The following is a 144,179-nucleotide window of genomic DNA, read 5'->3' on the forward strand; positions in this document are numbered from 1 at the left end:
TTTCATAGGCTGGTTTGCTGCAATAATGCCAAATAATTAGCAACTCTATGAATAGAAGGTAGTTCTGCAAAATCACTCAGTAGGATGTTTGTTCTAATTTGCTATGAGCTCAGAGCGCATCGCAAATAAAACTAATAGGCTATAAAGAGCGATATGAACATATTTAGAACTTACCGGAATGAAAATGTCTGGAGCACCAACAGATATTTGGAGATGGAAGAGAACTGGAGCTCGTCTCACAGCTGCTATCCAGGCTAGACGCCTTCGTTTGCTAACATCGATACACGAGCTGCCTCATGTTGCTTCCAGGTTGGGAAAGAATGAAAAGATAAACAATTTTCAAGCTTATTCTCTTGCCGGTCGTGTGATCGAACATTGCAGCCGACCACACAGCAAATACGAACCATGGCTGTTGTGTGTGCCTTCGCTCCCTTTTCACTTGCGCTAGACCCCCAAAATGGCGGATCGGGCCAAAATCCTTTCCACGCCCACCCCCGTGACATCACGCTCCAAAGCCCTATCAAGGCCCGTTTCAAACATGAAAGGCAAGAGAATCGGGCCATGACGTCAGAAATTCTGACAGCCTGTTCTTTGTGGGCGTTACCTATTTTCAATCAGCCAATAGGGAGCGTTGCTGTGGGCGGGGTTAGTTTCAAAGATGAAAGGCAAGAGAATCAGGCCGTGACATCACAGTCAACTCAAATCCTTAATAGCAGTTGAAACCGCACACTGGACAAGCACGTTTCTTACTTACAGTCACGAGCGACTCGCTGGATGAACTTTTGTTCTGCTTCTCTCAGTCTTATCTCAATATCTGTTTTTAGCTTTGTTAGCTTTGTTTCAAATGTCAGAAATGAGCATCCAAAAAGCAAAAGCAGAATTTGTGTGCACTGTGCCAAAAAGTGCACTGGACAACCTTATTCAGGACCAGTATGAGATCCAAGCTGGAGAAGTCACTGATGAATCGGTGTCATGCAAAGTGAAAATGAGCAGCACCACCAATGAAAAAGGGGATCAGACTTGTTGTGTTTTCATCTCAGGCCAGGAAAATACCATCACCTTTGACCTTGAGATGAACCGTCTGAAACAGCAGCTTCAGCAGAGGGACAGCAAAATCCTGATCCTCAAACAGGAGAAGGAAAGTCTGTCTGCTGAGCTCGCACAGCTTCAGAAACATGAGGCCTCTCTGGAAGAAACTCTGTGGAATGAGAAAACACACAGAGAGAATCTGGAGCAGGAGAAGAAAGTCCTGGAGGAAGAAAATAAGAAAGTCCTGGAAGAGCAGAAAGTGGTGACGGACACAAAAGAAATGCAGAAAAAAACGGACGAGCAGACAAAAGAATTAGCGGAGGCAAAGACAGAGACAGTAGAAACGGTAACCCCAGAGAGATACATCCTCCAGACGTACCTGAGCGCAGATGAGCTCAACCAAATACAGGAGACAAAGGCTGAAATATCACCACGGGAGAAAGCACTGAAAATGGAGGATAAGTTGTGTGTGAACAGACTGATCCAGTTGGTGGTTTCACAGGCCATAGAAAAAGTCTCCTCTAAATACAAGCTCTTCACAGAGCGCCTCACTCCTGACTGCATCAGCGATCGCCTCATTCAGAAAATCTGGCCTGAAATTGAAACAATGAAACATTTGGATCTGTCCCCAAAACGGCTGAAAAATCTTGACAGGGCCATTCTCAAGGATCTTTGCATAGCACACAACTGCAAGGAAAAGTATTTGATTTTTAATCTGAGGGAACAGCTCGATAACTTTACTGTCCCAACCTTCACCAAACACCTCCTTGCATTACCAAGAAGAGTACTCAGTGTCTCTAAAAACAGGCAAGAGTACAAGGAAGTGGTGAAAACTGTCATTGAAGATGTGGTAATGCACACTATGAACCAAAGAAATAAGTCAGCAGATCCAGATATAGTTGAGTTTACTATACAGAGGCTTAACGGTAAGATGTGGAACAAAATTGTGTCCAAAAACTACAAAATGTCCTTGGAGAACATTGAACAACTCAGCCTGACAATATACACTGAACTCCAAGAAACGTGGCCTCCTTCAATACTGAGGTCAAGCAACTCATTGGTTGACAAACTAATCATGGCAACCTTCAAAAAACATGCCAAACTGAGGAGACCAAACATCATCTTTAGGGTTTTCTCATGTGCACGCTAAAATTGAACTGACACGTGCATGTAATTATGTGACAAAACTCTTAAATTGGCTTAAAATATTCATTTCGATTGGGCATCTAAATGAACTTTTCAAACCACAGTGGTTAAAAAGAAACACTCTTCTCCCAACTTCCTTCCCTCATCACCAACTGGCCGAGGCAGATGGCCACCCCATCCCAGAGCCTGGGTCTGCCGGAGGTTTCTCTCTTTTAAAAGTGAGTTTTTCCTTCCCACTGTCGCCAAAGTGCTTGCTCTAGGGGGTTGGAGTTTTTCTGCATTATTGTAGGGTCTTGACCTTACAATATAAAGCACCATGAGGGAAGTGTTGTTGGGGTTTGGTGCTGTTTCTTACATCAAAATGTCCAATTACAACAGGACATTTGGAGTTCAGAAACAGCGCCAAACCAAGAAAAACAAAATAAAATAAAAAATTTAAAATAAAAAAACTTTGAATTTGTGCTTTGTTTTATTTGCTGTAAATTTGCTAAGAATGTCATAAGATTAGAATTGTGTGTCTCAATATCATGTATCATAGCATCACCCTGTAGTTCAATTTGAAGTGGATGTCATAGTAATGTCTTTCTGTATGTGTGTATAAACCGGTGCTGAAAAAACACCGGAGACACTCAAAGTATAACCGGTGTTTGAGGTTAGCTGGTTACATTTGTTTAGATATTCTACTTTCCGTGTTCCAGATCCCCAGAATTGATATTTTCATTGAATGGTCTTTTCTGCCTGTCTGTGTGCCATGCAGTTTTCAAGATTAAAGACCTTGACAAAGAAAAAAAAAAGCTCCCCACTCCTGGAAATGCATCTAGCCTTCATAACAATATTATTTAAACACAAGAATTAACCATAAGGCCTTTGATGAGGTGTTTCAGACAAGAGAATTGAGTAAGTGTAACCAGAGAGAAGAAAAGGTCAGGGGTCACAAAATTCACATATTTAAATCGTTTCAGCTGCAGGTGAAAGAAATGAGCCATCTCCTCAGGTTTATACAAGTTCATTTTTATTCATTACAGCATCTTGGAGGTGTGTTTCTAAATGAAAGTTCAAACCAAGATGAAAATATTCATATATCAGGACATAAACACTGATACAAACTCAAAATACAAAGAGGTAAAATATTTTACAGGAAACGTTCGTCAGTAAATAACTGTCATGTGTATTACAAGGCCTCCAGAATCTCTGCACTCATCTGCAGAACGGAGGCTCAGCAGCTCAATTCCCCCCAAAGTCTTTCATACAAAAATGAATCTCCAAACATCTGGGTTAAACTGTCCTCATCCACATCAGTTACACGAAACGTGGTGCCAAATGATCCATAAATAAAGTCCCCATCATGCCAGGACTCAGCTGATGACGTTCAGCTGAATATCATTTAGCTGACAATTCATTTCTGGATCTTTCCAGTCAAAACCGTTTTCAGAAACGTTTTGCAGTTTCTGTTAATGCTTTCAAATTCCTTGTGCTGAACCCTGAAATCAGACGATATCTTCTGGAGATCAGCTGGTAGCTACGTGCTCTGTGTGGGACTCTGTGGGACTCTGTGGAATCGAGGTCTCTGCAACAGCAACAACAGCACCATGACCATGAATTCAGACTACAAACATCAGCGGAGTTACATTTAGTGTTTATGCTCACCCATAAAAGAAACTGCAGAACCCAAGTGCAAAAACATACTCGAGGTCATTTAGAGAGTTTTATTACATAATCAAGCTTTCTGAGCGCACTGAGATCTGATCATGTTTATTGTTCCTGGCCCACTGCATTCACTGAAATGTTATTCAATCTAGTGCAGAGGCTCATGAGGAGGAAAGGGCTTTCCTGATGCATCCTCCATCAGAGGGGTATACTACGAAGCAAGTTTAACATATCCAAGCTTTGTTTATGTTAGCTGCTTTGACAAAAGCTAAAACCTCAGTCAAAGATTTCATGCATCACAACGGTGGTTGTCGACATTCCGGTGACTCAGGCTTTCTGCTTTAGGACAACTTCGATGCATCACTTCATTCTTGAGAGGAAAATGGATCAACAGAGAGCCGCCTGCTTCTGTCAGACACATTTGTGATGTCATAATTGAATAGATTTACTACTGAGTGCTCCCATTTATTGTTGTAACAGATCAGCTGCACATTGGAGCTCTGAAACTTTAATGATGGACAGAAAGGCTTAACTTTAGTAATGCCAGTAAAGTACAGCTCAACAGGCTGCATGTCTAAATGGCACTTAAGGCATACTGAAAGTAAAAGTGGCGTGACTGGCTGACTTTAAATGGAAATGGAACATAACTTGATCCAGACAGGTTTATGTAATCGGCATAAGTTACCATGGTGATCTAGCTAGTAAAAGAGCCAATAATGTGACCCTAAAAGCTCTGACTTTAGGCTCAACATGCCTCACTAACCCACTGATCTCTCTTTAAAGTACACTCCACAGCTAAATATGTAGGTATAAAAACTAGTGACATAATAAACCCACTGGCAATGATCCTGATGGTCATCTGCACTGAGCTCATTTATACACGGTGTGTAGCTCAACGCTAAACAGTCTCAATATCAACCTGAACCAGTTCAGTTACTGAAACCTCAGGTTTTATCACCCTGTGTTACTCTGTTTTTTCCTTTTACCTCTGTGCAGTGTGGTCGTCTTTATCCGGCTTTCCTCCAGTGTCACAAAGCAGCCGCTCATCTCTTCTGTCACAGCTTCACCTGCCCCAATATCGCAAGTCATCATCATGATGGGACCTTTCCCCCCCTTCAAGTGGACCTGGATGCTGTCCTGCACCAACACACATGCATGAATGTACCCTGAGTTTCAGCGTATGTTTAGAAAAATTTATCATCAGGTTTTGAAAAACAACAAAAACAATGATTACTTTACACACTATTTTAATCATGCTACATTTATTGGAGTTGAACTCAGATAAAAGAGACCAGATCATGCTGAAAATGAACTTTATCCTAGTCTGTGATATTTTAGTATTTTTATGTTGTTTTACCTCTGTCGGTGCAGGAACCTCCAGTTTGGTTTCCTCTGGAGCTTTGACGACGATCACCGTCTGCTCCTGGAAAGCTTTGAGCCGGCTGATGTCCTCATGGGTCACGTAGGCCAATGTGCAGGAGGACAGTTAAAGAAAACTATCTTCTATTCACTTAACAGTGATTAAAGGGTGGTTTTAGACCTCACGGTTTCTTTTCATGCCAATGACGAAAGTGACATTTTAATCTTTATAGAGTGTCAGGAGTGATGCTCTCAGATGTGCAGCTAGAGTAAATGATTGACAGATTTTCTGTTCTCTCATCTAACCTGCAGTAACTAATGTAATGGCCACAAGGGGGCAGTGGAAGCACAAATATGGAATTATAATAAGAATACAATTATAATTGAATAAAATAATACAATTATAATTGTATTCTTAAAATCTCGAAGGCAAACTCTGCAAACCAGGGGCTGTTCCTGTATCAGCAGGTGTGACACCAAGTAGCATTTAATTAAACTGCAGGTTTTTTCATGCATGAAGAGAGGACGTTTTGGTGCTCAGAGGTTTTACAGAAAGCCAGAGGAGTCTCAGCTCTCTTGGAGTTTTGTTTACTCAAGCATAACATACTTTTCTTTTTAAATAAAGAACATTTACATTAATTTCCATTCAAATTGGCAAAAACAAACTTCTTACTTTTACTGTAAATGGCCTAGTCATGCAAATTGACTTGTTTTTAGGCTCATTCTGAGAAAGGAAAACTTTGACGTGGTTAAATCATGGTTTACATTCAGGAGCATTGTTTTCATTACTTCTGTTCAAACTGTCCTGAGTCCCTGATAGAAATGCAGAAGGATATAGAGCGTTCTGCCACTCGTCAGTCATGTCAAACAGCTGCTGGGCGCAGCTTTTGATGAGGCTGTCAAGTGTGTCCTCGACCAGCTTCAGGTTCTCCAGCTCTCTCTGGAACTTCTGCCTGCTCTTTAGCAGAAAGCTGGAGATTGGACAGCTTCCTCTGGACAGACAACAAGTTCACTGTTACACTGTGTTACACAGACAGCGCACAGGACGTTAAGTTTAATTAAAAAAACAAAAACTAAACATAACATCTTTAAGCAACCTCTTTCTACTGATAGAAACCCAAGAGATGTCCGTGGAGACCCACAAAGAGACCAAAAAATTTATTTTGTCAGCGTTTAACATTAAACACACAAAGTATTCAGAACTCAACAGTAAGAAATTAACTTTTGCTCACTCACATCCACTTAACCTTATTGGCCGTCTGCTTCTCAATGACGTTGAAGCCCTCCAGGACGTTGGTGATGTCATAAACTCGTCGCCTGCGGGTCTGCAGGCTTTTCGTCACCTCCCGGAGGTCGATCGTGCCATCGGGCGACATCAGCAGAAGCTCCAGGAAGCGCACTGTCAAAACTCCCAGAGACACATCTGAAACCAACATGACACTCAGAGGCGGAACAAGGGGATAAAAACATTTTAAGTCTACATCTTTCTATGTTATCCACTAAAAGATGTTGCAAACACAGCACAGGTTAGGACTACACACCACGTGGCTGTTAAAGTCCCAATCCGTGAGTCTCCAGTTGGCTGGCTGAACATTTACTCGATCTTGTCCACTACTTCTCTGTATTTCAAATCTAACCTAACCCTAATAAAAAATCTGAATAAATAATAAATATCAAAGAAGGATGCACCTTGTCGGGTGGATATCCTGGTCTGTATCATCTCTTTTAAATGACTGAGGATTTCCCTGAAAAGAAAGATAAAAAATGAACTAAATTCACTTATCATTTATCGTTAAAATGTTTGAAAAGATAAGAAAAGGCAGTGGAATTACAACTTGTCCGCCATTTGTAAAATGTAGCAAGAAAGCAAAAAAAAAAAAAAAAAAAGCATTTTGGGTTGTTTTGTTTTGTTTTTTTACCTTTTTGTTCCTAAATTCGTCTTGGCATCTGGTTCCTCAAGTTCAAAAAGTGAAAACAAAGCAGATCAAAGTCAGAATGATTTCATGTCCACCAAAAAGTGATAAAACACCAACTTATTCACACCAAAACATAAGAATCAACCCAAAAAGAAACGATCAGTTACAAGCTGATTGTTTAAATACATGTTTTCAAACACTGTGGTTAATAAATTAAACAATATTGTAACTGCTTATACACTCAGTTATGTCTTCAACGTAAAATATATATTCAGTAAGTCACTAGTTTGGAACTGACAAGTAAACAAAATCAAAACAAAAAAGTTTTTAACTTAAAAAAAATGCATCAACGTGACATCCCTTTATCCCCCCACTCAACTAAGGTCATAATCTGGTCAAAAATGACTCCAAAGTTCCTCACAGTGGTACTGGAGGCCAAATACATTCTAGTACTCTCACTCCCAAATCACAGGTCATCGAGGCCTTTATGTATTTAACAAAACTGGCAAACTTGGCACTTACAGACCGACGCTGTATGACTCTATACAGGGAACAGCAACCAGCTGTGAACTGGACCTTACTTTACATCACACAAAGAAATGTAGAGATAGACATTTTCTTACCTGCTTATGTGGAGTAGGTCTTTGTGCAAAAGGTATAACAGGAACATTAACGTCCTCCTCCTCTTCCTCCTCCTCCTCACCCCCTCCTCCTCCAGCAGCCCACTGATCCTCCTCCTCGGATGACTCGGCCCCCCATTGACTGAGCAGACCCAGGGCTCCGTCCAGGCAGGGGGGCATTATGGGAATGGCGTCGCTGCTGACGCCCTCATCCGAGATGTCCTCTGGCAAGAAGTGGTCTTCACAGATTAGATGCTGCTCTACAGAGTCCTGCTTCTCCGTCTCCCTCAGCGCTGCAAGCCACACCTGAACACAGTTACACAGTTAGTCTTTATTGATCTCTAGTTTGACTGGCTGGGTTTTTACTCCATCACAGATATTGTGATACAGGGCCAAATTGGTAACCTGGTAGTTATTTGTGATTAAAACTGCATTTATCTGGTAGAAATAAAAAGAAAACAATATTTACTCGTCTACTGGCCAAACTAGCTTTAAATAGCGTAAACAGCACAGCTGATTCCATGTTTTGGAAATGGGTTCCTGTTCACTCCAGCTGTGTAGTAAATGAGCTAACACATGTCATCAGGGTTATTTAAACAGCAGCTGTTTAACTGGCATCATGTTAGCGTCATGTTAGCCGGTAGAATCAGATATAACAGATGCTAACGATCGCTATTCAAACATGTAGCTTGTAAATATGTTGTAACTCTCAAAGTTTTTTGACCCTACCTGGACACGCGCAGGGTCCTGGGGGAAGTTGAAGAACCTCTTCTTGGGTCTGTTGAAGAGCCCCCGGCTAACATTAACCATGCGGTTCGGACACCCAGAGACGACACACTTCACCATGGTAATCGTCTCTTCACCGCCCAGCCTCAACACACCGAGCGGGCAAAGCGCACATCCGCAGCCCGTTTGTAACCGTTAGCACACGGGGAATAAAAACCCGCCACAGCACGACTGGTTTGTTTGTGTCGTCTTCCACGCCGGAAATGGACATGTTTTCACCCGGAAGTACAACAACGTAGGCCAACGATTGCGATAATGCATGTGCGCCCTCTACCGAACTTATGGTTTTAGATTTATTTATGTATTTAATTTCTTTTTAAAGCTTTATTCACATATCACAGTTTGATATTTACAATGTTTGTACAGCAAAAATTATGTCCAATTGTATTTAGACAAGCAGACATTGAACTTCAGCAGGCTGGTTTGAAACTTCATAAAAAAGTGACTTATGTGACTTTGAAAGTGGCATTGTTGTTGTTGCTAGACAGGCAATATGCAGATTTCTCAAACTGCTCAGTTTGCTCACACAACAATCTCTAAGGGATGGGGTCTCAAAGGGAGACAAGGCAGCCTACAGAGAGGAAATCCTGAAGTTGGCAGCATGGTGTTCAGAGAACAACCTGGCACTGAACAACAAGAAAACCAAAGAGGTCACTGTCGCCTTCAGGAGGCACAGCACAGACTTAGCCCCCTTATACATCAACGGGGAGTGTGTGTTCATATGTATATAGTGCTGCAGAAACTGTGCACCTCACCCTCCTTTCTTCTCCCACATGTTCGCACTGAGTAGGAGATGCTCTGTATCTCATTGTACATCTGTATAGTGACAATAAAGGCATTCTATTCTATTTTATACTAAACAGCAATTCTGCCTTGTTGCTGGGGCAGCACCATCTCTGCTGTGGATAGAAAGTGACTGAACAGGCGAATCCATGGGGCCAGCTCTGTTCTAGGATGCCCTCTGGACCCAGTGGAGGTGGTGAGTGACCGGAGAATGGAGGCTAAGCTGTCATCCCTGTTGGACAACATCTCCCACCCCCCCATGCAGGAGATGGTATTTTATTTTATTGTATACAGCATCTTGTTGTGTTTTATATAGTATGTTATTCTATTTGATCTTATTCTGTTCCTTGTTTTTCTTAATTTTTGCTGCTTGTAACTTTGTACTGTCCACTTTCTGCCGTGACCTAACAAATTTCCCACATGTAATAAAGGTTTATCTTATCTTATCTTATCTTGATGCCAGAGGAGAACAGCCAGACTGCTTTGAGCTTGTAGGAAAGCATCAGAAGCTCAAATAATAAGTACTTACAACCAAGGTATGCAGAAGACCATGTTCAACCTTGAAGGAGATGGACTACAGCAGGAGAAGACCACACCAAGTACCACTCCTTTCAGCTAATTACAAGAAACTGAGGCTAGAATTCACACAGGCTCACCAAACTGGAGAATCACAAGACTGGGAGAACATTAGCAGGTCTGATGAGAGTCAATTTCTGCTGACATTCAGAAGGTAGGGTCAACAACATGAAAGCTTGGCTCTATTCTGCCCTCTATCAGTGGTTCAGGATAGTGTTATTGGTGTGATGGCATGGGGGACATTTTCTTCCAAACTTTGGGCCCCTAAGTGTCGCTTGAGTATCCTTTAAATGTTACAGCTTACCTGAGTATCTTTGCTGACCATGTTCATTCCTGTATGAACAGTGTACCCATCTCTGATGGCAACTTCCAGCAGGGTAATACACCATGTCAGAAAGTTGGTTTCGAACTGGTTAATTGATCATGGCAATGAGTTTGCTGCAAAAAAATGTGCGATGCTATCACGTCAATATGGACAAAAATCACAGAGGATTGTTTTCAGCACCCTGTTGAAACTGTGCCATGAAGAACTAAGGCAGCTCTCAAGACAAAAGGGATCCAACCTGGTACTAGTAAGGTATTGGTAACCTGAAGAAAATCACTGGTTCAGATCAAACACTTACGTGCTTGTAGGTGCCACCAGTAGTAGATAGTAAGATCCTGACCAGCTGCAGAAGCTGTGTATGCTATCCCATTTCTGTTAAGTCCATCAATAAACTACCTAGGACTCAGAGTTAGGGATTGGGTCGATTTAATGTCCACCCCTCCTTACAGAATTTTTGCCCACCTAAACCAAATAAAATTTAAAATATGCTTATCTAGAATGTGGCTAAAACAAAAATCCAGCCTTAACTCTAATGAGTTTCATCAGTACCCAGGTAGATATCCCTGAACTACTTTAGGTACTGAAACTAGCCAGTGCATCCTGGGAAGGCTTGCTTTACTGGAGATGGTCTCAGACTCAAACTACCATTTGTCAAGGTCACACAGATCCTTACATTTTCCTTTTTCCTACATTATAGTGGTTTTAATGGTTTGGCAAATTGGTGTATATTCTATTTTTCAGTCACAAAGGTAACTGGGCAACTGGATCTCTTTTCATTGGTGTATAAATAATAAAAATCACTAAATGTCTGCCGACTGCACACTATTAACGTAACTAACTGTCAGCTTTAAAAATGACAAACAAAGTGAAGGTTATAATCAGTGTTGCAACACAAGATTTATTCAGAGCAAGAGATGCCAACACCAGCATGATAAAAATTGTACAAACTTCACAAGTCAAATTAAAATATCACATAGCAACTCATGACCTTAAACATACAGCAAAAATATCAACAGAAACCCATGCCATGTGGTAAGAAAACTGCTGTCGAAAGTTTTGCAAGTAACAGAGAAAAAGGGGTAAAAGGAGAGAAAATGAATGTTGTATAAAAACCCCTTATCTGTGCACTGCTGAAAAGAAACGATCATCTTCATAAATTGATGATTTCACAAATATTCATATGGATTTTCTTTTGCATTCTAGCGTGTCACATGTTAGTGTTGAGATTCTCTATGTAAATAGTTACAGTTTAGCTTTTACATCTGTTATTACAATATCTAGTCTATCGACTGTCTTTAAATGGCAGAATTGTGCTTTTACTCCCATTTCCTTTGTTATCAGTAAGAATAACTGACTAAATAAAAAATACAAGCTGTCAGTCTATCTAACGCAGAAGTTTACTGGCAGGAAGCTGCAGACGCCAAGTTCTGGACGAAGATGTAAAAGTCAGGGAATGAGACTTTGCAGTAAATGTCCAAAGAAGTCTTAAAAGAAAACTCCCCCCTTTGCAGTTTGTTTCTCCCTTGTGTGGAAAAAAAAATACATAAAAAAATGTATTTTAGTATGATGAGACATACTTTGTAATTATGTATTATTTAGAAACAATCCAATAAATTGCTTTCCTTTAAAACATTAAATTGAACTTTTATGCTTGTATAAGTGAGGAAAATTTCACCCTTTCATCACTTTAACTGTCTAACTGCTATTACTAAGCTGTATAGTGCAAGTTCCAAAATTTGTCTTTATCCATGTATTACAATTTCAAACAAATATATTTTAAAAATATACTCAAACATTTCCACCCTAGATTCTCACGAGGCTCCTGGATCATATACAGTGATACTATTCATGTCTTAATTTGGTCCAGAGTGGCTTTACAGTAATATATCAGTCAGCGTATGCAGAGAAGCCCATCAGATGTGCAAATGTTTAAACATTTTGCATTGCATAAACACAGTTTCCCATCATATTATCTGTTTCTATAAAGAATTAGGTTTGATTTATACTTGTTGTTAGTGTTATTAGTGGGTAACCTAAAGTTACACTCGGTTGAATTAATCTTCTGGAAACATTGGGGGTTGTAATCGGCTTACAACATATAATCACGTTTTTATGTACACACAGAAAACATATGTGACTTTTTCAACTCCTTTTGGAACCACGCACCCTCCTTCCATTCTAACCAACACTGTTACATCCCAAGTAACCCAAACATGAGCCCAGGTCTCAGGAGGTTAAGTCCTCCAGGAGTCATCTTACAATGTCTATGCAGAAAATAAAAGGGCACTACAGTTTTCCACTCTGTTGACACCATATTTTGGAAAAGATGGCAGACATATTAAAAAAATGATTATTGTCTTATTATCCAGTGCAAACACGTTTTAGAATGTGTCTGCATACCAAAGAAGAGATCCTGAACTGTGATGTTTCAGACAAAAGTTTGACTGTGAAGATGTTTTCTTCTGCTAAATCTTGGACTGTGAAATAATGGAGACTGGGGAGAGACCACAGGGGGAGTTTTCCCTTAATTAAATCAACTCAGTGAAATTTGCTTCAAGTTGCTTTCCAACAGGCATCTCCAGCGCAAAGTCTTATCAAAGTCAGTTTCCACAAACTCGCTGTACAGTTTTTGCTTCATTTACCACGTGATAATACTTTAACATACTCCAATAAAGTGCATGCATGATCGACGGTGTTGAGAAAACATGTTCCATCAGTACTGTGATTTCAGACCGAATGTCATCAGTAAGGCCGATTCAGATCAAATACTCAGTCGGTAAATTCAGTGCACAGACGTCACGACTGCTGGCTCTAGTTTTCATTCATCTTTTTCAATTACAAAGACTTAAAAAAGAAAAAAAGAAAAGCGGTGCTTGGTCATCACGTCGTCTGGCATCATGTCTCATTGTGGCTCAGACAACAAGATGCATGACTGGAAAGACGTTTTCTACAGAACGAGTGCAATATACAATGAAGGATGGGAACTTTGACCCTGTTAGTCCAGCGGAGCCGTCAGCCTCGAGAAAGAAAAGTCATATCTACAGATCCGTTTGCCTGCTAAGTGCCTCTTAACGGGCAATAAAAACATCAAAACATGGAAACAAAGGTGTCCCTGTGCAAAGTCGAACATGACAGAACCAAAGTCCTCTCACCCGTGTCAAATTCCTAAAACATGATTGTAGTAAAAGGTTTATACAAAACGCAATACATTTATAGTTAGTAAAAAGATCTATCAGCTCTTTTCTAGTTTTATTCATAAGAAATTGCATATACCCAAACAACTTTTTTTCATATAGATTGCATCCCATATCTAAACAAACGCTTTAATATTATCATACCAATATTGCTGACACGTTGTTCTATTAGCTAGTCGAGGTTGATGATTTCAAATAAATTCACAATGGCAGATTGTCTCCTATATTTTCTGCAGCCATTGGTCTTTCCACTGGCACTCCCTCCCACGAACAAAGAAAAAGCGGGCCGCGGAACAGGACAGCTTTGAAACGGAACAACTCCGAAGGGGATGATGGGATTTTGCACCAGAAAGTTTCCGTGTCGTGATGTTTGAAATCTTCTTGCTCATAGCATCGCTTCTTCTCATAATTGCTAAAGATTTACATTAGTGTCCGCTTCCAGACATTAAGAGGAAAACAAAAAACAAAAAGAATTAATGAGCAACTTCCAAGCTCGTGAGAAGCTTTTCAGAAGTGGTTGCTCTTCATGTTCCAGTCGCCGCTCTGCTCCCTGTTAAACCCGTGACGCCCAGTTTGTATTTTTTTTTTCTGATGTATGAAAAAAATCGCATTAAAATAAAAAATGATTCAAGCTTACAATAAATAAATACATACATATACACTAGAATGTGCATACATTAGCAGCTATAAACAGTACATCACATTATATTAGGTCATATGAAAATGTACAAAACGTGAATGTTCATTTAAAACCTTTTTTTTCAAAGCAAGGCAACAACAATCAACATAATAAAAAAAGAGATACCCATGGAGTTGAGAGCATTACCGCAGAAGAAATTAAAGAACTAATGATAGATTACAGCAGCAAAAAACAACCCACTCCGTGCTTTTTCCACTTTTTTTCCCCCATTTGTTGCTTTTGCTTTGCATTTGTTGTTCCGGCCTCAGTCAAAGTTAAACCTGGATGCCCTGCACGGCCTGTTTGATGTTCTCCAGCAGCGCCTTGTTCTCCGGGCTCTGGTACTGGTCCTGGTGGGTGTACATGTCTGTCAGTGTACTCACATAAGTGTCAAAGTTCTGTTCATTCATTGGTTCCTGTGAGGGGAAAGAAACCCATGTAGACACAATCAGGTGGGATAAAGGTGGCGGTTTATTTTCACTCAGACACTGGGGGGAGTTTGGAAGACAGGCGGGCGGCAGGGGGAGGAAGGGACACCATTGGGAAAGCATGGCTTCACTAAAATACTCCCTTTCTAAAAAGTAAATGTACGATATTTGATGTAATATCAGCCGATTATCTACGAAATGCAACTCCAAACCATGCAAAAACCAGGTGAGAGATGGTTAGCTGGTGGGTATATGAAAGGTTAATGTTTAGCACATGGAGACAAAATTGTGATGATAAAAACTAATGGGATGCTAATGAGCAGATGGGAAAGACATAACTGGAAAGTCATGTTTGCCAACTGGGAGTTTTGGTGGTTCAAGTACTTCTCTGAGAGAGTGCAGCTTTGGCTTCAGGAATTTTGGTGGGTTATTTGATGATTGCCCACCTTAAATGTCACATTATGTTATAGTGTCACTATAGTCTTTGAGGTCTTCACTGACCTCCATTTAATACTTGGCATTTATAGGTTTTAAGGGACACTAATACAAATGACTATTTTGGTGCCTGAGCCAGTTGCCCTGCATTTAACTGCACTGCTGTCATTGCATCCTGCTAACTTCACACTGACTCAGCCAATCAAAGAATTTGAGTCCAGAGCCTCAAAAAGCCAATGATCCGTCTTTAATTGGCACATAAAAGTCAAATATCCACATCTCAAGTTAAATGATTCACACACTTTCATTGTTATTAGCCTCTTTAATGGTCATGATTGGTCATAATACCCCCATTAGATGCCCTCCTGTACTAAGAGGAGACAGGAAGGCTGTTATCATCCATTCTAATCACTGATCATTGTAATCCTTAAATGAAGCGATCAACTGAGCCCACTAAGAGGTCTTTCTATTGTTCATTTAAAGGGCTTTAAATGGACAATAAAAAGATTTCAGTTATGTATGCTCTTTAATTAATAAGTCAATTTAGATCTTAGACAACCTACCTTTAATACTAGTATGCCAGAAGACTGTTATCACCCACTGTAATCAGTAGGATAAAAAAAAAAAACCAGTGACATGCCCACCGTTAAATGAGGTGATAATAGACTACTGAGCTTACTAGTTGATGGAAGAGGCTGCCTGCGGGCAAATCTATGGGACTGACAGGAGTCGTTTAATGGACTGAAAACAGTTAAACGATGTGTGTGAATCTGGTTTCAGTGTATGTGCCCACCGAATAATACTCATTTTAGCTTTTCAGTGCTGGTGCAATAGCAAAGCAGATAATGCTGTTCGACTATAGACACCATAAAAAGCAGGACTGAAAGAAAGAAGCGTAAACCAACTTTCTTTTTACTGGCCACCAGGGGGCGATACCTATGTTTACATACATACTTCAGTTCATAAAGTAGTCAAGGGGATTTTACCTCTCTAAGTACTTTCCTGATGAGTTTATAGGTTTAGTTTATAGGTAAGCGAAAAAAACAAAAAACATTACGTCATTAAGGCGCAGAATTGCAGTTAATGTCACGTTATCTAATGATCTATCTATGTAATGATTTCAGCATTTCAGTGCAGTCAGAAAAAACAAAGCAGGAGAATTTCTCACACTCTCTGCTGGGGCTAAATTGGATTTAAAGATAGATTTAGCTTCTCAATATATTTTTTGTCATAAAGAGGAAAAGCGGTTATCTACAGTTGATGTCACTATCAACATGGCTGAGTTGAAAGCTGCAGGATAAATGGATAGCTAGGATGTGCCTATGCCACAGTGAGCTACAGGAATTATAGGAAGGGGGGATGACAGTGCAGAAGAGAAGGATAATTGGATAAAGGATAAATGGATCTCTTACTCTGGGAGGCATCTGTAAACAGCAGTTATGCTTTACTGGGGCCTCTTTCTGTGGCAGCGGTCTCTACAGGAGAGGGTGTACAGAGAAGTCTATTAGCCCGCTAGACACACAGCGGCGGTCACAAAGCTTCATAAGCTACACCGAGGAGTGAAAAAAACATAATGTCCACCTTAACAAGTCTTTTCGCCCTGCAGCTCTGTTCAGACTGCAGCAAGCTTCCAGTTTCTGAATAATTTTAAAGTCAGAACGAACTGAAAGAGGTATAAAATGCCAAAAATAAAGAGACAACTGAGAGAACAAACTGTTACACTGCGAGCTAAAATAGAATCAAAGATTTTAAGTCCTGCAGTGTGAACAGAACTTTGGATTCAGTTCAGTATTTTTCTGGTAATGAGATCGCGTCTTTCTGGGAATTCCTTGTTAAGGCGAATATTTTTCTTACAGTGTGATATGAAGCATTCCCGCCCATTAAAGGAAGAAGGAAAGGAAGCAGAGAGTCCAGTTATCAAGCAACTCCTGTTTTTACTGCTTTAAGAGATTATCCAATTAGCCCCAGTCTTCTTCCGACACTGAGACAACATGACGTTAAAACAGCCATGAGCAACTTCACTGAAAGTCAACCAAAAACAAAAAAGCAACAACAAAAGAAAGAAAACAACGGGCCGTTTCTTTATGTGAAAATCTGTGAGGCGTTTCAAAGCACAGGAGAAGCACAGCATGAACTGCTGGGAGGAAAAAAAAGAAGAAGAAGGTGGAGAACAGAAAGAAGCAGATGAAGAAAAACCTGAGTGTTGCTAAGGGGGGAAGAAGCTGGAGAAGGCTTTTTAAAAATCCCTGGGTCGAAATCATGAACAGCTGGCCTCAGATCTACATTTCATTTACAACACGTGAAACAGAAAAGCCTCCAACAAAAACTCAAAACACAATCATAACATTTTCTAAGTGGCATTACACAAACTGTAACAGATATAATAGGTCATGTCAGACAAAGAACATAGAAATAAATACATAGATTTGCATTTCAGTCCATTTTGAAGTTTAAAAAAAAACACTCATTGGATAATGCATGCTGGTTTATGCATGCTGGTTTTAGGCTTTACTACACTCTCACTGCTCTAAAAACTCAGCTTCAGACAGTTGTTTTTTCTAGTCTTGGGTCTGCATGATGTCGGATAGTGGAGATATCCCAAATATGGTCATCTCAGGCACAGAAGCCCCACCCACCTGGTCTTAAAACCTTCTGTTTATAAGGGGAATTTTTTTTAACTGTGACACATTCAAAGTAAAGTCCAAGAACAAAAATAAGATCCACTTTAAACTGCTAAGAAAGCTAACACTGCTATAAAACTGCTGTATATTTGTTCTGAGATGTAATTATTTATATTTGTCTTTATATTTAAAGCATGTTGTATACTGATGTTAAACATACAAGATTTTCAAACCAGTAAATTCAAATTTTTAAATATTTAACTGACATTTATAAGTCTCTAGATATTTAAATTACACGTTAAGGAAGCTTATATTTGTGGTAAAAGAATACTTGTCACATTATTAGTCATCCTAGGTTTACTTCATGCCACAGATGATTTTTTTTTCTTACCATGTGTGGAAGCTGGATGTTAGCTAGGCTGTTGATGAGCGACTGGCTGAGATTAGCCAGCTCGTGCAGCAGGGAGTCGTTCTGCTGCTCGATCACCTTGTTCTCCTCCTCGATGGACTTCAGGTTGGTCTCCATAGTGGTTATCTACCGGATGAGGAAATAAATTAGTAGGAGACCTTTGAAAGCTTTTGTATTAATAGTGACATTAGCAAAATGGCTGGGAAGAGTGCAAACAATCAACCAACATTAACTTCAGACAATTTTAGGAGAACTGAGTCAGCATATTGCCCACAGATGTCCTCTCTCCCATGTAGCACACAGCACTTGCATTTGCACTACTGGAGCTGGTTTAGGGAGCCTCCGTGAAAACCCACGATGCCCACCTGCTATTGGTAAATGCACTGACTGACTATTAGCTGAAAGATCACACGGATTGTTGTACTCAAAGATGGCAGATTAAACACTGTGTCCGACCCATTGCATTGGACACATGCACATCTGTCAGGTAAAGTAGGAAAGTCTTGCAGATGAAGGAAGATGCAGATGTTATGTCCGTGCAGGTTCTCAGTCATCCAAGTCACATAACATCTGCATCTTCCTTCATCTTAGGATTTTAAAATGGACCAAGAGGCTTCTTCAATTCTAAACATTTTTTAGAACTAACATTGATCTTCAACAAACTTAAAGAAGTTCTCTTCAACCTCTTAAAAAGCACGTGAAACCAAGCAAGATGGCTGCTGAGGGCAGGATTTTCTTATGAAAGTATTTTTTATGAATGCCAAAAGTTCCTCTAACCCTTTCAGATTAAAAGTCTGAGTGCAGTTAAGGTGCAAGATTTATTCTTTGCAAAAATTATTAGAAGAAAAAGAAAACACAAGAAAACATTCATGAACTTAAAAAAACAGCATCATTTTCAAATAATCAAATAATTTAAATATCGAGGAGAAATTTTTTTGTCAAATAATGTGACAAAAACATTTCTACTGGAAATAGCAGCTTACTGGGAAACCTTTATGTCTGTCTATTACAGGACAGTCTAGTTTCTTACCCAACTAGTGTCTTACGTATTTATTTGTATTTATGTTACATTAACAAACAGAGACCATCTTACTTGTGTCCTCAGTTTTATCATGTCTGACTCCACTTGACTGTTGGACTCATTCAGATCTTTGATTTCTTCATCCAGCTGTTTGATTTCTTCATCGTTCTCGATACCTGAAACAAAAAAACCCAAAAAGATCCATCTCTCCTGACTTAACGGTCAAAGCAGCATTACCGCATTTTATCACATGTAAAATGTCTAATATAAGGAAATTCTTTTTTTTCACTCTTTCAGATATATAATAATTCACTTAGGTTAAAGCTTCTTCTGTTTCTTGAGCTCTGACCTTTGCTTGCTCTTTGTTTGATTGTCAACATTTCCACGCCACTCATCCTGGCTTTCTTCATGGCTGAGGTGGCGCGGGGACAACCGGAGAGACTGGAAAAAAAAAAATAAACCAAATGTTTCTCCAAGTTAAAAAATGTATCTTATTTTCGCATAGATAACGTCATACAAATTCCTGCCTGACCAAAAGCCAACAGCATGTACAGCAGGAGGAGAGGACCTGAATATTGGCCATTATTTACCCCCAAATTGTATAAATTGTATAAAAAAAGTTGGAACTGATGACAAACTTTGTTTAAAGTTAGAAAGATCTTACCTCCGGTGGGTCAGGAAGCTCCCACTGACGTGCCCTGAGCCATCACAGCCCGGGGTCGGGCAGGTCATGCCATCTGTCTTGCCAGATTTCCAGACAAACTGCGAGCCATTGACGTAGCTGTCCTTTTGCCTCTTTGCCGCAAGGGGGCAGCCTGATGCGCTGCGATGAGAAGCGTACTTCCCTGTCACATGACCCTGACCATCACAACCCGGCACTGGACACCTGAGAAACAAGTATAAAGGTCTCAGTTTGCTTTTCAAAAAAAAATTAAAACACTCCACAGTTCTAACCTGAAGTGAAGTCTTGTCACCTCCAAAAAGCTTTAGTTTAAGAAAAGACTAACGCAGCCAGCCGCGCTAACCATCATCAGCTCTTTGATCAGCTGGACAGAAACACTTTGCTTTAGAAACTGTCCACAGCACTCCATAGGACTCTTGATGAATGGGGGAGGACATTGAGTCACGACTCACTTCCTCATCTACAATCCTCCCCCACCCTTCCAAGGCCTCAAGGCCACAGCAGCGTAACGATGAGCAGGACAAACGCCTATCACCTCCTCAGCTTCCAGACACTCAGCTCTGCCTCCTGCATCCCAAAACGCCCTTCGCTGTGACATTTGGGCTGATTAGAATGAGCCGAGCGTCCACAGGCCGCTCCCCAGCCGAGCTCAGGTTAAGCTTAATTATAATTCTACTGTTAATGATGATGGTGGATGGAACAGAGGCGGCAGCGGCAGCTGGCTACAGACTGACACAAGCTGAACTTTAGATTATTCACAAGGTCGTATTGGCTTAGCATTATGGCTCGGCTTTAACACAAATGTCAAAGGCTCACTAGCGCTAACCTTTATTGGACTTGGTCTGCTGGGAGCCGGAGGTGGAGTGCAGCACTGACCGCGGCTCCCCGCTTTTGCAATATTCTTTGCAAAAGTTAGAAAGGTCAGTCTACATAGGCAGCATTTTAAGAGAGGGATGATGGATAAACCTGTCATTAACAAAGTGCTTTGACCTTGATGCAAAAAAAATGCATAATAATAGGACCTGGAATGTGCTTTTAAGAGGCAACGAAACAAGCCAGTCCTTCCTCCTTGCTGATGATTTGAAAAGTCTAACTGATGCACCTTCTCTCTTTTCTCTAGAAAAGTTGTCAAAAGATGAGAATCCTGTTCTACCTGTTTAAAATACACGGCAACAGTTTAACCTGTTATTTTAATTCTTCATATATCCATTAGCATGTGCAGCAATCCTCCACAACACCTCCAAAGTCCCCAGATTCCAATCCCACTGACCTCACCAACAAACCTGCACAACCCAAAGAATGCCCCCCTCAGATTTGACATCACTAAATGTTTTGTTCTCTCTGATTGATTGTATTTTTTGGCAAGGTGTTGTTTCAAAGATTTATTCTCTTAAAATCCAATATCTGCCTTAAAATAATTATTTTACATTTAAGAGAGGAACATAAAGATGCTGATGAGCATGAATAAAACCAACAGCAACAAAAAAACTTTTAAGAGAAACTAGAATTTGCTTTTCTAAAGCGCTGTTATTGTTCTATAAGCTTTAATATAGTGGTAGGATCTAAAAAACAGGACACCTAAGCCCTGTATTTGTGGACCTTACATAAAATCTATGAGCAACATCTCAGTTACTGGTCTGAAATCTGTTTGTTTTTTTTACTTGTTCTTTGCTTTGTCTCAGACAGTTTAACAACACCAGGGAAGAAGCTGATAAAATATGGCAAAAACTGTCTCATACATCATAGGAAAATATTTAAGAAGTGCATTCACTTTAAATGAATGCACAACCTTGAATCTAGACAGATATTTAAATGTCTCAATGACAGAGCTTTGGTAATTTTTTGAGTGGCACTGTCTTTGCCCCTCATTTTGCTTGGGTTTACTTTTAATCTTAGACCTGACACTTTCCAATATTGTCAATATTAAGGCTGTGACATATCTCCAAAATATCTCCTTACTTGATTGGCTCCTGATCGTCTTTGTCCTCTTTGCTGTGGAGGATTTTTATGCCACTTTTCTTGGCTCGTGGACAACCGGACAGACTGCAGAACAGAAAATTACTTAAAACATGTGCGTTCAGTTAAGCATGGTTTACTGTTGCTGTTTGTTTGTCTGTGATTTCATGCACGCAGTTGTATATTATACTCTTTACGAATGTACCTCCTGTGGGAGGCATAGTTTCCAGTGATGTGTCCAGATCCATCACAGCCGGGCGTTGGACACCTGAGGAGTAAATACAAGATCAAACACCTGTATTATCACATAATGGTTCCTGTGTCGAAAAAAAAATGAAAGACTACATCCACAAAAATGTTTTCTTTTTCCGTGAATGTCTGACATCAGACAGTCACAGTTCTCACAAATCAATTACAGTAACACATTAGAGTGGTACCCAAAGCATCATAGACAGGAAGAAATGGTTTTAGGAAAACCGATGACGGATGAACCAGAGAAGAGCGGGCTCTAAATCCAACCATAGAAAAAGTTACACACTTTTAAATGAAAGGACACTGAATGGACAGCAGTTGATATTTTTAACATTCTTTCCTTCCCACACTTTCCACTCTGCTGAGAACAACACACCAGTGATACACTGATCCTGTTGACTCACTTGAGTTCTTGTGAGTTAGTGGTCATCATCCCGCGGATGTTCTTGTCGGCCAGCTGACAGCTTGACAACCTGCAGGAGGAGAAGAGCCACTATTACTTTAACACCACCGACAGTTTTACAAACATGCGCTCATCCCAGGGCCACACATAATGTGGTTTTCTCCGACGATGGCTGTGTCTCACTGTTACACACAAGAGTTATTTTTCTTTTCTTTTTAGCAACAGTGCCTTGTTGGACTGGCTGCAGGAACATTGGCCACTGTGACATAAAGATCCTGTTTTACAGACATATGGCAAGCACCTAGGTGGTGCTGGTGAAACTCATCACCAGCATTGTGGCAGCACTGTGCTACTCGTGCCAGGTGTCGTTAACATTTGTCATCTTTTGTATTTTGTGTCTGTCCTGCTTATTGTTTGTGGGTTCCTCTGGTTGCTCCACTAAATCTAGGGTCTCTTCCTGTTAAAGGGCAATTCTTCCTCACTACTGTTGCCAATCAGTCACTTACAGGGGATTGCCTGACTGATGAGCTTCTCACTATACTGTAAGGCCTTTACTTGGAAAAATGAACTCAATAAGCCAAAGGCTTACTAGCCAGGATACCAAGATTTGTGCTTCCTTTAGAAATTTGAGTTTTACAGTTTGTTTGATTTCTAAGTCATTAGTTGGATTTAAGTTCAACTATTTGGTTACAAAAACAGCACACAAAAGCACAAGAAAAAGGACTTGGATCTGACAAACACCTTCCTTCCCAAAGACCTTCTGCTAAAGACGTTTGATTACTTGATTATTTGATTTGATGACTCTTCTCACTGTTGAGGTCTGGGAAGCGCTTCCGCTCCCTTAAGGCCAAAACAGAGAGAATGAGGAGGAGCTTCTTCCCCCAGGCTATTCGGGCCCTGAACCAGGTGTAGGACTGGACTCTCCCACATACATTACATCACTATAAGACTGGACTCTCACACACATCACATCACCACACGCACTCTGGTTTTTCTTTATGCACACGTCCTATAATTTATAATCTTTATAATCTCTTTCTGCAATTTGCACATTTTTTACTGTAAATTTCTAAGTAAATTTGTAAATTTTTGTAGTAACCTGTAAATTGTAAATACTGTAAAACCACTGTCATTCAATGGTCGGGCATTGCACAGCTACAAGCATTTCACCCCCATGTCATACTGTGTATGGTTGTGTGTGTGTGTGACAAATAAAATTTGAATTTGAATTTGATTACAAGGAACAAGAAGAAAGTGCATCATTTGTTTGGAAAACAATAGCCTTACTTACAGTCAGTGAACAAAACAGTGGAGCTAACATACACTTCATAGATAGAAGTCCTCTTTCTTGACGGTGTTATGTTAACTGATGGCTGATGATTTTTTTTTTGATGATGAAGTAACTGGTTTAGGAAAAAGATCGGGATTTGGGACAAAACACTATTCTTCACACCAAACATGACGAGTCAGGAGTAACAGCCAAATTGTGTCCCAAATTCTGAATGAAAGTAATCTGATTACATGTAGTTTTATACTATGGGTTAAGCTGTTCAGCCTCTTGAAGATGCCAATGTTCACATTTTGGACGGGAAGCCAGATGGTTTGAAAGCAGGGTAAAAGAGACCATCCATGTCCACTGTGATTGTCCATCACTGAACAGAGGAGGTGGCTTACGACACCAACTGTGGAGTCTTAAGATCCTTTCCCAGGTGTCAGGTGACCTCTATAGGTCACATGGTAGAATGATGTTAGGTCTCAAAGTAGTTTCACCCTAAACCCTGGTGGTAATGACCCATGCCGTTTTTCACACCTTGGCTCATCTGCTCACACAGATGATTAATTATGGGTCAACAACCACCTCTAAAGGGACAATCCCCACTATGGTTTACATACCTGTGACTCTTAACTTAAAGAAGTCCAGTCGCTTCCGTCCAAGCTCCTTAGACTCTGATGACAAAGAATCTTTTTTTTTGAGTGTACCATGTTTCCACATTTTACAATCCAAAGTGTGGAAATACTAAAATCCCTACGAGAATTCATTTTTTTTCTTTAAAATTTTTGAATTGAAAGAAACTTGAAGTTGCTGAAACAGGTCAAATAACATCTAAGCAGAAGTAAAATGTAAACTTTGCAGTGCAGAAGTGATGAGCCTCTGTAGGGAACGATTAGGCTAAACACGCAAAGCAGAGATTTTCTCTGTCCTCACATGAATCCTGCTTCACTCATGCAAAAAATTCACAGCCTGAAGTCTTACTTATTTTGTTTGTTGGTTGTTATGCAGTCTTCAAAGTAATTAACCAGATCAATTAAGGGAAACTGCTCTGGGATGATTTTGATGTCTGACCCTCCTCCAACTCAGACGCCTGCCTCATAGTCAAGAGTTTCAGATTTTATTTGCTTACACGAGCGCCCGTGACACAAGCTGATGAAAGTAAAAACAATTTGGCCAGTTGCCCAAACCCCAAAGAAAAGGCTCGATCAGGACACATGCTATGCATAGCAAAGAAGCAAGCTCCTCCACAGTTACTTGTTTATATCACACACATCTCCTGATATGTGTGCGCTGTGAAGTGTCTGCACTTATTGAGCTACAGTGAGGGGAAAAGCAATATATCAATAAAAAATGATGAGAACTATTTTTTTTCTTTTGGCCTGTGAATTCCTGTCATTAATAATCCTGAGCTGTTAGCCTTTGTCTTATTGGCTCTTCAGCAGCTGGCGACAGAAAATGGTGCGAACGCCTGTGTCACATCTGATGAAGCCTCTCAACGAGATCAGAAACACCATGGAGACTAAAACGCGCACTAATGTGCCGATCTCCGTTTCTAAATTTACAAGGTTGCTAATTAGTTTCGTTCCCGCTTCAAACTCGTACTGTTTGTCTTTGCTATCTGCTGATGTTTCAGGGTTATGTCTATATTTATGTACTTTTGTAAGACTGCTGCACCATCAATTTAATGAGACAGGAAAGTGAAGTGACATATAGCGCATAGTGAACTTCAGCTGCCTTTGACTGAGGGTTTCTCGCCGTCCTTTGACCTGAGAGTTTTTGGCTCAGAGGCTGCTGGGTAACAGCGTGCAGCAGTCGGATTAGAGGTACCACTTACGTGATGAGCTCCTTCTTGCTCTCCTTGCAGGGCAGGTATTTGTGGTGTTTGGGGCTGGGCATGGTCACCTCGGCCGGGTAGTGCTGCTCGTCCAGCAGCTCCTGGAAGGGATCCAGCTCGTCGCTCTGGTGTAAGGACGAGAAATAAGCCGACTACAGCGCGTCACTAAAAGCTCTTCGTTTACAAATTTACACAAAGTTCACAACACATTCCCATTTCAAACACAGGAGACAACAAGGTTATGTGAAAACAGCATTATCAGGTAATGTTAGGTTTTCCTTAGTCAAAGATAATGTTATCCTCAGTGAAACAGTCGTTAGATTTCCTGTAACATTAATTAGACATTCCTCATGTCTGAACACACCGCTATGATATAGTAAATTAATTTGTGTTCCATAACAACTTTAAGAAGTAATTTAAATAAATTAAAAAGTCAGAATTATAAGAACACTTTAATTTACTGAAATAAAAAATAACTACAGATGCAAACAAAAAGGGTAATATGTAAAGAAACAACATTAAAAAAATCAGACATTAAGTTTGTGAATTTAATGTCAGAATGTATAAATCTTCTATGTCATCTCACAGAATATGTGCTATTGTCATTCATATAAGTTTCCTGCCGTAAGTAAGAATATTACCCTCCACTGTAGTTTAGCTGATTTTAACCCACAACAGGGCTTCATCTCATATTATGTAAATCAATATATCACAAAGTGAAAACATTTTAGGCGTTATCCAAAATGTTACAATCTGAAAGTTTTAAAGGCTAACTTATAAAAATGTGCAGATTACAACATGTACAAATGTTGTGTGTTATTAATATAAAACAGTTAAAACCAGGATTAGGAGAGAAAAAAATGACTAGAAACCATTCTCACATTAGTTACACACAACACATTTATCTCAAAAATTCAGAAGAAAACTATGGAGTGTTTCCTTACATTAAGTTTAAAAAAATATTCTATAATCCTCAGGAATGTATTTGGTATATAGATCTTTGCTTATAAATCTAAAAAAGTGCATTATAATGAGTGTTTTAGAAAACATTTGGCCTTTTTTTAGAACCTCATAAACCTGAATCAGCGTAGTGTGTCAGTGGCCAGAGAGCTACCGAGCATAAGCTCTAAAAACATACATATAGGCTGTTTACACATAAACAGCCTAAATGTACCTACAGGTTTGTTATATAGCTGTGCTTTATGTATATGTATATTATGTTTTTTTCTCTGTGTGGTGGAACACTTTTAAACATATTGATATAGATTTAATTTTAAATAAACAAATTATAAACATACCAGGGAATTATTGTGGACATAAATCGAGTGCTTTGGCATTTATGTGTGTACGAATAACTAATAAGAAGAGCCTGATTTATAGCATTTAAGGCCCTTTTTAATGTAGCTGTATTAGTCATATCGATTTAGTGTCCCTGAAGTTCTGGTCATAAGAAGCAGATCTGTACGGGTTGCCAGATGATTTCCAGGTAAATGTGTTCCCAGCACAGGTGTCAGAGGCGTGTCTCTGCTTGTTAACCAGGTCGAGCTTCTTTCTGCAGCAGTTTGTGAACAAAAAGCTTTTGTGGCTCTAAGAACACTGCAGTCTGCTCTGCAGTCCACACATCACACCTCCTCAGTCGGGAGCAGAAATCGTTGTGGACTGTCTGGAGAAAATCCCATCAGACGCCTCGCTCTGGGCTCCGGCCTCCTCTGCAATGTCGTGCTTCATTAACAAACGCAATTACTCTCCTGATTAAAACCTTTCACTCCAGCGCTCTAAATCCAACGAGGCAAATGTAGCAATTTGCTGCATGGGTTGCTCTGTGTGATATCAGATCTGTGAGGATTTAAAGCGTGCCAATGATCTATCGTGTTTTACTTATGTATTAGTGCTGTAATTCAGTATTTTAATGCACCGTGTGTGAGCTCCTGAAGCGTTCATTTAGTCTGAACCATGCAGTGCTGCTTCTGGCCACATGGGAGCGCACTGAGCCTTCCGGAGAGCCTGTCTGCATCCACCCTATCAGCCAGGGTTATTTATCAAACTGCACAGAGAAATTTGAACTTGCATGAGATAAAAATGGAAATTCTTGACTTTTACTCCCCAGAAACTTTAGATTAAAACCCATTTATCAAACTTATTTTGTCTCTGTTCACTTAGATCTTAGATTAGTGTTGCAGTGCACCGACAACGTGGATGGACTGTAACGGCTGTGAATAGCTGTAACCCTATTTATGCTTGTATTGTATCACAACTTTTTGTTCTAAAAGACTAAAGCCGATTGATCCTTTTGTTCCATGCCACATTGTAAGACTTTCTCTGATCTATCGCATCTCCGCAGCACGAACGACTTCCCTTTTATGTGTGTAATATAAAGTTAATTTCACAGTAGTGTATTAAAGACTGGTAACACAATAACAACAATCTTCATAAATGGAAAGTGGATAATTAATTCAACTTTACAGGTTTTTACAGCCAACAAAAAAATCCAATGCAGTAGCAGAATAAGTGAAAAGTGGCACTGCGTGAGCCTGAAATTATCTTATAAGGATTACCTGTTATGTAAAGGGGTGAAAGAAGAAGTAAAAGTCATATTCCTATTGAAGTCATATTTTACTCCATATTTGATACAAATTTTTATTAGATACTGATATATTTAATATATCTAATATTATAGATATTAGATTATATATTAGATGCTGACTTGCTTAGAATAGTCAGATCTTGTTTTTTATTTACTTGTTTTTTAGGAGACCACACCAAGGAGCTGGATAAAAAAAAGAAGAAGTATATTTTCAAAATAAAAGACCCAGTTTCTGCAGACCAAGCAGTAACCTCCAGAGCTGAAAAACGAAGCCAGTGCAGAGGCACCAAAACTGCAGTTCCTGTAATGGCCACTTGAGGCTGACTCCGAAAGTGTATCATTCCCCAGACTCTCATGTTAATATCTCCAACTTTACAGCAGAAATAAGTATCTAGCACTGATATGGAGGGGCCATATCAGTGCTTTAAAAAAAAAAACTTCATTCATCCAACTGTATAACGGAGTTAGGGGCGTCGCCATCTTCAGTGACAGGTGCTCTGACACAGCTGCCAGGCCATTACTCAGATCAATAAATTGGACTTCTCTGCCATGTTTAACAACAAAGTCAATTTTGTTTCTATATAACATTTTAAAAAGGAGTTTTATTTTGAAAGTTTAACTTATTCTTTATCCCATTCTTGTGTCTGACTTTCTGTCCTCCTCATCTGCTCTTCGCATGTCAAAGATTCACCAAAATAGACACATTATTATAAGAACAGCAACACAAACTAAACAACATTTGATGCCCCGAGAAATACGAATAAAACTTTTATCACCAAAAATAGTATCTAAAAAAACTGATGCATTGTGCAATATCTACTTTGAAAAAAAAACGAAATAATTACTTATTAATGTTTTATTAACGATTACAGTTTATATGTGATGATGGTTACTATAAAGTGTTATTTAAAGGCTTAAAAAAAGACACAGCTCGACTTTAAAGTTTAAATTACTTGTGCTTTGGCAGAATAACATCACTGGGGTAACTCAGCAGCTAACAGCAATAAAGCTCTGTTTCTTTGTTTTCACTCATACACTTCGCTGTAAGTCTCTTGTGTGAGATGTGTGATGGCGTTTCTTCTTTTATATGATTTTGCAATCTCTCTCTTCAGCGGTCTTTCTTTATTATTCTTTTGTTGAACTGTGTCTGTTTGGTGGCTCCAGGGTGAGGGGTAAACAGCAGAAACTGAGCGCCGATGTACAATTTTGGCAAGCACCATCGTTCTGTGCTATTTCAATGCCTTGGGTTGGTGAAGAAGTGCATGCAAACATAATAAACCCTTCCAAACTCACAAAATTTCCTCTTGCGTATGTAAAGTGATGCAAAAATTATGCGTAACAATCGGCAACCAGAAGTACGCCCTCGCAAAAAATAAGCCCAGAACTTCTCTATGGCCCTTTCTGCTTTGCACCGCAGAATAAGGATTCCCTTCTAACAGCTTATAAACTATGATCATCTTCTAATCTATGCATGAACACATAATATAAACTCTGGGTTCCTTAAATCTCTCAATTTCATGCTTGAAATTATCCTTACTTTGCACGATTAGGGGCCTAAATAAATCTTAAATCAAGTGCTTAAAACCCTTAATCATAACTGTAAGGGCAGAGAGTGCAGCAAGAGCAACATTTAGAGCTTTAGCGTGGCCTAAAAAATATTTAACTTCCACCTCTTCAGGTTACTTATTCAAAGCACTTGTCACCTTAATCCTAAAATGAAAAATTCAAGGTGTCTCTGCCTCCATATCATTAAATATTTTAAGTTTTAATCAAGCATACTGTAGTACAGAAATTACTCTCTACATTAGTTTGTGTCAGTGTAAATATTAATCTGCTCCCTGCTGCGTTTCTATATAAACTACTTAAAGTGGTGCAGAACCTCCTGTAAGAACGAGTCCTGCAAGCTGTGTAATAATCTGCCGCAACACAAACTCTAGTCTTCTTTGCTGCATTTAAATCAGTAGATTTTAAATATGTAGTGTAGATGCTGCTAATGTGATCAGTGATTCTGAAAAGTATTTTGCAGAACTTCAGATAACAGTTATTTTGAAAGCCAGCAAATTCCTCATAACTGGTTTATAATTTCCGATGAAGGCTCTTTGAACGAAGTATATCAGTTGGTACAAATAAATCTAATTGTTTATTTCCTACAAGTCACATAATTTCAAATGAGTTGCTTCAGTAATTTGGTCTGTAAGTCAGTGCACAGCAGGTCAGCTCAACATCTACAACAAGCTAACAAAGTTTTAACAAAGGCTGAATTTTTTACTTGAGTTTATTAAAGTTAACCTATAAATCTGTTCCTTATTTTCTGTCATATACATACTGCCACAGTGTTGAATGCCCATTTTACACATGGCCAAAAAATGATGATGATGAAATGATGATGTCAGTGTATGTGTAAGTAGTCCCTTTGAGCTGAAAGCTCAGGATTTCGACTGCTCTAAACACCCAGTTTCAAATGTTTTTTTCTACTCTTGGCTCTGTATGATGTCATTGGGAGGGGTTATCCTTATATGGGCATCTAATGGCAAAGGCACACTAGTAAACCTCCTTGTGATTGTAAGTATTTTTTTGCCACAGCTACTACAGAGCCTCAGGGTGTTGCACACTCAACCTCTAGGTGACCACTTTCAACTGCAAGCAGATGTCACAGATGCAGTATCGTTTAATCACCATACTACACTACGTCACTATTTGTAGAGGAATATCTGAATTTGCATCCACCCATCGATTTTATTCCACTATTCCACCGCAGCGAAGGCTAAAGGAAGGAGCTAAAAACGCTTTTTTTCATAGAGGCTATGAAAAAAAGCTAGAAAAAGGTTGTAAGGCTCATTTTGATCTGTGACTTATGCAAAGCAACTCTAAAAAGTAAAATAATAAAAAGCATCAAGTTGTAAAAGGGCATCATAGTCTATTTAACGATATCAGTGAATCGGGAGACCTCTTGTGAGGAAACACTAACAGAAAATAAACTCAACAGTGTCAGGACTTTTTAATCGCCCTATAATAAAAAGTCAGTATTTATAGGAAACTTTCAAATAACTACAAAAACACACCTTCCACCAAGGCCCATGACCTATTTTAATGAAATATGTTTACACGTGCTTTGTCAGTGCTCTTCTTTTCAACCAAGTTTCATGAAATTTCACTTAGTAGATTTTGAAAAACCTTGCAGGCAGACAAACAGCACCAAAAACACACATTCGAACAGCACTGCAAATAAAACATTTTAAATTGAACGCATGCCCCCAAAAAAAAAATAAAATAAAATTTCTGGAAACATCGTCATAACAGAAATGTATTCTAACTATGAACATTTAGGTGTTAATGTGCTTTTATATTATATTTATATTATATTGTGTTGTATTAAATACTGTATTTTATATTATAGTAGCTTTATAATATGTGCAAACTGTGATTTCTGAGGTTTTGTTCATAACATCCAAATGATAAGTTCTAGAAGTAAAAGTATCATGTCAGAGTTGTTTGTATGTATAATTAATGTATTCATTAACTATATAAGCTGTAATAACAGGATGTTGTATTTAACCTCATAATGCTCATTCTAAGCTCTGTAAGTGTTGCACAGTGTAGACCTTCCCGTTACCTCTTTGTGGTCCTGCTCGTCTCCCAGACGTTTGATCTTGTTGCAGTCGACGGGCAGGTCCCAGCAGTCGGTGTCGCTCAGCTGGTAGCAGCGGCTGCTGAGCAGAGCCTGCCGCTGGGGAGACATCGGCTGCAGCGGGGTTAACACCGTCCCGCTGCCCTCGGGGCCACCTGGCTGACCAGCCACATCCACCGCCCCGCTGTCATCCAGATCGCCAACTGGACTCTGAAGAGCAAAGGAATCTGAATACTGGTGAGGTATTCAGAGGGCTTATTTTTGTTATGTGATTATTGTTGCCTTTTTTCAAAAAGCTTATTTTATCATTTCTAACAAGTTCTCAGGAGGTTACAGGCTAGTATACACATAGTCTCGGTCACAGAGGTTTTAAATGTTTTCAGTCTTCAGGTCATTCAAAAAGCTGCTGCCAAACCAGAAGACCTGTGCATATCCTTCTCCATACTAAACTCCTGCTCTGCTGGCATCCAGTTACATTTCCTAGACTTGCAGGTGATGCTTAAATGTGATGCTACTTTTCTACTACTTTTGATTTGTTTCTTTTTTGCACCTTTACTTTTACTATCACTGCACTCTAACTGTTATCTTACTATATGCTAGCCTAAATGATTTTATTCTATTTGTATCAACAGTAATGCCCATAATTATTCGTACTCCTGTGAAATCTTTTACATGAAAGCTCAGGGGTGAAATTTTGCCTTTATTCAGTTTATTGTAGTTGTGATAGAATGTTCCAGATGCATGTTGATTTTACACAATGGGCATAACAATACAAATACTAATACTTATAATAATTTGTACATGCTGTCCAAAATGATTCATACTCTTCACCTGCCTCAATATTAGGATTATTGTTTCTTTACAGTGTAGGTATTTTAGGTATTTTCAGCAATGTTAGGCAAGAAATCCATGTCGATTTCTAGAAAAGTCCAGAAGCCGAGAAGCTGAGGGGAGCTGGTAAAAATGCTGCCAGTTCATGGTCAGCACTAGAATGTGCTATGAGTAAGAACTAAGTGAGGAGCTCCGGTCACGTATTTTGATTGTTGTCAAGGATGCCATGGACTACAAAGCCATATCCAAATGATTCCAGGTCCCTGTACCCACAGAGCATCATTAACAAGAACAAGATATTCCACACAGTCAAGAACCTGAAGAGACATCGTAGAAAGCCCAACGTTACACGCCATCTGGGAAGAAGTGTGTTATGGGAGGCCAGCAGTAACCCACACATCACAACTAAGACTATTCTACAAAATCTGAGCAACACCAGAACACAGATTTCAAGAAGATACAGCAGCAAACACTATCCAAGGGGGCTTTTCATGGACAGTGACCACTCCTCCAACACAGGCACACACAAGCTCATCTAGTTTCTGTAGCTCTGTGACAGAGCTACGATTTTGGTTGTCAGTGTTATGGTCAGATGGGAACTCTTCAGCCACAGAGATGCGGCTTTTGTTTGGTGAAAGAAATGTGAAGCATTCACCCAGAAAACACAGTCTCACTGGTCAAACACTGAGGCGGAAATATCACGGTCTGCGGTCACTTTTCCACATATGGACCCAGATGAACCTTTTAAAAGCTGAAGGAATCATTAAAATCATTCATCCAGCATTCTTGGGCAGCATGGACCATCTAACCAGATTACAGTCCAAAAACATATGGCTTAATTAGTAAAGGAACAATTTGCGGACAACAATCTAAATATTTTGGAGTGGCCAAGCCAGCGCACCGACCTGAACCCGGTTAGAATTTCTGGAGAGAACTAAAGACCAAGATCATGGCAAAGAAACCCTCAAACCTTGAGGACCTGGAGAAGTTCACCAAAATCATTGTGGAGACGTGTAGAAATATATTCAACTGCGTAAAGTACTTGGAGGCTGTAGCTACAAATAAAGGCATTTATACCACTGGCTACAGAGAAAGAGTATGAATAATTCTGGAGATGAGATTTTTTTGGGAAATCAGTCAAATATAATCATACAAATAGTTAAAAATATTGATTTGAATGTTCTTCTTATAGCCTTATATCACCTTTTTTATAGAATGGTGAAAGAATAAATTTGATGTGTCAATAATATATCTTAAAGCCCAAAAGTCCGACACGGGTATGAAGAATTTTAGGCAAAATTACATTTAGATATGTCTTCTTAATGCTCCTCTCTGAGTTGCGCTCTCTAGACAAAGCTGCCTTGTCTTATTTTTCCCCACTCCTGCCATTGTTTAGGGATGTGATGTAATAAGGCAGGCATCCCATTTTTACTTGCACCGCCTCAGATTACCTGTGTCAGCAGGTCCTGGGGTTTCCCTCCCAGAGCGTGCGGGAGCTCCCGGCACCGTGTCGACAAGTTAAGGATGGCCGTGGCCGCCATGTGGGCCGCCTCCATGTCGTGGGTGTAGTCAAAGCTACTCTTACTGCAGGTGCTGCTGGCGCTGCTTCCACCTCCACCGCCTCCCCCTCCTCCTCCACCTCCTCCTCCTCCACAGCTCAGGCTGCTGCTGCTGCTGGGAGCGTAGCTGCTGGTCGTACTGCTGGCCGGGCTGGACGTCTTACAGTAGCGCTTAGCTGCAGGGGTGCACACAAGTATGGCTGATTTGTTAGGCTGATGCTGGCTTTTGGCCAAGCTGTTCAGCAGATGGGTTTTTTGCACGGGGTTTAAAATTGCAGAGAGATCCTCTAGCTTTTAAGAATATGCAATAAAAAAGACAGACTGGTGAGGGGAAAGAGCGAGAGAAACAGATTGAAATTTAAGGCTTTCTAGGATTAAGTGGGGAAACAATGAATTGACCAGAACAAGAATCCACTCCAAACTAAAATTCAAACAAGCTCAGTGCTTGAGATTGTTGAAGTTGTTCAACTTTTTTGGTCACTTTGCCAAAATCAGAGCTCGTAAATCAAGATAACATATCTTAAGACTGTTCCTGCCTCAGCACTGAATTGAAAATGCTTTGGACTGGATGTCTACATCTGATTTTTATTTGGAACAAATTCTAAGAACTGCAGCATTTCCTTCTTTGTGAGCAACATTTGCTAAAAAAAAATATAATACAATGCCCAGCTGTCCAAGAAAATAACTGACCTTTTTTTTTTTAAAGTAACTACTTACAATATTTGTATCTTCAGTACGTAAAAATGGACCCACAGGAACAATAAGCAAAGTATTTAGAGGCCATTTTTGGTCTGTTTAAAGGATTTGCTGCCAGCTAGAAAACATATATGAACACCAGCCTTATGCATTAAATAGGGAGACATAGAGTCATTCAACATAAGACAGACAAACAGATGTTTGGGCAAAGCCAGAGAAAGACGCTGCGTGGTAGTGAATCCGGCCTCGGCAGGCTGGAACGATGCTGATGGAGGGAAGAATGGTGGAAAGGAGGGAGGCAGGGAGGGAGTCGTGACAGAGGGGAGCTCAGACACCTCGTCTAAAAATCTCCCTCCTGCCTGCTTCTCACTAATGGCTCCCAGCCAAAGAAACAGGGCTCGCCTCCATTATCTCTCCTGTTTCACAATCCCTCCATCTGTACCTCCTCCCTCCCTCCATCCCTCCATCCTCTGCTCAGAGGAGGCAGGCTCTTAGCTTGGCATTTCCATAACTCTGCTCCAACCATGTGGAGAGGCCGAAAACATCAGTGTTTTTAGCTCTATAACAAAGAGAAGACAAGCAGCACAGAGCATGTGTCGTTGTGCACGTTATAATGCTTTTAACATCGGATACAAAATGTTCTCCTCAGAACAGGAAAATGAATAGTAATCCCTAAGAGTGGGATCATCTGGAAGGTTTCTTTTTCCTTTCAAACAAACAAAAAAAGGAATCACAATAAGCCTGACCATGGTTTTTATGGTGATTTTGAATTTACCTATAATAAAATTTTTAGACACATGGATCCATCATTAACTCAAATAAATATCTCCAATATTCTTCAAAAGGTAAGAAGAACGTCAGACCCCGTACAAAAAAAAGACGCAAATCACCAATCAAAACATACGATAAATTGTTGTCACATGATCTAAATGTGGGACCTATGATTTGCAATTGTGTATGTTAATTCTTCTCACCGTCGTATCCCTTCGGGGAGGTGTCTCGCCCGTGGTGGTGGGACTTGGTCGTCAGACCTCTCTTTCCGTAGCTGCCGTGTTGGGCATCATAGCCGCCATAGTCATAGCTGGTCTTGGAGTATTTCTCCAGCTCCTTCGCCAAGTTGGATCGTGGCGTGCTGGTGGGAACATTGTTTTTGTAGCCATACTCAGGAATCTCCAGCTGCTTCACAAAACACATTGGTCTGAAAGGCAGCCAGAGGGTAAATAAGGCTGGGATCGAACTTCACTGCACCATTTAGCATCCCTAATTCGGATTAAAAAGTGGATTTTTTTTTTATATTTGTTTCGTGTTTTCAAAGAACTAATAACAGTCTGTGTTATTTACCTTTACGCCAAAAAATTGGCTGCACCATTCAGCATCCCTAAAAAACTTGTTCGAATGGTAATTAGTGGAAGAAGATGGTGAGTTTCTGTTTTGTGGAAGAATATTTAAGCCCAGCTTTTTATTTAGGTGCTAACTGACATCCTTTCAGCTTTCAGTACATTCTGTTTAAGAAAGGCAACATATATTCCCAGATTGCCTTACAACTCAGAAATATACCAGGAAATTGTTAAACCATTTTGCATCATCATGCATGAAAACAATGAAGGTTTTCTTTGTTATGGAATATTTTGCAAGTCTCAAGCTTAAAGACACTATTAAGCTTGCCCCGATCATTTAAGGTGGTGCGAGATGCTCTCCATCAAAATAAGTGCAAACTTTTAGTGTAGATTTAATATGTAGAGATAAATGAAATCACAAAATACACTAAATCAAGCTGCCATAGATTTGATTTAAGAGTGTTACAACAACTAATAAAATTTTTTGTTTGTGTTTGCTAATTATTCACAGGATAGTTTTTGATTCCGGAATTCCCAGCATATCTGAACTAGTCGCACATGTGGTTGAATGTACTAGTGACTGCACCTATATATAATGAGGATTACTAGTTGTTTTGCATCCCCAGTTTGTTATGTTTGATATGATCTGGAGCTGTATGTGTGGGAATTTCATTGCACCATTCAACATCCCAGATATAAAAAACCCCAAAGGAAAAACAACTGCTTCCATAACATACCATATTCAGAGTTCAGTGAGCAATTCGGCATCCCTTGCTAACCTATCAGAATTCAAAATATGCTGCTTTACTGTACTGAAGTGGGCGGTACCTGAGGACACGGTCTGACGCCTGATTGGTCTTACTGCCGCTGTCAGTTGAGTGAGTCTTCTCGTGGACCTTCGCCATCTTCTCTGCAGCAGCGATGGGACAGCCGGACAGACTGAAGGATTAGGGAGGGGGAGACAGCACACGGCCTGGTTACACACTGTACCAACACACGCACACACACATGCAGCATCTGGCTCTCAATGAAGAGCGGTTCAGCTGTCAGTACCAGCAGTTCAAAATGAATTATGGATTTAAAAATGGCCTACTTTGTGTTGACTTTATGACTTGCTTCCAGATGACAAACTGGTTTATCAGTTCACTTTTCTAAACAGGTATTGCTTAAATTTACAGACAGACATGTTTGTGACTCCTGCTTCTGTACATCACTCAAACTGCAAAATCCTAGGCTGAAAATGAAGCCAGTGCAAAACTGATATTCAGCTAATGTCCACCTGAGGCTGGCTCAAAAAGTTAGTCACTAGTCCACTCCCACATCAATGTACAGCTATGAAAGCAGAATGTTTACAGCTTCATATAAGAACAGGCCTCTTGCCTGTGGTTGTGCTGTTGGTACCTTTTAAATAAGTTGTAGTTTGGAAATGGCAAGAAAATAAATTTTCCTGTTTTATTGGGATGTTATTTAGCACTAGCTATGTCCGGGTATCTTTGTCTATGCATTCTTTGATGTCCTCGCTCCAAAAACATCAACATAGTGATGCCCAAAACAATAATGTGAGGCTAGTAAAAGTGGAGACTAGAAACTAAGTGAGGGTATGTAAATGACCAGGTGACAGCATTTTGTATCTCTTTATTGTCCTCCCATTTCACATATTTGCAAAACTGACTAAACAACTAATCATCAAAGATGATTAGCTGACAGAACAGCAGCACAGATTTGGCATATTTTTCCTTCACACATCACCGGCAAAACCTCTAACCGCTAACCATTTTAATGGAGATAGACAGAATATCAAAAATACAGAAAAAAACATTCATAAAAGTTATGAATTGATTTGCATGCAAAGCTCCAAACCGAGCGTAACTGATGATTTTTCTTTTATCAACCAATTCAGACTCCCTCGCAGCCTTAATGACATGTTCCAAAACGGGCCTTTGTCTTTATTTCGTTGGTCACTCTATGTCAGGCTCTTTAAAGTTTAAGATAAGATAAGATAAGATAACCTTTATTAGTCCCACACGTGGGAAATTTGTTTCGTTACAGTGTTTGTATCTGGATCTGGATCTACTCCTGTGACTCTTTATACAGCAACTGAATACTTGGTTGAATAAGTGACTAAATTAATAGTTCTTAGCGGATGCCTCTTTACTAACAACACACACACACACAGAGTTATTTGGGAGAGTTTGGTTATCTGTCCCACAAGACACTTCCACTTAACAAAACTGTCACTTCCCACCAACTCCCAGTGATAAGTGTTAAAAGGTAACACCTTTTTTAAAAACACTTCTCCGTTTTTAATCATTAAATTTGTTTTTCTTCCGTAACCAAGTGTAACCTCACAGGAAGCAGAAACACAAATCTAATCCTGCTCATCGGCCGCTGCAGTGATTGACTGATTGTGTGATAGATTAGATTACATTCATTAAGCAGCTGCTTTTGGTCTTCTGGGGAAAATAATTAAATGTCATCAACAATCATAAGTGAATTTCTTTAAAAACAAATTAAAATTGCAATAAACAGAAGAAAATTTTTGATGTCGGACGGAAAATTCCATCCTGTGTACTTCTGAGATGTACCAGTCATTAAAATGTGTGACTTGCTGACCCTCATGTGGCGCAAACAGGGCTAAAGGAGAAGCTGATTGGTTGGGGATGTGGCTTCTCCCTCCTGCCACTTTGGGCTTTTCCTAATTGCTTCATACCCACAGAGGCTATGAAACATCGTTAGTACACACACACACACACACTCGTTTTAAAGCATGGCAGGGCTACTGTGTGAGTAGTGTGTGACAGATCAGCACGGCAGTGCCCGCTACTGCTGCTGCTATGAAGGCGTTTCCATGGTGACTGCCAGACATGAAAGCTGGTGGCTAACAGTAGCTAAGCTAGCTAGCTAGTGCTTTGTTTCCTTTCCCAGTGGAGCTGTGCTACATAACACACCCTGCAGCCATGTCTGAGTGTGTATGTGTGTGTGTGAGTGTATTCTGTCTGCCAGCACACGTGTGCTGCTGTCTGTGAGCTAATTTGTAAGTGTCTGACTGTGTGTGTGTGTGTGTGTCAGGCTGTGTGCGAATGAAACAGCGTGTCATCTAAAGCTCTACGTATGTGTGAGCAAATCACTTTACATAATTCAAAAGTATGTATCTGTGTGTGTGTGTGCGTGTGCATGTGTGTGTGTGCATATGTGTGCTGCCTGCACTTCATGCTCTGCTCTGCCTGTTAAACAGCTGAACTGCTGATGTGATGCAGGTTCTCCTTCTCCAGTCCCTTCTCCACAATTCCACCTAAACCAGAATACATTACAACATTGTGCATGCTGTTGAAAGAAAATGTGACTTTTTTTGTGCCAGAGTTGAGTTAAAACCAAAACTGTTTTTGCAAACTGTTCTTGTTTAGAGGAAAACTCCCACAGTGGCAGGTAAAACACAGAAACACTAATTATGATTTCACATTCTACGATGATTTTGAGCACTTATTTATATTTCTGCAGTTTTAAGGACAAAGTAATAACCAACCAGAAGCATCCAGAAATGAGAACTGAAACCACGTCAAAAAGCTGCAGTTCCCCTAATGGCCACTTGAGGCTGCCCCCCAAAATTATTTCAATCCCCACAACCTCCCATGTTAAAATGTCCATGTTTACAGCCAGCTACAAAAACTGGGTTTGTTCTTTCTAGCAGTTTTCTCCCTTTAAATCAACTCTACAAAGTTCGAATCTTTTAATGTTTTTTTTTTACACTTAAAGTTTTGTCTTATTCTGGTTGTTTCTGCTCTGAGCGACAGGTAAGGACTCGCTCAACTGGACCTCATGATGATGCTTGTGCTATTAGTGCTTTCTGAAGCATTTATAACACATGACAAACAATATAACCCACTAACAATTAAATAATAAGAAACACTTCAAAAAGTTTGTAAGAGACGTTCTTTAATTTTAATAGTCTGCAACTGAAGATATCTGTGTCTCCAGCCTTTGGATGCACCTGATCAAGTCTGGAGTAATACTGAAAACTGAACTCCTGGTCAACAATATCATCATCATCATCATCATCATCATCATCATAACAGTAACCAAATGTAATCAAATGTAAATTCTGCTTTACTAAATTTCCTGCATTATATTAAAATAAATAAAAAAAATATTAAATTCTATATTCAGGTTTCTAAAATGGGCAAAAAAACCCTAAGCCAGGAATTTGCTATACTTATAAATACAATGTATTATAGCCCTTTGCTTTCTGACTGTAGCATCAAGACCAAGAATGTGCTCATTTCGTTATTTTGATTTGTAATTCATTCATTTTTATGTGTTTCATTTACCTTTTTCTACATTTTGGGCATACATTTTGCAAACAGAGTTAATAATCCGTTTAGGAGGTGTAAAGTACTGAAGTACTTATGTACTTTCTTCCATTCTTTATAAATAAAGTTGTTAATATTAAAGTCTAGAAGAAGAATTATAAGGACTCTGAGGACCAAGCTAGCAAATAACACAGTCTCAGTTCAATTTTGTTTATATAGCACCAAACAGTCAACAACAGCCATCCAACAGCTTGAAAGAGTCAGTAAAGCCCCAGATTAGCACTTTATAAACAAGTGGGTGATGTCACAGGAGCTCTGTCCTTCTTTTATATACAGTCTACAAGTGAAATTGAGCAGCAGTTTTTAATGCTGGACTTTTAACACATTTTTATTTTTCAAAACCTGAAATACTTATTTATAACTTGAGTTTCACTTGCACTCAGGCATTTAGGACTTTGATACTTCCATCTATCTGTTAGCTACATCTTCTTACCCTGTAGTGAGTTGTGTGGGTGGTGGAGCCAAACTCAGCTTATACTAGGAGAGGGGTGGGGTGACCCAGTCAATCAGAGAGCTATTTTTAATAACCACACAGACAACCAATCAGACTCACATTCACGCCTAGGGGTGTTTTAGAGTTACCAGTCATCATAACTTCCAAGTTTTTGGACTATGTGAACCACACAGAGGGAACACTGAAGTTTACTTACTTAGATTATGTTATCTATACTTTTTTCCTTCATACTGAGAAGTAAAGTTGCACATACTTGTGTTTTTATTCATTTATATACTTACTTTTTATAAGCAACGAACACTTCTGCAGAGGCAATTTAGTGTTGTGACTATTATTTAACTTATGCTGTTGTTAGACTTTGATTCTTCGTTTCCAGTATTTCTGTTAGGGTTTAGCTAACAGCAGGGGTCCATGACCAAACCCCCTGTAGCGATTAATGATGCCCAGTCTGTGGACTTGTTCAGAAATGCTGGTCAAATGCTGATAAAACCAATGTTTCTATAAGTGTGTGGTGTATGGGGCACAGTAATGTAATGTAAAAATTTATGTTTTTAACTTTCCACAGAATTAAGGCCATTCATATCATACCATTAACTATAAGTTACCAGTTCCTACTTAATTCTTCGTAAATGCTTCTTACATATTGCACACTAACAAATGATAATAATAAACAAAAATAAAAATAAGTAATACTTCATGTTATGAGTTTGCAGAATCCTTTCAGCCAAAGCAAACATATCAGAGTTTATGGTGTACAGGACCTAAGCATCAGCAAGTAGTTTGACTGGAGATGTGCTCCTGAAACCACACACACACTGACGATATCTGTACGATGGAGGTGTGGATCAGCTGATAGCGGCCCGGCGAAAGGCCACTCACTCACCTGCGATGCGAGTTCCTGTTGCTATTGACATGACCCCGTCCAGAGCAGCCAGGAGTAGGGCACTTTAAAACATTTTCATACATGGCAAGGACTTTGACAGAGAGGAAAAGGTGAGAAAGACAGCCAGGGTTAGGAGCAGACAGGAGAGTTAACGGGTGTTCAGCTCGACGGTTAGGCATGCACAGATTACAGCTGCACGACTGATGCGACAGTGGGCAAGAATTTCACAAAACGGGCATGAACGCTAAGACAAAGTGCGTCAACAGCAGGAAGTCGCCAGTTCTCCTCTTTGTTTCCCTTGTAGCCACCTCAGATTCAGCTGTGCTTCATGTTTTGCATCGGTTTAAGAAACATGCCTCCTCATGGGGCTTATTTTGTCACAAAAATCATTAAAGATTGAGGTAAATGTGCTATGTTTTTTGCCTTTTTCCCCACGAACTTTCCTCTAAACTGCTCTCCGTTTGTAGTTATGATTGCCCCAAGTATTCCCTTCCTACTGAGGAAACACAGCTCTCATTTGCCTTTTGATCACTGCGGTCATGTCATGAAATTTCATGAGATGAGACTGTACTGGATGCAGTAGTTTGTCATGCACTGTTAAGGATGGCTGATGACTCCGCAGGAGGAAGAGGAATGTGTCTGGTAATAAATGAAGGTTTAAAATTCTGTTTCAGATCGTTTTTTTCAAATATGTATAATCTTCATATACAGTTTAAGTTTCTAGATATTGAAAAGCCCAGCAAGCTTTTACCTGTATGTCTGAATATCTTTCTGTATTCTCCATGCAGGTATTTCTTTTTGTCATTTTTACCTTATTGCATACAGAAGATAAGCTCTATGTAAAATAGGATGTGAAGTCTCATTTGGAAGGCTGAATGTTTTTGCTGCCAATACATTTTTCTTTTTGTTTTATATACCAGACTGACTTACAACTCGAAAAATAGGCAGGATGATGAAGCGGGGCATGGTTTACAGAAGGGCTCACTTGTGATTGACAGATAAAATACGGTCCTCTCTCACCATGCCTGGTCTCAAAACAACACGATGCTAAAAGCCAAAATGTTCAGCGCAAGGCTTCTGAACAGAGGACAAGAGACTGCTTGGCAACCACCTGGCAACCACCGTTCGCTAGGGACAAATGAGTATTCTGATTGGCTCAGTCGCTGTCAGTGGTTCCTGCTAGTCACTGTGAAATTGACTGCTGAGACCCAGTCATGCAGGCCTCGAAAATGTGTATTCCCCTATGACGAGTGGCTGGTCAAGATAGCTGGATGTTGCTGGGTGAATATTATTATTATATATTATATATTATTCATTTTTCTTTCCTTAGAGGTATATGGTGCCATACTGAAAACCTCCTTCTGATTGCTAATTTATCTGCAAGCCTTCCCCAACTAATCGCTAAATGTTGGGAAATTGTAAAAAAAACAAAAAAAAACAAACTGTGATTAAAACTGGAAACAGAGAAAATTCACCTTCAGAGTAAAAGTTGCACATTGTGAAATGTGTTGATTTCAGCAGTAAGACATGAAATGGTCTTTGTCTCCAGTTTGCATCACACATTTTTGAGTTTCAGTTTCAGTTTTGAGTGTTTGCAGACTTGGCATCTTTCATTCAAACTGTGGGTGAATGTGGTACTCTGCAAATAGCCAAAGCAAGAAGGTTTTTGGTGCAGCACCTTCTTTGCATCCTTTTCACTTTGCTACAGCCAGCAAACTCCAGCATCCACTTCCCAAAAAGCTTTGGGAATATCTTTTTTTTCCTCATAGTGACCGTTAGGTACTAGAGGGTCACTGACCGGTCTCTGGGCATGCATGACTGATGACTAACAAACTGCTGATGTCTTATCGATCTTTTATACAGTCTGTGTTCAATTGTTCCACCAGGGTGAATGAAGCTTCATCTAAACTAATGTAATGTTTTACCTGTGAGTTCAGTGAGCATGCTTCAAGCAGGCTTAGATGGTTGGAAGTAATTTCATGTAGGTCTTTTTTTGAGGTTTTTTAGTCAGCAGGTTGATCAAACTGATTCTTCATGCTGTTCACGTTACAACAGCGACACAGAAATCAAAACAAGACTTCAGGCAGACGCGATGAGGAGAATGAAAAGAAAGTAAAGCAGTTCACAAAATTGAACCAAAAAAAGAAAGATAATACTATTTCTGGTGCCACAGTAAACATGAGTATGAACAGAAGCAGCTTTGTGTCCACAACAGCACTGCATTATGTTTGCTTTAGATAATTAAGATACTTTAGTAGAGACTTTCTAACAGACAGAAGTGAAATTACATTTATATATATATATATATATATATATATATATATATATATATATATGTATGTATGTATAAAACATTTAAAGCACAGTTGGTTTTGAAACTCAAAAACCTTGATAATGTTTGGCAGCAATCAAGGTCTACCTTCTCGGTTGACCAAACATATGTTAAACAAGCTCAGTCGCGCATGATGATTAGACAAGACGTTCACAACTTCTCGTGATCATAACAAAGTTAAAACCAGATTATCTAACACGTCCAACACAACAGAACACAAATGCAGACTCATGCAGGACAGATGCATGATGGTGAACAGCCAACACTGCCAGCACCGTCCGACTTTAACTGCGATACAATCCATCTAACAAGTCATTTGAAGTCAGCATTTATTCCTTAAATCTCCTCAAATTGGAAGTAAAACTAAACAAAAACAGTTCTGACCAGTAAATTATTTCCATTTGGTCCCAAAGACATGGGATTTTGTTTTTCTAAGATATTAAGGGGCAAATTTTGGGGGTAGATGTCTGATGTGAAATGTTTTTGTTGCTCTCAGTCTTATATAACTCTCAGAGGCAGAAATGATCTGACTGCATGAGTAAAACCTCAAAGTGCGCAGCTAAATAAACACGATTCAGCTCAATCGTTAATGTAACACAACAGCAAAAAGAGGTTTGTGACACTGAAGTGCAGCTCCCTTTATTGCCAACTTTGTAGTCACATCAAGCATCAAACAAACTAGAACTCATTATTCATGTTGTATTACAAATATGTGGCAGTGAATAGCAGACGCAGAGAATCTTTTTACTTCTTTTTAACTAAATTTAAGAATTAGACTCATTATTGGATTTCTTTCTTTCCATGTTGGCTTTTCAGACTTTTTGTCACCATTTCTTTTCATTACAAGTTATTATGGGATAACCGTTGGTCACTATTGACACCTCAGTGGTTTATTTTAGACTAGAAAAATATTGTAACTACATCTTAACACAGAAACATGACAAATTACAGATTTATGTAGTGCTTACATGTGGTTATTTATACATTTATACACATTAATTTATAAATACTACAGAATATTTATTCATTAATAACTGTGTTTATTATTCTCGAGAACCTTTTTCTGCAAATAGCTTGTGTTTAGTGAATCTTATTGTCTACGGTTACCGTCAGCAACCCTGGGAGTTGCTGACCTCTCCTGTCATCATGTATGTAGTTCATCCTCTTATGAGCCAAAGTGTGACTAATATCATCAGATTAATTACTTGGGACTCCATTGTATGTTAAGACACCTCTCTGGGAAACGGTGAGATGTCTTTGTGAAGTTGAAAAGAAGTCCAACTGCCTTAAAGTCCAGCTTTAAGACCACTGTGGCCTGGATGATGAGCATCTACACAGACATTTGAGGCTATGTCGATATTTCAGTGCTTCTGATGTAGCCAAGAATGTTTTGATCAGTGATTTGATCATTTTTCAGGATTTTCAGGAAAACCTTCTTTTTATAGAGCAGAACATTAAAAACGTACTGCATAAGTACCTTTTATTATTCAGGCCACGGTTTGGAGATTCAGCAAACGTGTCCTTGTCATCTGATGTTTTACTCAACCAATAAGGTGATTCCTGCCTCCAGAGCGCTTTGAGAAATGTCTGCACATATAAAACCACCACCCCCACCAAAAGACTGAAATACCGCTCTGGGTGAAATGACTTGTCAGAGTGCTACTGAGTTTGTGTTGTCAATGCAGCACAACATGCAAGCAGAGGGACCTACTCTCAGGTGGGACACGATCTTTGTGGGGACACCCAGAAAGGCTGCGGTGATGCGGGTACAGCCCCGTCACATGACCGGTTCCGTCACAGCCTGGAGTCGGACACTTGCTCTCCTTCTTCTCTCCCCTGGAAGAGTCTGTGAAGACAAGGGGCAGCGGAAATTAGACGGAGGTGGAGTTGAGTCAACAGGTAATCGGCGTCCAAGTGTCGGAGCAGTTTTTGGCCATGAAAGGACTGAACACGGACCGTATATGGCTCATGGATTTGGCCAGTAGCCTGGTTCTTAAAAACCACCCACAACTCAGATTTGTTTAGCAAGGCAAACACTGTAGGTGTGATATTGGATCCACTGATGGCTGCTTCATTTGGTTCAAGAAACAATTGATCAATCAGAGCTTATCATGCCGAATTAAGCATCATCCTCCTACATAGATAACTCATTACCTCAGCTAGCAAGCACGGATGAGATTCACTTGGGTGTGCATGCTGCAAATCACTGACTAAGTCGGGACAAACAGAACAAAATAGGCCCCCTCCCAACAAGAAACCACAATATCAGGCTGAATAGGTGAAGCTGTCCTTGCACAGATGCAGACATCATAATAAAAGCCTTCCTTTGGACTAATAACAGCTTCTTATGGGTTAACAAAGACTCTCTCTGTGCTAATGAAACAGTCTGAAGCCCATCTGAGTCTGTAGTGAGGATGATAACCGTACAGTGCCGACTCCCTACCAGTGGTAGTGGGGTTGTATATGAGTGGATTTGGAGAAATAGGCCGCAGATAGCGTCCCACAGATGAGATTTGCTCTTCTAACGGGCCGTGCAGATTGCCATTACTCATGCCTGACAAGCTGGCCGTCTGATGTTCCCACACCGGCCTATTTTAACAACATAAGCTGCTGTCAGTGGAAAACCATGCATCTGCAAAATAAAAAAAACCCAAATTGTGTATAGCCCTGAATGCAGAAAATGAGTGCCCATTACCTCGTCTGCAGCCATGTGCAACATTTCTGAAATAACACAGCCAGATTTTAACCAAGCCCAGAGGTCAGAAAACTCATTCAGTCCAGCAGTGTCCGTAAAAATGCTCAAATCAGGGAGGAAAAGACATTAAAGTTACTTTTATGTATTATTTTTTTCCTGCTGCAGCACTAATAGCCCCTGGCTGCTGCTGTACTGAGGGTTTCAATAAGTCAGACAGACAAGATAAACTCCCTCTCTGCTGACCCGGGGTCAACATTTTTGAGTTAAATATGGCTATGGTTAAATGGTTAAAGGTGATGGGAAACTGGCAGAATTTAAAGAGAAGCATGATTATTTGACAACTTTGTGAATATAGTAATAGGTTAGAAGAAGCATGAATGCAAGAAATATCTATTTCTTAGACAGGAGCCACAAAGTGCTTACATACATACACGGCATATAAGCTTACTGTAGAACAAAGAGCAAAACAGCAGTTTTACAAAAGTAAAAGAGGAAACATGGAAGTAAAACCACTACATAATGAATCCTGTTCATTACCATCACATATAACCTTTACTGCTGAATTAAAGGCACATTTCTTTTAGGAAGTTTATTTTGATCAGATGCAGCGTGATCGTGTCGAGCTACAGAGGACTGACTGAACTAAATTCGTTTCTCAGTGTCCAGGCTTTTGTGGTAAAAATAGTCCTGGCATGAAAAACCAGGTGCAGGACCGTATGAATGAAGGAACGTTTCCAATTTAAACGTGTTACACAACATCTTACGCTGGAAGTCGAAACAGCAATGACGCCTAAAAGATCCTTAAGTTGGCTCCAAACTACTTAACAGATCTGACACATGGAACATGGAAAATCGACATATGCTACAGTATAGTTTTCCAAGTTTGCCGAGTGCAGATCAATAATTACACAGACAGGGTCAGTGTGTGGGTTTTTCCTTGCCTACCTTTAGGGTAGTACGCCCTCTTCAACCCATCCTGCTGCATCCTGGACCTGCGCTCCTCTGCAGCGCTACTCAGCCTTGGGCTGTGCTCGCCGTGGCCGCGATGATGATGGTGGTGGTGATCCCGACGGGGCATCGCGTGCTCCGAGGCCATCCGGTCCCTCATGACCTTTGCCCTCTCCGATTCCAGTGCGATGGCCTTCTCCAGCAGCGACAGGTTTCCCTTGGCCATGTCGAAGGTCTCGTCCGAGCGGTCGGAGGCCACAGATGTGGTGTCCTCGTCGCCCTCCTGGCTGCAGCTGGTCGGGTAGCCTCGGGACGCCGGGCTCAGCTGCTCCTCCAGCTTCATTAAGTTCACCATGTCGGAGTAGCTGCGCTCCAGAGACCGGGGCTCGTCTTGTGCACCCTGCTGGCAGCTGTCATACCTGAATGTTTGAAGTCAAGATGCGAATATGTGGAAAGGTTATCAAAAAGATGTTTTATATCTCCTAACTTGTTCAACTAAATCAACTTGAATGAAGGGTCACAATTTTGCCAATTCAGCTGTATCCTACAAAAAAGTTTATTACAGTTTTGATTTTATTAAAAAAAACTTTCTAAAATAATTTAGGAACTGTTGTTGTTGGAGCTACCTTGAAGTTTAAGAAGCAAAGCTACCTATACAATGTATGCTCAACAGTCAAAGTAAAAAATGTTATCAAATATTAAAAAGGATAAAGTTATGTTTTAAAAGGAGTCAAAAGTAGATCCCACAACCTTACAAATGAAACCTGTAATTGAATGTTTAATAATTATAAAAATGTAATATTTAATAAGTTTGTGAAAGTACATTTTTACATTTAAAAAGGAGGACTAATATAAAGATAAATCAAAGGTCTTCTGACCGTGCCCACAAAAAACTGATTAAGGTGTCCGACCTCCCCTTCAAGGCTGTCTCTTTGTGCACCTCTGGACCATGCAGAGCATTATATTCAGAACGATCCCCTGCAGATGCGCGTTTGATACTTCACTGTCTGACTTCTGTATCACCTTGAGTTTTATTTTGCGGATCATCATTATAAATGAGAGCCGGTGTGAGCTATAGCTCAGAATGCAAACAGCGATTTTCATTTTTCAGTATAGCATAGTCTGAAATATTCGAGGAGTAGTGCTTTAGTTTGCTTTATCCTACACACCCAAAACCCAAGCTACCCACAAGCTCCCTGTGGTTTGTCCTTTGCATCAAAATGGAATTAAACTTAAAAGTTTGCATTTAGAGTCAGTGGAGGACAACCAGCATGGCAGCTGCAAGGGCAAAGAATTAAAGGAATACAGGAAGAGATCCAGAAATGCACAGGAAGACAGCCTTCAAGGGTGAGACAGGCCAAACTGAAAACATAACATTTTTTCCACTGCACTGTTTATGCAAATCCCCACACTTCATGCATTACTGATAGTAAATGGTTAATAAACTGGTTCTTTTATGGCGTTTTTCTACTGTGAGCACTCAGAGCACTTTATGCAACTTGCCTCATTAACCCATTCATGGAAGCACTTTTATCTATGCTTTCTTTGCTAGCGATATCTCTGTCCCGCCATTCATGAACAGAAACACGTAACAGAAGGACTACAAGTTTTAGTTTGCCGTATGGAAGAAGAGAGCCCTCTACCCTTTCCATGCGTGCATGCTTGCATAAGAACTACTGCGTTACTGCTGTATTGTTTAAGTACCATCTATGTAATTTTGAAAAGCTACCTACTATGTTTTTCCTTGTTTACTTGTAGATGCTCATGTTAATAATGAGGTCAACATATTTCAAAGGCAGGCAGAGGTGATGTGCATATTATTTTAATCTTAAAATCATATCTGTGAACTCTTAAGAGATTATCTACCTGTTCAGGTGGTGCACCCCCTGGTGGTCTGCTGGAATTTGGAGTTGGTGGTGGAGAACGTGGTGGACAGGACGATCAGACGGTTGAGTCTCACTCAGCTTCCGGGCCAGATCAAAGCACTGATTCCTCAGACACTCTAGGCTACTGAGACACACCTCCTCCTCGCTCTCCTCAGTCTGACCCCTGACTCCCATGCCAGGCCGCCCGTTTGTATGGCTGCCGTCATTTACCATGGTGTCTTCGGGGTAGCCGTCTTCAGGCAGCATGGCGCCGTGACCCTGCGCCAGAAGCTTCAGGGAGTCCACCGTCTCCCTGACCACGTCGCTGTCCAAGTCCACGCTCAGCTCACCCTTCCTCTCGCCCTGCTCGCTGCCGTCATCCTCTTCATCATCGTCGTCTTCCCCGGCGCTGTTGGAGGAGTTGCTGTTCATCTCGGACTCGGTCATGGCCTGATAGGCAGCATCCTCGGCGATCTTCCCAAGGTTGAGAAGTGACTTGGCAACCAGCTCGTCGTAGTTCTCGTACTCCTCTCCGGTCCCGTTACCGGCGCTGATGATACAGCTGTTGTTGTTGTTGTCGTCCTTCTGAATTGGAATGAGCTTTGATTGTCCACCGGGTTTGTAGTGGTTCTCTGCAATCAGGAAAGCAAGAAACAAATCCCTTTGTTTTGATACTGTTCAGGAATCTCACAACGCAGCCAAGAAAAGTTTCCCGCAATAACCCACGCTATACGCAACATAAACAGCAGGTAATTTGTGAAAAATGTGAGGGAAAGTGATTTGTTTTTCAGGTAACACAACTATCAGTCCATTTATAGAATCAAAATCCTGCAGATGAAGTGGAAATGAAACCCTTATCCTCTAATCATGTCAGCAGTGCTGATGAACTCTTTTTTTTCCCCTGTTATATTCTCGCCTGTATTATCTTCATCCCTCCCAATTATGATCCACTGTTTACTCACAAAAAACATACAACCCAGAGCGGTGCGCGGCAGTGTCGCTCTCTCCGATAAGCCTCGCTGTTGATTTTGGGGACAGAGGCGGCGAATGAGAGCAGAGAAATTGAAAAGGGAGGCGTGTGAGGTGCTCCGATTCAGGAGCCATAAATATCCTCAGGAGGAGAAACCGAGGCAGAGCACATGTGACACGTCCGCCGAGACGAGGAGGCAAACGAGGAGGGGAGGGAGGGAGTTAATAACTCAGCAGAGCTCCTCTCCCATTTATTCGTGAGGCACTGTCAGAAGCGATTGAGGACACGGGGGGTGTTTGGGGGGAGAGGAGGAAGCGAGGTGGGAGGGAGAGCGCAGAGCATCTGGTCTACCAAACCCTCCTCAGCAGCACTCATCACTTAGTCCTCTCCTTCTGCAAACCGCATGCAAAAGTGGACATCAGCGCGACACAGAACAAGACCTGAATATCTGCGACATTGCTGCGTTTATCCATCTGTTAATTCGACAGCTTTTTGGCATCTTTACGTGTTGTAGGTTGGAAAAGTTCCACGAATCTGCACAAACACGGTGGCCCCGTCACGGATCGAGCTGCAGTGCTTGCAGAATATCTGGCACACAACACTGAAGGCATGTCCCGGCCAGAAGCACCGGTTTCATGAAAAGTGCAACAACAACAAATGTTTACAGCATTTGTTTAGCAAGCCCATGTGTTCTTTCAGTTGCTTTGTTCTAAGCTTAGTTATAATATTGAGCCTGTCTTTTCCTTCCATGTGCTCTCTGTGTTTTTCTACCTTTTTTTTAACCTACTTCCTGTTTTATTTTAAAGGTTCTCCTTGTTTGCTTTCTCCTTTGTTCCTTCTCCTATAATCATTATAATCTTGACTTCACCTGTGTCTTACTGTCTTTCACTCCCCGGTATGTGTCTTTAGTCTGCAGCTTGTGAGTCTTTGTCTACTCGACATCTGGATCAGTTCTTGCAGTTTTTGATTAATACAAAAAGTTGCTCTTCTCCAAACTGCAAATTTTATTCTTTTTTTCTTTTAATTTCTTTTATCTGCATTGTCTCGTTTTGCTTGTTTTACCCCAAGGCCTTTTGTATTCTATGTAAAGCAATTTGAATTTCCCTGTTGTTGAAATGTGCTATACTGATAAACCATACATCAGCAGTGGTTCAGTTATTCACTACAGTACTTTTTCATTTAACCACCTGCCACTCCACCTTGATTTTCAGTTCACTTTATGAATTTAACTGCCAGCATGACACTGTTGTACATTCCTTTTTTTTTAAATGACTCAAGTGTTGATTATTCTCCAACCCTATTTCCAAAGGTGTAAGGACGAAGTGTTAAAATAAAGAGAGAAAGTCGTGATTTGAAAATCATTTAAGTCCTATATTTAATTGAAAAGAGCACAAGGACAACCCATCAGCTGTTGAATGTGAAAAATTTCACAGCGTTTTTACAAATATAACTCATTTTGTCATTTTGAAACAGGCAATGTGTTTTATAGAGGTTGGAACAAAGGACTGGAAAAGCTGTGTAATACTAAAAAACAAATGGTGGTGCATTGCATAACTAAGTGGGAAGATGTCAGTATCATTATTAGATATACAAAGAGCCCAATTAAAAAAAAAAATTTTAATTCACATCACGGTTGTGGGTTTTGGACGCAGGATTTTTGAGTTTGGGATTTTGAATTCTTTTTGTGTTTTTATGATCAGTTTGGTTCTTGACTTTCATGTATTTTTGAATTTTTATTTGTATTTGAGTTTAACTATTCCTCAAGGTTTGATTTCTCTTTTTTACTAGTCTCGACAGTTTCCTAGGTGTTATTTATAATTTGTGGATTTTGTAAGTTTTCTGTGTGTTAGGTGTTTGTGTTAGTTATAGACTTTCTCCTTGAGTATTCTTCTCTCCTCCTCTGTGTCTTCCCACTTCCCTGATTACCCTTAGAGTATATATAGACCTGTCTACACTCTGTTGGTTGTCTGTTTGTTCCGTGATCTAGTCTTTGTCCACATTTGCTATTCATGGATTTAAGCCTGTGGACTTTTGTGGACTTTCAACCTAAAAAAAGTTCACTTTTAGTTATTTTGTCTGTGTCCTGTATTGTGTCCTGTACTATTACCTGAAATTTTAACAAATTCTCTAGAATTTTGGGAATTTTATCACATAATGTACTCAAGGCTGTTAAAAGATTCAGAGGATCAAAAATCACTGTGTGGCAATGCTGTAGTTTTTGAATGGCCGTGACCTTCAGACCATTTGGCAGTTAGGCAGTCTCGACCTGTCACTAGATGGAAACATTTGGCAGATTGTGAAATGAAAAACACAACAATGAAGGCCTCAAACTGATGAACAGCTGAAGTCATACATTGGGCTACGTGGCTGCTGAAACAATAAACTCTTCTTCCTGATTGGAGCTCCAGATCCTGAAAAGCAACTCGTTTAATCTGCACGAACCAAAGCAAAACTATGACGTGGCTCGTGTCCTTCATCTGTTTCTCATCCAAGCAACTAAAGTAACAAACCGCACACTCACCCTGCTGACGACGCTGCTCCTCCTCTTCCTCTTCTTCCTCGTCTTCCTCTCCCTCATCATCTTGCTCCTCCTCGTCATAGCCGTCTTCCTCCTCTTCCTCATCCATCCCGTCTTCCTCTTCCTCCACCTGCTCACCCTCCATTGCTGTATCTGTTCTCTCCACCTCTATCTCCTCTTCTTCCTCTTCCTCCTCCTCTTCTTCTCCCTGCTCCTCGTTGTCCTCCGAGAACTCGTCTTCCACCTCGCCATCTTCTTCTTCTTCTTCTTCATCTCCTTCCCTCTCCCCTTCATCCTCCTCCTCGTCCTCTTCAACTACCTCCCCTTGCTCCTTCCCCTCCTGCCCCACCTCCATGGCTTCGTTCCCATAGCTGCCATAGCTGCCAGCATCCTCCTCCAACTCACCCGGGCAGGAGGTGAGGAAGGGCCTCCTCTTGGCAGCCGGTTCCAGCGGTTGTTTTTCCAGAGCCTTCCTCTTCTTGGCCAGCGGGCAGCCGTAGATGCTGAGGTGGGACAGAGGGCACACACATGATCAGTATCCATCTTTGCTCTCCTATTTACTCTTTGATCGTTTGCCCTTTTGCTGCAAACTGCAACAGATTCAGAGGATAAATAAGTTTAAAAACAGCCAAATCTGACAAACACATTTGATCCTGCTGAGCCAGAACACATACCGGCACTTAGCCATAATCAGCTCAGTTTGGGCAGAGAGAGCGCTTGTATTTGGCCTCTCATACCGATGAAGCAGGTAAACTTCCAAATTTACCATGAAATATGAATCCAGAAGAGTAATACCGATCATACTGTAAATGAAGGGGACGGGATGCAGGAGGCAGGTGTGTTATTTATAATTAATACCACCTGATTTCCTCTTAGAGAAATTTAAGAGTAATTCTTAATGTTCTTTTTGTTTGTGCCTCTTGCCTTTTTGTCAGAAGCGTTTGTTTTACAAGTATGACCTCTGTCTGACTTAAAGACAGTTTAACTGTGCACATAAGATGTTTACAAGTATAACAGGCAAAACCCAACTATATTTATGTGCTTCCTCAAAATCAAAAGCTTTTGACCATATTAATTATTGTAAATTATTGACTAAGTTACAAGAGCACGGGCTCATATCTGGAAAGGATGTTAAATATTACTGGTATCCACATCAAACTCTGTAAGTCCAGGGTGGCAGGAGTAAAAAGCAGGGTTTGAAAAGGTGGGACCTTGTTCTGTTCAGTTGGTATGATAAACTTTCTAAAACATTAAAGGAGCAGAACACTGAATGTATGAATGCAGGGAGCATTATTAATCATATGATGCATGCTGATCATTTGTCTCCTTATAGTGGCAGCTGCAGCAGCTGCTCAAGTTGTGGATGTCGACGTGTGATACTGAGTTCAAATCTAAGCGTCCCGTAATATTGATCGCTTTGACCACATTGTTCCCTCATTCTGTTTCAATATCAAGTTTTAAATGTGGTAACTAAAGTCAGATATTAAAGTCACATCATCAGGAATGTTCTGTTATATATGTGTAGCATATAGCTTGATGCACAAGCTTCAAAGATGGGCAAGTGCAACTCAGATACCTGTGATGAGTAATGTTCCTACCTTTCACACTGTGCTGAGAAACTTTAGGTATAAATTTATGTCTCAATTAATTCCTTTTTATAATGTGCTTCTAAACACAACAGAGACATTCCTCTAGCATCTCAAAAAACAGGAACCACTGCTTACTTGTGCTGTTGTTACTGATGATTGCTGTTTTGTCTTTTGGATTGAAATTGATTATACGTAGGGCTGGGCTATATCATACCGTTCACGGTAATACCGGTGTAATTTTGGGCAACGATAGGAAATGAAATATCGCGATACGATATGGGTAAAACGCGCATGTGCAGTGCCTTTGTTTACATACACACATGGCGGCGACGCAGAATGAGAAGGGCGAAAGCGGATCGTTGAATGAAACGGATGAACCAGAATTGGTTTGTAAAAAAGCTGCAACTTCAGTGGTGTGGAACTGGTTTAGCTTTCGTCCGTCAGATACACAACAAAGCACTATTTGTGGTAGCGCATGCTAGCGGGCCGTCGTTATTACCGTGTTGTTTGGAAAATACGGCACACTTAAAAATCAATCCTTTGATTTTTCTGAAAATCGACAGTGCCCCTTATAATCCCGTGTGCCTTATGTATGAATTCTGGTTGTGTTTACTGACCTCAAAACGATTTTATGTGGTACATGGCACTCGAAAATCTGTTTCAGTACGACTTTGCTAACCGTAGGCAGGAGCCTGGCGGAGTGATACGTACTGCGCTTCAACATAATATTACCGTATTGTGTGTGTATAACCTCTTTTTAAGTTTTGTGGATATTATCAGTGTTCGGTAAGTTACTTTAAATTAGTAACTTAGTTACATTACTAGTTACTTCTATCAAAAGTAACTCAGTTACTTCAAGTTACTCGTTACTTTCAGAGTAACTAGTTATTAGGGAAAGTAACTGTGGTTTTACTCAGAATTCTCTTGTTAATTTGTTGCTTCCGTAACTGGATACCCAGCAAGATTGCCAGTCTTCTAGCTTGCTTACTTGCCACAACTGCACTGTGCCACCTACCAATAGAAAGGAAAAAATAATGTGCACATTTCCATGAGAGAAATCCCACACCTGATTCTATCCTAGCCTGCTTTTTACATCCAACACAAAAACTGCAGTCGTGGTGCTTTCGATTGTACTCAGAACTCGGAAAATCTGCCTTCTGAATAGGAAGATGTAGGTAACACCAGACTGCAGATGAGCTGCATACAGAGCTGGACTGGGACAAAAAAATCAGCCCGGGCATTTTGACTAGAGACCGGCCCACCATTATAGGAAAAATCATAAAGCCTTTGAATGAAAATAAACACTGTTGTGACAGTGATGTACACTGTTCTGATGGTATATATGTATCAATCTATCAATTGTTTGTTGTAAGACTCAGATAATTATTTTTTAAAAGTGAGACATTTTAAATGAGAATAAGAAAGTATTTCCTTGTGCCCCCCTTTCCCTTTTAATGCCCTACCTGGACCCCTGGCAACACTTTGCTAGACCCGCCCCTGCACAGTTACCAGCTGTCAGCTACTTAGAAAAGGATCCTGGTGTTATTTGTCTCTCAGAAACAGTTCATAACTTCCCTTCAACTCATTCACGTTAACTAAAAGGTAAACCTGTTTCTCCATCACAGCTCTGATGATTCAGTAAGGACATCTCCTGGTTTCATCTTCATGTTTCCCTCTCATCACATAACCAAACCGATATCATGACCAGCAGCTTTACAGCTGTGGCTCCAGCAAACATCAGCTGATACTAGAAATTAATATTAAATAAATTCTAACAACAGCTGATCAAACGTGTTGCTGTTGTTTACCGCGACATCCGCTGGTTTCCTCTTTCTGGCGCAAAGTGGGCGATAAACAAACAAGAGAGAAAAGTCAATCAGCTGATCATTGATCAGTTTCATGATTGAAGTAGCAACAGGAGAGAGAGAGGGTGAGAGGATGAGAGAAGAAGAGGCAGCTGTGCAGCGTAAACATAGAATAACTCCAGCTTTGTGTCTTTTTCATTGTAGCTGAAGTCCGGGACAAACTGTTCCTTTTCAGCTCAACACGAAACGCGTAATATTTTCTCTGAATACCAGACGATTCCGTTTTTTACGGGACGGTTGGCAACTCTAATAATTAACCTATGAACAAAATAAAGTTCAACATCAGTAACATAGCACCACCCAGCTGTATAGAAACTCCGTCATGCTAGCTAGCACACAGTACGAAAAAGTCAGCATAACGAAAATAAACTCCACCTAAACTTGGTTCATATCTGACCCAGATGGACTGCAGGTTATAACTTCTTACCTGAAGTTCAGTTCACCTGACACTCTCGGACCAGCGGCCGCTTCGGGTCTCTCCTCTTGCCTCCCTTTTCCTTCATCCACCTGCTGGCTTCCACCACTTGCTAATGTTATTGAATCTGTGGAAGCTCCGCGATAGCCACCACACGAAGTAACGAATAACGAGCCTATCTAAATCCCAGTAACGAGTAACGCGTTCCCGGTTTTGGCATAATAACTAGTTACCGTGCTCGTTACCACAATAATAACGTAGTTACTGTAACGCGTTACTTAATAACGCGTTAGTCCCAACACTGGATATTATACATGGTTATGCTGAGGATATGTCGGCCAATTTCCACTGGAAATGCCTTTTGGTTAAACTGTCAGCAAGGAATTTGCACTGTTACGTTGTTATATAACTTTAATGCACATAAAAAACAGCTGCTTGTTTAAGTGAAAATACATTGATAGGGTTTTTTGCACTAATAAAGTTGTGGAGTTGTAAAGTATTTTGTCTAGTGTCAATTATATCGTCAGTTATATCGCAAATTTTCAAATGTATATCATGATAAATATTTTTGGTCATATCGCCCTGCTCTAATTATACATCTACTGTAAAGTTTCGTCCACTTTATGCGTCTTGCATTTGGATCCTTCCTCCTCTCTCTGAAATCTGTGATGGAGGCTTTTCACACATTTCTGCTCCCGTGAGATAACATATGACTGAATGAATGAGTTCTTTGTGTTTTGGCCTTGAAGAGTTGCTGTCTGCAATAGCACACACCTCCTTCATTCCCTTCCTAACAATACACTGCGTTGCTTTTTTGTTGTGAACCTCTCCACAGACAAATTATACATGCATGTACAGTAGGCATGAACACATCCGCACAGTATTTAGGAAAAGCTATTATCACAAAAGTTATTATACTGTCGATAACAAGTGAGCGCAAACAAAAACATTCAAAAAAAGTAGAAAACAATTTTAATAAAATGTTTAGTGTTTGTTAGTAAGGTGAACAGCACAAGGAGTCTTCAGATGAATGTTTTAACACACTGAGCAACATACCAACATTTATGTAATAGAAACTGCTCCATATTTATTATCCATATTTATTTATTACATTTCCTACTGGAAATGTAATAAATCTAAAATAAATAAATAAATAAATATAAGAAGTCAAGAGAAATCTATCTTGGAAAAATGTTAAACTGTAATACCTCGTGCCTCTATACATCTTTGAACTGAACAAATGAAATGTTCAGTTCAGACTGAGAATTATTGACCGGAACTCATTGTCAGAAGAATATTTAGCCTTGGCCTGCTTGGATAAGTCTAGTCTACTCTCACAGAACACAGATGAACAGCATCTTGACTTTTTAATCATGTAAGTATCAGACTACTTACTTACTCTGTGTAGGCACCAGTGCAACATTTATTTAGTCATGCATTTATGGAATTAAAGCATGAAAAAAGAAAGAAAACAATACCAATGACACATTTAAGCAAAGCAAAGTCTTGCTTTGCATTCAGCAACTAAAAAATAATATTATAATGCTTTTTTGGACAAGTTTATTTGAGCAAAAAGCTCTATACTGCGTTCCAAGACCTTTTCAAAGGATATAGTATTAAAATATATATATAAATATATGCTGTTAAAAACGTATTGCCATCTCACTCATTTTACCAAATCTTCCCCACATGTCACATTACAGTGTGAAGTCAGATTTGCCCTGAAAACTGTTTCTTTTTAGCTCAAACAAGCAGAGAAACCAAGAGTGTGATGTGTGCAGACATTGTGAGGGTCATGAGTGTGAATGGCTTTGTGTGCACCAAGTTCAAAGGTCAAAGAGCTGTGACTCCCACTGCTGTGTGCTCATGTGTTAAGACACTGCAGTGGATTTCCACTCGCTCTCGCTGAGGCCCAGAATCTGCTGCGAGAAAAAAAAAACCCAAACAAAGCTTATTCAAGCGGGGCCTCAATTACGCAAATCCCATAATAGTCATTAACTGTTGGGAAAATTCTGCTTTAATTGCTCCAAAACAGTGAGCACAATTATACACGGCTTTAATGTGGATTTTAGGAAATCAATTAGTCCATTTCCATATGAAAGAGCTTATTTTATGTTTGGAGGGCGAGATGGAGGAGGTGGCTGTGTCTTTCTGACAAAAACCGCTGCGTGTTTTTTGCACAAACCTGCACAAAAGACTTTCTTCTTTTAATTTCACCGGCTCAACAACAATGTAGGAAAGTGCCTATTGGCGTTGGTCTATATTACTGAACTCACTGCTAAATCATTGCCCATGAAGAAACCATCCCAGGAATTTTCTGAGATCATTCTGAAACCTTCCTAAAGCAGTAAAGTGCAAGCAGCTCATTAAGAGAGTTTCTTAACCTAGAAAGAACACGTCTGTAGTGTTCCTGTGATCCCTCTGCATTTTCCGAAGGGATGATTTGAAGCCTAGAATTTAGGTTTTGTTGCTACCGAAGCCAAAAAATCCCAGTTTGAGAAATGAGGGATCATGCGTGGGTGATGCAAACAAGCAGCAACTGCTACAACAACAAAAATCTACCCCTCCTTAAGCATATTTATCTCCCTAATGATAAAAATAACAACAATAAATGTGACATTTCATATCTTCTTCCTCTACTTGGCGGTTCCCTTTAGAGTTCACCACAGACCCCTAAAGAAAGCGGCAACCCAGCCACAGTGGGCAACAAGCCGCTTCCCAAGCCGGGATAAATGGTGAGGGTCAGGTAGGGAAGGGCAGCTGGGCAACATGCGAATCACAAAGAAAGAATCAAAGAATAATGCTAAATATGTGTAACATTTATTATATTCAGGCAAAGTATCTAAAACAGTTTTTAATTTTTAACCTTTCTTGATTGAAATGGTTCAAAACCCAGGTGCTAGGCTTTTCACTGTACTGTCAAAAAATAGGTATAGTAAAAGTCCATTTTTGGCCCTACAGATACAAACACACAAACTCTGTAGGGCTAAATATTGGCCCTCAAGTTACTATATGAACCTTTTTTTGAGGGCCAAGTAACTAAATATGTACTCTATGTAGTAAAAGGTACATAGATCCTAGATTTTAGAGTGATGCATTTAAAGACATGGATGAACAAATTATAAGTTATATAAGTTTAATTCTATTTTAGTCTTGTACATTGGCAGCAAGGTGCAGAATTGAGATCTTTTTCAGCAAATAGGCTTCAGGTTCAGCTCGTTCCGTTCTTCTTCTTGTTTCCCCCTACAGTCAAATGACATGCATGTTAGGGTAAGTGGCGACAGTAAGACTAAAAAATTGCAGCACAAATGCCAATTTTAAGTGTGTGAATAATAAAAATAATAATAATACTAATAATAATAATAATGGGTACACCCCTACCACCGCCAAGAATGTCAAATTTTTAAGTTTTTGGTTTTTTTTAATATCATTTTTTGTACCATAATATTAAGGTTGTACAAAATCTGTCACCACAGGTACACAACAAGGGTACAAATAAGTACTTATGAGAAGTCATACAATAAGTTTTTTATTTTTTTAGAGTTTAGAAAAGACAACACATACATTTTTTTTTTTAGCTGAACTACATAGGCTGGCAGTGAAATACACTAATGGTTTTAAAATGTTATGAAACTGTATTATAAACTATTTTTTAAAATGCTGCTTTATGCTTTAAATGGATAAGTAACACAGTGATGATATTACAGATGTACTGACTATACGTTCTGCTTCCAGGTCTCTTAGGTCATCCTCCCACCAACATTTCTCAGTCCTCATCTCTCCAAAGTGGCCATGCTTTCTCTGTGCTTGCCCCCAGGCTCTGCAATAGTCTGCATACAGTCCACATAAAGTCCAGTCCAGGTGTTAAAAATGCTAAATTAGGTCTTAAAAGCCATCTATTTTTACTTAGTTCATGTTACTCTGTTAAGTTAAGTAGCTCAGTAGGTAAAGCGGTTGCCCCATGATCGGAAGGTCAGGGGTTCGAATCCCCTGAACGGCTACCCTGAGGTACCCTTGAGCAAGGTACCATCCCCACACACTGCTCCCCAGGCGCTGCACTGGTGGCTGCCCACTGCTTCACTGAGTGAATGGGTTAAATGCAGAGAAGAATTTCCCCACGGGGATCAATAAAAAGTGTACATTAAGTTACTGGACTCTACTTACATTTAGTAAGTTACACTGTTAAAAAACAAAAAACAAAAAAACAAATGCTTGTAATTTTCTTCTAACAAAGGTTTTCCTAAATGGTACAATTAAATGTGTGGTTAAAATGTATAGAAGAATAGATAAATAAATGAAATACTGTAAATTTCTTTATCTTAAAACAGTTCACTGAACTGTAGTTTTAAAGATTTCTTTTACTTTACACTTAGTTACATATAACGATTCTTTTTTTTTCTTTTTGCTTTGAAATGCACATAAACTACTGTTCAGAAAAGAAAAGAAAGAAACTTACCGGGACATATTTGTACCGATTTTGTTTTATAGTGCATTCCTTTATTTACGCTATTTGCCACCATGTTTTTGTGGCTTTTACATTTTGTGGTTGTCATGTTTCTCTTGTTGTTTCTTTCAAAGTCTTTAGCACTAGCTATTCGGTGCTGTCACTATCTATTCTGTATGCTACTTTTGTATAATCAGCTGGAAAGCATTTTGGGTTAACTCCTGCTGTTTTGCAAAACAGCTACACAAATAAAAGTGACTTTGTTTGACTACATATATTTTGTTTCTCAAGCAGGAGTAAGTAGCTTCCTATTATCTTATAATCTGAAGACCAAGAAGTAAATCTGTTATGCTAAAAGAAACATTCAGAAGTGACCAAATGAGTGTACAAAATTGCTGAAAATAGACCTGAGGGACATCAATCATCTGATTAAAGCAGATAAAATCCATAAATGGTGTAGTGACACACATTTGTAGCTTGCAAAACTCTTAGCACATTGTAGTGCATCTGTCTGCTACACTTCCTAACTGAATGAAAATACGAGGCCAAGAGTCAGTCAGACAGTTTTTGAAGGAATCAGCCTCATTAGGCGATAATGAGCTCATTTTATCACAAGCAGTCTATTAAAAAATGGGTTTGTTTACTTCTTTGCTTTTCTGTCTCTTTTCATCTGGCAACATGAATAAAGACATTTGAAACAGTCCCACATGCAAACACTGTTTTCTACCAAATTAAGTCAGAGTCATGCTAGTTCTGAAACATCTCATCAGTGGTATGCTTATTAGCATTAACACAACAGATGCAGTCTGTCTCTGCTGGCACAGGTTTCTGATGCACTGACCTCAGACCAGTGTACATAACCTTAACCCGATGCTCTCCAATCTGCGGTCTGTTTATATGAGCTGCCAGAACGGTCTGAAACTCAAACTCTGACGATGGAAAAACAAAACAGGCAGCTGAATCTGAATCTCCTGCTGTAGCTTCAGCCAATTTTTGCTCTCAAAAAGCTGACAAAGAGGGAAAATCTGTAGAGGTAGGTGTGTACCGTGAGCCTGTCCTTAAAAGCACCATGAAAATGCCAAATCCAATCTTTCTGAAAGTACACAAGAACATGACCTGTCCCTTTTTCCTTTTGTTACATTCAGGGAAACTTTGAATAAATGTTTCAACAATATATGTTTTAAAGCATCCTCTGCCGTAACTGATGTTCAACAGTGAAGCCTGAGCTTGACTTTGTATTGGCCATATTCAATAGATCACTGTATTACAGGTTTCCTTGAACCCACTTATATCCCTTAATGTCTTATGTTTAGCAATTGTTTCTCACAAATTCTCTACCCCCTTGTTTTATCCATTAGAATTTGTAGGTAACTTTTAGAACAACCTGGGAATAATGAATTACAGTAGTCCAGCCTAGAATTAATAAATCCATGAACTTATTTTTCAAAGTTACCCAGATAAATGATGTTTCTAATTTCAGAGATATTGTGGAAATGCAACAAAGCAGTCTTACATATATGTTTAATATGTGTATTGAAGGACATACCTGGTCAAAAACGACACCAAGGCTCCTCACAGTTTTACTGAAGGTAATGTTATCCAGAGCAAGCATCTTGTTAGACATCATATTTCTAAGATTTTTAGGACCGAGTACAATAACCTCAGTTTTATCTGAATTTAGAAGCAGGAAATTAAGGGTCATCCAGGTCTTTATGTCTTTAAGTCATTCCTGCAGTTTAACTAATTGGTGTGTGTTATCTGGCTTCATGGATAGATAGAGTTGGGTGTCATCTGCAAAGCAATGAAAATGTATACTGTTATAATGCTATTATCTAAGGGAAGCATGTACAATGTAAACAGAACTGGTCCTAGCACTGAACCCTGTGGAATGCCATAACTAACCTTAGTGTCTGAAGAGGACTCTCCATTTACATGAATAAAATGGAGTCTATTGGATAGATATGATGCAAACCACTAAACCACTAATAAAGCATGCTCTAATCACTGTAATAAAATATTATTGTCAACAGCATAAAACACTGAACTCAGGGCTTTTAGGACTGTTCATGAAATGTGATGAATTCTGAATCAACTGCCATCAGTTGGCTGTTGTATGACTGCTGATTTTTTTAGATAGATGTCTGTAGATTGCTCTACAATTAAATAAGATGCCTGAGTCATGTGACAGCTTTTCAAGTAATGGTTTAATTACCATCATTTTAAAAGTTAATATAGCTTAATATACAGATGAATCTATGTCTAGTCTGCAAGAAATTATGTATAAAATTGCATCATTATATTTCATTATATATAATCACTGATTTGGGAAATAAAAGGCATCTATTATTTTATTCTTTATTTACTAAATGCTTTGCATAAATATTTCAACAACATTGGATTTTTTTAAAACCTCAGATTTGAGTGTAGAAGGAGAACAGAGCGAGCACAGTGATTAAAAGCTGCTCATTCACTACAAACCACTGCAGTGAATATTCCTTCAAGATGACACGCGCACACATGCAAACACGCTTCTCCTCAAATGATCCCTTCGTCTTTTACCTTATAGGCTGTCAGGCTGCCAACTTTCCTTCCTGCCTGTGCATGTGTGCAAGTGTGACCTCGGCCACCTTGCTGTCTCCCTCCAATTAAAATTCCAGTGGTAATTAAAGCAGATCAGAAACGAGGGAACACTGCAGACAAGGGCGAGAGACTACGCATGGTAATTACGGGGAGGAAAAGAGAGCGAGAGAGAGAGAGAGAGAGGGAACAAGAGAGGGTGGGTTTACACACTACATTTTTTCTTCATTCTAAACTGGTGTGCTGCAGTCTTGAAGCATTATGATTGAATACATACTGTGGGCTGAATCACTTAATAATTTATTGGTTATCTATATGAGGATCTGGATCTCGGTGCAGTTTAGAATATCCAACATCAGATATTGTTTTTATGAAATGAAGAATGCAACGCAACAGCGAACTCTACACAGTGTTGCATGACAGCTTATCCATTACTGTGTCTAAGTGGACACTCTGTGTGTTTTGTGGACAGCCAGAGTCCATTACTGCCTCTGTGACACAAACTGCAGTCCATTTTTGTGGCTATGAGGACAAGTGGAGGTGCCTAACAAAGACACCCACATATTTATCATCATTTCTATGAGGACTTCTGAAGATTATCAATTGTTTACAGGGCATTATTTTTCTGTATGGAAAGGAACAGTGTATTCTGGTCTCTTAAAGTTACACCTGATATTCCTTTTTGTCTCAGTGTCTTTTTAATGGCCAGCAGGTGGCGATTTGCAAATAGAGGTAACATTGTGTAGCAGTCTGTGAGAAAAAATTGATAGTTTGCTCTTGATTATGTATTTAATTAAACACCTTTCTGAGGAGTTTATGTCTCAATATCTAGTTTAATGTCTTATTAAATTCCTCATGTTATTCACTGTCTAAGTTTCTGCCCTATTTAAAGTCAAATAGACATTAAAGCAGGGTTCGCTTCAGGATTTAACTCTCATGCCATCGAGTTGCTATAGCAAATGAACATGCAGTGTCTTTTTCAAAGCAGTAAAATAAAATGCCAATGGCCAAAAAGCTCAGAATGGGAAGACTCAAACAAAAGCTGGAGTGCTTTATATTGTCTGTGAGTGACAACTAGCAGTTGTCTTTAAGCACACCTTGAATTTACACATTTTTATATCTACATCACGATACCTGAAATGCCTGTCTCTATGAAGCCATTGGGAAGGTTTTTTTCCTTAATGTCAAATTTTTGTCCATTTTCCTCAAAGTGGACTTTCAAGAGTCCTTAAGGTTACATACAAGTCGACTACTGTCAATGACTAGATGGCTGAAAATTCAAAATATTTTCCATTATTCGATTTAGAGAGTATTCTCATTCAGCTCTTAAACCTCTAATCCACCAAAGTAATGCAGGTACACAGTCTTGAAATGGATTCATGCAAAACTGGCCAATAAAACGCTGAATCTGTCAAAATCAATTCATCGATAAATAACAGATGGATCCAACAAGATTCTGCTTGCCATAATTTTCTTCAAACTAAACCTGCTGGTTCTCAAGGCACCAAGGGAGAACTGGGCTCCAACCAGCATTGACACCAAGTGTTGGTGTGAAACAAGTACAAGAGTCACTTTTTTTTCACTGAGGACACCTGTGAGGGATTTACTGTCTCTACATGAACACGCTGACTTACCAAAGTAACAAAGAGAGTCAGTTTATTTCAGTTTACCCTGCAGTCAGTCTATCTGAGCTTAAAGCATCAGCATTAGCTTCAGTTTAATCGTACATATTAACACCTGTCAGCAAAATCAGAAATCATTATAACATGACTGCGGTTCATTTATTATTAAACATTGCTAAGGTGAAACTAACATTTATATATTTTCCCCATTAAGAGGATAAATTATTGTTTATTAAAATCAGCTTTCCATTTGCTATTACTTATGTTAATAAACCGGCAGCTGTGTGATAATTATATCCAAGCATGTGTGGCTCGGTGGGATTAGTGCCCTCAGCTCTGGTGCCAGAGGTGACAGAGGAGATCTATAAGAGACTGGGTGGTGACAGTGATACAAGGAGTTGGTGGGGGGGGGAGGTGGTGTGGGCGACACAATGTTCACATCGTATACTAGCAGTTGCCATGGGAGACAGGCTGCATCCCTCCTGGTCCTCATACTGCAGCATCCGCACAGTGCTGTCGCCATGGTGACATCCTCCAGAGAGAAAGCGAGAGAGGTAAAGAGAGAGAGAAAGAGAGGTAGGGGAAGGAGGGAGAATCAGAAGCATGGAGAAAGGGAGAGAGACAGTGACTCTGAACCTGACTGTCTCCTCCTCAAACTCATTCAGCAGCACTGAAAGCACTAACTGCGTCTCTGCCTCAAGGAGTTATTGATCCCAGCAGAACAATAGGGAGAAATAGGGAGAAATTGTGAATGGATCCTCAAAGCAGGAGGTTGGGTTTGGGGAATAAGACGAGACAAAGGGATAAAGCTTACTGCCAACAAATCCAATATAAACACACAAAATCTTCCACATGGGAAACTCAAACTGCACATAAACAGCACACTAATGTAACACATTGTGCTATGTAGTATTCTCTACAGTGATATACACTCCAGGGTTTCTCATGCACACTGTACTTGGACAGGTTGCTTAGGGTTTTTTTGTTTTTGTCAGCCACCAAAGTAAAATTTGCAATTCATTTGTATTTTTATCTGTTATGACGACTGAAGGATTGGTGGACAATACCATTATTCTTATTTTGAAATTCAGTCCCTCATGAATCAGCAACCTGTCTTGCACAAGAACGCCGCTCACTTTTTCACATTCAATGTAATTCGGCTGTCCCAAGTCCCATTTTATGCCCACCATCTTGAACTGCAGCTGGAAACAGCAGCCCTTGTTCTTTTGAGATGCGCTGTGAGCTGGAGGTCCACTCAAACCAAAACCTGAAGCAGCTGGAGAGCTGCTGCCACTGCTTTGTAACTAAGCAAGGCTGCAGAGCAGAACAAGGACTGCCATCGTCTGCTGCAGTCCAGCACTGTACTGGAGTCTGTCCATGAGATAAGAAAATTATATATAATATTATTGACTGATTTAAATAATAAAATGTTGGTTCTTTTCTTATTGCTACTGCCATAAAAAATCCAATCTAATTGTCTTGACAGAACACAGTAGACTGTATACAAAGATGGCCAAATCCTCTGGATCTGCAAAGTCAAGACAATATAGCAGTACCACAAGCTGCAGTTTTTCCAGTGGCCAACAGGGGGTGAGGTTTCTGGTTCCAAATAAAAGGCAGACCTTTGGTAAATGAAGCTTATGCTCACATGGTTTAAGGTTTCAGTAAAAAGAAAATGATGACAATGGGAATATTATCTCATTTTCTAACTAAAAAGACGGTTGTTTTGTACATTGCAATCCCATTTAGAGTCAAATTAACAATAAAGCATAAAACATGACTGCCACTTCTGCCCCGACTTCACTTTTCAGACCCAGAAACTACATGCAGCCTTTATTTGCAGCGCATGTCACACACTCAGGATCATTACAAAAAAGAGTGCAATGTTATTGAACAGTCTTTAATTACATAGAGAAAAAAACAGTGAAATAAAATAAATAAATAAATAAATAAATATTTTCCCTTTCACTGAACTACCTGAATCACTGTGCTGAACTACCAGCAAGCAACAACAAAACAGAGTTAATCTAGTTTAAATGTATCGACATCGCAACTCCTTAAGCCTGAATAAACACTTTTGGAGTAACAGTAAAACCAGAGTAATGAAAAAGGATGTAAGGGCAATACTACAGCAAATCCCATCTTTGTCGTCTCACCAACACGAAACCGTTAATAAACAGGTGTGCGTTTCCTATATTGACACTCTTTTCCCCCCCGTTTGACTCTTTCTTCGCCCAACACTGAAATTCCCGAGCTTCCTCTGTGCCCTTCGCTGCGCCATCCGTCTGCCCTGCCAGCGATTCACCATCATGCCCTCCTCATTATCTCTTTGTTACCACAGGCTTTATCGAAATGCTGTCCTTAGCTGTGCACCCTCTGCATGCCGCCCTCCCCCACGCACACACAGACCAACCACCTACACTTAAAAAAGATATTTTATCCTTATTTTGGACATACTCCAATGAAATCCAAGTGCTTGGATTTCATAATAAATTTCTCTCTCTCTATATATAATATGTATAATCTCTATATATACATTTATTATGAATACACACACACACACACACACATATATATATATTCTCATATTCAGATTTCAAATAGATCTTTGAGGGAAAACCTCTGTGATCCATGTCTACTTCAGTGGAGATACAGCAGACTTGCTTTGATATATATTTCACCTGGTTTTTATAATTCATACGTGTTCTACCAGGATCTGTGCAGAAAAAGTTTGGTGGTTTCATGTTGTTTCACTTCTATGTTTGTGCATACATAAATTCCTCAGGTTTGTTTTTTGTCTTTTTTTTGCAAGAAAAAAAGTTTTTAATGCTTTTTTTAAATTTTAGAGCTCCTCTAATTATGTTGGTAATTCACTATTTCCAGAGGTGATAGAGATCTGAGGCACAAACCATCTGTCCTACAGCCCGAGTGATGTGACCTGAGGACTTCGCAGCGCCACACTCCACCAGATTGGGTTTTTTTTTTTCTATCTGCAGCCTCGTGACAGAGGGACAAATTTACTGAGATGAAGGCTGTGACCTGCCGATCGAGGAGGTCTGAAACCGTGACATGAGCCCATTTAATGTTGGTAGGATTCGTTTTCTCAGCTGCTGAGTGAGACGTTTGAAGCCTGTGAGCCACCGCCAAGAAAAGTCTGCAACTTTTTTGTTATTCTTTTTCACTTTTCTCTCCATTTTATCTGTTTAAATCCTGTATTGTCATATTTCACAATATACACAATTTGTATCCATTATTTTACTTAAGTACATGAATACAGAAAGAAAGAAGGGGGAACGGCATAGAAACAGAAAGATACAAAGAAGGCAGCAACCATGTCTTACAACTTCAAACATCGCCAATAAAAATCCATCCCAAAGATCTGCTGAGGTTTTCAATACCATTATGATCTCTTGCCAAGATGTTTTTTTAATATAATATCATTTCTAATGTAGCTTCTATGTTTGAGGAGGAAGTGTCTTTCCTTAGTCATAGGGTCAACAATTCCAACTGATCGAGAAAGTGGCCAAGATTGACGGGAATGTATAAATATTCCTGCTTTGGATTTCGAGCATATGTCGCTGGACATCAAGTGTAAGCAAGCCCAATCTTGTCTGATCTCAGATGGGAGACCATTGGGAAATACCAGGAGCTATAAGGTTGGGGGAAGCTAGAGCAGGTCAGCTACTAATCAGAAAATTGGTGGTTCAATCCCTGGCAAGATACTAAACCCCAAGTTTCCCCCCATGTGTGTGAATGAGGCATGTTGTATCCAAGTGCTCAAGTAGAGCAGAACAGCATCATATAAAAACTAGTCCATTCACTATGAAGTTTAGAGGGAGAAAAAATAAAATGTAATACATAGTTACAATGTATCTACGTTCCTTTTGCCAAATGATCGTCGGATTATTAAACGCATCATTTTTAAATTGGTTGAATATTTTATAAAACACAGCTGCCTAATGCACCATCTCAGGAGAATCCAAAAAATTCCCTCACTGGGTTCTTGTCCATGATAAATTGGCCTTTGGTAATACAGTCTGTCAGTGGTAGATATGTCCAAAAATTCTCTGTCTTCGCCAAGCCATATTTCTGAAACATGTCAGTGAAAGACAGGATCACTCCATCCAAATGAAGGTCTGTTAATTTGAGCTATTGTTTCCAATCAATTTTACCCTGATCGTTACGGCAGGATTGTGCCATAGCGGCGCACAAGACTGCAATGCCACAGCCCACACATCTGTATGTGTACATTTACCCAAATGGCTCCAGAATGAGCCAGTACTGTCCATTAGTAACTGGGTCATGTGATAGACCATGCAAAAATCTTCAATTGTGATCTAGCTTAAGATTTCCAGTGACATTTTAAAAGAATCCTGAACAGGAAGAATTCTGAATGCTAATGATGGCGGGTGTGACACAACCTAAGAGTCAATCAACACCCAAAATAGAAAACATTCACGTGTAATGAACCTCTTTACTTTTGCACCTCAGATGATTAGAATATACTGATAATTTGTCCAACACAAAAAGAAAAATCCACAGTTTTGTTTAAGAAACTTACTCTTTGTCAATCTAAAAAATTACCTTGAGTTTTATGTGGACCAAAAACAACTTCTTGATGAGCTTTACTGGCAAAAGCAAGCAGTCAAAAAGTTGTCAAAAAAATTACCATTAGATGTTCCCTTCTTGGTCTCTCAGCTGCTGCTAAATTGATCTTAGTTTCTTAGTAAACTAGTGCATTTACGATTTCACTTTAAGCTCCTGTTGATGGCTCACTAGTAAGCCTCTTCTCTCAGCTACATGACCTTGTAATACCATATAACTCGGTATGTCGTTTACAATTCACAGGCTGAGGTGTTTTATCTGTCTCAGCGGTCTTTGAAGTCGAGGCTCTGGGGCTCTGAAACGGAGGAAACCAGCTGGTGGTGTCATTAACATCTTCTAAACCCCTATTTAAAATGGACTGTTGAAAATTTATGCAAGTATTTCCCTGACTATATTCATTTTTTCCCACTTTATTTCAGGTCATATCCTTCTTTAAATTGTCTTTTAGCTTACAACTGTTCATGTCATCAGTTTAATTTTATTTGAATACTCAGTTTAAAGGACCTTGTAACAGATTTTTTTTTATTTGATGTCCAGTGCTTAAATAAAGATGATTAGTTCCACAAGTGTCGGCAGGACCGAGCCGATGACGTATGCTGATTAGGACGATATCCCAATCTTTCATATATACAGGACATATTTTAGAGCTCCTTCAGACCTCAGCTGCACTGACTTCATTTAAAGCAGCTTCATATCTCAGGCACAAGGAAAATAAAGACCAGCGCCAGCTCAAAGATACTGACATGACAATATATTACAACACCTAACATTATTCTAAGAGTATCTAAGAGCGTCATTTACACTGTAGAAAATATGTCGAACATCTCATACCTGCGGTGTCTGGCGTACTTCCCGCTGACATGACCGCTGCCATCACAGCCGGGGGTGGGACAGCTGAGAAGGAAACACACATGGTCAGAAAGAAACAAGCAGCACATCATCTGTCCTTCAGCAAGTCTGTATTTTATTTTTCCTGTACCGCACGCAGACCATCTCAATCCAGCACGCAAAATATAATGATATCTGAGGTTCATCCAGGGCTGCACGTTCAGCCTATTTATATCTATCATTCATGCCCTGCTGCAGTTTTTTATAGCTTGTATAGCTTCTTAAGACTTTCGCTTACATGTGTTTTTCTGACTTTTTACATTCTCCAAGTATTTCTGTTCTCCTTGTGTACAAACTGTTATGCATTTTTTAACAGTTAAGTATGCTTTTTTGCATCTATGACATGCATCGAGAGAAAATATCCTCATAAAGGTTACAATACAGTCAGATTAATGCAAGTTAAATAGATGCTTATAAGTATGTTATTACCTGTTACCACTACACTTACAAGGGTTTTAATCTGAAAGAGTAACTTCTGTACACAAAGCAGTCTCTAATGGCCATGAAATTTGTTCAGTATAAAGGTACAGTGAGTTACTTTTTGAGGTTATTTAATAGAACAAATATTGTACACATAAATATACACTGATTAGTGTGTAAGTGTGTCTTCCAATAAACTGAAGCACTCTCATAAACTCAGAATTAATACATTAAAAACACATAGGTGTGGGCACCGCTTTGTGGAAGCTGCCATGTTGTTCCACCATCTTGAATACAGTGGACGAGTTAGACCGCATTTTGTGTATGTGGCTAAAGACACATATGCAGTATGGAAAACATGTAGGAGAGGAGAAATCACAGGTGTTTTACCTGTGGTGGAGGCAAAATTTAAATTCTTGTCTGCACCTTCAGACCCAAGATATGAAGGATCATAGCTAAGTTTTATCATTTGAGAATGGTTCCTCTACAACAAAGAAGTGAAAAAATAAAGGAAAGCGACAACCCGACCAGCGCTGGGAAAAAATTACATTAAATACAGAGAGAGAAAGATTTTAACCCTTTAAGACCTACCATAGAACCCAGAGCTCATCTTTAAATTTTTACATGCTGTAGTGCCATTTTTGGGAGTACTTCAAGTTGCTATACATCAATACAACCATTATATCCCAAATTTATTCAAGTCCATAGTACCTACATGATTGGCAAAAAAGTGCAATAAACTAAAAAAAAAATCATTTTGGGTTTTTTTTTTACACATATTTCTAGTTAGAGAAATTTTAGAGAGATATCCCTCAAAACTGTAAATGCCAAAAAGTTGCACAGGAAATTTATTTTGAGTATCTTCATAGTTTTATTTTTGAGATACACCAATTTTTATATACTGCAGGAAAAACAAAAACGAAAAAAATATATTATAATGCAAACTTGCAAAAAACACAGGCATAAACTCAAACATGAATTTTAAAAACACCAGCATAACTTCGTAAATGCCCCATAGGAAAAAGAAATACATTTTTAACAAAATTACGTCACTGCCGGTTATCATGCTTGCTCTGCAGTGGCCACCACCACAGCTAAGATTTTACACTTGAATTTCGAGGGATAGGAAGCCAGAATTCAGTTGAATGAAATCTGCAATATACTGACATCTAGTGGTGAGATTTCCAACACTCCACCTTTAAAATTATTCAGCTTTGTGTTGCCACCAGTTACTTTGTCCAAGTCAAGATGATCCTCTGGGAAAAAAAAATGCTGCATAATCCTGTTTATACCATCATCTCTGAACTCCACAGGGGGTGGCTTCTTAGAATAGCAGGATTTATTTTTAAAATTATTTGAGATTGTACAGCAATATCCCATTTTTCATGTGTTGGGGCTCTAGTTCTAAAAAGTAAATGCTGCAGGAGAGAGAGTAACTTTGAAAAAAGCAGCCCAACTGGGAAGAAATGTGAATTACCACAAAGTCACAATTTATACAGATTTAAAGTGAATAACGTGGACATTAGCACAGAGAAAAGGTAAAAATGGAAAACTACTCACAACCGTGTGAAGCTGGTGTAAACTCAGCATTAGTAACATCCCACATTTGTCCACATTTAGCTTGTTGTGATCTGGACTGTCTTATCTGTGATTTATTTTTTTTTTCACCATTGGACTCCATTGTAGTTCCTCTAAATTCAAGGCCACTGCTTTTCATTGGATTATTCTTACAGTCGGCAATCAGACAGACAACAGCGCTTCAACTCAGCCTCCTCATTCATTTCTAATCCACAGGGGCACCAATACAAAAGGCTTCAGCCAAAAATGCAAGGATAACAGGTTTTTTTTTTTCCTTCAGCACAATATGATGACCTTTTCCAGCAAAACTGTGCAGTGCTGGCCAATCAAATACAAGCAATTGTACATAAAAGCATAATTCACTTACTAGGCCCCGAAAAACTGACTGAAATACTGACGACAAACAAATGTTTAAATGTTATTATCACCTTACATCCTGCTCATCAAAGAGGTTAAATTTTTTATTTAGCACCAAATCACAATAACGGTTACCTCAAGGCGTTTTATACTGTAAGATAAGGACCGTACAATAATACAGAGAAAACCCCAACAACTAGAGGACAGTAACAGGAAGAAACTGGCAGAGCCAGGCTCAGGGAGAAGAAGCCACCTGCCGCAACCAGTTGTGGTTGAGGCCAGAGATAATAATAACTGATAATTAAATGCAGATTGGTGTATAAACATATAGTGACTGAAAAAGAAACAGTGCATCATGGGAATCCCCCACAGCCTAGGCCTATTGCAGCATACTTGAACTAAGGGAGAATTCAGGGTCACCTGATCTAGCCCTAACTGCTTTATCAAAAAGTAAAGTTTTAAGCCCAATCTTAAAAGTAGAGATAGTGTCTGTCTCCCAAGAGAGGTTACAACAAAAGATTTGGAAACTGAAATTTCACTAGCAGATCAAAAATCAGTTTATGCTCATTGCTTGCACGGATTAATAAATTTTAACTGGTTATCGCAAACAAGTGTAACTTCTACCCAATATCATAAAGACATATTTATGAACTTATAACAGTTGTACTGAGATGCTTCACAGAAAGATTCTGGAAAGATTTCAGCATGGCATATGAGAAAATTATCTCAAAGGAAATTCCACTAGAACCAAAGCTGTTTCTACAGAGCTATTTCTACCGAGTTTCTACCTCAGTTGTTTAAGAACCCAAAAGATAAAAGATAATCTTTTTGGAAAAGTAACTCATAGATCTAATCATGTGGAGTGGGCTTTTTGTTTTCTCAGTGTGGATTTTTTTGGGGGGGTTATGTCCTGAATAGATTGTTATTTGGTTTCGATATTTTTTCCATTGTAACGGCAGAAAATAAGGAAAACCATAATAGGTCTATTTTGAAATTTCATGCTTAGGGACCCACAGCACCTAATGGTCTGTTGTGATACAGAAAAACTTCACAGACTCAGACCTGTCTGCCGAAAAACGAGCTTATTTAGAAGGTCCCACCAGAAGGATCCATCCATCCTCTTAACAACTAACGCAGTTCACACCAACAAAATTTTGAATCACCAGTTAACTTAACACACGCGTCTTTGGAGTGTGGTAGAAAACCAGAGTAGCTGGTGAGAATCCACAGGCACAGAGAAACATGCAAACTCCGTGCAGCCAGCGTGATGGATTCAGACCCTGTTACTGTGATGCAACAGTGCTAACCACTGGACCACTCCTCCCACTGAAAGGAAAGAAAGTGCCCTATCTAAATTAACAGTATCACTTTCAGTTTCATCTTCTTGTAACCACTGCCAGTATGGCTGCTGTCTTTGTTTTATTGCTTCATGGATATCCCGTTCAGACCGCAGGCACGCATGCACCTGCGATTTCAGTATGGACCTCATGTGCAGTGTGCAGGAAATTTTGTGAGACTTGGCTCCGTGCAACATTGTCCTCTTTGCCAAAATGAAATTCAAATTTAAGGGATCCAGCGGACATGACAGAAACGCGAGTGTTTGGGTCAGAGAGCAGCCTTTGACAGAGCGATGTAAAGTTGTTAGTCATGCTGGAAGCAAAGCAGCGCAGCAAGAGGAGATGATGTTTTTGTCCCAGGGATTTAGCTTGTTTGTCTTCTCATTACATGAAAAAACCCACACACAAGCATGCACTGTTTGCAGATTACTTTGCACGTGCATCTCTACTTGTTCCCTTTATGATTATCAGTCTTCCCTTGCAGCATCATAAAACCCCGTGAAGCACTGGCTGTTGGACAAAACCTTAAAAATCACATCTGTGATCCAATTTTGATTTCCTGGATTATGTTTTGCATCTTTCTTTTTTTTTTATCAGCATTTGTTCTGGTTCATTAAGACAGATGTGGAACATTTTCATCTGTCAGCCACAGCTTTAACAGTTCTTATCTCTTTATGTATTTATTAATTAATTAATTTTTTTATTTCTGCATCACAGCTGTAGATTTCTCCCGAGCTCTGAGTCACGCTTTCAAACCTCTTTGCAGTGAAGACACGCAGACCGTGCAGCCAAATCACGCTGCCTGCCTTCAGGGACTCCACACCCAGCACGACCTCTGACCCCGCACTGCAGAGCTCCACCCACCCTTCCACCCACCCAACATCACCTGATCTATATGCTTTGTAACCTCGGGCTAAAATGAGAGCTGCTCGAAAATAGAGGTGAGGCTCACGAGCGCAGGGAGGCAGAGGAGGTGGAGAACAGAGGGGAGGAGGTTAAAGAGGAGGAAGAAGAGTAGGACTGCAGGTAGGTAAATGAGAGGAATTGGAACAAGGAGTGGAAGTAAAAGAGAGGGAAAATGAGAAGTAGGAAGACAAAAAGAGAGTGACGGAGAGGTGAAGAAGAAGGAAAAAACAGCCAAATGGAGGAGGAATGGAAGGAGAAAGAGGAGAGGAGGAGAAGGAGATGGTTTGTTCAAGGTGAGGCAGCTCATCAACCGGTGTGGGAGCTGAGACTGATAGCACTGCATTATTGATCCCACCACAGCTTTGTGTGTGTGTGTGTGGTTAGAGCCAAACACACACGGTAAAACTTTTTTTTTTTACAATGCATCAGTGCGACCTTAACCTTAACGAGCCCGAGTTTGAAATTACAAAATGTTGTTTCTCTTTTGCGGTGAGATATTTCCACTTGTTTCCACAGCAGCTGAATATGCCTTTGACTTCAGCATTATTCTCCCGATCACAGTGTAATAATCAGTCTTACTGATGTCAGCACAGTGACATACAGTACTATTGAAATCAGTTTCAAGTCGCTCTCATCTGAAGAGCATTTTTAGATTCATTGTGAGATTGAAAGGCTTGCAGTGTGCTAACCCTCCCTGAGTTAAAGTTTAGACACAGTCATGTGACGCGATACAATGGCTTTCTTTAAATCTGCACCCTCTGATCTTCTGTTTCTCTGATTATTGTTTGCAATTATTCAAATCCACTGATTGAAGTTGATTGAAAACGACTGATTACCAACAGCAGGGCTGCTTTAATAAAGAAAGAAGTATCCCATTCCCACTCCTATCATCTATCAGTATGTCTCAGATAGGTGGACACACAAACAGAAAAATGTTCACCCAATCTGTTTTTTTTCCACCAAACATCCAGTCATGCATTATAATATCAAATAAAGGGGACCCATTATACTAGCTCCATACTTTTTTTGGAGTATGCATGATTCATATTTCAAAACTATTCTTCTTTATCTTGTAGTTGTACTTTACGTATCCTGTCCGTTCAGTCAGCTCATCTCCTCAATCCAATTCATCCTTCTTCTGTTTGGCCGGCTCTTCTCAAGGGAGCTGCTCGTCCACAGAGCTCCCGGCACACAGTATTTGTGCTGATGTTAAAGGCAGAGGAGGTTCAGAGCTCTGCAGTTGTTCAGTCAGCAGAGCATTCTGTGCAGGTTGGCACTCCCCAATCCTGCCACTTTGCAGCTGAGTTGCCACAGCACTTCCACTTGCTAATAACATCAAAATCAGTTGATCATGAAACATCGAGGTGGTGTCCTGTTAAAGCACCACGCTCGACTACAACGACACATTCTTTCACAAGTTGTTTAAGGCAGACTGTGGCTGGGTTCTTGATTTTATACCTGTGTGGCAATGCGGCTGAAAACACCGGAATAAGAGGTGTGACATTGCCTATTTAAACTTCAGTTAAGCTTCATCATTCTAAGATTAGAATGGGAGCGTGATCTGAGTTAATGCAGAAAAAGCTAACAAAGCTAATAAATTTGCATAAGAAACTGATCTGACACATCAGGTCAGGGTCATGTGACTTGATGCACCCTTTGTCCTCTTCCCCAAAGGAAATCCAAATCACATCGTGGAAGCACATGTTCTTGGCTCAGAAATGGACTGCAAAAGGAGACAACCTTGAAGGGGATAACAGCTAGATTACAATCAGGTATGATTTTTGCTTTCTTCCTTTTGTTTTCTGCAGCCAGAAACACATCAGGCACACCGGGATTTAGACGAGAGTTTGTCCCCACAGTGTGCTCATCAAATGTTGACATTTCCTGGGTACAAGCTGAAATTGCAGCCCAATGGTTACACCAGAAGAGAGTTCAAGGGGGCCACCAAAACACCATCCGCAGGGAACTGTAAATGTCCACCATTAGCTGTACTCATTAGTCATCCCAGAAATTACTGCAGCTAAAGTTAAAATTCATCGCTGTGGTGCAGCATTAGCTGCAGCTCTGATTCCCACTGAGCTGACAGATGTGATGTATTTATTTAGCAATTTAAATTAAGTCATGGTAGAATTTTCATTTCACTCCCCCCCCACCCCCACCCCCCACCCCCCTCAAATCTGCTGCATCACACCGCAATGACAAATTTATTTGTACATGTTTATCCCCGAAGATTAGTCAGATTAGTCAACGACTGTGATGAAAAAATAAAACTGACGAACACATTTAAGCGATTGGTCATGATGTTCTTATAATATTTTGCAGTATTTACTCTGTGAATCATTTCCACGATTTACTGCTGACTTTGCCCTGTCCGTGTCTGGCCCTCACCAGCACCCATCAGATTTAAATTCCGGGTGAATCACGCCGAGTTTTCTGCTCCTTCGCTCCGGGCTCACGCGGCACAGGCAGGACATGTTGTTTACAGTAAAGCGCTGACCTGGATCAAACTGGGTTCGACCATAATCTGCTGCACACACCAATATTTGTCAGTTTTACTAAATGAGATTAAGTGAAGCAGAAACCTGCCCTTCTCGCACACACACATTTACACACACACACACACACACACACACACACACAGGTAGCAGTGGTATTCAGCAGTCACTGTCAGGAGCTGCTGCTGATTCTCTCTAGTCAGTCATCAAAATTTAATGAATTACTGGCTGCATTTAATTTAAATTAGCTGTTCGTGTAATACACAGCGTTGGACAAATTAACACGCGACCGACTGTATTTATTTATCGCCTTCGAGCTCAGCTCAGGCTCAAAAATCTGATGTACTGCATCAGGCCGATTCCTGTATTTCACAGGCTGGACCCCAGCAGCAGACGTGGTGGGCCTGAGAATAAGAACTGCGAGATGATGGATAGAAATGACATATAACTGATTATACAGGAAAAGTCTCTCAGTAATATTTTCTTTGATGAATGCTAGCTGCTGCCTCAATACAAAACCAAAATGCAATAAAAAAAGAAGAAAAAAAAGAGCAGTACAGTGATGGATGCACGAGATCAGCAGAGGTTTACCTACCTGAATAACTCCTGTGTTACTGCTTCCACGGCGGCTGCAGACAGGGACACAACAACAAAGATTAATGTTAATGCTTTCAACAGTCACGAGCTAACAATAATAAACACATCCACTGTAATTGTGCTTCAGATGATCCCACTGTAGTTAGCATGAAGTGGAGACAGAAATACAACCTGTAAAATATGTTAAAATTTCCCCATTTACTAACTGGACATCACTAGAAAGGTATCTTCTAATTTTACTGTTGTAGACAAACTTACTTTCCTTTTTATAATACAACAGGTCACCGAGGATTATAAGAGAAATAATAGCCCACGCTAAAAATGATATATAAACCTAATCCTGCGTGCAGAGGTTAACAGGTTGGGTCCTGCTTTCAGGCATCATTGTGCTTTTCTACCTTAACTGAGCCCTTAGAGATCTTTCTAAGGTACAAGCCACATTGACCCACTTACACACACACACGCATGCATTCATACATCTCTTTATTATATGTCCTTTATCATGCACACAATCACACTGCAATGGATGCATCACAGGCAATTTGGAGTTCAATATGTTGCACAGGGACACTTTGACATGGAGACTTTTCACAAGGAAAAGATGTTGAAAGATTTGTTACATTCAAATTTGTGTGAATAAAAGTTTTGGGACAGGAGCAGCTAACATATTAGATGTCTAAATTGGCTTTTTCCTAAAACACAGTGATTCATTCAGCGGTCTTGAGCCACGCTGGCAAAAAAAACCCAAAAACATTTGTAAAACCTGACAGGCAGATGGACAGACACATACCTCTGACTCCTTTGGATCGCGTTCGATGGCGTTTTTCAACTGCATTCACCTCCATCTGCAGAGGGAAAACGAGTTAGCTTCCTGAAACTGCAGTGGCAGAAGTAGTTGTGTTCATATTTCCGTGAGGCACTGTGCCACCTCTGCTTTAAGCTGTCCTTGGAGACACGAGGACTTTAATTCCCATTTGCAGCATTCACATCAGCATCAAAGTCATTAATTACAAGCGGGAAAGCCAAGTTTCCAAAAGCTCCGACAGATACTGTTTAGACTAAATAGTGCAAACAAAAAGCTAATGTGGATATGTTAAAGTAACATTTAATTTATATAGACAGTTCTGCAGTAAAACAGCTGAATGCGTGATTTATAGTTCTGCATTAAACCCACCATAAAGGCTACGGCGTCACTCTATACCCCAGCCTAAACTGTAGCCTGGCCTGCACCCCAAGAATCCTAATAGGTCTGTCTGTGCAAACACATTAAGGTATATTAACTACCACAAAGACCAAACCTCCTGAAAGAAAATGTAATAGTGCAGCGGAGTGAGCATCTGCTGAACATTTAGACTCAATCAGCCCTGATTTCTTCTCTCCTTCCTGTGTTTCAGCTGTTGTTCAGCTTAGTTTTTCTTGTGATTGCAGAAGAACCCAAACACACCAGTGCACAAGTTTGCAAATAATGATATCACCAACTACAGCAAGGATTTAATGCATTAATCTATCTTAAGATTTCGGTTTAGGTTCTTTGTTCTCATGTGGCTGATATAAAACCACTTAAACCACCACTTGGAAACCACTCTGAACAACTCTTTATATGGACTACTGAAGCCATTACAACCATACACACCCTGTAGACACACTAATCAGTCAGTCTTTAACCTGCTAGCTCTGGAGCTCCCTGTTTCCTGCTGAATACTAGGTGAGAGAAAGCCCATCTGATCTGACTCTCTTGAAATTGTCCAGAGTTTGTGCACAAAAAAGGGTTTAATTGCAGAGATTATCATCAGATTGCTGCTGGAATTAGAATTTTTGAGGTTTTATTCCCAGGATCAGAACAAATCAACTATAAAAATCCATACTTTGAGCCAAAAAGAATAGAAACACCAGTTAGTTGTGACGATACCTGGCTGTAGCTCAGTGTGGCACCTCTGTATCTGCTGTTGGTCCTGTAGCTTTAGACTTCAAATTCAAATCTCAGACACCATCTTCCAGAGTCATGATCTGCAAAAAAACAAAAAACACAACACTTTCTCAGTTCTGCTGCCAGACTTTTGTTGTCTGCAGCTGTTTGCTCTGAGGTAGTTTCCTTTAGCGAGACACTGTGTGTGGAAAGGTGGCGAACTTCATTGTCTCTGTGAAATGTATAATTATGAAGCCTAATGACATTTCACGACTCAAGAGACTGGTGCCAAACACCGTCTAAACATTTCACTGATATTTTCAAATGTGAGATTTAATTCATCCAGTCAATTAGGTGTTTCTCAAGAGAGGTCCTTGAAAGTCACTGCTAAACACATTTCAGAAACCCGTAGCATGACCTGCAAATTATGGATAATAAGGCCATCTACACAGAAATCTTACCCCTGGAAGGATAACGCGCTTCAAAGACATACCTGTCTGAATTATCAGCATAAAAGAAGTGCATCTCCCTGCACATTTGATTAAAAAAGGTGCAAGTCTATGTAAAGGCATAAAAAACTATGACTCCTAAGGAGCATCTGAGCACAAGCAGCATTTTAGTCAGCAAGTAACAAAAACCCAAAACTCCCCCACGCCTCGACATCGATCACCTTTAAAAGAGGGTCAGAGCCTCCCCGTTTTTAACGCAGAAGAAAAGCACTTTGTAACTGCGCACGAAAGGTCTTCTCCTAATGACTTTGCACAAGTCGGCGTCGGTGTCTGCAGGCAGACATTTGTGTTCCTGAAACAGTCGTGGTATTTATGTGTTTTCGAGGCTTGAATTCCTTCCCATCAACACATTTCTCATCAGGCCGCGTCGACATCTGTTGAGTTTTGCACATGTAAAACTGAGATTTTGCAGGGCTCAAAACTCGACGTTTCGGAGGCAAGAGGCAAGAATAATTAGATCGATCACACCAGAGATCACGTTTCAAGTCCTACACTGAACCACAGATTTATTTTTTTATTTTTACACTTTCACAGTAAATATATTCTGTTAGGGTTTGAAAGTAAAACCAAATTTGGTCACTGTTTTGATTTGTTATTCCTTCTCATGTTTCTTATGTTTATATACTTTGTCTCCCTCGGTTTTGAACATGTGGTACTTTTGCTTGCCTCCCTTGTTTCTACTTCCTGTTTCACACTGAAAAAAATATTCTTGAAGCAAAAACATTTTTAGTAAAATGTAACTGATATATATATATATATATATAATTATTATAGTTTTATTGAAATAATGGGATAATGGGATTCCCATGATGCATTTAGTATTTCTTCTTCAGTCACTATGTGTTAATAGACCTCTCTGCACTGAATCATACTTGTTATTAATCTCTAACATCTCTTTACCAGGTTTCTTCCTGTTAAAAGGGAGTTTTTCCTCCTCACTGTCGCCAAAGTGCTTGCTCATAGGGGGTCATATGATTGTTGGGTTTTTCTCTGTATGTATTATTGCAGAGTCTACCTTAGATTATAAAGCACCTTGAGGTGACTGTTGTTGTGATTTGGCACTGAATAAATAAAATTGAATTGCAATTATTAATTATTAAGAAAAATATGCTTGTTATTACCTATCGAGTAGATTTCATCTGGCCAGAATCCATTAAATTGAACCCTTTACGCCTTTATGTAACAAAACTACTACCTCTCCTCATTACAGGGAGTGCAGAATTATTAGGCAAATGAGTATTTTGTCCACATCATCCTCTTCATGCATGTTGTCTTACTCCAAGCTGTATAAGCTCGAAAGCCTACTACCAATTAAACATATTAGGTGATGTGCATCTCTGTAATGAGAAGGGGTGTGGTCTAATGACATCAACACCCTATATCAGGTGTGCATAATTATTAGGCAACGTCCTTTCCTTTGGCAAAATGGGTCAAAAGAAGGACTTGACAGGCTCAGAAAAGTCAAAAATAGTGAGATATCTTGCAGAGGGATGCAGCAGTCTCAAAATTGCAAAGCTTCTGAAGCGTGATCATCGAACAATCAAGCGTTTCATTCAAAATAGTCAACAGGGTCGCAAGAAGCGTGTGGAAAAACCAAGGCGCAAAATAACTGCCCATGAACTGAGAAAAGTCAAGCGTGCAGCCGCCAAGATGCCACTTGCCACCAGTTTGGCCATATTTCAGAGCTGCAACATCACTGGAGTGCCCAAAAGCACAAGGTGTGCAATACTCAGAGACATGGCCAAGGTAAGAAAGGCTGAAAGACGACCACCACTGAACAAGACACACAAGCTGAAACGTCAAGACTGGGCCAAGAAATATCTCAAGACTGGTTTTTCTAAGGTTTTATGGACTGATGAAATGAGAGTGAGTCTTGATGGGCCAGATGGATGGGCCCGTGGCTGGATTGGTAAAGGGCAGAGAGCTCCAGTCCGACTCAGACGCCAGCAAGGTGGAGGTGGAGTACTGGTTTGGGCTGGTATCATCAAAGATGAGCTTGTGGGGCCTTTTCGGGTTGAGGATGGAGTCAAGCTCAACTCCCAGTCCTACTGCCAGTTTCTGGAAGACACCTTCTTCAAGCAGTGGTACAGGAAGAAGTCTGCATCCTTCAAGAAAAACATGATTTTCATGCAGGACAATGCTCCATCACACGCGTCCAAGTACTCCACAGCGTGGCTGGCAAGAAAGGGGATAAAAGAAGAAAAACTAATGACATGGCCTCCTTGTTCACCTGATCTGAACCCCATTGAGAACCTGTGGTCCATCATCAAATGTGAGATTTACAAGGAGGGAAAACAGTACACCTCTCTGAACAGTGTCTGGGAGGCTGTGGTTGCTGCTGCACGCAATGTTGATGGTGAACAGATCAAAACACTGACAGAATCCATGGATGGCAGGCTTTTGAGTGTCCTTGCAAAGAAAGGTGGCTATATTGGTCGCTGATTTGTTTTTGTTTTGTTTTTGAATGTCAGAAATGTATATTTGTGAATGTGGAGATGTTATATTGGTTTCACTGGTAAAAATAAATAATTGAAATGGGTATATATTTGTTTTTTGTTAAGTTGCCTAATATTTATGCACAGTAATAGTCACCTGCACACACAGATATCCCCCTAAAATAGCTAAAACTAAAAACAAACTAAAAACTACTTCCAAAAACATTCAGCTTTGATATTAATGAGTTTTTTGGGTTCATTGAGAACATGGTTGTTGTTCAATAATAAAATTATTCCTCAAAAATACAACTTGCCTAATAATTCTGCACTCCCTGTAGTTTCATCTTCATGTGCATCATCGCAGGTCAAGGATTGCACTGGAATATTGTTAAATATAGTTAAATATCAGAATAGCTTCATTTTAGGTCAGGTTCTTTGCCATAAACCTTTTAATGATCTTATTTTGTTGTGAGGAACATCACAGAGAAGACCCATGGATGTAGTGAAGGAGGACATACAGGGTGTGACAGGGTGAGATGAAGGCTGATGGTCTGCTCTGGAGATCCTCAAAGGGAGCAGCCAAAGGAAGAAATCTCTTATATGATGTACTGCATTTTTAAATAGGTAGTAGAAAGCTGAGTGCATGCCATCAACACTAACTTGTCCACTGTGTTGTTGTTGTTGAGGGCCACTTAGATGCCAGAGAAAGTATAGTGTGACTATAGCACACAGTATGATAAATGAAACTGGGAGTGATTTAGGGCAATGTTTAAGATTCTCATAATGTGCTTCTTCTGTGAAATATGATGCAATGTTAAAAAACCATTAATGCAGCGCTGAGATCAGTAAAATCCCAACCGAACCAACGCACTGCATCTATTTGACATTTTAAGCAACGCAAAAACCACATCTTGCAATGAAATGAGCCCCCCAAAAATCTCCACAGCATCTTGCTGCGAGCATTTCAATGCAAAGAGCAACATAAGACGGAGCGAAACAAGAGTGAAACAACAGTTTGATCATGAAGACGTGAACACAGCAGCTCCGAGTGCGTCTCTCCTCGGCTGCAGTGCAGCTCAGGGGGGTTTGCAGCCTTAATATAAATGTAAATTCTGAACAGCCTCGCCTGAACTCTCAACCAGCTCCCATTATGTTTCCACAGCATACCGAGGCTGGGTGCATCTAAGGCCGCCACTTCACTGAGGGTGCTCCAACGCGCCCTACATCAAACACAGTCTTCCCTCCCTCTGCTGTGAAGAGCTGAGCCGAAAAAAAAATTCCTCCACCTCCCTGGAAACTATACGACTGAGTGGGCTGCACGCTTAATGTGCGCGCAGTAATGTGAGTTTGAGCGCGTGCAGAGAGTGCGCTAACCTCACTACTGTGTCTTTATGACTGTGCATTTCTATAGGCTGCATCCTCTTTGTGGTTCTCTTTGTCTTTCTGAGGACCGCGCTCAGGTTTTGGACACGGGGACTTTCAGGACTGCGAGGACATTTCTGGAAAGCGAGGAGATTTGTGGAGAGGTATATTCGTAGACGGAATGAAGGGGGAAATAACAAGTAGTTTTGGAAAGTGAGGAAAACTGGGACAAAATAACAATAATGTGAAATAGAATAATAAGAGGAAGGGGAAGTCAGAAACTTTTTTTGGAAAAGGAAAACATTATTGAAAAGGGAGGACATCTGGAATTGTTAAACAGCAAGTCGTTATAACGAGAAGAGTGAAAGAAATACTGTAAAGAGAGGAATTAAAGACATTTTGGCACTGACATGAATGAAAGACATTAAGTGGAAAGTGTGAGCTTTTTTAGAAACTAAGGACATGCTAAACTATGATGAGACTTTAAAATATGTGAGGAAAGTTGTAATATTTTTGTATTTTTAATGTTTTGGTAAATAAGAAAAAAATGAGACAAAATGTCAAATTTTGGGAAACTGATTTTAACATTTTATTATTTTTGTTTTCTTTTTCTGTTTCTTAAGGGGAAGGACATTATTATGAGTCAAGGATAATGAAAATGTTGTTGGAAAGAGGACTTATTGAAATAAGAGAAGCCTTCTGTTGAGTGAGGACAAGGACAAGAAGAAAAATACTTCTGAAAACAAGGAATTGAGGAGATTTTGTGGAAACCGATTTTTAATTCTGAAAAAATCAGAACAATTTAAAAACATTTCAGAAAAGGAAGGAAAGAAGAACGTTTTAAGTTAACTTATTATAACTTATTCTTATTTCTGAAAAGTGAGAGCATTTCTACAAATTAGGGAGATTTTGAGTAGAGTCAGAACAGACTGTTTTTGGAAAGAAAACAGATTTTGGTGAACAGCATTTTTAAAAATTTATTTGAATTGTGATTTTTTTTTTAGTTATAATTTATCCGATTTTTGGAGAGAAGAAATAATATTAAAGGACTTACTGGGAAAATGGGGAAATTCTGATATCAATATTATCCATTAATCTTATGCTATGTGAAAAAGGATATTTTCATATAGCATTATTTTTGGTGAAGACATTAGAATTATGGAGAAAGAAAGGCTGTTACAGACGTTTGCGAGTGAGGAAAACATTTTCAAAAAGAAGGGCATATTTGAAATCATTAGAAATTTATTTTTTGAGAGCTATGACATAAATAGGAACATTTACAATAACACCAACTTGGAAAATTAAATTAGAAAATGAGGAACTTCCCGCATTTTCTTAGAAACTTCTGAAAGTCACACGGCATTTGAAAGGACGCAGCTGGAAGGAAAAGTGTGTTGTTTTCATAGGATACACTGTAGGTTTGCAAATGTATATTATTTTAAAATTGCAGCCTTTTTGGAACATCAAGTTTCATAATTTCAATATTTTGTGGTTTTAATAATGTTATTAGCTATAAAATGCATAATGTTTATGAAACCCCTGAAAGAAGAGCATACAAACATATGTGTTTGGTTGTCTAATAATAAGCAATATTAAGCTATGGAGTAGTAATTACCGTGTAATAATACAGTGTGCCTCTTAGATGTCCATTAATTTTGCTATGAAAGACCAACCTAAATTAGTAAAGTGAAAAATGGAAAGAAATAGAAGCTCTCAGCCAGCGAGTGTATGTGTCACTGTGTCCTATATGGCTGGATTGGCGCTGTGTGAAGAGGAGCTTCCTGCTGCTTAGTATTCAGTCCAGCACTCTGCCTGTCTGGTACAATATGATGCAGAGCTCCCCTATACTGAGGAACACACTTCAATATAAAGCGTGTACCCTCACACACACACACAGTCTTCCAAATGCACACAAATTCATTCGAGTTTCACGCACTTTTGGGTTACAGCAGAAATGTACATTACGTACCGGTGTTCTCATTTTTGTTGCACTATTTTTTTTTCCTGAAAACAATCTAAAGGTGCCACATTAAAAAGAAATGGTGGCTGCAGATTGCCCTGTAGGTCAATGCCATTGCAGCACTTAGTAACTATATCTGTGACGGGCTTATTTTTTTAGCAAAACTGTGCCAAAGTTCAATACAATGTAAGAACATCATGAAGGAGGCGGAGCAAGCACCATCAAATCATTTACTTTCTATATCAAGACACCATGGGGTGCAATGTCATAGACATTAGAAAGGAGAGGCATGGCACTTAGAGATGGCCTGCCCCCCCAACGAGCCAATCAAAAACTGATCCTTGAAACACATGAACCAGTCACGTTGTGGCATTCATGCATGCACACAAAAGAGATTCATGAGGGTTGTATGCATGCTAACCGTGTACTGCAGGAAACATGTGGCTTACTGTATCCATAACATGAACTGCATTTGTTCAGCACCCTGGTGGGAGGAGCCAGAGACCCCTGATCATGTGCAGAGCCTGGATTGACCTGTTAATGAGACTGTGAAGTTACCTGTATCAGCTGATGTTTTTGTACAATAACAAGAGTGGGCTGAAAACTGACGAGTTTTACATGCCTGGCGTATGACTGAAAATCAATCAGTACCACAAAAAAGTGCTTTAAAATTGAAGTTGGGACAACCTTTGAAGCCAAATGTTTGAAGTCCAGGGTTCTACTCCAAGCTGAGGGATTTTTGATACAAGTAATGGAAAAGTCCTGCTGTAATGACACTTACTTCAACCTAGAGTGTATAAAGTAATTCCCAGCAATTAAAGAAAACGACAGAACAACCCGAAGACAAGGAATTCAATGTCAAAGGAGGGGCTTAACTTTTCGATCTATGTTTCAGTCATCCGCTACGGTCATGAGCTCTGAGTAGTGACTGAAAGAAAGATCAGAAAGTAAAAGCAACTGAAATTATTTTCCTCCACGGGGTGGCTGGACTCACACAGCGAGGAGCTACAGAAAGGAGCCAATTTACGTGTTTCAGGATGCCTCCTAGGTGGCTTCCATTGGAGGATTTCCAGACCCAATCAACTGGTAGGAGACTCCAGAACCGACCCCGAACACGCTGGAGAGATGATTTATCGCATCTGGCCTGGAAATGCCGCCCACATCACCCAGGAGGAGCTGGAAGATATTGCCAGGAAGATGGACGTGTGGACTAATTTGCTTAGTCTGCTGCCACTTTGACCCGACTGCAGATAAGCAGCTGAAAATGGATGAATGGACAGACGGACAGGAAATCACTCAACAACCCGAGGACCCACTTTCATACCTAAAAATGATTGTAAATCATTTGTCATCGCTCCCTAAAATTGCTCCAGTTTCAGGCTGGAGCAGAGAATCTGCTGCACACATCCAAACACTCACAGGCAAATGTTTGTGAGTCCAAACAAGCTCACACACACACACGCACACACAGATCAGGCAGCCAGGTGAGGTGTGTGTTTGTGCCAGAGCCAGACAGCAGCTCTGTGTTTTATTACAGCAGAGAACTTTAACAAACCCAACAAACAGAAACACCTGGTGTGTGATGTGATGCTGCAGTGCACAAACCAAACAGCACAAATGAACAGAGAGAGAGGTGCAGTGCTGCCTCGTGTTTGTCTTCATATCATTGCAGAATTCTTTTATTATTCTAGATGTAAACTGCTTTTATTGGTGACCTATAAAATATTATTTATGTGAGCCGTGCGAATCTAGAGCCGATGGCAGCTGCTTGACCACTTAAGGTCTTGCCAAAATATCAGTGGAGCTGTTTGATGGATTGGCATGAAATTTCTGCAGAATGTCTTAATTAACCGTTCTATCTTTTTCATATTTTAAAGCCTGATTGAGCAGCCATACAGTTGTAGTCCACAGCAAGACAGTCCTCAGCAATTAAAAGCATATTAACCATGCATAGGCATAAAAAATAATGGCCAGTGTCTCTCAGAGTCAGTCCCAGAAGTTGTCTAACAACAATAATAATAAAGTACCATAAAGCCAGTGTTCACATTAGTTTCTTAACTCATTGTAACAATCTTTTTATTTCTGTGTCTAAACCTGTGATAATCAGGAAATCCGCCAAAACGAGTTCACTTGTGAGACCAGCCCTATTTTTAATTTCTTCAAACATCAGCGAGTGAAATCAAAAGAAAAAAAGTGACTGAAAAATAAAACCACGAGACGTGAACCAAGTTGTCGAAGGTGAAGAACTTGCAACCGACTCCACCGCCACACTTCAAGCCTCCTAATGAGGATTTTGTAGCTTGTTAAAAGAGGCCGTCGTGTCCCTGCATTGAGTTTCCAGTTCATCAAGGCACAGATGCCAAAACTTCTGCTTATCTAAAGGGCGTCCAGGCATTGGAATGGGCTGTATTTGCAGTCCGTATTATTCCTGTGGCATCAGATAGTGCTATTTGTCCAAGCTGCTCTCTGTGGCTCATGGATGCATAAGCTATCCTTTACCATCTGTACCCTGATGCAACGGTTATCAGCAGGCAATGCGTTAGGACGCTAACGTCAAAGAACATCTTGTGCATAAGCAGATTACATTATGTATAGCTATTTCACTCCATGCTATTTCTATTATTTTAAGATTTATTTTGAGGAATTTTGTCTTGATTTTGACACAGACAGTGGAGAGGAATAAAGGAAAGATAGCAAGAAGCCAACTGGAGATCCACTGCTCTCGTTTGCATCGTAACCACCTGCTCATTCACCTGAACCATTGTATTTTCTGAAAGTTCATATTAACACAGTAAAGGTGTGTCTACAAAAGATGACCACATTTACTCAACCTCTGCACTCACAGCCTGCTGGAGATAAATATTTTCGTGCTATTAGGACTGACAGCTGATACGAAGGACAGAGCAGACCACTCTGTTACACTGGTGCACAAACAGTACTGCAGTACAGTTTGTGGTGTAAACAGACACTATTAAAAAAAAAAGCTGCAGCATTTAAGCCTGGTGTGAAGGCCTCGACTCCTCGTTCATCACCTCCCTCATTCCATTCTGGTTTCCATGGAGACTGGACTGATCGGGTGATTAGCCACGTCAATTAACCTCTGACCAATCACAGAGAGAGGCTGAGAAGCAGCAGCTCATTGTGAACTGCAGGTTCAGTCACAGCAGAATCCAAAAGCTCAAACGGCGAAATACAACAAACAAAAAACGATCTTCTCGAGTCGATCGAGAAGCCTTCGGCGCCGCGTGACAGGCAAATATCACAGCGTAAAATCACTCTGCTGCAAGGTGAGGTTGAGCTGTTGAGATATTTAAGTAAAAGTATGAGAGGCTAATCAGGAGAATTGTGTTTAAAAGAAGTAAAAATACTGTGAGAGTCATTTTCCGCTGCTGCTGTTCACAGTGGAGTCATTTTAATGACTTTTTACAGGACTGAAGCTCATTATTATTTTCATAATTTCCGAGCTACTTTTTTTCAGTAAAATCACTTCTATAATTCGCAAAATATGAACAAAAGCCTGTTACGCTTGCTCTTGGTAACTGCAGCTCGGAAATAAATGCAGTTTTCTGCCTCGGCGTAATTTTTTCCATAAATGTACGGATACATGAGCCCACTTCACACATGGGCTTGCCAAAGACCTGACTCTCCTGCAGGGTGTGCTGGCCATAATTAACCCTGCTGCACTCCATGTGCCCTCCTGTAAATGTGGGAATCTGAAGTGCCATGTTTCATATCCGCAGACCTGGACACAAACACCCTGCCGGCCTCCTCCTTCTTCCAGTTAGATGACCAGGTCTGAGGTGTCACGTCAGCACTTCAGAGGAGATAAAACTCCTCCTCAGCCCTTGGAACAGCTTCTGTCAAACATTATTCACTTCATAACTGTGAAGATTCACACACGGACACAGTTTTAAAAGCTGAATTTGACCTCAAATGATCCCATACAGCAGTGGTTGTCAATCACTGACATGCAGGTATGTGTCTGTTTCTGTTAGACAACTGAAAAACTGATAAAAGAGATACAGCAGAAGGTCGTAAAATGCCAAAAGGCTAAAGGCCAACATTAATTCATGGGTGTCAGTGAGTCAACAGATCACTATATTATAATCCCGCTTTCATCTCACAAAGAAACTCGCAGCACTCTTATGTAAGTCAGCATCTTAACATGCTATGAATTCTTAACAGGATGACTGTGAGCAACAAGTCGTGCTTCTCGGATTTTTTTTCCCAGTAACATGAGCTCGATTTCTTTCAGGTTTGTGTTGAGGAGGAGGCTTGAAAGATGCAGAAAAAAACTCCACAGGGTAATGTACCGAACGTGAAGGATTTGGCTCGATGGACATTCAGGATCTTCATTTTCAAATAACTTTATCTTGAGGTTTAGTCTTCTCTAAAGCTTACTGAGGGATATGGAAGAATTAAGGAAGGCTCTTACTTCCTGCTAAGGCACAGCACAAAGTTTTGATCCCTGATAATAAACTTCCAACTTTACTGAAACAAAACTACTTCCAAACCCAGTCCAGCAGTGTCAGTCTGAATCATTACTCTATGCTGTGTTTTCCAGTAACAAAGTACACACTTTGAGTGTGCTTGTTTTTGGCTCTTAATAACAAGATAAGTGTGAGTGTAAAGAACATGTACAGTAACTTGTGCTTCTTACAATGAACACTCCAGAACATAAACAGGAAGCAAAGCTAAACGTTCATTTTGATGCCCCAAAAAGTTGATTCTGTTCATCTGGAATGTTTTCAGTGGGAGAAACAAGTCGTCACTCATCCAAGGGACTTCTTCACCTACGTCCAGATGAACAGAATGAACTTTTTGGGATTTCCTTACCTGGATGATTGAGCATGCATCAAGTCAATTTTGATGAACACAAATTTGGATGTTAGAGCAGGAACTGCTCTCCAAGAGATGCAAGACGGGAGTTCTGTCCGCAGTAAGGTGGATTTGAAAGTCTGGCTCTATTCTGAAACTTCCAGTTCTTACGTGTTCAGACAAGAAAACACAAAAAAGTGAGGAAGGCACGAGCAAGACCAAAAAATAAGACAGAGCAGTCATCAGTGACCATAGATATGACACTGAATAAGTCAAATAAAATGGAGGAGTTGAGGTGGGCTGCAAAGAGGCTTGCAGCGACAGAAGCAAATCTATGAAGGCTAAACCAGCTTAAATAAAGTCCCCTATATGGATCAAATAATGACACTACATTACTCTCTGCAATGTAGTGTAATTACTTTATCCAAAAAGTATCAAAGACTGGCACTGACCACAAGAGCCTGGAGAGCAATGATGCAAACTTGCTTGCATGTTAGCTGCCTGAGTACGGTGACTGACTGACCAAACTTCTAAAAATAAAAATTGTTTATATGTGAAAATGAATTTTATTGTGACATCTACTCTTATTGTAGTTCAATAAAACTACACTATAGGTTGCAATGCACTGATGAGCTAAGTATCTGCGGCAATGTCCCGATCTATCAAATTCAGTTTCATGCTGTTCTGTGTTTTTACTGCAGCACCTTTAAAGCACTGCAGCGATTTCTACTGAGAGAAATCATTGAGGAGCCTAACAGCAAAGTGGCAGCAGTTTGGAGGCGTTTCAGCTGTGCTACACCAACAGCTTCTCTTTGTATGTCTGCAATTTTTTGTGCTTAAACACAAACTGTGATTAAGTAAGTCAACACGACTGAAGAGCTCCAATGACTGCAACCATTTTAGTCTTTGTTTGGTAGGATAGCGGAGACAAGACCGGGAAAGCTGGAAGAAAGACATTCAGTAAATGTTATCCAAGCAGACTTGGACCCAGGCATTCACATTAGCCTTACCGCATATGGTACGGGTCGCCTATTTAACCCGTTGGTTAAATAGGCGACCCATACCGTAAACTGGTGCCACGTTCTTGGAAAACGGTTGTTGTACTTCTGGTAAAATAACCTTGCCCTAAACGTCAGAGAAAGATTCCCAGTCTCTTCCACAGAGTGAGGAATTTGGCTTATTGATCAAACACTGGTATTGGATCGGGTATTTCCATAAAGTTAATTACAATGTAACTCAGTGTCAAATTATAGTGTTTCTTTGTTTGTTTGTTTTACTTAGGAGGAGCTGGACAAAGTTGGGGCAGTGGATCCTTAAAAAAAAGTTTCTGTTAACTGGCATAAATTAAAAAAGATAAAGAAGAAAAAACTGTTTGGGATGATGCCTTTCAACAAAACAAACATGAGGAGGTTTTGGTGCTTCTGTTTATTGAGGCTGTGATGTCTACATGACTGGTATTTGACAACTGGCTTGTCTGACAAACACTATGCAAATTATATAAAGACTAAAACTTTTACAAACCGAAGTGAAACTAAACATTTGTTAGAACAGAAAGCACTCAAATGAAACAACCATCCACAAAAACTAAACAGAAGACAAAAGGTTTAAAGTAAATAAAAATTAAAAATGAATAAAAGTAAGGAAATCTTATCCAACCTTCAGCAGGTTTACTGGAGCAAAAACAACACTTTGCTTCTAAAAGCAAGAAACCGACGTGTTAGATACCAGCTCACAGCTCACGTGGCCAAATCTCAATCGAATTGTCATTTTTCATCATGTAGACACAGATTTGGCCGCTAACGACTCCTCCACCTCCCATGATTCACCTCTGTGGCAAAGAGCAGCGGGGCGGGGCTGAGTGACTGACAGGATGATGAGTGGATGCGGTCAATGTGTGAAGCTTTAATGATCTGTAACAAGCAGACAAAGCCGGTCGTGAGTGGCTACAGAGATCCACAATCATTACTCCTGCTTGAATTTGTGTGTGTGTGTGTGTGTGTGTGTGTGCTTGCGTGTGTGTGTGTGTGCGTGTGTGTGTGTGTGTGTGGTTAGAGCCAAACACACATGGTAAAACTTTTTTTTTTTACAATGCATCAGTGCGACCTTAACCTTAACGAGGAAGGAACAGGAACAGAAAACATCCAACCGAATCTGAGGTGACTCTCTGAATCATTTTTACCTTTTTTATGAAAGGAAGCCTAACAATTAAGATATTTGAGTTTTTCACCCAGACAGACTCCAGCTGTGAGATAAGATTACAGATGTTTCAGGGGTCAGAGGTCATAAAAGATGGAAAAAATATTACTAAGTTTTCCGGTAATCAACGCTCTGAGTCAGACTCCACAGAAACCAGCTGTCGGTCTGCTAACATGAATGATTTTACACACACACACACACACACACACACACACACACACACACACACACACACTCTTCATAGAGAACAGAATCTACCCACACTGAATCACTGAAAATGTGTGTGTCCTTATCCAGAGAGTGTGTGTGCGTCTGTGATTTTTACACTATGAGTCATTCGAGGCTCCACAATAGACTGTGATGAAGCCTTCTGCATCGTGTCTGTGTGTGAGTGTGTGTGTGTGTGTGTGTGTGTGTGACCTCCATTGATCAGAGTGAGGTAATCAGATTGATGGCAGTCTTGGCAGCAGCTTAGATTTAATAAACCGCAGGCAGACAGACAGACAGGCAGACAGACGGACAGACATGCAGGCGGGCAGTTCAGATGAGGTTGTGTCGGTCTGACTTGACAGTGTGACATCACAGAGAAAGACTGTCAGATGTTCAGATGTTACGTAAACCTGCAAATGTCGGTGTCGTGCCAATGTCTCGTATGGTGCTCGTCTTCCTGAGCTGGAATTTTCTGAAAACCACAAACGATGTCAGTTATAATTCCAGCACAGACCCAGTGTGTTCAAATCACAGAGCATCACGTAATGTTTCCTCTGCCTTTGTTAGACACAAGGCGTCTTCTGGTGTTGGTGCACCAACTGGGAATATTGGCCATGGAGAGATACAACCGTTTTTGGATAGCTCGAAGTGTTAGGTTCACCAGCCAGGAGGCTTTAGTTTGTATTTATTCATGTTTGGTTTTACCACTAGCTGATTCTTATATTCCCACTTTCTCTTGCTGGTTGTGTTTAGGGCAGTCAAAGGAGCTTGCAAAGAAAAGCGTCTGGACTTCTTTAAGTTACTTGAAGACGTTTCACCTCTCATCCGAGAAGCTTCTTCACTGCCCTTTGTTTAGGGCAGTGTTTCTCAAAGTTGATATGCCAATTTAGAGATCCGCCACATGAATGAAGGCTGCAGAGGTAAAATGGCGATGGCAGTGTTGTTATTTGAGCCACTGATAGAACAATAAAAGCAATTTGGTTGCTCCTTGTAACATATCTTTGGGGTTGATGGTGTTTTAGGCTGGCTAAAGTCATTTTTGTACTCGTTTACAGTTCATACACCATTACTGAAATGGCACTGCATGTGTATGTGTTAAGAATCGAATGTGTAGTCTTTCATGATGGCTATAAGGCAAGAAGTGAAATTTGAAGAAAAGAGCTCATTTTGTTTGTGCTGCTATGTCCTACATTATGAAGGAAAAGCCATTTTGGCCCACTTAAAATGACATCGAGCGCTGCCCCTGGACCACCTCATGTGTTTCCTCATTTGTTGAGCTGTCTGCAGACATGACGACCGACATTCTGATATGTGATGTTCTTTATAACCAGGGAACAGTTTGCTATAACATTTGCCCTGTTGAGATTTAATTTCAGCTTCTCCTCCAGTCTTCATCAGCTCTGTGGGTGCAGAGTTTTTTGAACCCCAGAGATCCAAATGGTGCTGCCATCTATCACATTTTCACAAGGCAACGTGACTTCATGTCTGTCTCTGACAGCTGAATGCTGCACAGTCGCTACTAGAAAGCTACTGTCGGCTGCTCCTTACCGAAAGGAGTTGCCACAGTTGGTAGCTCTGAGGATGCTTTCCCTGACCCCACCCCAATAGGAATTTAAGTCTCTGGGTGGAATTGTACCAGCGCCAAAGCCGAAAGATCATGGTTTGGGTTATAACACACCTTGTAATCCTTCACACTGAAAAACTGCAGGTTGACTGCACCATCTTACTAATACCATAACCAACAGCATACCAGCTGCTATACAACAGCATTATTTTACACCCCCAGAATGAGAACGGTCTGACTGCTGACCCACAGCGTCCACTGCAAGAATTCTGCAGTTTTAGTTTTAAATCAAATCTCATTTAAGTTCTTTTTTGTTTTGTTTTTTAGTTCTGGTATTAGTTATAGTTTTTATTATATAATGGGTGGATTTAAGAACTGCTCAATGATATAGCGATACAACAATGCCTGCTAATTATTACTAAGTGACAGACTAATTAAATACCAGCATTTCACTTGCAACAGCTACAACTACAATTACCTGCACAGCAGTTCACTTACTTAAATTAGTGGAAGTGAGGCCCATACATCAATAAGCTACAGCATCCACGCCCTAAATTAAGCCTAAACACACATGAATGAATTCAGGTGTTTCAGCTGTTAAGAATGGGGAACTAGGAGGAGCTCCAAACTGTTTTTGTCTATTTCGGCTTTAAAGTTGGACATTTAGATGTCAGGAAGACTGACAAACTGTTGGAGGAAGCTTCAATTGGCCATTAGAGGAATTGCAGTTTTTGGTACTTCCACACAGGAAGTTTCTCCTTGGTTGTCATAACTACCAAAAATTAGTTTGTGACAGCATTATGCTTTGTTTCTTAAATGACTGGGCTCTTTCGTGTCTGGGTAACCAGTATAGCTTTGGTTTGTTAGGTGAAATGTTCCAAACTTTCTCATGTTGCAAACTATCGTTTAAAACTTCTTTTGGCTGCTCCCTTATTCACGAGGGGATCCCACAGCAGATGGACCCACATATTTGATTTGGCAGATTTTTACCGAAACAACCCTCCCAGGCATTTTTGTCTCCTCCAAGACTTGAACCCGAGATCACTCATGTGTCAGATGAATGTGTAAACCACTACATTGTAAATTGTAGTTTGCAAAAATCAAAATTCCTCCAACTTCCCCACCTTACTGCTGTAAATCTGCATTCAACCACTGATTTGCAAGTCTGTTGCGTAGTAAAAGCTTAGTATAACAAATGTGAATGGCAGCCTGATGTTCAAAGTGACATCCTCATCCCGGCTGTAAAGAAACTGAGCTGAACTTTCCCAAATGCTGCAAATTGAAACACAACAGCTCGTTGAGCACGGAGAGCAGCAGCAGGAATGATTTTATCTGTGATGTGAAGAGACCCACAGGTGCGAATGGAGAATTTATCTGTGACCAGCAGTCTGCTATGACTGGTCAAGTGTAAGCTGAACCTGTGTTTAATATCCTCTGTCACACACAGGTGGTGCTGGGCTGCGGAGATGAGGCAGGTTTATTTTCCTCTGCAGTTATGAACGATCGCCGGGCTCTGGCCTGTCTCTGACTCAGACTCTGCAGAGAGCCGACAGAAAATAAAGGAGTTTTTCTTTCATTACTTCTCAACTGAGTTCACCTGGTGTCTTTGTTTACACAGCAAAACAGCCAGGAGAGAAATCTCCTACGGTTCATGCAGAGCCACAACACCCGGTCTGACAGGAAGATTATATTTCGTCAGGTCTCTTCTCATTCTTCATCGCAGCAGAGAAGAAGACCGTTTACGCAAAACCACATGCTGAGATCAACGACAAGCGTGATCCTAAACCTTTTCACAGAAAATTTCCCATCTGTCCGGGTTGGAGCACGAGTTTGACATCACTGAACTAAAGTCCACTTCATTCCCTCCGACAACAGCTATACGACAAACAACAGAGACGTGGTCAAAGATCAAAGCTCGCTCAGCCAAGAACACTGTGATCACCCAGTAATGATGACAAAAGGTGAAAATACAGACATCTATAAATGTCTAAATACAGACATAGACATACTGTCTTAGGATGAAAAAGTAAATAAAGTTTTGGGCCTTTCACCCTACACAACCTCACGCTCTAAATTAGCAGGTAGGACAGCAGCAAGTTTTAGAAAACTATTGACTTTCAGCATCTGCAACAACACTTAAAGCACTCTTCAAACACAAATTTAAAAAAAAAATGCATTAAAAAAGGCTACAAAATCATCTAAAAACGAAGACATTTTTCACAAAAATCTAATGACGCATAATTCATAAGTAGGTGGAGTTTCCCTGACATGAGACATAAACAGTTGTACCATCACAGACTGTCTTGAATAGTGTGCCGACTTGCTGTTGGTGGGTTTTATAACCTAAATCAACTTAAGGTCGGTTAGTGGAGAAAAACCACTTGATGCGGTGGACCTTCTACAGGAACGGATGCTAACGCAGCAAATGATTCACTTAAAAGCACAATATAAACTTTAACCAACACCTATTTCAATACTTTGCAGAGCGCATTCACATGAAATTCATAAAATCTTTCGTCATGTATCGAAGCATCTGAGAGTCTCTCTTTTTTAATACACGTTTAGGGAATAGAGCCACTGGAAACTGGACAAAAATCCTCACGCCTGATCGAGACAACAGTCTCGACACTTTGCTATCCATGCAAAACTATGAACTTCTGCTTTAAATGGAACCAAACAAACACAAAGAATAAAGTATATTTTATATATAAAGGATATCTATGCAAACACTCATCCTACGCTGAGACGGCCTGCCTTTGACCTCTAAAGTTCTCTTTTATATTCACTGGTGGACACCTCAGACAGTTTAAAGAAATCCTGCATTAAATCGGAACTCATTCATGGAAAAGCTTGAATGTTGTCCCTGACTCTGACTATACTGTACATCCAGACAGCGGCCCACCTGTCCAGTTTCAAGGGTCAAGTGTACCTGAAGCCAGGGTCTAAATCCATTTCCAGTGAGATTGATTTAACCCCCAAAATGATTCCCCAGTAGTTACAACAACACTGAGCAGTACTTTTTAAGACGCTGCTGCAGGAAAGATTTCTAGTTTCTTTAGCTTTTCACCCCCAATATAAGATCCATATAAGAATAAAGAAAACTACAGAAGAAGAACGAACAAACATAATCTGTTAAATGAAATTCCATTATGTTAGTGCATGGTTTTTGTAGAATATTATATTTATCTAATTGAGTAAAGGCTTTAATGTTTCTTTACTTTCTTCACCTCGCATCCTTTCCTCATCACTGACTTGCTCTCCTGTTCCTTTGTCACCTGCTCATTTCCTGATTGAATTCGCCTGTCACACCTTATTTGAGGGCAGCACTCACTTTTTTCACCTTCCCACCATCGACGGTTCCAATTTAGCAGACAGTGTGCATCTTTCTCACATTTCTCATCGTGGCTGAAATTAATTTTAAGTCAGATAATAAACCTTTGTTCACTGGATAATAATCTAATAGCTTATTAATTAAATGCATTCTTATCGGATGCTCATGACGGCAACAAAACCTTCTTATGAACTTCCTAATTAACAACCTGCCTTTGTACCCTGGACTGGGGGTATTTATTTGCACTCTCAGGGTTGGTTCCTTACAGAGGCCGGTGTTGAACCTCTGGTAAGAACTCTGCACGTTAATGTGACGGCACAGAAACAGACCCTTTAAAAAAGGAAAAATTGGGCTCAGGGGCTTTTACAGGTTTATTTTTTATTATTCATTCGTACATGTGGAAATGACATTTGTGAGGCACTTTTCTATCCTTGCTCACCTCACAACTCTTTATCTTTTAAACATCTTTGGCCAATTGAGAATCACAAAGACCTCCAGAAGATTCAAAGTCCAGGACCTTCTTGTGTGCAAACCTCTGCTGCTGATATGCAAGACGAAAAAGAAGGAAGCTTGTAATATATATTGATTTTAATGAAACAATAAAGTTAATATTTTATATCATAATATTTCTTTTTTCTATTTTTTACCAAACAGCTGCACAAATATTATTGCTTGAGAACTTCTATGTGCCTTTTGAGGACCTTAAGAAGAAACACATGGTTACTTTGGGGCCCAGTAATTGGTCCTTGGGGAAACATAAACGTGTACTGCACCTGTCGGGAATGCACTGATTGTGTTAGCGCCTTTAACAGCAATTTTATTCACCCAGTTTTTTTGGAAAACTTTCAGCTGCACCCCTGTTCTTTGTTATTTGTAGTTTGTAGCAGATGATAATCAGGAAGCTCAGGAGGTTTTATACCAATGAAAACTGGGTTTGCTGTCCAGATTTGATGTGTCAGCAGGCTAATTTGCTTTATCTTCCTGTGGATTTGACCCTTGTGTGGAAATGCACTGAAGGAACCTTAATTCTGGGAAAGTTCCTGAAACTTTAGGTGAAGAAAAAAAGAGTTAATATCTGAGTAAAGACACGAGTCATAAATGTTAAAGATGCCCTGATTTTGCTTCAGAGCTTCCAATCCCCCCAAAATTTCCCCCTGCAGGGAAATCAGGTGGTTCTTATTCAAGAGTTTCAGTGATGTAATTTCCCACGGCTGTACTAACCCTTTTTTAAAATTAAGCAACTTTAATTTGCACACTGGGTTCGAAATAAATATGTACAATAAACTCAGCATAGGCGCCTGCACAGCTAGCAGACTGAAGATAAGCCAGGGCAGATTTTCCTATATAATCCACTGATGGTTGGGTTGGATGATGAAGTCTAAAAGTAATCCAGGTTTCATGTGAAGCTGTCGCATAATCTAAATTAGTCAATTTTAGCATGTATTTTATGTTACTGTATGACGTTTTTTGCATTCTTGCCTGCTGTTAAAAGTTAACAACGAAAATGCAGCATTAAGTTACTTTAAGTGTTAAAAATGTAACTACTTTTTTATTTTTACTGTAGAAGTCAATAATCTCTTAAGGATTTAAGCAATTTACCTTAATTTTATGGAGATTCTTCCCATGCAGGGAAAAGCAGATTGTTCAAACATGTCAAATTGAAAATAGAGATGTTAAAGGTTCCAAAAGGTCAACGCAGACTTCACTTCAGCTCTGCATAAATCATTACAGGAAAATTACAGGATCACTTGGTAACCCAGTAGGAATAAACAGCATTACATACAGTGGTCTCAGCCCAGATTATCATATCCTACAGAGGTATCCTATACACTCACCATACAGAACAATACAGGCTTCATGGCACCCAGTAGGAACATTACATAAATATTACAGGGATGTTACGGAGCCCCGGGTCTGCTCACTCACACCTCTAAGCAATAAAAGTGAAATCATAAACGAGCACGATAATGAGCATAAACATAATCAAAGAGGTAGCATAAGGTCACCACAGGCTGAGCGGCTCAAACAGCTCACTGTGGCGCTGCGATGGGAATATCACAGGAATATTAAAGTCAGTACAACGCGTGACAAAAGGCACAGTGAGGCAAAGCGCCACGGCACCATAGAAACAACGCACAACATGACAAACATGTGCAAAATATCATGGGAACAACAGAAGCATGACTGACTCACTACAGGGAGATTACAGAGGTGCCACAGTCAGACAATGTCCCCGCGAAGGCGCACGGAGAGCGGCACAGACACACTCCACAGCCTCGCGCTCTTACGGGAATAATAAGAGGACTGTCAACACAACTGAGCTGTGAAACAACGCGAGCGTGACACTATAGGAAAATTACAGCAGTGTGCTCAACGTAACCGGAGCCGCAGAAAGAGCGAGAATGAGAGAAACCTCAGAGAAGGAAAACATACTGAAATGGCGAAGATGGAGACTCCTCTATCTCTTCTTCCTCCTCTCCTCTTCCTCTCAGGTCTGAAAGTCTGCAGCCTTCTTCCCTCGCTCTCACTCTCTCTCTTTCTCTCTAAAGGTCTCTCTACCACTGTCTCTCTCTTTTGTCGCTGTGATATCTGGCCATGCCTTCACAGGAGGGGGAGGAGGGGGTGGAAGAGGAGGAGGGCGAGGAGGAGAAGGGGGGGCCAGACAGACAGAGAGGAGGGAGAAGAGGATGATGATGTTGATGAAGATGGTGGAGGGAGAATCAGACACTGCAGCAGAGAGCGAAGAAGAAGAAGACGGCGCCTTTACCTCTCTCTCTCTCTCTCTCTCTCTCACCTTCTTCCTGATCCTCTTTTCTTTATTTCTCGAGGACGCGCACGCAAGCCCAGCGACGCTCCCGATGATGTGTGCACGCACGCGTGCAGGCTCCAAGGATAGCGATGCATTCACCACCACCGCTCCACCTCCTCATCCCTCCTTCTCACTCGCTTTTTTTCTGAATTAATTTCAAGCCTGTAGACTCTGAGAGCGTGTGTGTGTTGTTTTTGCACCCTGCAGACACACACGCACACACACACAGACAGACAAAAGTCTCTCCATAGGCGTTGAAATGTGTCAGTGTGTAATTCCCTTTGTTCAGCTCTGTGTGAACAAAGAGGTTAGACTGTCTTCATTAGTAGTAGCTGGAGTAGGCCACTACTCACACTGCAGTTTTATTTTGAGAGTAAAATGTTCATTAACACAACTTTTCGGGTGTCACATTGTGAACGTGTCCTTTTCTCATTCTCCAGGTTTTATTTGGTACAGATGTGTTGCAGCTTTTCCAGAGGATGAGCGCTCAGACTGTCCAGTGGAACTGCTTCCCTGGTGCATCAAAGAGGCAAAAAGACAAGCATCGCTCGACAAGTGTCATTTTAGAGGATGGCTGCTAAAATAAATGACCTATAACTCATCTGAAGTAGATGCTGTGGGATGTCGGCTCTTTGTTTTGCCTCTACTTGCCTTGCAGTTGCAAGACTCTGTGGTTGTTGCCAGTGATGGGAATAATGGCGTTACAAGTAACGCCGTTACTAACAGCGTTACTTTTTTCAGTAATGAGTAATCTAACTAATTACTATTTCTATCGTTACAACGCCGTTACCGTTACTAAGAAGAAAATGCGGCGCGGTCGCGTTACTATTTTTCAACAAACAGACGGTTGAAGCTGTGTTCAGCTTACTGCTCCTTATATCAGTTGCAGGGAAGTAGCTGTAAGTAATCTGGGCGCTACAGCTTTAAGCAGCTGCGCGCGCTCCCGCGGACGGCAATCACTTTCTGGCCGACGATCACTTTTTGCACAACACCTGGAGCTAAGGGGGCAAAACAATCGCATGAGTGCTGCTGTTTGACTGAGGAAGAATAAAGTAGTCGTGATAAGCCAATCACATGACCACTTCAAGATGACAAAGCAACAAGGTGATATATACCAGTTTTTAAATTGTGTTGATAGGCCACGTAAAACCAGAGTCATGATAAACGATATATAAGCGGCGTTTTTTCCTCAATAGTTTCTTCATGTTTAACGTCTAAGGACAGCGCTAGCAAGCACTCCGTGCTTATGACCAAAAAACCCCAAAACAAAACAAAAAAAACAGCCTTTTGGTCTTGGTGGAAAAATGCACCATGCCGACCAATCAAAAACTATATGGCAACATGACATTTGGTTGTTTAGGAAGAGGGGCAAGTTTTAGGAGTGACGGTGAGAGAGAGAGGGAGGGAGAGAGAGAGAAAGACAGCAGAAACACAGAGAGAGCGAGTTTTGAGATGTGAGAGATTTGTGACATTTAACGTTTTTGGAGTGTGTAGTTAATGTGTTGTCTTTTGTAGTTAGTGTGTAGTGTTGTGGATAGTTTTGTGTTGTGTGTCAGAACAATGAGGTGACTGCTGTCTCAGGAGTGATACACCTGCTGCTGTCAGACCTGCAGGTATCAGGCTGTGATGTTCTCCTTTATAGTGGACAGAAATATTTGAAGTGGCACAAATAATTTGTGTGGCATCTTTTTGAATGCAGAACAGCTGATTGTTCTGTAAACAGTTTGAAATTATTATTTAAAAAAAGGGGTAAAAGGTAAATGGCTGCAAATAACTTTGTTGTTTGCAAAACTTTAAAAAATTGACAATTTATATTTGCATTTAAAGTTATGAAATGTGATTCAATAAACATGTTTGTGGTTGTTACAGTACAAAATATAACTTTTTCTACTCGGATTTTGTTTGTTGTCTGATTTTAGATCAATTGTGTTAATACAGTATGTCAAAATGAAAACATAACTGTAAATTCAGACACGCAAGGTTGTGCTGAAAACAATGATACCAAACAAGGCAAATTAAATAGTTTTTAAAGGTGAAATGTAGAGGAAACATTAAAAGTAGTGAAAACTGAAGAAGCTTCTCGGATGAGAGGTGAAACGTCTTCAAGTAACTTAAAGAAGTCCAGACGCTTTTCTTTGCAAGCTCCTTTGACTACGATGACCTGGATGACTGAGAACCTTCACAGACATAGTGAAAAATATGCAATTATACCCTGGACCACAGAGGGTTTTTTTTAAAGTAACACAATAGTTGCTTTTCAAGTAATTAATTACTTTTAGAATATTGTAACTCAGTTACTAACTCAGTTACTTTTTTGAAGAAGTAACTAGTAACTGTAATTAATTACTTTTTCAAAGTAACTTGCCCAACACTGGTTGTTGCATGGGCTTAATTCCTTAGTCGCCAATTATCCACACCTGACATGGCATGCTGGGTTGGCTTGGGAGGGGCACCTCTTTTTACAGCTGTTGCTCATCATGGTTCTGCTGAAGATGTCTAGTGATGTACATTTTTTAAGGCTCTCTATATATATACATTTATAATTGAGAAGAGTATAAATGCATTTATGTAAGCACCAAGTTGAGCAGGCTTGCATTAAAACTTGTATATGTGGTTTCTGGATATTCTACAGTGCAGGGGAATTATGCTTGCTGGAAAATAAGTGGGAAATAACAAGACACAAATCTGCTGACAGGAGGATTTAATATTTAACGTATTTTCTTCTGTATTTTGGCAACAGTTTGTAAAATATTCATGATTTTTATTTTATTAAAATGTGTTTCTGGACACAATTTTCATCAGATTGGTCTCATATGTCAAAAAAACCCAAAAACAAACAAAGTGTCCATGTACACACTGATATGCACATTTTTCTTTTTTGAAAGGCAGTCAGGGCCACATTTGGAGGCTGAAGGGGGCATTTCACTGCCAGCACCAGAGTACCAGTTTGAATCCTACATGCATCCTCTACTTACCTGCATGATTTCAAATGCATTAAACCTCTTATCTTATAAAAATTACTGGACTCAAATAAAATGACTGACAACTCATTTTCATCCCATCTGAGAAGTAAAAGTAGAAACAAACGTACTGCAAACACAAAATTTACATCCTATGGAAACAGATTTCATTCTAACTCATCCTTTGAATGCATCTGGGCTGATATGAAGGGTGGGGGTGGATTGCAACAGCCTCTCTAAACTCTAGTTTTAAGGATATTTGGATGAATCATTCATTACACTAAAAGTTCGGAAAATACATTCATGTTTGGTATGAACATTTAGCTTAATTGTTCATTTCTCCTTTCCTTAGTTGTTTCATAGGTTTGAATTTATAGATTAAACATTTGGATTAGGATTAGGAATTAGCACTAGATGTTTCTGTAAAACTGCAATCTCTGTAAAAGGAACAAAAGGATATTATTTATTTATTATTGGTAAAATAATCAATGCTGTATTTGTGAAAACTAAAATCAGCTTTAGATGAACTACAGCCAGCTTTGGAGCAATGCGCTTCCTGGGCAGTGGAATAACAGGAATTAGGAATAATCAGGTTTGGTAATGCTCACTGTGGCCAGTGTGAGTCACATGATGAACGATGGAAATTGTAATGCTGTTTGGGCACTGGGCTATGCTGAAATTGTTGCACAGCCCTGTGCTACCTTGTGGCAGAAGAGTGAAACAGTAGCAGAATATTGAAAACAGTAGCAGAATTAGAGCTTATAAACCTTAAATGCCCCCATTAGACTCCATTAGCTCAGAGCTGCATGGTAGAATTTGAACATGACTTTTTTATGAAGTTTAAGGTCTAAGGAGCTTGGAAAGAATGAAGTTTAAGACACCAAAAACATCTTGTTGATCTCTCCTTGAGCTGTCAGTCATTTCAGTTTGCTTTCCTCGCCTCCACAGACATCACGAGGAGGGAGAAGCTTGCTCAGTGCTAGAAACTACTAGACACTTGGGCGATTCCCTGGAAGCAGTACCACACCAATCCACCTTTGTTCTTTAGTTTTAAATTCTCTCTTTAGTTTATCCTCATCTTTTCATTCCCCCACCCATTTAAAGTTCCCCCCTTCCCTCCCATTTTTTAAACTTTCACTTCAATCCATCGCCACGCTGTCTTTTCCCCACCTTTCCCCTGATCCATCGCTTTGTCTTTTAACTGAATCATTGTATTTCTCTCCATCGCTGCGTGTCCTCCTGCACATCTCTGTTATCCCTTCTTCTTCCCTCTCTCGTCTCTCTGCTCTGACAGCAGACCAGAGTGAACTGAGGACAGAGATGGAGGGAGAGAGGCTGGAAGAGAGAGCTTGGTTTGAACAGGCTGACCTAGTTAGATTCTCCTTTCAATAAAACATTGAGCCTGAGAAAAGAAACACACAGGTCTCTCTCTCCCTCACTCTCTCTCTCTCTCTCTCTCTCTCTCTCTCTCTCTCTTTCTCTCTCTGCTTCCTCAGCTCTCTCTACCTTGACTTCTTTTGGAGAGTTCAGTTTTGGATTCAAGGTTTAGTTCTGGAAACTTGAGAAACAGTTCCTGCGATGCTTGTTAAAGATGTCAGTTTGACTAAATATTAAAACTTACAGTGGCCTTGAAATTTCCAAGAGCTGCAATTTATGAGAGAACACAAAGTAAAACCAGTGGCAAACCAGAAAGAAAAACATCTTTTCACCTGCGTGGCATTTACTAAAAATCCTGCACAGAGGAGAAAATAAGAGAGCTGTTTCCAGGGGAAACTAGGGAGTGCCTGGACTGGGATACGGCTGTTGTTGCTATGGTTTGTGACTTATGAAGTTACTGGAGCCGACAGTTTATGTTGCTGCAGAGTTTCAGTGTTTGCAGGACTTGTTTTGTTGTATCGGTCAGTTATTACTGCAGAAATCTGCTATTTCCCAATTTTTTACTTCTCGACCGGCTCTCCACATATGGGCACTTACAGGCCAGCTGCCCTACATCATAACCTCCATGTCCCCCCAGTACTGCCTCCTCTTCTCTCCATTTGCTGCCAAATTCTAATTGGTAGAGAAGCAGTTTAAGTGTATATTTTATGATTTTTATTGCTACAATGATGGATGCTGATATTAAACATGTCAGAGATTAAGTGTGTACAAATAATTCCTATGAGCCAGAAGCAGTTTTCTTTTCTTTAATTAGATCTGTGTGATGTCAGTGAGAGCTAATATGTTATTATAATATGTGAGCATTGAAGCCCAACCCACCTCCTAATCAAACCTTCTGTTTATCAGAGGGAGCCAATCACAAGAAAGCTGGCTTAAAGCATCTTTTCAAGCCCCAATTCAAATGCCACACCCTACTCACCACAATTTGTAATCAGTGGGTAGTTCGGTTTAGTTTTCCTCCATATCTTTCCTCTGAGCATCCACATCCCTATGGCCCACCCAGCAGTTGAGAGCTACTGGCTAAAAGAAGAGGAGATAAATCCCTTGAGTCAGACATAAGATCAACTGCCCAGCCCCAGTATTATGAACATAATCGTTCATTTAGATTGGGAATTATGCGAAACTACTATGTTATTAGAAATAAGCTTAAGGAAAATGGATCAATGTTGTTAAAGCCAAAACCTGAAAACCACCTACTGAATATTGTGTTAGGGTTAGGTGCTCCCTCTGGGCCGTTGGAGAATGGGTACAGTACATCTAAGGGTGTCATGTGCTGATGGCATGAGGATGTTGCCAAAAGCTTCTATGAGTCATGGAGATGGATAGACATGTTCTGGTGTATTCCAAGTGGATGGATGTTTGATTAGATTAGGATCAGGGGAGCTTGGAGCCTGGGTCAAAGTCATTGGGTCTCTGTAATATTCCAGCATGGGGCCCGCAGGCTGTGATTAGTAAGAACCTCTGCACTGACATTCACTGTAACATCAGATGATCAATTTCTGCAACTTCCATGGCTTTAATGTTGGGGTCGATAATCTGCTATTTCCATCTATCCATCCATCCAAACTTTTCAAAGTTAGCTATCTTCAGGGAGTTCTGGGTCTATCTGGGGTGGTCTCTTTTCAATTGGGCTTTTCCTGAAAGCTTTCCAAAGAAGGCACTGAAGAGGAACCCCAATCAGAAACTACAACCACCTCAGCTGGATGCAAAGGAGCAGCATCTTTACCCCAATATCAGAGAGTCTCTAAACTCAGCCACCCCACAGAGGAAACTCATTGACCTCATTCTTCCACCCTGAGCTCACGATGAGATGAGGGTTAGAACATAGCTCCTCTGGTAAATTTTAGGATTCACTTCCCGACCCATCACAACAGTCCAGTGCAACACACACATTACTGTAGTTCAAGATCCAGCGATACTCGAACTCTGCTTTGGGCAGTAATCTGGAATGTCATATAACCTCTGATAAAAGTTAGAAAATCAACAAAGAGTGGCTGCCAGAAATGTCTTTTTACACATGTGAGGTAAGGTACATAGAGGCACAGGAAGATAGCCCACTGTGAGTGAAAGCAGCAGCCAGCAGAAAAAAATGGTTTTTTTTCTCCTGTTGCAGATTTATCCTAATCAGAGAGCAGGTGGAGTCCTTAATGTTGGCTTGTTGTAGATGATGAGGTTCACATTTGTTAATCTGTGTGATCTATGAGACTTTATCCTTTAAATTAGACTAGAACATTTATAGTGCCTTAATTATTTAGTCATGTAATTTAAATCTAAGCTGTTGTGTCACTGATTCGAACTAATGCAGCTGCTTTTATGAAAGTCTGTTTAATGCTGCTACTGCTGCGGTTCATAATCAGAACAATTCTGAAATTTGCATAAGGTTAGCTTTAACTTTTCTATTTGTAATGAGTTTTGTATTTTATAATCTGTAACGTTTCTTGACATCTCTCATATATTATGGAGGTCAGGTTTCCATTTAGTTCAAAACTTTAGCTGCAAAAAGCATCAGGGCAGCGCTTCTGCTTGAGCAGTTCATCGAGAGAGCACAGCGTCTCTCTGCAGAGCAGCACATTCAGCTCCTTTATTTCAAATCTTTACATAAAAAAGAAACACGGGGCCACATGAAAAGACATATGAAAGGCTTTCAAAGACTGATATTAAATTATTGTAAAAGTGGAGAAAAACTAAAAGTGGTGTAAGTGGTGTCTCAAAACCTTCTCCACATTGCCAGGAAAAATAGTTTGGGCTCTTTTATGACCCAGCGATGTATCATCTGCTCCTGTAAAATCCTCAAATCAGCTTAGATCCTCATAAGCGTGATTGACCTTCTTTTCTTTCTGCAAAGTTTTCTTAAAAGAGAAAAGTTCCCTTTGTTTTTCTATGTAGTCCCAATGCATCACCAACAGCATCAGCGGAAACTGAGTCGCGCCAGGTGCTCTACCTCGGCTTCTTAAATGATATTTCTGAATTATTCCAACATTACCATTGATACACAATGCCATTGTTAAGGTTATCATCAAATATTGTTAGACGTCTTCCAGAGAACATCATCCTGCTTTTAAAAAAAATCACCTTGGGAACAAAATAAAAACCTGCTGTTCCAAACTTTAATCAAACACAGATGGTAATGTTTTCAGAAAATGTTTAAACAAAAGTTTTCCAGCTCTGCTTCATGTATTCTGAGGTTATCCATCGATCTTACCTTCCTTAGCATCGTGTTTATCTCTGAAAATTTCTGCTGTTTCAGTTGTTGCTGTGGGTCCAAGTCTGTAAATGCATTTAAACTCTGGGCTCTGAGGGTAGGTTATGACTATTAGATGAAATATTCTGCTGTTGATGACTTAGGCGATGACATCATTCCTCCAACAACTTGCTGGCCACTTTATTAGATGCACCTTGATAGCAGTGGGTTGGACCCCCTTAGATCTGATTGAATTCTTCTTGCTTCAGATTCAACAAGGTGATAGAAACGTTCCTGAGAGACTTTGCTCCATGCTGACATGAGAGCATCACACAGTTGCTGCAGATGTGTCTCATTCCACCACATCCCAAAGCTGCTCTATTGGACTGAGATGTGACGACTGTGGAGGCCATTTGAATACAGTGAAGTCATTTTCATATTCAAGAAGCCAATTTGAGATGATGTGAGATTTGTGAAATGGAGCATTATCGTGTTCAGAGTAGCCATCGGAAAACTGGTAGACACAGCCACATAATGATGGATGTGGTCAGCAACAAAACTCAGGTAGGCTGTCTCATTTGAACAATGCTGCCAAGAGAATACCACCATGTTGAAGCGGTCTGGCCATTCTCCTTTAACCTCTGACATCAATAGGGCCAGAGGACTGCCGCTCATTTGATATTTTCCATCTTTCAGAGATGATTGTGTGAGAAAATCCCAGGAGATCTAGAATTCTGAAATACTCAGACCTATCTCGGCCACATTCACAGTTTTCGTCTCGTTCTTCCTCATTCTTATTGAACTTCAGCAGGTCGTCTTGACCATGTCTACATGTCCAAGTGAGCTGAGTTGCTGACTAGCTGATTAAATAAGTGCATTAACAAGCAGCTAAACATTTGAACAGTGTACCTAATAAAGTGACCATTGACTGAATTTTGGAGAGAGGAAACAGCTCTCACAAAGACATCCCAACAATATTTGTTAACAGTGCAGACAGTTGTCCTGAGTTATTTGCTCAAATGTGCTTAAAAATTTGGGCAAACAACTGACAATGAGAAAGGGGTCTTTGTTTTATGCACAAGTAACAAACTGTGAAGGATTTCACACATTGTTTAGAGAGTTGAGACAAAGCAGCCGAGAGAAACTGAAAGTCTTCATTAAGATGTCTGAAAAAATAAAGCACGAAAAATGAAGGAAAGGCTGCAAAAATCCAGCAGGAAAACAAAAAAGCTGCTTGACCATCGACTCCTCCAGTGCATTTTCACAATGAAATATGCAAGAATGAAGCCATCCAAAAAAGTTACCTAACAGGGGTTTAATTCACTCAACCTGAGGAACTTCTCCACCAAAAAACTTTTCCATTTACAAATTCTGGATTTAATTCAACATATTGACTAAACCTTGGGATTTTCTTCATTTAAGTGCTGAAACCCCAAAAAGTTTCCCTTGAAGTCCTTTTTCCAAGTTCCTCTCTTTCTCTAATAGTCTCAAGAATGACCTCGATGCCAGCTGCTTTCACATAATCAGGGTTATGTAACATAATGTCTGGCTGTGAAATATTCCTCATTATGAACACTTACAGAATATTTATGTTCCCTCTAACCTTCATGCCCACAGACAAGCTTTTACTGGTCTGCACATTTTTAATTTAAAAAAAGAAAGTTGTGTTTTGTTGACTTTAGGCAAAGAAAAAACAACTTGAAATAAGCAGAGCCTCGAAAATATTTCTGCTTAAAAAAAAATCAGTGTAAATACAACAGAGTGAGTGAGGGACCCATTTTTTATATTGCTTTTTTTTATTGATTTTTGCATTTATTTGACTACCAACTGTTATTTTTATACCGGCTCTTAAAGTGAATTCTGGAAGATTTCAGCCCCCTTTCTCTTTTCACAAACTTTATTATGTTGTTGAAGGAGAAAAATAAATGCTATCTAGAATGAAACACTCTCCAAATTGTCAAGACCCTGGACTTTATCTAAAAGATGGACATATCGTCTGGTTCTATAAAGCGAACCAATGTAGAGGTAGCAGAAATAGGCATGATGATTTCTAATGGTCAGCAGGGGGCGATTCCTCTGATTGTCCAGTTTTCTAAAAGTCCATGGGAAAATAATACTTCTGTTCCCTTGACTTATGACCTCAGTAACAACTTTCCTGATGAGTTTATGATCCCAATTGCTAGCTGCAAGCCTCACTGACAGCATCGCAGCTTTAATTATGTAAATAATTAATAAAAAGACAACTTTCAGAGTTAAAATGATCCGATTTTTATCTCATGAGTGCCTCAGCTACAAATGGGAGACCAAACAACAGGTTTTCAGGAGATGATTCCACAATTTCTGAACCCAAATGCAGCACACCGGGTGCTAGTGCACCTCAAATTCAAGTCTCCAAGGTCTACTGTAATGTACTAATGCACCAAAACATTTCTTGCTCACCATCCACCATGCAGTCAGAATAATTGTCTAAAGGCACTTTCACACCTATAATCCGTTTACTCTGGTCCAAATCAGCTGACGAGTTTGTGAACCTGTTGTTTTTATTCCTCTGGTTTGTTTTCTTTACTCACAGAACAAAATCCAGGTGAATTCAAACCACGTGAGAATGTTCAGTCCACTAATTGTCCAGGTGTGTCTGAACTGAGATCAACAAGTAAATGCAGGAAGAAGTGTCTGTGTTCTGGATTATTGGAGAACATTAAGAATTCAGTTAATTTCACAGCTAGCTGTTAGCGCATTAGTTCACCTTTGCACATCAATGAATATGTGGCTACGGGAAGGTGTTTAGCTCAAACTTGAAACGTACACCTGGTAGTTGGGTCGGTCTGATCACGTTCACACCATACACATACACCAGGCATGTAAAACTCATTTTAGGTCATGGCCCACATGCAGCCCACTTTGAACTTAAGTGGGCCGGACCAGTGAAACTGGTCTTTATCAGTAGGGAAAGCTTCAAAAGTTTAAATATCGTTAAAAGTCCAAAATCTATGTCGTCCTTTACATTTTCCAAAGCTCTGCAGTGAGATTGGAGTCTTTGCATAGCTAATTTTGGTCCCCAGGCCTTTTGTTTGACACTTCTTTCACAAACAAACCACAGTGGAGTTCATTTGGAGCTGGACTTAGACCACCCCAAAGTCTCCGAGTTTAGTTGTTTTGGTCCAATTGCGAAACAAACGAAGTGCACCAGCCCTAAACACCCTAAATATAGCAACTCTGGTGGAAACAGTTCCCAGGTGCATGAGAAGGTGACACTTCAAGGGGCAAATGTCCTGTGACATTATGATAGGCTTCGATCATGTGCTCGAGCAATGTACTGGTGTAAATATAAAACAAACACTCCCTTCACCCCACCAGTAAGGAATATACTTTTTTCTCACATGTCCATCACTCTTACTCTCGTCTGGATTATTTTTTGGTCAGCAGCTCACTGCTGAGCGACATTTCAGACACTGAGATTCACCCTATAGCTGTCAGTGATCATGGTCCTGTATCTTTAACACTAATGCACAAGAATAATACTACGCCAAGAAAAAACTGGAGATTTAATATATCACTACTTGAAGATGAAGACTTTATTAAATATTTTAAAAAAGAGTGGACTTCATATTTAGACTATAATGACACTCCCGAAACATCAGCTTCTGTTCTATGGGAAGCAGGGAAAGCTGTGATGAGAGGTAAAATAATTTCTTTCTCATCACATAAAAAGAAAAAAGAAAACAAAAATATTCAGGAATTAGAAAAAAACATCAAATCACTAGAAGAAGCCTACGCGTCCCACCAAGATCAGGAAACATTGAACAAAATACGCAAAACAAAACTAGAATTAAATGAGATAATTGATAAAAAAACAAAATTCTTAGTACAAAGACTACGCTTACAAAATTATGAACATGGTAATAAATCCGGTCAATTTCTAGCAAACCAGCTAAAAATAAATAAAGAAAAAACAACTATATGTGCTGTTCAAGATTCATCTGGGAACACAATATATGAACCGATACAAATAAACAACATTTTCAGGGATTTCTATAAAACGTTGTATTCACCACAAATAAACCCATCTAAAAAAGAAATTGATCAGTTTTTGGACAACATAACTCTTCCAAAATTATTAGACACTCAAGCAATGGCACTGGATTCACCACTGACATCAGGTGAACTCCAGGAAGCCCTGATTAGTATGCCCAATAATAAGGCTCCAGGTCCAGACGGCTTTCCTGCAGAATTCTACAAAGAATTCTGGTCGATTCTAGCACCAGTTTTCTACAGAACGTTGTTGGAAATCAAAGAAAAGGGCAGACTTCCATCAAATATGAATTCTGCAAACATTAATCTCCTGCTAAAACCAGGCAAAGACCCTGTATATCCCTCAAGCTATCGTCCAATATCCCTTATAAATGTAGACCTTAAAATAATCTGCAAAGCTCTCTCAAAGAGACTGGAGAAAATAACCCCCCTCTTAATTCATCCTGACCAAACTGGTTTCATAAAAGGTAGGCACTCATCAACAAATACACGTAGATTACTTAATTTGATAGACTACTCATACAGTAAAAACCTAGAAACTACAATATTCTCTTTAGATGCAGAAAAAGCATTTGACAGAGTTAACTGGAAATTTCTATTTGCAACTTTACACAAATTTGGTTTTGGATCCTCTTTCATAAACTGGTTAAAAATATTATATAATTCCCCAACAGCTTGTGTCAGAACAAATGACCAGACATCCTCCAGCTTCTGTCTCTTGAGGGGCACCAGGCAGGGATGCCCACTCTCCCCTTCACTGTTTGCAATTTTTATTGAACCACTAGCAGCAGCAATTAGACAGAATTCAGTAATTAAGGGCATAAAATGCAAGAACGTGGAACATAAAATCAGCCTTTATGCGGATGATGTGTTACTCTTTCTCCAAAATTCACAAACCAATATCTCTGGGGTGATTGAATTGATAAACTCTTTTGCAAGAATATCAGATTACTCAATTAACTGGTCAAAATCTACAGTCCTACCGATTAATTGCTCCCTCCATAATTCCTCTTCTACACCACTGCAATCGGGAAATATAAAATATTTAGGTATTAATGTTTCTCCCAAGCTTGCAGATCTAACTAAATTAAACCATATCCCACTTTTAAAGAAGGTAGAAGGTGATCTGGCTAGGTGGAAATGTCTACCCATATCACTCATGGGAAGGGTTGCCGCTATAAAAATGATGGTCTTACCAAAAATAAATTATTTATTCTCAATGATCCCAACTAAACCGCCACAAGATTGGTTCAGATCTCTAGATTCATGTATGTCCAAATTCCTTTGGAAAAATAAACCCCCACGTATAAGCTTAAAAACACTACAAAAGACCAAGGATAAAGGAGGATTAGAACTACCTAACTTTCAGCACTACTTCTTAGCCAACAGGCTTCAGTTTATCTCAGGATGGCTAAAACATACCCTCTTAGATGAACCTTGGCTAGATGTAGAACAAGCACTTTGCAATAATCTAGAGATTTCAGATCTACCATTTATCAGCTCAAACATCCAACGACATGAATGCTTCAAAAGCGTCAACATCAGCTCTTCTCTGACAGCATGGTGGGAGTTTCTAAAATTGACGGAGTCTTCATTAATCCCATGCAAACGTACACCTATCTGGAACAACCCTGACATATTACAAAACAATAATATGATAAACTTTTCAGATTGGAGTGGTAAAGGAATCAAATATTTAGAACATATACTAGAAGGAACAGAATTTATTTCATTTGACGAACTAGTTACACAATATGGGATCAACAAGAAAAGATTTTTAGAATATCAACAAATTAAATCCATAGTAAAAAAGAAATTTAAACCGGGTCAAGTTGAACTACAAACACCACCAAGTGTGGTTCAATTTCTTACTCTTAAAACCCCAAAATTACTATCCAAAATATACAGAATGTTTTCTAAAACAGATGAATCAATATCACTTCCTATTGCAAAATGGGAAGCGGATTTATCAGTTAACTTAGACCAAAACTTCTGGTCTCAGACTTGCTTAAAAACCTTTCATCTAATCAGAAATCCCAGTCTTCAATTAATTCAATACAAAATATTACATAGAGTGCACTATACAGGTCATCGGATGTTCAAGATGGGCTTTACGTCTACCAACAACTGCTCACACTGCCAAACCAATTCACCGGACAATTATATCCACGCTCTTTGGTTCTGTCCACCAGTTCAGAAGTTTTGGCGCGAGATATGTGAAGACTTATCAAAGTGTCTGAAATGTAACATTCCAACTTCCCCCTTAGTGTGTTTGTTGGGCAGCTTAGATAAGGTCACTTCAGAAAAGAATATAGCCCATATGGTTTTCACTGCCCTATGCATAGCCAAGAAAACAGTCCTCATGAACTGGAAAAATAAAAATAATTTTAATTCTAACCAATATAGAAATTATCTATTAGACTACATTAGTCTTGATACAGCCTCTGCCACCACATCAGATCAATTGCTCTGGGCTCCTTTGATCAGCTCCATCACCTAGTGGGGGTGGGGGGTCATAGTTTGGTCCCGCCTTCACTGTTGTGATTGGTGTGGGGGTAGGGACAGGCTTAGGGCGTCGGGGGGTTCCCCGGAGGCATCTTTCTTGGGGGGCTCAACCCGGGGTAGCGGTCATGTCCAATTAGGGGCTCTGTTGGCTCTCAGGTGACGGTTTCCTCGTGGCTGCGTGCAGCGGGGCTAGGGGAGGGTCTGTGCTGACGGATGTGGGTTACTGACCTGGTAGCCTGGCTGCCCCTGGGTGGGTCCGGGATGGGCGTGAGGTTCTGGGGGCGCTCCGTCTCTGGGCTGGGGCCCTGGCCGGGCCTCGGGGGCTTGGGTCCTGGTTGGTGTGTTGCCGGGGTTGTGGGCGGGTGGGTGCATGGGGGCCCGGCCCTGGCGCAGGGTGCCGCCGGTGCGTCGAGCCACCTGGGGGGCTCTTCAACTGGTGAGGGAGGTTGTCACATCTTGCAGGAGCTTTCCTCTCTTCGGGAACTCTCTCTGCAGGAGGGGGAGATACAGGAGAGGTGGAGGAAGATCTCAGCCTGGGCGTCTATTGTCTTATGTAGTCTGGAAGATGAGTGGATGGTGGGGTGGGTGCAGTTTTCTCTGTGGTGGGGTTGGGTGGACTGTCCCGGGCTCTGTGGGGCCGGGCAGCGCTGCTGCACTGGGCCCCGGTCTGGATGGGCCTGGGCCCCCTTTCCCTGGCGGGTCGCGGAGTATGGTGGTGCCTACTGGGGTCAGCGGGGGAGCTGGCCCCAGGGAGGGGTCACTTGCCCCTCCCTTCCTTCCCTCCCCATCTCCAGCTGCCTCCCTCTTCCCGCTCCACCACAACCACCCACACATGCAGGGCCTTGGAGTAGGGGTGTGTCACCAGGGTGCAGAGGAGGCTACCCCCCCCCCCCCCCCCTCTGTCCCCTTCTGGCTGCCTCTGCCTCAATTTTATCCCACAACTTAGACATTCACATTACTCACACTCTCATTACACATACATATAGGATCTTGGGGGTGGGCACGCTACACGGATTCCAAAAGACCATCAGGGTGTACACCTCACCCCTGGCGTCGTTGCCCACCTCTCAATTTTAAATACACGTAGACATTGAGGGCTAGCAGGAGGGACTATGCGCTTACCTGCTGCTTTCTGGCAGGTAGCTCCATGCCCTCCTGGGTTTTAAATGCACCTTAGAACACACATGCATCAACACTACAATGAGCGGGTGGAGGGAGGTTTGGAGTCTTCTCTCACCCCCGTTGTCTGCGGCCTGCTGGAGCGGGGGGGCTAGAAGGAGGAGTTGGCCGTACGACTGCGGTCTGGAGTGTGGGGCCTCCCTGCTGCTGCGGAGTCGGGGCGGTCTGCCTCTCCCCACCGCAGGGAAAAGGGTTACACCACCTGGGTCTGGGTGCAGTTCCCCCCTCCAGGGGCAGGGGTACCTAGACCCGGTTCGTAGAGTACGCTTGGGGAGTGTGATCGTGTGTACAGCGTCTCTTTATGTTTGTCTCCACGTTGGTTGAGTGTGGAGTAAGTGCATATGAGAGCATGAGGGTGGGAATGGATGTTTGTATCTGTGTGTGCCTGTATGTCTGTGTCTATATGTCAGGTTGGGTATCAGACGCCACCTCTCTGGGGACATCTCAGGCCCTCCAAGGTTTGGAGGCCTATCTCCCCCCACCACTTCCCCTGCCAGTGGCAGACGCCCTTAGACATCGGTGCATTGGTGGTTCTTTGTGTCCGAGGGTGGGCGTCCAGGTACACACCGGCTCACTCCTTGGTGGCTGCTTGTCGGGGCCTGGAGCCTGGGGCTCGCTCGGGCCACTTCGGGGGTGGGGTGCCCTCGGCCTCTCAGCCTGGGGCTCGGTCACTCAGGCACAGCTGGCTGCCGGCGGAGCTCACGGGTGCATCACTGCAACCCCCCCTGGCTTCTGCTCCGCGGCTGCTGGGTGAGCCCTCATCTGGGACTCTCCTCAGCTCTTTCTGGGACAGTGGCGCGGCTGCCCCTCTGTTGGTCTTCCTTGGTCTCTTGTGTTCTGGGGGCCTCTGGATGTCTGGAGTTTTGATCTCCTCCATACCTGCTTCATGCCCTGGAGGACGGGGCAGTGGCTCCCCACACCCTCTAGCAGATCATTACATGAAGGAACCTTTTAAAAAAACAAGCGCGTCCATGCTCACAGGTGGACACACGGGTGCTCACACACACAAACTACACCCTTTTTGGCTCCTACCTCAAAGCACACTGTGTTCTGTTGATCTTATGTGCTGCACAATAATGTTTAATATTTAGTATTTACTGTCATATTCCCATATATCATTGTGATGTTGTTTATTCTATTACTCTTGTTCTCTTCTGCTTGTTTTCTTTTTTCTTTCTCAACAGGTGATCCAGGTGATCGATAGATGCATTTTTTTTTTCTGCCCATTCTGTTGGTTTTTGTTTTTTGCCCTTGTCCCTCTTCTCAGCTGTTTCTCTTTCCCTCTTTCTTTCTCCCCTTCTTTCCCCCAGTCAAGTCTGTCCCGTATTCAGCAAGTGAAAATAAAATAAACAATAAAAGGTGAATCAAATGGACCATTACGGCAAGGCTGGGATGGTCAATTTGGTAAAGTAAATCCGTTGGGCATCTTTCTTTGCCTTTAGACAATAATTCTGATGGCAAAAGAGCCAAACGGGACAGGCAAAAAGAAAAAGAAAAAAAAAAAAAAAAAAAAAGTAAATATAAAACATTTCAGGTTTTTATTTGTAATACTTTCACTTGATCTTTGTGAATTGTAAATGAAGTCTCTAACACAAACACAAAGTGCAAAAAGTTAAGGTGTCTGAATACTGTCTGAATCGATAATATGAAAATTTACAGTAAAACAGAAGAAGGTGACCTTGTCCTCTGGTATCAGCTGTAGCGCACTTTCTCTTCATATAACTCTGACAATAAAAGCAGGCAGGATTATTACTCTGATAGATCACACAAACTTGAGCAAGTTTCAGACCTCTGCAGATGGGTTTGTCTGAAAGCACACACACACACCTTCACACACACTCACACACACACACAGATCCATCATCCTCACACTGATCTAAGCTGGTTAATCAGATTTCTGTCGTTCCTACCTGTTTGGATCTGTACCAAGACACACGCTGTCGACTCCTCTGGATGAATTCAGGCACACACTCCCTCCCTCCTCTCCCTCTCTATAGGTCTGCAGTGTGTAGGTGTGCAGCAGTGTGTAATAGGTTTTTCAGTGCAGCTCTGCAGCCTGAAGCCTCCACTGGGCTCAGTGGGAGAAAGTCAATTACAGCAGGGCTGAGCCTGGCCTGCGGGGGGGCGTATGGGAGGAAGATAAGAACATAAAGATGGCTGCCGACGAGCGCTCCCCCAGCTGCACGCATGGGCGGCGAGCGCTGCACTTTGCCCTGCTGCATCTTTCCAGACACAGAGCCAGAAAGCTGCAGCACAACCTCTGAGGAAGGCAGGAGAGGAAGTGAGGTGACTCTTAAACTTTAATATTTCACATCCATATGGTTACACGAGTCATTTATTGATTAGCTGTATCGATCCATACGCCCAATCATTAATTTTGTGCCTTGTAAAATTGCACTTTATTCACAGAGTTTTAATAATATATAGTGATTCACTGCATCTTGATGCTTGTTTCCTAAGTTTTGTTTATCATTTGCATCAGTAATGATAACTTCACTATTGAAATCAAGGTGACATTGCTACAACGGAAACAGCCTGCTCAATATGCATCCTGCTCAAGTCAAAGTACAAAAGTATCATCTAAAAAATACAATATTAAAAGTATAAGCATTCATTCTGCAGCTGAGAAACTGTCACCGATTTGTGACATGCATCACTTTTTACTGCTTAAGTTTAGACTATCTGCAAATGCATTCCCCTGCAGCATGTCAGAATATAAATCGGAGGTGTTTTCAGGTCGTTAACGGGTAAGAAAAAAAGGAAACATTTTCATTTTTTGCAAGTCTCTCTTATCCCAGGCATATCTCTTTGTGAAATACTATTAATTATTCATCTTTTCAAACAGTTATAGAAATGAAACCATGTGAGAATTTTAGCAGGGAAATGTTTCTGTGATTAAACTGCTAACCACTCAAATAGAGCTGAAACATGACCAGAAGCCCCAAATACTCACTAAAATGAACAGAATCAGCTTAACTGGTCCAAACAGCACTGGGTGGATGTGCTTGAAATCAACAACAGGAGCATAAAGGACACAGGCAAGGAAAAGCAAAGAAACTATCAAAAATAAAACTGGAAGTTTAAATACGGAAGACAACATAGAAAACAGAAAAACATGAATGTAGAAACAAAACAAACCATTTTAATGAAATCAGAACAGAAACCAGAACTCAACAAATACCATAAAAGAACCTGGGACAGCGGCATTGTTCTCAACACAGTTCTCCTAATGTGGCCTTTGGCAGGTTTTTGTTGTTGCTCACTTTTGAGATCAGTGATAATAAAGGGGGGTAACTCCTGCGTTACAATGTGAGGAGAATGGGCTTCTGACCAAACGTCACCATCTGACGAGCTGCGAGTGAGAATGTGTTGACTGTACCGCCTGCTGGAGAGGAGGAGTTGAAAAAGGCTGCGTGCAAGCAGGGTGTGAGAGATCTGTGAAAATATTCCCTACCTGCTTCCTGTTTCCTGAAGAGTGGAAGCCCTGGATGTTGGAAAGAGAAGCACCAGATTCTATTGATTCATTTATTTATTTTTTTACTGTTCACCACAGTGTGTTCCTGTTTTTATATATATATATATATATATATTTGTGGCTTCTCCCCAGCAGACTAGGATAGATGTCCACATTCACTAACAAATCATATCTAGATTTGAAGAAAATACATTCTACGATGTGTCTTTTGAGGATGGATTTGTGCAGTTATGCACAAAGGTTTTTAGTATTGTAATATTATAATATTAATTTATTGTGATGTAATATTTCACTGTGTATTTAAGATATAACTTACTTACTTACTGGTGTATAAATACTGTTGAAATAAAAGCTGTCCAGTCAGCTATATCTAGATCTTTTAACCTGCATATTTCCAATGCAGTGCATATCTTGGGTATAAAGAGTTCTACAGACACATTCAGGATTAAACAACTGTTAAGTCTTTGAAGGTTAATTTAAAAGAAGGTGGACAATCAGTTATTTAACTGTGGTCTGACAAAACCAGAAGCTGAACTCTATGTGAAAATTAATAAATAAATCCTCATTCTGACTGCAGCCCACCTCCTGCAACTCGGAGGCTTTGTTGTTTGTTGCCATGTTTGTTCGGAGCAACCAAAGCTTCTGCTGCAGCCAGAAATGATGCTCTGAGAGCAGTGAACCAAAACGGTAAAGCTGAGGGCCCCGGCAGCCAAACAGCGCGCTGAAAGTCACCGTAAAGCTGCAGATTCAGATGATAATCCTCTGAAGGCTCTCGCTATTGCTGATTTCATATCAGTTTCATGTTAGCATTTGATAAACTGTTATCAGGAAAATGCTGAGGTATAATTAGATATATTGGACACTGCCAATGTGTCTATATCAGGTGAAGGTCTCCACGGTGATATATACAACGTGTGTGTGTGTGTGTGTGTACATCTGAAAGCCTAAAGCTCTCGCTGCACAGGATTAGTAGTCTTGTGAGAGAGCGCCGAGCTCATGGGCGCGTTCTCTCTCTGTCTCTGCAGAAGCTAATAAGCTCCACTGGTTTTCCTCCTGCAGTGAACTGATTACAGCATTATACCTCATATACCCCCCATTCAGCTCCCATTACACCAATGTACCCTCAAATAAAGCCCAACACACTTTATACCTAAATATAACCCACCGCATACCCACCAGAGGGTTAATCATGTTTGTTCCTGCGATTTAAAGCACCACATTACACCCCTGTGTCTCACTATAGACACTCCCGCATCTTATAGCTGAACACATTTTATTTTCTTAATACTCAAAGGGTAACTCTTGATACTGTGTAGGTTTTAAAATTAACATGTAGGCAAATTCTGTTTGTTTGTTTTTTTTAAATCTATCAGAGCTTCAAAAATACATCAGTGAAAACACAATAGATTTTATTTATATTCAGTTCATCAAATACTCAATAGTGAATCAAATGTGGATTAATCCACTCCTGAAAATAGTCCTTAAAATAAATTTATCTGTGTCGAATTTGAATAAAAGGGACCTATTCTTTCTTTATTTAATGCCACACATGCATATATATGTTCACACTGTTACATTGGCGAATGCACATCTCAAGCAAGTTTCAAATAATGAGGTCAGTTTATCCACAAGTAATCTCTGTAAGCCAGAAGTTCAGACTTCAGGCTGCTTTAAATGCTCAGTTTGAGTCTTTTTTTTTTTTACTCTTGGCTTGTATGATGTCAGTAAGAGAGGATAAAGAAGCATACCAATAGAATGACATCATCTGCATAAACACGGAATGATAATCTGAAGTTCCCAAAAAATGGACAGCCTCCCCGCCCCCAGTAAGCCCCCAGTAAGCCATGAGATCATGTTCATGAACATCAGAAACATGATCGGAGACAAGGGGTGATCATGACAAACTCCAAGACCCACTCAAAACACGCTTGACTTTGTGCAAAGGACACAGACTCAGCGCTCACTTTAGTTATACAAAGACCTGGTGGCCTATAACAACAGACCTACAACCTCGTACTTTCAGAGTGTACCCCACATGTGCCCTACCAGATCTGTTTGTTACTAGAACTCGATGAACAACTCCTAAGAGCCCTCCAGAAGCTTTGGTCCAGCAGTCAGGTACACCAGTGGAGTTTTCAGTGCTTTAGGAATTCCACCTGTTATCATCGACCTTTTCAGCCACAGCACAAAAGAACTTCTGTATCCAGTATCCATCAGATATTGCTCAAAGTTTCGTAAACACTGCTTTTTTTATTGTCTTAATTCCCTTTCTCCTTGTTCCCGGTGTTTCCCTGCTGAAGTCCCCAGTGGATTCCCTCCAGTTAGTGCACTGAATCCGTGTCCTTTTTTCTCTGTGGAAACTTTGGAAATCACTCACCAGGACTAACTACTCTCCTTTTCCCTCGGTGAACTCCCCTGAGACCTGGAAAGCTCACCTTTGATCTCCTTTTGCCTCTTCCATTGTTAAATGATTCCTTGTGTTTAAATAAAGAGTGTGAGACTTAATCCGTCATCTTTATTGGATTTGCATTTGAGTTTATTTGTAACAATCGGCTTAATCAGCCTAGACGATCCTGAAGGAGGGCTTTGAACCTGAAAACAGTCAGGTTTAGTTTGGGATAAAGAGCATGAAGTGCATCACACATGAAGGCTCGTCGTACTTATATAGAAGTGCAATCATACTTGTGTTTGTTTGGGGTGAGTACCAGGCTTTGGTGTCCTTTGTTCCCGCATCCCCAAAAGGTGAGAGCAAACAGGTGATACACCCCACAATGTCAGCAAAACCAGTGCAAACACCCCAAACTTCTGTCTTTCAAACAACAAGCCACGAGTAAAGAAACATCTGAACTGCATGACTACCTCCTCTGCCACATCCAACTCTTTCCTCTCCTTCTTGCCCCTCGTCTCCTGTCATCTCTTCTTCCTCCTTTCTACTTTTCACCTCTCTTGCCGCCCCCTCTTTCTTCGTCTTCTGCTCCTACTCCAGACAGAAAGTTTCACCTGTGGTTCCTGAGCTCTCTCAGCCCCTCTCCTGCACGCACATCTCCTCCTAACACCTCCTCAAAGAGCTTACCACCTCCTCCATAACACATACACACACATACGGATCCATATTTGAATTCAGTTATCTAACGTTATTGAGGTCTGTCATGTTGCGGTGGGATGTACGTTCAATGTTCGGATAGGGAGGTCTGGGAATTGCGAGCATGTGTGTGCATGTGTGTGTAAATTATTCATCACCCCTTGAAATGCAAACGACAGCCGAGGCGAGGGAGCCGCCACGCTATGTAGGTCATTTCCTATCTTGCGCGGCCTCTGTGCTGGAGGAGAGAGAGAAAGAGGGATTGAAGCGAAGCAGCCGGGTGATGAATCGCCAATCAGAGAAGCACGAAAATCACCCCTGACAGGAGGTGGAGGTATCGATGGAGATGAAGTCCTCTTCACTGGTTTTTCTCAGAGACGCAAATATCAGTGTGAATAAGAAATTACAGATTTACTTACTTTAAAAAAGACTTGTCAAAGAATAATAATAATAAGCTCATGGGAGTGTGTTTTTGAGGCGTTTATAGAGAATGTAGCCACAGAAACGTTTATTAGAAAGTGGATATTTTATCATGGAGACAGGTCATGTTATGTTATATTTTTTAGTCATGTTTTGCCATCGTGGCTCAAAGAGTAACGGAAGGTTGCCGGTTCGAGCCCCGGCTCAGACAGTTTCGGTCGTTGTGTCCTTGGGCAAGACACTTCACCTATCTCCTACTGGTGATGGCCAGAGGGGCCAATGGCGCGATATGGCAGCCTCGCAACTGTAGCTGCCTCCACCAGTGTGTGAATGTGAGAGTGAATGAATAGTGGAATTGTAAAGTGCTTTGAGGGCCCCGAAAAGCGCTATATAAATGCAATTCATTATTATTATCATTATGTTTTCAGTTTTATATTCCTGTTTTTGATTCATTCTTTGCTTTCTGTTTTAATTGTATTCCTTATTCTAACCTCCACAGTGTTTTCCAGTCAGGATTCCACTGTCGCCGTGTTTCAGTATATGACGTTTGAGTTGTTTCCTGTTTTGACGGTTACGTTTTGCTTGTGTTCTTTGTATGAAATCCTGTCTGTATGATTACCTGTATGACTTTCACCTGTGCTTACCCAGTTAATCGAACCCACCTTTTGAGTTTTCTTTATGGACTTTATGTCTTTTGTTTTCCTTCATCTGCATTTCTGCCCTTTAGGCACAGAGAGGACCCAGATAATGTTTCAGTTACTTGACTGTTTGATTTTGGAGAGGAAAAAATTAAATATTTCTCATGAACTTTTCCTACACATTCAAGGATGTTCTACGGGGACGAACCCATCCAAAAACAAACAAAGAAAAAAAACAAGAAGAAAAACTAGAGGGATGTTGAAATGTTGGACATGTTTTATTTTAATCAATATAAAACTGAAGTTTAAACGATACAGCACCATTTTGCATGATGCACAACACAAGAAAATCTATTAATTTATAATGTCTTTATTGATTGAACAGAATCAATGCACAATATGTTTTTCTGTTGTTTCCAGTTTGCTTATTCTCAATTCTTTTGCTGAGATAAAAAAATAAAAGGAGAGCTTGTCTGGACACAAACACACTGTTGCTAGTTGACTTATATCTAATATTCGTGCAATTAATTCCACAACAGCCTGATGTGCAATTATAGAAGCTATTATAGTATAGGTTAGGAAAAGTTTATGTCCCTGCAGTGTTCCTCCCCAGCCAAATTCCTGCTCTAATAACCACTTGGGTGTGAAGCTGGGTTTTTGTTTATATCACAAGACTTGGGCACTGCTTTAAGGGCCTCAAGCTGAATCTTTAAACATCGGTGTCTTGGTGTTTCTAAATTAAACATGACTGATGAGGAGTGGATCTGAACCTGAAATCATACCCTACGCATTATCTGCATTTTTTTTTTTTTGTTATCTCACATAATTTGTTAAATGATAATCACTTTGTATAAAGTGACACTTCTTTTCCATTCATTTCTGTACAACTGGACATCCTTTGGGGGCCACAGGAAATGCCCCCTGCTGGCCATTAGAAAGAATTTAGTTTTAAGGCACTTCTGAGTTTCCTTTCATTTACATAAGCAAACGCTTAAAGAATTTTATGGAGAAGACTTTTTAGCTTTGGTCTCTTACCCCCCCCCCCCCCCCCCCCCCCAAAAAAAGCCACTTTCATCTGATTGGCTAACTACTCGAAGGCTGTTGAGTGATTATAACCTATAATAAATGGACTAGAGATAAAACTGATCAAATGAAGCTCAAGCAAACCTGTACAAGATCTCTGCCTGCACTGCTGAGTGTTTGAGCTCTTTACATCACTTAAGCATTTGCCCCGCTGTTAGACTCAATTCTGTCATCATCACTGTGGTCCAACAATTTTCTTGCCACCTTCTGCAAGCCAATCAACCTGTGTTCCCAGTGATTTAAACCTCATTGTTCTTCTGTCATTCTGCATCTGACCTCCTCCCCATCTCCACCTCATTCTGCGCACTCTGGTCAGGGAGCCTCATTCAAGACTCCAACTGCTTCATCTCCATCACCACCAAAGTCTAGACTCCAGGGGGCATTTCAAACCGAAAAAACAACTGGTGAAGTTCAAACACCAGAAGAAGAGAGAGACACTAAGGGGACCCGTGGGAGCTGCGAGTGGTTAGTCCAGACGAGTCGATTCAGTTAATCCACTAGAATTGTCCTTTGCTGCAAAAGGAACTGAAACACAGTGCTCACTTGGATCTTGGGAGGAATTATGCAGAGAGGTGTCTGTCCACTGGGTTGTTCCTTGGAGAGGAGGAGGTCAATGGAGGCTGAGCAGGCAGACGGGGAAGCAGGATTTCGGTGGAAGCTGACCAGCTCAATGGAAACAGGCTGGTTCAGGAGTGGAGGAAAGCACTTCTTCAGCCAGCAGGGAGGCACTAGAAACAAAGAAACAGTACGGTACGTTCACAAAGGAGTTACAAAAGAGCCTGATTACCACACTTAGGAGGCCGATGAACTGGCAGAGACTCGGTGCAGGAGCTGGTCCTTTCATACAGTTGCTGATGAGGTTGATGGAGCACAGGTAGCACGGCTGAAGAACAGTTATAGCAGCTAAGACATCTTTTACATTGGATGTAACAGAGTTTAGTACTCTATAAGTTACTGTGAGTGGCACAGTGTGCAGCATTTAGCACTGTCGCCTCCCAGCAGGAAGATTCCTGCTGTGAATCCAGTCTGGGGCCTTTCCGTGTGGAGTTTCCGTGTTCTCCCTGTGCCTGCTTCTGTTTCCTCTGCGCTTTTTCCCACAGTCCAAAGACATGCATGTTAGGTTAACTGATGAGTCTGAACTGATTGTGGATGTGAGGTGGATAAAGAGCTTGAAGTGTACATAACAACATCCTGTATGGATCTGACTCGTAGTCTAAACGTCTTGAGTCACCAGAACATTACACAGGAGCAGAGGAAGGACGTCACAAGCTCGGTGATGGATTTCTGAACAGCTGGACACCATCCAGGACTTCCCAACACATGCATCATCATTAACGGCGGCTTCTTTCGCAATAAAACAGATCGACTAAAACCGTGACCTCCCTTTCTTTCACTCCCTCCGTCTGCCTCTCCTGGAACACGGAGAATTTTCATTCATCTCCCTAGCAGGGGGGCACGTCTGTTGTCTCCGTGGAAACAGGCAGCCATTTTGGATTCTCACAGGGAAGCTGATGGCGTAAATGCGGCTGCCATCAATCAAACTGTGGTTCCCTGTGGCGACAGGGCTTCTGATATGAGCTGTGACACACATACAGAGTACAGTGTGTGTGTGCGTGTGTGTGTGTGTGTGTGTGTGTGTGTGTGTGTGTGTGTGTGTGTGTGTGTGTGTGTGTGTGTGTGTGTGTGTGTGTGTGTGTGTTTAAACCGTGGGCTTGAATGCAAAGAAATACATGTTCTTCATGACTCTTATCTTAAGTATACACAAAATAAATGCTATTTTTTTTTATTGTGGTTGGTTTTTAAATATATCAAAACATTTCTAAACATAATTGAGAACATTAGCTGATGACAAACCTGCTTTTTACCATCAAACCACAATTTCAAAAATCTTTAAACATGTATGACATTCCCACTAATTTCAGAGAAAAACTGGTGGCTGGTGGTTTTGGCTTTAAGGCACATTGATTGTTGAGTCCAGCAGCAGGAGGTGTTTACAGAAAACAAGCTCTGATTAACCTGCTGCACACTGTCTGCTCAGCACCAAGCAGCAGACACAGTCAGAGACTAGCTGGCGAAGCAGCCAGTTCTCGTGCCATTTCATTCAACTACGACAAAAATGTCATCTTTTTGTTTGTGTACAACGAGTTATTCTTTATTTTTCTTGTGGCATAACTGAAGTGACTTTCATGCCTGCACCACACGCACAGCCTGGCAGCTTCATTAGGTAAACCTGTTCATCTTTACTGGGCAATCACAAGTCAGTCCATTAGGGTATGTAGACACGGTCAAAATGACCTGCTGAAGATCAAACCTTGCATCAGAATTGGGAAGAGAGGTGATTTTTCAGACTTTGAACGTGGCGTGGTGTTATTGGTCTGAGTATTTTAAAAACTGCAGGATTTTCCCAAACAACCGACTTTAGGATGCTGGGTGCCGCTCCTGTCAGCTACGAACAGACAGCTGAGGCTACTCAGACTCTGAATCTCGATTTCTGCTGCGACACTCAGACGGTAGACTCAGAAATTTGGCATTAATAGCGTAAAAGCATGGATCCATCCTGCCTTGTATCAACTGTTCAGGCTGGTGTAATGGTGTGGGGGATATTTTTTTGGCATACTTTGGGCCTTTTAGTACCAACTGAGCATCATTTCAGTGCCGCAGCCTACCTGAGTATTGTTGCTGACCTTGTCCATCTACTTATGACCACAGTGAGCCCATCTTGTGCTTCCAGCAGCATGTCACAGAACTCAGATCATCTCAAACTGGTTTCCTGAACATGACAATGAGTTCAGTGCAGCAACTGTATGATGCTATCATGTCAATATGGATCAAAATCTCTGAGAAATGTTTCCAGCACTTTGCTGAATCCATGTCAGGAAGAATTAAAGCAACTCTGAAACCAAAGGGGGTACTAGCAAGCTGTACCTAATAAAGCGGATGGCCAAGCGTATTTCCCTATCATCTTTTCTTCAGCCTAACAAAGCAGGTGCCCAAATCTATCAAACCAGCGTGAAAACTAAATTAAACAGTGAGTTAAAAAATAGTTTAATTGTAAAGATGAAACATTAAGATAAATGTGTGCATGGCTCATGATCTCTGGTTTGGATGAAATTAGCAGTTCATACATCCAAACTCGTGCTCTTGGTGGCCGATGGGTAAAAGATCAAGATTTGGTTTAAAGTTTACCCCAACAGCATTAACCCTGCATATTTAAAAATGTAGCTAGCTCAGTGTGTTCACATGCGATGCCATGTTATATGGTTAGGAGTGAGCGCTGTCTCACTCTTGCCTTAACCCAGCACGTCCAGATACTAAAGGACAGCTTGTGCAACTCTGTAACACATGAGAGAGCAGAGAGCTTTACAGCTCTTCTGCAGCCAAGTAGAAATAAAACATTTATTGATACAGCTTTAATTTTCCTCTTATGGATTTTAATGCCAGTTAGTCTTTGCATTTTTAGATTGCGGTTGGTTTCAATCTCCCATCACCTATTAGCACTGAAATTAGCATGAAATGTGCATGTGGATAGTTTTCTACCCTAGGGGTTTGAATCTTAATGATTTGTGTAACCCTCTGACCTTTGCTCTTACACCACTTCAGGGCAAATATTGCACCTGTATTGAAGAAATGTCAAAAATCTACAGTAATTGTGGACAAAATTAGCATAAAATTTACTGACAGCATTTAACCTCCCCAGAGGATCACCCTTCAACCTTTCTTCTGGTAACTCCCCGGGGACACACTTCACATTTTTTCTAAGAATAGCTCTCTGTCAGTCTTTCTGTGTTGTAATTTGGGAGTGCGGTTTGTCTCTCTGCAGGGTTTTTTCTCTCTCTAAGACTTCTGCATAAAGAATGAGGAGAAGCTTTGGAGCTGAATTAAGAAACACAAATCCAGAGAGAGCAGCTGAGTCTGCAGGAGGCTGATTAACATTTAATACAAGTGAGAGACAGACAGAGTGAGACAGCGCTGTCCATGTTACTGAAGGAATTCATTCAAGCTGCCAGAAATGAATGGAAACATCACAACACTGAGGAGCCTTGTGATTTCTGGATAAAACAGTAATGAATAAATGAATGCTGATCATTAAATAAAAAATTTAACATCATTGTACGTAAATGTAAACAAGGCCAGGATGTGCAGCTTTGGTAGAACGGTTAACATTCACTGCACTGACCGTCCACCAGCTTTCAACAGGAAGTAGAGGACAACGGTGACTACATTTGTTCTGAGTGAGCTTTATAAAGTCTGAAAGAATTACACACAATACCATGGCAGTTTGTGAAATAGTTGCGAAAATACACCTACTTATATACACAAAAAACAATCACATGCTGAAGTATAATGAAGGCAGGAGGGGGAGCAGCGGAATAAGTTATAAAAATGTTTGCCCAAAAGATTAGGCAGACGTTTGATTTCACTCGCTGTTCAATTCCGACTCTGTCACACTGGATCAGACCGCGGTCTCGGACGCTCTCCGGACCACATCTGGCCCTTTTATTCTCCCCAAGGAGCTCAGTGGGAAATCAGAATTCAAACACAAATCAGTGTGGAGTTTGTCCCATTTCAGACACCAAACAGTCTTTAATAAATCAGACAATGGCTTAGTGCTTTTTTGTAAACTTCTTCGAAACTACAATACAACTTTGTACCTTTTATTTTTGAAGGTGGCTGCATTTCTTTCCCTCACATTCTGTTCTGGTCAGTAGCAGTAAGTAGCCGAGGGGGTTGTTAATCAGTTTTTCCCTCATCTTTTCTGACTGTTTTTTTCACTAGTTTTGCATTTGGTTAGCGTCAGGGTCACTACTGGTAGCATGAGGTGATAGCTGGACCCTACAGAGGTTAAATAAGTAGCCCAGCTCCTCCACGATGGCACATCAATACGTGTCATTGCCAGAAGTATAATTTTAATTTCCATCAAATGATCCTTTCATTCCTAACATTGCTGAATCCATATCAGTATACATTTGGAGGATGACTTTTTTCCCCATTGAGATCTGATGTGTTTTCAATGTGTTCCTTTTAGAGCAGTGTATTTACTTGCTTAAGTTAAAGGTAAAGCTGTGTGCTTAGTTTGTTTGAATGCCATTCTGAGACTAAACATGCAAAGGAATACAAGAACTTGACTGATGCAGGCCGCGTGTAGACGTCTGAACCTTTTCCAGGAGAGCTGCAAAAGCAACAAGGACTTTTGACTCAGCTTTACACACTCAGGGATGAAGCAGTCATGACCAGCTTGGCGATTTCCCACAAAATCACAAAAACCAGTAAATCATTCTCTGATGGGAAGTTATCAAAGAGTGTTTGGCGGACTGTGCCCCACTGATATGCCCTGAGAAAAAAATATTTGAGAACTGTGTCCCTTTCCTGGCGAACCGTAACAAGACAGATCAAGGACATTGCAGGAAATCTGGAGCTTGAGCTGAAAAACCAACTCGGACTGGATAAAGTGGTATAAAGAATGTGGGACCTGAGAGCAGGAATTAGAGAGTTCTGTGAGAAGAAAGGCATCCCAGGGCTCTCAGATGTCGAATGGAAGGGAGATCCTGCTGTTGATGCGACTGTCCTTCACATTTCTATGTCAGAAACTGAACCTGACTTTAATACACTTGTTCAAGCCCAAAACCAACCAGATTTTTCTCACTGAATGAACTGAAAAACTAAAGATTAAGCAATTAAACCACAAGCCAAATAGCAATAGCATATTGTTTGTAAGTTAAAAGTCTTTAAGTTAAAACATTCATTCAGTTTGTTCACTACTGTTTTTGGGAATGTTGATCAAATAGTGATAAATTGTTGGTGTTACTATGCCCTTTTCACATTTTCACTGCCCAAATATAACATCTATTCTCACTAGAGGCACTTTATCCTGAGGTAAAGTGAATATTGAGCAGAGTAGAGTTCATTTTATTGGTGCTGGGTCCCCATACTCATACAGCCCCTTTGGAAAATTTATTGCCCACTCCTGCACTGGAGGAGGTCCAACTCTTCCTATACAATGGCAACCTCAACCTCTGGATGACCCCTTTCAATCAGATGATTCCACGGGTCACCTGGTGAGAGGAAACCGGCCTCCAAACAGTTATGGTCCAACTCTGACTGTCTGCAGTCACTCTCAGACAGTTTGGCAAAGTCTGCGATCTAATTTATAAGCGTAGACTTTTGATTTCCACTGATGCACTGATGAACGCAAACAATCACAATGCATTCTTTTGGAAACATTGATATCAAAATGTGTTATTAGCTGCAGGTTGTGTTCTCACTACTCCTCCAAAAATGACTCTCTAGCATCCTCTGGCCACTGGTGAAAAATGTGCATTCTCTAAGCAGTTGGAAAGTGATTGCTAGCTTATACCAAGGCAAACTGGTACCACAGTGGTATACGGTGCTTCATAGAAAACCTCCATGTGATTACTGGTCACTAGAAGACTGGTGCGGTTACCCATAGTTTTAAAGGAAGACTTTTGTGTAAATACTTGTGAACTACTCGCTAAGCATGTGTGAAACAATGAAGAAGGTCATTTATGCTGTTTGAAACATGTAGGATTCAGCAGTAACGCACAACTTTTACTTTGAAGGCAGACAGTGTCCATTTCCAATTTGCATCACACTAAGTTTCACTACTGCTTGGTGGTTAGTTAGCGAGTGTTTGCAGAACACATCTTTGATGCAAACTACAGGCAACCCCATCAATCTTCCAGTGACCAAAGCAATCACAAATTGGTTTTTGGTGCAGCGATCTGTTTTCAACCGATTTCACTCAGCAACAACCAAAAACCTCCAGCAGCCTCTCATCAGCTGGTTAGGGAATACTCATTTTTCCCTAGTCCTGCTTCAGTCAGTCAGCACGGACTGAAAGCCCCCTTAACTGTTAGAACAATAATGACGTGACGTAAGTAATCTAAATTCACCAACAGTATTTACATGAATTATCACTTTCTTTTGAGGATTTTCTGAAACTTCTATCAGAATTTAATTTGCATGGAAACTTCAGTGTATAACTTTTCTTGTTGCCCTGGGTTCTGGCTCTCAGGCAATCTGCAGGCTGCCCTGCCTCATTTTATGGATGCTTATAGCCATATTCTCCCGAGCACCCTGGATTATTTAAAGAGCTTGTCTGGGCTGTGTGAAGCCTGAGAAACAGACTCCACTCAAGTTTTTGTTTTTAAGATAAAAAGAATTCTGACTAAAAGTGATTTATTTTCACTTACTCTTCTCCAAAGACATGAAGTGCAGGGGACATACCTTTTTATAGTCATGACTACACTAAATTACAATAATTTATTAGCTGGGTTTCTGCAGTGATTTACACAGCAGTTGTAACTGGATCTGAAACCAAACTCACAGCCTTGCTTGATGTTTTCTTAATGCCTTTCATTTCAGTCCCTATAAAGGATTTCAACAAAGCACAAAATCAAAGCAACACACAAAAAATCCAAACAAACAGACTCTGAAGCATCTATAAATGTCTGTTTTCTTTGTTAACACATAAAAATTCCTGCACAGTCTGCAGATGATTTCTACATATGCTGAGGTCTCCGTCAGTGGAAATATGCAAAGCAGAAAAAGAATAATTTAGAAATATTTGGCTCACTTCCTCACCCCCATAAATATCAGCAAGGGCTGTGAGTCAAAATAAGATCAGCATTTCCATCTGCTGTAATTTATATTTGGTGGCATGGCTGTGCTCTGAGACCTCCTCGACGTTCCACATGTGTACATGGAAAGCTAGACATGAGGAGATTAACAGCAAGACTCCAGCACAGGGACAGATCAGCCATCAGGGACAACAGATATGGCACTGAGTGAGAAACGGCATGATAAGGAGGAGCTTCATTCACATCACACACACATTACAGTTACAGACTACACTCCTGAGTCACACGTTTTTCAGTTATTTGCATAACAGAAACATTTCATTGCTTTAAACAATTGATTTTCACTTTTTACTCTGTTAGAACTTCAGTTTCTCTCAAGAGAAAACCCAAGAGTAGCCCACAGACCGGTTGCTTGTCTCAGTAGCCGCTGATGGTGGAAAACAGCTGCAGCATGTGGACAACACTCTGTAGGGTCTTTGTAGGACCAACGCACAACTATGATTTTTTCTGACGAAAACAAGATGATAACTGCGAAAATATTCTGAAGAGATGAGACCCAATCAGAACTTATTAACTTGTGTAGAAAGGCGAGACGAGTACCAAGAAGAAGTAATCTCCTGTGTAGTAAGAGTGATCCACCACTGGAAATCTAACTTCCACGCTCCCTGTTTTTCATGAAACCCGACAAAATGCTGGCGTTTTGGAGGAAGAGAACAGCACACATATGGACACATTTTGCATTTGATGTCAACAAAAATGAGATGCTTTGTAAATAGTGTGACTAAAACTAAAAAATGTCGATGCCTAAATTATGATGTTTTAGTCAAAAGACTATGACTATAAATGAAAGTCTGCTGTCAAAAGTAAGACTGCCATGCGTTGTACTCAAAGAGTCGACTTTGGGCAGGCTGAAGCAGCTTTAAAAGCACATCTTATTTGGGATTTGCCAACTGGATGAGTAAAAGAGCAACCTCAGGAAATTACTCTGTGATCAATTAGTCGAAATCAAACTCAAAACAGAGTGTAACTTCAAAAGAAGACTGTTTATTTATTGTTATGTCTCACTGGTGGAGTCTGAAACCCCCATATTTCACCTTTTGCATTTTAACGGCACTTTCAGATGGAGAAGAAGCTAAAATTCACACAGCGCCGGAGATATTTTCCCTCTTATTCAATTACAATACGCCTACGAAATAATAATTCTTCATATGACTGCATATGACTGGGAAGATCTGGTCCCCCTCAAGCAAGTTATGTGAAACACTTGATGCCGAGTGGAGAAATGAGCCAAAAATCAGTTAATTTATGCAGAAATATGCAGGCCTGTGGCAGACACCACAGGCCTTTACGGAAGCAGACGAAGAGCCGCTCTGCATTGTTGCTGGTTGTGTTTGGTTAAATTAAGACCACATTTCCCATCAGCCCTGTCTTTCCTCCAATAATCTTGCCTCCAACTAAAAAGTCTGATTGCAAAATTCCTGCTGCCAGCTGAGCTGTGTGGATGAAGATGTTTTCCGTTGAGGCAGGCAGGATGTGTGCTTGGGATTCAGGCTGTCTGCCTTTTTGCTGCCGGCTGTCTCACTGGATCTCAGCCTGCTGCAGACCTGAGCAGCATTTTAACAGCCACCAGGCAGCTTGCAGTACCCGCACAGTCCCACTTCTAACCCATGCAGAGCTGAGAGCAGAGCTGGAGAGTAATAACATACATCCAAACAGGTGACTTGTCATTTGTCGCTGCAGAGAGTTGTATATTTAAAGAAATACTTACCTTCCGGCTGATTTGTGCCCTCCTCCTCACCCACTGTATGCACAAGATGGACAAAGCCACAGGCACCTCACCCATGAGTCTTTCTGCTATCACCCTCTTTTTGTCTTAACCTAGGCATCAAAAGGGCAGAGCAGAGTTGAATGACAAGTCGAGGGACACTCTGTGCAGTGGCAGTCCATCGATTATAAGATAGGCCTGCCCTTAAAAATACTCTACATTATCCTGCTTTTTTACTCTAATTGGGATCATGTTTTACAAATGAGTGTCATGCTTTACTCAAAAAGACTTGAGACTATTGATTGAGACCATAAACCAATAGCTAAAGTGTTTCCTGAAGTCACAGACTAAGGATACAAAAGATTGATTTTCTGGTAGATTTCAATACAAATCACATTTGTTTTTACAAACCATGGAGTCGCCCTCTGCTGGCCATTAAAAAAATAACATTTCAGGCTCTTCTGCTTTAGCATTAAAGCAATTTTGCAGTGGAGAGACAATGCAGAGTACACAAGAGGCTAATAGAAAAATCTAAAAACAATCCAAATATTTAATCAAAGCTGGGCCAGTGGAAACAAACACAGACAGCAGACAGTGCTTCAAATCCGCTTCAAAGCTACAAATTCTAACACATTTTCAACCCAGCAGCACAGAAGAGCTGTGCAGTCACAAAAGTATAAAGATTACTGTCACCAAGTCAGTATCTGACCAAATATGAACTATGGTCACAGTATCCCCTTTTGTCACTGAGTCATGGAAGAATTTCTGCAGAATGTCCAGAAAAGTCTTTTTGCTGAACATTTGGATGTCACGGTAAAAGCAACCTTTCACTTTTTTTGGATATAAATGTCATCACCTCATCATTTTATCTGATATTATAGAAGAGAGACATGGTACTTGGATTATCGGGGAGGAAAAAAGCTTTTTAAAACATCATGTTTGGAGGGGTCAAAGTCGGCTAATTCTTTCTAAGGAGGTTGTTTTATCAGATATGACTTGTTATTCCATGCATGCAGTTTTGTGCAGAGGAGGCATGGTGGGTATATCGGACAAAGGATGTTGAAGACTGAAGAGCACCTGGGCAGGAGGAGAAGAGGGAGACCACAGAGAAGATTCATGCAGAGGTTGGTGTAAAAGAAGAGGATGCTGGTGACTGGGTGAGACGGAGGCAGATGATCTGCTGTGGCGACCCCTGACAAGGGAGCACCTGAAAGAGGAAGATTCCAGACATGCAGTTTTAATGTCCTGGTGACTATTGAGATGAAAGTTAACTTATTCTTCAAAATAAGAACTTCCTAGACACATGATCACTGGAAAACCACGCAGGGCCATTTCTAAGTGACCACGTATTTACTCTTTTTTCTGATTTCCTCACCTGCCTGTACTTTTCTTTACTTTGTCTCCACTCTCTTCAACCACTCTATTTTTCCACCTGGTTTTCTTCTCAGTTTTATCCACCTCGTCCTCCCAAAGTTCCTCTCCCCCCTCCTTCTACTCTCTTTGTTTCTGTCTATCGTTGCCGTATGTTTCCTCAAATCTCTCCCCATTCCCTCGCTGTCATCTCCTTCCTTTCCCACTTCTTTTTTTTCCTCGCTCCTCGCCCTCGACAGCTTTTTTTCCCCCAATTCTAATCTCTTTTTTTTGTTCCATCTCATCCGTCCTCTCTTTCGTCTCCCTCCTCCTGTTTCCCGCATTTTGAAACATCAGCGCTCACAGCGGGCTGTCAAACCACCCGCAGATTCTACCCACAATTCACCTCTTCTCATAATGAGGACGCTGGGCGCTTACGGTGCCGAGTTCAAACGCTGAAAGCAGCAATTAGAAGAAGTTTATGAGTCAGTTTTGGTGAGGAGGTGAAAGTGGGAGTTTGGTGCTTGATGCTGGAGACAGCTGAGTGTTTTCCTCTGATGTAAAAACCTTTTCGAGTCTTTTTCATGATAATTCTGATCTTGTGTTTCTGTTTCAGCGTTTGGTCGCCTCAGAGCCTCCTGAGAGTCACAGTGGGGAATTTTCCACTGGACTATTTTTATGTTCCTCCACAATTACTGTTCCCTTTCCCCTAATAAGTCCTGTAACCAAACAGTGACATCGTTTGTTTGTTCCTGCCCTCTGAAACAACTGGTGCGAGCCAGAAACACAAATTTTGACCAGCACACTGGAGTTTGAGCCACATCGTGGATTTTTAAGTTTCACTTCCACTCACTGTTTGGTCTGAAGGCCACCAGATGGCAATAGTTGAGGTTTTAAAAAGGCTTCTGGTCCTGTAGAAGTTTATGGGAAAACAGCTTTCTGATATGACCTCTGTAGACATTTACCTGTTTATGGGCTCAGTCCCTCATTCTGGATCCTATTATATATAAAAGTCATGTATTCAAAATTAAATCTGTTTTGTAACACTTGGTTATGCTGTGGTTCGAGATGGAGGTTATCCTTCGTATCTTATTCAGTTAATGAGAATCTCATGACATCGTCACATCCATTTTTTAGAAACCAATATGATGATGATGCTGAAAACACTCATCCTGAGGCTTCAAAGCTGTTTCCATCTTCTCATCCTCAAGTGGCCACTAGAGGAACTGGCACCTTGATTTTGGTGTACATAAAGGTCTTATACCATCATATACATCTACATATACTTTACTGTGCATAAAGGTCTATAGCAGGCGCCGGAAACTCCAGGCCATAAGGGCTGGTGTCCTGGAGGTTTTAGATATCACCATGGGTCAAATGATTAGTTCATTACCAGACCTCACGAGAACTTCAAGACATGTTGAGGAGGTAATTTAGCCATTTAAATCAGCTGTGTTGGATCTAAAGCCTGCAGGACACGATCTTTGTGGCCTGGAGTTCCTCCACCCCTGTTCCATAGAAACACTGATAAGTAAATAAATAATATGACCGTAATGACACTGCTTTGCAGTTTGGCAGTTAAATTCTACTTTTTAAAAGGCGCCATGTAAAAAAAAAACATGCATAATTATATATATATTACCGCTGTACAAGTAAAATAATTAATTAATGCATAAATATAGAGTTTAAAATGTTTAATATAGTGACACTATCAAAAGAGGAAAAGGAAAATTTATTACAAATATTAAAGTAACTATAATTTTACTTAGGTGAATTTACTTCACCTGGTCACTACAGATCACAGACAAACACTTTATTTTAGTCATGAAGGTCGGGGAGCATTGTTTTTAATTTGACTTTACTGGTGTCAGAGTAAAACGTCATTGTCAGCAAGCTAATTGTTGGCGTTGCTTTAACTTTGCTGTTGCTCACGCCTGACTCGGAAAGTCCACAGAGATTTACGTTTGCCAAACACCAAACTCTTGTCACTGTTTGAATGTTGACAACAGCTGCCCACACACTGTGCACACACAGCCTGGCGGAGCACGTCTTTACTGCACGGTAAGTAATGCAGAGGTAGATTCATCTATCATGTTAAGAATTCACAGGTGACATTAAAAAGCAACACAGATTATCATATGCCAGCCCACAGCTGGAAGCATCTGTTCACACATAAAGAATACTATAGACAAGACTGTTTCCAGCTATCCTGCCTCAGATAATGAATGTGTACACACACACACACACACACACACACACACACAGATGAACACTGATGCAGCCTGACAGACAAACAGATGCAGACTCACTCTCTCTCCTCTAGAGCTCCATCTGTGTAATGACATCTCACGCTTGGTTAGGACTCTGCTGCATAATTGGAGCCTTGGCAGCTGATGGATGGCACTGCAGCACCTCCACCCTGACGACCTTGGCCTCACCTCAGCCGTGCTGAGGCCTGCATGGGCCTGAAAACGACCTGTACTTTCCTCCTTTATACAGACTAAAAACAAGCAGCCACTTCCAGCAGCGTCTCACGGCAGACGTTTAGACGTGCTGCAGTAAGAAAGGCACGAGTATTAACAATGACTGCTCAGTTCATATACTGTGCTGAGAAATCCAGTACAAACATGTAACTCCTCCATGCAGAGCTAACTTAAACATGAATATATGCTTTTAAGAAGATGAAGAGCCACAGCCTTGAACAGAGAAGGCTGTTCACGCCAGTTAAACTGCTTCTGTTGGAGCAAATAAAAACAGGGTAAAAGATGGATGTAGCTTCCACATTTGAAAAGAGACGCCTCTGCCTTTTTTTTCCCGTCTGCTTTCAGGTCATATTGAGCATTAACTCAGTTTCATAAATGTTGGTCATTCTCAGATTCAGAGGATGATTATCCATGGTGTGCTCTTTGGTTTCAAAACACCAAAGTGAACATCGCCAAGCTCGAGGCTTCATAGCTTCATACATCATGACATCACAGTCACTATGTCCATTTATACCAGCTATGATTTGGAGGCAGAATTAAGCAGTTTTTAAATAAAGTTAGAGTTTATTGTGTTGCTATCAGCCAAGCTAAGCCGATGAGGTTGTGTTATTTGGGCTGTAAAACATGCCACCATCAGGGGGAGCAGTCGGCGTTCACATTACACAGGTGTCGTTAGCTTGAGCAGAGGCTAACAGTTTTTTAGCTGTTTGTTGTTTCTGTCAAATAAATGCACTCATTACAGGAAAATAGATACATTTAATGTGTCACTGCACAAAATTCAGCACTTATGTTACAGTTACAATAATGCTGTTACAGCAGGTCTTTAGTTATCTGCAGGAAGGGCAGCAGAACGTTTCCTTTTTTCTTCCCTTGCACAGGTGGAGGAAAATGGTAAAAGAGAATCACCGAGGTGAACACTTTGAAGTCTCTTGTGGCTGGTTTTGATCTTTGCTTTGTGTTGTCAGTGTATTGTTCGTGCTTAAAAACTAAAAGAGAGATTGTTTCTGTCCTCGGGGATTTGTGTTTGGGTTTTATAGTTGACTGGCAATTATGTGACAATGCATTTCAGGTCATTTTACAGAGTAACACAGACGTCATACAACGGATTGCGTAACAAATTACTTTTTCTAGCAAGTGATTAAGTAACGTATTGTAAAAAAGGACTTTTCTTGATTAAGGACAAACTATTAATTTGTGCTCACATCTAAATGAGCTTCCTGCAATAAATGCTTTAGCTTTTTTTTTTTTTTTTAAAGAAAACTGGATAACAAGGGGTCATACTAAAGCCAAATCAGCGAGATTATAAGCTTAGCTAAATTTTCATCATGTACAACAAAAGGTGAAAGTAAAGAGTGCAAAGAAAAAGATGTTTGAGGGTGTAATGGGACTGAACTAACAGACCACTAGCTTAAATTAGCTCTTAGAGGTGTTCAGCATGTGATCTTATGTTGCTGAATAAAACCATCACCAGCATCATTGAGCAAAGAGCCACAGAAACAGTCAAATATTGTAATTTTCCCATGGAGACTGGCTGCAAGTTAAATCAATTTAGCATGTTATACATTATATCATGTATTTATACTCAGATTCTACCAAATCCACATCAGCGCACACACTAACATGGCTAAGCACACACAATATGCTGAAATGCTCCGGCCGGCTGGTTTAGTCACACAGGCCTGGCAGCCCTGCAAGCGCACAGTGTGCTGAACATACACTGGAGTGTGTTTGGAAATTAGGATTGCATGATGTCCGGTGTATAGTGTGCAATTTTTGTATGTCCAAGGTAAAAGATGACCAGCGTGAAAGAATAGCGGTGATGTGTTTGGTCGCAGCTCTGAAACAGCAGTCTCGTGCTGCACAGTGATAGAGTTTCAAAGATGGCTCTTGAAATGACCTAATGGCGTCTAAAAGTCTAAAAAGGTGAGAAGATCACAGTTTGATGGTTGCCAAAAGTTAAGTCATGCCACTGTGTGGGGAAACAAAAAGAAAAGAATTAAATCCAGAGATGAAAGTAAACTGTGCAAAACCAAATCTGGAGGATTCCAGCAAAGACGAAAATCCAGTTGAGTCCTTCAGGAGTTATCCTGACTGTGCTCTGGAGGACATAGCATAAACATAAACAAGAGAGGAACTGAATCAGTGGGCATTATTATCACTGATTACCTGCCAAAGTTTATGTTGCATATGTTTTTTGAAGTTTTACAGTCTGGAGCCTGAAGTTTGACACTGAACCAGCAGTTCAGCACATTAAATACAAATCAGTCATCATTAATTTCATTATTTACACCAGTGCGTTTCCTACTTTGACCTGTTAAAATGTCCAATTGTAAGATCTCATAATCAGAAGAGTTAGGAAAGTTCTGGTAGAGATATTATCATGGCCAGGTCATGGCAACCTAATGATGTTAATGGTGTTGATTGATTGTGAGGCTCTGATAGTGTTCATGTGTGCAGGCAAGAATGATGAGTCTGTTAAGGGACCCTCGAGTGAGTAGGGAACAAGTGCTGTCTTTTGCTGGACCTCGGCCACAAGCACACAGCCTGATCATTATTAGAGAGTGGAGAAGTTGTAGTACCCTCAGAGATGACTTGCAGTATTCACTGAATCGTTTACAAGCAGTTTTGTTGGTGCATGTAAAAGATATTAAAAAGAGCATTTTGTCCTTATTCACTTCTTGAGGGATTTCTTTATATTAAAGTGGAGTTTCCGTCTCTTCATACTGTCTGATTTCTTTATTCAGACTGTGGTTCTCAGCTACATGCATATTATTTCATTTTGAGGGATGTGAAACCTTAAAAAACACACAAATGTACAGCCGATTGATTGAAACCGCTGGCAGGTGAAGCGATTAACACTGACCATCTCATTACAATACATGGTTTTGCTGGTCAGCCTCGGATCCTGGCTTTCATGTGCATGTAAGACCTTCATGGCAACAGCACATCCAGATGGCAGCAGCCTCCCTCAGTGGTGCAATACCTCCTCCAAAACTGCAGAAAAAACTCGCGAACATTGAGAGAAACACGATGATTTATCTGCATTACTGTGGGATCTTTACCACAGCTCCAATATAAAGCATGCAAAGCACCTTGATGCAACGGATTACATTAATTCAAATATAAAACATCCATAAGAAATTAGTATTTTAGGTTTGGTTACTGTGTTTTACACAATTTTGTTTGTGTTCTCTGAAATGTTTTTTCCAAAACTTGTTTTTTTCTTTTTGTTCTGCTTTTTTAAAACCTCGAGGTCATCATAATGCGCTCATTATTTTTTTATCTACACAAAATAACCCATTCATCCATCTTCTTAACAAATTTTTCAGGTCAGGGTACCAGTCTGACACACACACAGAGATGTTCACATTCGCACCTGCTGAACAGGCAAAAGAGAGTCAACCACCACTCACCTGTGCCGCAGATCAATACAAAATAAAGATTTCCTTTAATTGCTATAATTGTATTGCATTAGAAAAATGCAGAAGAGGACACTTACAGGTAAATTAGAGTCTGATATTTACTGTAACTTTACTCTCTATATTTTTTCCTGGAATAACACAGACTGTAATACACTCACCAAACAAATAATCACTTATGACAAATTTACCTCTGTGGATCTGAAAAACCACAGATACCCTTCTGGAAACTTCCCGTCGTTTGCAGGCAAATCCCATGAATAGTCAATAAGTTCAATGTATTTCCATAATGAGTTTTACTTTCGTGGCAGAATCTGGGTTCTTCTTCTTTTCTTTTTTTTAATCAGAGTGGGCGTCATAATTTTGAAATGCTTGAAATCTCATTTTGGAGTGAAACTTTACAAACGCCGAGATGGCTGCAGGGGCGCTGAGCCTGCCAAACTTTCCACGAGGGCACAGATTGATTCATACGTTTCTGTCCACGATGCAAATCAGCAGGGAGACGAGATAATGAAGCCCCGGATGACAGGAACCTGCCAAACTGCAAATAGCTGATCCACTGATTGGTGGGTATGAAGGAAAAATTGATCAGACAGAGAGTCCAACTGAGGCCGTCGGTGCGTTCAGTGACCTGGCTGACCAACAGATTCATCCATCCGAGCGTTAAAAGCAGAGAAATGCAGTCTTTGTATCCTTTGTTGCCAGGAAATACCATCAGATGGTCATATGGCCACAACGACTAAAGGGTCAGACTACATTTATTTACATACTATGCTTCAAATTTGTGAGCCCAGAGTTGGAATTAAGCTGATGTCAGCATGACTGATTGACATCAGCACAACGGAACAAATTGAGATTTTATTTTTAAAGATAAATGTGTTAGCTTCTTAATGAGCTGAGAGCTGGCGGGGTTTTGACCTCGAGTATTTTCTGATTTCATTGATTAGCACAAATTTACCCAGAGAGGAAAATCTGAGCAGCTGCCTCTTTGCTTGATTTGTTAAAGCGAAAAAAGAAATAAAAAATCAGATCCCGATGGGAGCAAATTATTTAACAAATCAGAGAGAGATTTTGGCCAATGCCTTCCTCTTAGGAAACCAGAAGAGTCAATAAAAACCACAAAAATCTTTAAGAAACGTAGACCACAAGATTTGAATTATAGGGATCAGGACATGCGGTGGGTCTGAACCCCCAGTGAAGTAGTGAAAACCTCCCTTTTAAGGGGAAAATATATATTGTATGTATATATGGTATGTGGGGGTGGTATGTTATCACTGACGGTAACAAAAACAGACACACGGAGCTCAGTTAAACTCGAGAACTATTCCCCAGTCACCTCAAAATTACCCTGGATTGGATTTTCTTCCTGTGGAGGGAGCTGGACACAGGCAACTGTCATGGAAACAGATGCCACTTCACATCTCACCATCTTTGATTGTGACTCCTTCTGTGCCCTGATCGCCGATGACACCGTGCTGAGCTACACTTCTGCCTCATGTCTGATGAAAAAGGAAGCGCCAGTGACTGGAGAGATGGGGAAGAAATCATTTCAGAGCAGGAGCCTGGCTCATGAGCTCAGCCGTGATCAGACCCGGAACCAATGATATGACCCCAGATATTTCTGACAATACCTCAGAGGATGACAGCAGCTACACCTGACATGAGCTCAGACTTACCACGGCTTCACTAACTCAGATATGAGGCTCTGGCATGCTTTCATCCTGCGGTTTGCTTAC

At 40.5% G+C, this 144,179-nt stretch overlaps 2 protein-coding genes across 10 annotated transcripts; both read right to left on the minus strand.

Annotated features, from left to right (window-relative positions):
* Positions 1-3,170: 3,170 nt before the first annotated feature.
* Positions 3,171-8,722, minus strand: e2f6 (E2F transcription factor 6). Its single transcript, XM_084953870.1, has 9 exons — positions 8,447-8,722; positions 7,721-8,023; positions 7,101-7,135; positions 6,871-6,926; positions 6,418-6,604; positions 6,018-6,173; positions 5,180-5,294; positions 4,809-4,959; positions 3,171-3,742 (listed from the first exon to the last, which is right to left on the minus strand). Exons 1-9 carry the CDS (start codon positions 8,561-8,563, stop codon positions 3,684-3,686), a joined length of 1,179 nt encoding a protein of 392 aa, XP_084809996.1. The 5' UTR covers positions 8,564-8,722; the 3' UTR covers positions 3,171-3,683.
* Positions 8,723-11,059: 2,337 nt separating this feature from the next.
* On the minus strand, positions 11,060-101,840 carry myt1la (myelin transcription factor 1-like, a). Of its 9 annotated transcripts, none has more exons than XM_084953912.1 (24): positions 101,822-101,840; positions 80,646-80,743; positions 79,527-79,581; positions 78,735-78,768; positions 70,990-71,052; positions 53,045-53,544; positions 49,555-50,185; positions 47,686-48,107; positions 45,757-45,891; positions 41,714-41,804; positions 36,838-36,948; positions 35,647-35,870; positions 33,869-34,152; positions 31,572-31,820; positions 25,375-25,526; positions 22,269-22,337; positions 21,818-21,880; positions 21,616-21,699; positions 19,639-19,860; positions 19,324-19,415; positions 19,047-19,150; positions 17,936-18,079; positions 16,336-16,398; positions 11,060-14,476 (listed from the first exon to the last, which is right to left on the minus strand). In XM_084953912.1, the coding sequence occupies exons 3-24, from the start codon at positions 79,579-79,581 to the stop codon at positions 14,336-14,338; spliced, it is 3,933 nt and encodes a 1,310-aa protein (XP_084810038.1). In that variant the 5' UTR covers positions 80,646-80,743; positions 101,822-101,840; the 3' UTR covers positions 11,060-14,335. The 9 variants fall into 9 exon arrangements, with proteins under 9 accessions (XP_084810038.1, XP_084810043.1, XP_084810041.1 ...); XM_084953917.1 differs by lacking the exon at positions 101,822-101,840 and adding an exon at positions 101,461-101,806 and having other exon boundaries at positions 35,647-35,804; XM_084953915.1 differs by lacking the exon at positions 101,822-101,840 and adding an exon at positions 101,461-101,806 and having other exon boundaries at positions 25,375-25,499; positions 31,572-31,796.
* Positions 101,841-144,179: the final 42,339 nt, after the last annotated feature.

This window comes from Perissodus microlepis, chromosome 15, assembly GCF_051167445.1.
Source record: "Perissodus microlepis isolate ML-2025 ecotype Zambia chromosome 15, ASM5116744v1, whole genome shotgun sequence".
NCBI lineage: Eukaryota > Metazoa > Chordata > Actinopteri > Cichliformes > Cichlidae > Perissodus > Perissodus microlepis.

Excerpts from the sequence above, each read along its gene's own strand:
- e2f6 (XM_084953870.1), bottom strand. The coding sequence starts at position 8,563 with ATGGTGAAGTGTGTCGTCTCTGGGTGTCCGAACCGCATGGTTAATGTT. Across the intron at positions 4,960-5,179 it reads AGGTTCCTGCACCGACAGAG|GACAGCATCCAGGTCCACTT; the intron begins GTAAAACAACAT and ends GTGTTGGTGCAG. Across the intron at positions 3,743-4,808 it reads GACGACCACACTGCACAGAG|AGACCTCGATTCCACAGAGT; the intron begins GTAAAAGGAAAA and ends TTGCTGTTGCAG.
- myt1la (XM_084953912.1), bottom strand. The coding sequence starts at position 79,581 with ATGGAGGTGAATGCAGTTGAAAAACGCCATCGAACGCGATCCAAAGGA. Across the intron at positions 78,769-79,526 it reads GCGATCCAAAGGAGTCAGAG|CCGCCGTGGAAGCAGTAACA; the intron begins GTATGTGTCTGT and ends CCCTGTCTGCAG. Across the intron at positions 21,700-21,817 it reads AACTATGCCTCCCACAGGAG|TCTGTCCGGTTGTCCACGAG; the intron begins GTACATTCGTAA and ends TCTGTTCTGCAG.